The sequence below is a fragment of the Mytilus edulis genome, chromosome 10 (assembly GCF_963676685.1).
Source record: "Mytilus edulis chromosome 10, xbMytEdul2.2, whole genome shotgun sequence".
NCBI lineage: Eukaryota > Metazoa > Mollusca > Bivalvia > Mytilida > Mytilidae > Mytilus > Mytilus edulis.
Window position 1 is genome coordinate 26216741 of NC_092353.1, and position 136161 is coordinate 26352901.

Here is a 136161-nt window from a genome sequence, read left to right on the forward strand (position 1 = left end):
AAATTGATTAAAAATATTTGAATGTATTCTATTCTTTAAGAATGCTTCGATTTCTTATGTTCGAATCAATAATTCCAAATTGTCAGTCTTAAAAATTGTGTTTTTCAATATATTTCAGGTTAAAAAACTTTTTTTTTCTGTCATACACTTAACAACATTTGCTCTGGACAAATTTCTCCTTGATTCAAGATTAGACTTAAATTAATTTTCATTTTCATACATTACAAGATAAATAATCAGTATAAGAAATTTTTTTTTTTTTTCAATTAAAACTGAACAAAAAATTATTTAATGAAAAGGATATAAAGATTGATCCCATTAATAAACCTAAATAGATGACATTATTTGCACATTTTTCCTACACACATTCCTCTTCAGCCACAATTAAACACATCGATTTTATGTCATTCATTTAAAAAAATAACATGAGCAAATATTTGATAAATAATCATTAAATAAAAATTCCTTTTTTTTAATATTGAATAGAAACTATTTGAAAAGTGACTTACCTTTCACCCTTTCAGGAAATCAGATCAATTGAATGTTTATTGTATTAATCCTTCAGGTATTGTAATCAAAGCTTATCAACGTCAGTGACAGGAGATCATTAACTAAAAACCCACCGATTAATGATTGGTCTGATCCATGATTCCAACTATCAATAGTCCTTGATTCCTTTTGACAGCAGATGGGACCACTGACCTAAAAAATAATTCTGTTCTTACACTAAAAACATTCTCCTCGCCAAGAAATATCGTAATACACTACATGAGGAACGTCTTGTAGACATTTAGCTCTATCAGATCAATACTATTGATAGTCACTTTTATTGTAATCCTCTTACTACTCGTAAGTCAAACCAATTCTTAACTTAGAAAACGAGACAGAAGATTCTCCGATTGTATTATGTCACCACAATGTCCCAGCGTAGAAACAAATCAACACAGAATTCATTCTATTTCCTACTAAACACAGAAGTGTAATTGTATAAGTGTATCACAGAGGAACGTCTTCACTGCAATCTACAGTCGATTGCTAAAACAGATAGTAACCTATACAATTCTGATACAATCTTTTCTCAATATATCATAAGTATTTGCTTATTTCTCATTTTGACATTAGATACAAGATTGTCTAATTGAACCAATATATGTATGCTAATTTGAAAACATCTTATTAGCACATGTTACACTTTATCATTGGAGAAAATATAAATATGAAGTAAAACCCAGGAGAAAAATCTCGGGCAGCTGTTGCTTCATAGAAATGATATGTAATAAAACAGTTGACATTCATAATACCTTGTGAAAAACTTTGATATCTTTATTGAATGTTTGGTAATTTATAGTAGTTTTAATTAATTTTAATTCTTACTTGATTTTTATTACAAAAGATCATAGATATTACCTTTTTTATGGAATCATTTCCTGCATTTTCTCCTCATCATCAATGCTATTCCTCAATCAATTGATTAAATGTAATTATCTTTTTTGGGGTGTTTCTTCAAATATTAGTATCATATCATTCTAGATACTTTCTTATCAGCCTTAGAGCAATTTTAAACATTGAGTCATAATTTCCTGACTATTTTTTAAGGATTACTAATAGTGACAAACAATTATAGGAACATTTAATAAAAATATGATATGTACAACCCAGACGGAAATAAATTATTTTAACTAATAATAGAATCTACTATAGACTGAGAGATATTATATATTCATAATACAAATCTTTTGTCTGATGATATCTGCACACAAATACAGAAACATATTATACATACAAATCAAAAGTGATTTCCAATTACAAAAACCTACATAAGTATTTGTCACCTGTAATTGTTCACTGTATATTTTATGCAAGAGGTCACAGGATGAAATATCTTGCCTGCTTTTATAATAAGTCCAAGACTTTAGAATAAAGGTTCTACTACAAGTATTACATAAACTTATCAATATCAATAATATGAAAAGATGAGGTAAAGGGAAGATGATCCTTGCAGACGGACACTTTTCTTTAATTTCATACATCAAATATAGTTTACCTATTGCTTATAATTTCTGTAAATAGCAAGGAAAACTTTGTTTGAAAATTAGTTAAAAGAGAGGGCAAAGATATCAAAGGGACAATCGAACTCATAAGTTGAATATAAATTGACAACACAATGGCTAAAAACGTAAACAGACAAACAACAGTACACAAAACACAACAAAGAAAACTGAGGACCAAGCAACACATCCAACCAAAAACTGTCAGTGATTATAGGTGCTTTGGAAAAATTTGGCAGATTCTGCTCCACATGTAGCACCTGTCGTGTTGCTCATGTTAGTACAAATCTGGTTATTTGTCTCATTAAGATCATGTAGACTCTTACAGAAAGGACATGACCACCTTACATTATCATTCACAAATATAGATGGGCTATTGCTTATAGTATCAGTGGCGGATCCAGAACTTTCCCTAAGGGGGGGACCGCTGACTGACCTAAGGGGGGGGGGGGGGGGCTCCAGTCATGCTTCAGTGATTCCCTATATAATCAACCAAATTTTTCCCACGAAAAGGGGGGGGGGGGGGGGGGCCGGGCCCCCCAGGGCCCCCCCTGGATCCGCCTATGAGTATCTAACATACAAAGCTAACCTCACAGACCCTTAAAATTAACCAACGAACCGTGAAAATAAAATTGATTATTCCATACACCAGCTATTGTCAATCTATTGTTATTGATATTTGAAAAACCAGACCTGATAATTTAACACTGAACAATGAACTATCAAAATGAAGTTAAGGTCAGATGAACCCTGCCAGACTGACATGTTCACCTTAAAATCATTTCCTACACCATAATATTCACTGTCATCTTGGGATAACATTTGAGTCATCAGCTTCATGGCACACACATATTGATATTATTTATAAAAAAGCATGCTCTCGTCTTCTGTGCTTCGTCAAGTTAAACACTTATTAGATAGGAGTTCACTTATATGTATTTATTATGCTTTTATTAGACCTATATTAGAATATGGTGATGTTATTTGGGGCAATTGCTCCCAGCATGAGACCGAGCTTCTTGAAAGTATTCAGATAGAAGCTGCTAGAATTATTACAGGATTACGAGGTAATTCCTCCTAACAAAAACTTTATATTGAATTATGTTTAAAAACTCTGGAGAATAGACGTAATAAACATAAGCTTATACTATTCTTCAAAATATAAATGGGATGACACCTGCATACTTATATGAGTTAGTCCAGCCATATCTTCCCAGACAAACCCCTTATACTATGAGAAATGAAATTAACACTTTTCACCCGCCTCTTGCTAGAACTAGCTCCTATTTTAATAGTTTCATTCCTTCCACTATAAGACTTTGGAATAGTCTTCCTTTGAGCTTTCAAAAATCACCAAGTTTGGGTATATTTAGAAGTGGACTGGATAAGTTTTATAGAACTGATGATATATTTAAACCTTTCAACTATGGGAATGGAAACTTAATATAAGTCATTGTCAACTCAGAAATAATGCTAGCAACCTTAAATCTCATTTGTTTAATCAGTTCTTATCCGAGAACACTTTTTGCACAAACTGTAACCATCCTGTTGAGGATAACCATGCAACATTTCTTTTTTATTTGCCCTAAGTATTATGATGTAAGACAGATCCTTCTTGATTCCATCTACTCCATTGTTAATAATGTTGACATTTATATTGAATTACTACTTTTTGGAAACAGATTATTATCATATGATATGAATATTGCTATTTTTAAATCTGTTCAGAAATTTATCAGTGACACTCAATGTTTCGTTTGAAACTTACTTTTTTTTTTAAATTTTTGTTTCATCTAGTTTTATTTTTTATTTTTTTCTACACTCCAACATTAATTCATTTATTCCACTAAGCAAGCTTAGTGTCTATTTAAAACCATATATATATTTCTAATGACTTATAATATAAAGGATATTTTCATGTTTAAGGTACTTTAAATAACTGATGATTAATTGCCTATATATTTAAATATACTTTATATTTTAGTAAGTAACACTGTTAACATATATTTGCTCGTGTGTACTCACAAGTAGCATGCATGTTCCACTATATTGCGTTATTTTAAATACAGTTGTTGTAATTGAATTATACCTTGTACATGTATTATGGAGAGAGCTTTTATAGGCTGTGCCTGTTGCTCAATCCTTTCCATATCTTAATGAATAAAATATGTTAAAAATCAAATTAAATAGTATTGACCTAAGAGAAAATGCCTTAGTTACAAATACTTTACATTGCATTGATTACAAACACATGAGATGAGGTCAAGGTCAGCATCCCTATGTCTCACCTTCTGTGACATTCATTTTAGGTTTAAAAAATCTTTACCTGCAAAGCCTCAATGGGAGGAGTTTTATATATCTACTGTGGATTATCATATATGGGTATCAAGTTTTGTGGATTTCATTGGTAAAACCTTAGGTTAACAATGAACTAAATGTTAAACAAAGTCCAAATTTTCTATAAGTTGTATGCAGACTTAGCAAACCCTTTAAAATATCCAGGAAAATATCTTTTGAATTATATACTGGTACAAAAAGGATATTTTTTTTCTTTCTCAGAGGGAGTTAACCTGGCTTCTGATAGTCACTCTAGAGAGTTTATTCAACTTTGAAATTGGAAATCTAAGGTAAAAAAATGCTAACTTATTCTGAATAACTTTTTCCCATATGTATCATGAAAATATACAATTGTGTAGACATAGTCAGAAATAATTCAAAGACAAATCCCATATGCGATGAAAAACTATTTAGATCATGTTAATTCATTTAGGCATCACAAGATGGTTTGCATGTCAGGAAATTTCTAATATAATTTCAAAATTTCAAAATTTTAATCAATGTTACTGAAGATAGATCTATTATTCATGAGCTTCCTCACAGGAACTTATCATAAATTGTAATTTGAACAATAAATATATCACGGCAGTAATTCATTTTTGATTGAACTCACCCACCCCCTATTTAGCCAGGTGTAATCAGATGTTAAATTTATTTGATGAATCAAACAAAAAACTGTAAATTCTGATATTGCTGCATGTATTAATTATATTGCATTTGTTGATAAATGGACAAAAAATATCCAAGATTTATTAATGCAATTTCAGGAAATGCTTATTTCAAACATTCTGCAGAAATTTGAAATTTAAATTAAAACTATGTTTCATTCTATATAATACTAAAACAATTCAAATTTAGCCAGTCTGTTACTGTAGTAAGATATAGTTGATAAAATTTAACAAATGTTTAACTGTTATTAATATGTTACTATTATAAATAAGAAAATCCAACAAGAGTTTTAACAACATTGCTTGCCTTGTTCTTTGAAAAGGGTTATCTGGGTCTAAAGCTCATAAAGCTTTTGGGAGATGATAGCTGTGGACCTTAATACATCATAAGACTTTGAAGAGATCATAGTTGTGGACCTCAATACCTCATACACCTTTCGGGAGACGATAGCTGTGGACCTCAATACCTCATAAGGCTTTAGGGAGATGATAGCTGTGGACCTTAATACATCATAAGGCTTTGAAGAGATGATAGCTGTGGACCTTAATACATCATAAGGCTTTGAAGAGATGATAGCTGTGGACCTTAATACATCATAAGGCTTTGAAGAGATGATAGCTGTGGACCTCAATACCTCATAAGACTTTGAAGAGATCATAGTTGTGGACCTCGATACCTCATACAGCTTTAGGGAGATGATAGCTGTGGACCTCAATACATCATAAGGCTTTGAAGAGATGATAGCTGTGGACCTCAATACCTCATACAGCTTTAGGGAGATGATAGCTGTAGACCTCAATACCACAGCAAATGATAAATCTTTTAAAAGATCATAGCTATGGTCTTCAACAACAAATCATAAATAGACCAACACACACTGAGCCATATTTTAACAAGGTAGTTCATCATGTAACCTCCACAGCAAGACATGCCAGGACACATTATTATAACTCTTAGCTGACCTGTCTTTACTCTTACTACTAAATACTGTTTTTGGTGGAGAGGCAATATGCAAAACTTCTGTTTGAATTAGTAAGACCATGAAAATATTGTTAGATAATGCATCCGTGGTATGAATAACCATTTGTCCTATTTGTTTTAGTACCTGGCCAATACTGTAACACTTATAAACTACACTGCCAGGAAAAAAATGTTTAACAAGAGGCTGTCACAACGACAGCAAACCGGATTTATTAACATTTATTTGTGTCCTGGCAATATCACAAAAACCATTACTGATGAATGGTGAAAGTGAAAGTCGTCAATATCAAATTTGACCTCCATTTTGTCATCAGTATCAACATATTAAAATTTGAAAAGCTTAGATTGAATGGTTCATGAGTAAATGCAACAACGTGAATAGAAACGGCATTTTACGATCTTTCAAGAACCATAACTCCTGAACGGTAAAAGTCAAAATCGTCATTATTGAACTTGACCTCTATTTTGTCATCAGTAACAACATATTAAAATTTCAAAAGCTTTGGTAGAACAGTTCATGCATAAATGCACAGACACGACTGGAAACTCCATTTTTCAATCTTTCAAGAACCATAACTCCGGAACGGTAAAAGTCAAATTCATCATTATTGAACTTGACCTCCATTCTGTCATTAGTAACAACATATTAAAATTTGGGAAGCTTTGGTAGAACAGTTCATGCGTAAATGCACGGACACGACTGGAAACTCCATTTTTCAATCTTTCAAGAACCATAACTCCTGAACGGTAAAAGTAAAAATCGTTATTATTAAACTTGACCTTCGTATAGTTGTCAGTAATAACATATTAAAATTTTAAAAGCTTTGGTTGAACGGTTCATCAGTTAATGCACGGACAACATTTGATTGCCGCCCGCCCACCCGCCGGCCGTACATCCCCAAATCAATAACCGACATTTTTGTCACAAAAATCCAGTTAAAAATGATGATGTTTTTGGGGCAATTATTTGCTTCATTTGACAATAATATAGATATTACTGAAAGCTATAAAGGTGTTTACTCCTGCTGTGAATTCTTTATAAAAAATAAATAGAAATCTACCATTCTAAAAGAAAAAAAAATATAATAGCATTATGACCTAGTTCTTTTTTATGTAAGTAGCTTCATTTCTTTTGAAATGTCAATATACTATCAGTTTCTTATTATGTTATCCTGTGACATATTTAGCTCCTACTATAGTTCAAAGAATAATATCTTGATTGTTAATGGGAGTTAAATTGAAGGATACAAATAAGGCAGTTAGGTATAAATAAAAGATAATGTGGAGTAAATGTCAATGACACAGTAACCCAACACTGAAAGAAAAAAATCATAAGGTCAATGTACTATTTAAAAAAAATAATCATATTCATATCATTTTAACATGTTTTCCTCTTGACTATGCATTTAATTTACACTGGGCGAATAGCCACTCATTATAATCAGCAACAATATAACAGTTTCATTTCCTCCAAGCTCCATTTCAACCCAAAGTAAGACAAGTTGAGAGTACATTTAAGAGAAAAGACATTCAAAGATCTGCTTTCAAGTAAATTTTGTGTTAAAATGCGTACAGCACACATATTACAAAATTTGTAGAAATCTTGTGAATTCATGATTAAGAGATTATAATACATCAATCACGATATGATTTTAACCGACATTAGACACCAATAAAAAAGACACTCAAACAGCTGTTTCCTAAAAGATTGGACCTTTGAATTGATATTTCTCCTATGGTACACATCTGAGTTAATTCTCGGTCAACCATCCTTCCTCCTTTAACTGACCGATTTCAAATTGTCAATTGAAGCTTCCAATAGTATTATCATAAATAAGTAAAACCTTGTTACAGAATATACAATTACGTAGATGTATCATATAAGATTTTATGATGACCAGAATCCAATATGATAGGTCAAAGAAATGTATCTAGCGAAGAAGTGATTAATCTTTTGTATATTACAATACAGGAGATAGGATATTAGATAAGTCACTCATCCATATATATACATACAACTGTATTAGTTGGAAACTAAATCATCTACAAACTTGAGAAAATATCAATTTCTGTCAGGATATTACTAGCTTTTATATTTATATCATAATAATATGAAGTGTTTACGAGAGTAAAAAATCTATGTGATCTTGATCATTGATATTTCCCTTTGATAAATTTATACATTGAAAGTTATATTAATATTCAAATAATTAATGTACAATTTTTATGTACCTATACATTTTTTTTTTCATATTAAATAATGAATGTACAATTATTTATTATTTGTATCTATATATTTTTTTTAATATTTAGGTATTGAACTTTTTAAAGAATTCTAGATATTGAGGACAATTTTATTGATGTCAGCACTGTGACTAAGTTTGAAACATTAATTGGCTAAGGAGAGTCTTGAACAGTACATGCATATCTGATTATTTTCATTGGAGGTTTTGGGTGTACACAGTAGAAAAGGCAGTTATATTATCAATGTTTTCATTTTACATGTTTCACAGCCAAGTAAAGTGCATTTAAATTGATTGTGAAATGTTAATGTTCAGGTAGGGCTTATTTCCAAGTAAAATGTCATCCTCAAACATAGTTAAAATAAGACACACAATATTTACCTGATATGGTAGCATCTCAGCTTTCTGAACATATCTTGCATAAGACTTGTTCAATGGATATCTGGTACAAATGGCAATACCATAATACAACGCGGGACACTGTAAAAACAAGAGTGCACACGCTGAAATGTCTCGCCTTCTATACTAATCATTGATATTATGTTGATAGTCCTAAATATAAAGCTAAGCTTTATTACAACTGTCACATAAACTTAACATTAACCAAGATAACTAAACAAAGACCAATGAACCTTGAAAAAGAGGTCCAGGTCAGATGAACCATGCCAGGCAGACAGGTACAGCTAACAATGCTTCTATACAACATATATAGTTGACACATTACTTATAGTTTAAGAAAAATAGACCAAAACACAAAAACTTAACACTGTGCAATGAACCGTGAAAATGAGGTCACGGTTAAATAAAACCTGCTCGACTGACATAAAGATCATAAAATATTTCCATACACCAAATATAGTTGACCTATGGCATATAGCATTAGATAAAAAGACCAAAACTCAAAAACTTAACTTTGACCACTGAACCATGAAAATGAGGTCAAGGTCACATGACATCTGCCCGCTAGACATGTACACTTAACAATCATTCCATACAACAAATATAGTAGATCTATTGCATATGGTATGAGAAAAACAGACCAAAACACAAAAATTTAACAATAACCACTGAACCATGAAAATGAGGTCAAGGTCAGATGACACCTGCCAGTTGGACATGTACACCTTACAGTCCTTCCATACACCGAATATACTCACCCTATTGCTTATAGTATCTGAGATATGGACTTGACCACCAAAACTTAACCTTGTTCACTGATCCATGAAATTAGGTCGAGGTCAAGTGAAAACTGTCTGACAGACACGAGGACCTTGCAAGGTACGCACATATCAAATATAGTTATCCTATTACTTATAATAAGAGAGAATTCAACATTACAAAAAATTTGAACTTTTTTTTCAAGTGGTCACTGAACCATGAAAATGAGGTCAAGGACATTGGACATGTGACTGACGGAAACTTCGTAACATGAAGCATCTATATACAAAGTATGAAGCATCCAGGTCTTCCACCTTCTAAAATATAAAACTTTTAAGAAGTGAGCTAACGCCGCAGCTGTAGCCGCCGCCGCCGGATCACTATCCCTATGTCGAGCTTTCTGCAACAAAAGTTGCAGGCTCGACAAAAATTATGAAAAATATATATTATAATGATTGATTGATTGATTGATTGATTGATTGACTGATTGATTGATTGATTGACTGATCAGCACTATTGTGCTAGTTCTAGCAGTCAGTTTTTATTGGTACAGAAATTCTGAATGCCTGGTGAGATTCACAAACCTTGAAAGAAAATAAAAGCCATGAAAAGTATTTCATAAACTACCAAATACTGTAACTAAGTTATAAAATTAACAGCAGACAATTTACATATTTTACTGTTTAACCTTTTGCATTTTCTATGTATAAAAGTAAAAAAGTCTTTATTTTAATGTTGTATAAGTAGTGTAAACTGCGTTCGAGGACCAACTTATAATGGCCCTTCAGAAACATTAAATTTACCTCATTACGTGTGACAATAAATGTATGATGATTGTCACAACAGAACCAACCCCTACAATTCATTTCCTTTACAGACACAACATGAAAGCATTATTCTACAATAATATAAAGTAGAAAAGGTTACGTAGCAAACCAATCACTATTTATCTTTTTTATAGTGTATCGATGTATCTGTAAATTCATTTAACATGTCCGTATTAATCATTCTGATCTTTCTAAACGTCCTTGTTTAAATATCGAAGGAAGAGGACCATTACTTTTTGATATTTTACGAGTCTTGTTTTACATATTGTGATGGGAGAATAGAAAAATAGTGACATAAATTACTCTTTTTATTTAACGTAAGTCCACCTTTTGACAAAAGACAAGTGTCCCCTTAGACATTTCCTTGATTGGATGAATAAGAAAATGTCCAATCAGACAAATAAAGCCCCAAGAAAATCAATGACAACAAAACCAAGTACAAACCAATTAATTTGAACTTTTTTCTTACAGCCTGCAGAAAACCAAAATCGTTATGCTTAAACCTTGCATAAAAGTATATAAAACTTCCAACTTTAGCATCAATACTATTAATCATATAAGACATATATTTATTTGTTTTAATCCAATATAACTGACTTGGTGCCAGGGAGACAACTCTTAAGCATCTAAATAAACTCCACCATGATTGAAAGTGTTCATTTAAGTACTTAGAGCAACAATTAATCAATCAAACACTCGTTAACTTCTTATTACAAACCTAATTCCTGTGAATTTTGAGATATCTTTTCTGTAAAAACTTTTTGTTTATATTTTCAAACTACTATCCATTTTATGTGCCAATGAAACAACCATGCACTGTAGACCAAAATACCAGTAAATGAACAAACATGATTTTCACCACAAAGCAAAGACCTATGCTGAAAGATAACCTAAAAAAAATACCAGAAACAAATCCATTAAGTCAAAATGCAAAATAATTGAATGAAAATCATATATATATATAACAGACAGACTGACATTTGGTTTATGGGCCAGCTGAAGTCTGCCTTTGAGTGTGGGTTTACTCGCTGTGTAGAAGACTCATTAGTGCTGTTTTCAGCTCTTTGGTTGGGTTGTTGTCTCTGTGACACATTTCCAATTTCTATTCTAAATTTTTAGCTCATAGATTTGAATATATGCTTTAAATATCTTGTAGTTTTTACATACTTAGAAAGCTTAATCCTCTTCCTTGCCTTAAGAAGGTCCCTGATTTTAGTCATGATATACCAGGAGGCAAACATCCAATATCAATTTCTGAAATAAATGTATTAATTTTTATAAACAACATTTTGTTACTTCACATATTTTAATGAATTTCACATGTTTTAATTCAAACTAATATTTGATTCATATGAACATAGAGAACTTTTTAAACACAAAATTGTATTAAAGATAAGTTTGGACATTTTTAAATAATTCAAAATTTACTACTTATCACTTTTGATATGGCTCTTTACATATGATAACAGGATGTATAGACATTTTTAACATAATTTTTAAAACACTATTAAAGTGAATAATAAATCTTATAGGATCATAAGTATGATTTTTTTTTATCATCTTGCACATTGATGACTTGACTGGCTTTCTAATGCAGTATGTTAAAATTTCTGACCAGTTTACAGTAATAGTTTGGCATAAAAAAAAATTGCAATTGGGTTAGAATTTTAAATAACTACAATAGGGGGAGAACACTTAACAGTCAAGTTACAGTATCTGAGGATATTGGAGGGAGAATACAATATCAATATTTTCTCGGAACTTCCAGTGTCCAGCAATTTGAAGATTGATTTATAGATTTTTGGTGTTTTAACGTAACTTTTAAGCACCGCATTTAGGCTATTTCATGGCGGTCAGTTTTATTGGTGGAGGAAGCAGGAGTGCCCAGAGAAAACCGCAGACCTTTTGACAATCCTAGTCAATTAAGATTGGAGTCGAGTGCACCCGCACGATCGGTGTTCGACCTCACAACCTTAGTGTTGACTGGCTAGTGATTACAGTAGTAACTACTTAGACCACTCGGCCATCGAGGTCCCTTAGAAATTGAAGAAGCTATGTCATCATTCAATGGGAAGTGTGAAGATATAGTTCTGACAAAAACTGATAGAACATAGAAACCTGTATTGTAGTTGTATATAGAGATGAACCTTGCACCTAGATCTACAAAAATGTACATCAAACAATATAAAACTGACACAGTAATTTTGTCAAAAAGTAAATTTTATTTGAAACAAAAACACTTAAATTTGTCAAAATGGTCATTTAAGGATATGATAACTCCTATTATGAATCTATAATGGTTTCAAGCATATGACATTGAACATCTTGTAATGCTGATATTATTTTGCTGTTTCATTTTAGCTATTAAAGTTTACAAGAAAATAGGAAAGTTATAAAATTCAACAAAAATGTCATTTAAGGGCAATAACTCATATAGAAATGTTTTAAATGTTTGCACTCCTTAGACATTTGATTAGATCTATTATTGCTGATAATTTTTTCTGTTGACAATTTTCTGTCTATCTATAACATTTTTCAATGGGAAAGATAAACACTTAACAAAAATGTCATTTTTAAAAGGGCAATAACTCCTATGAAAATATTTATAATGGCTGCACTCCTTTGACATTTGATAAGATCAAATATTGCTGATAATTTTTGCTGTTGACTATCTATTACAGTTTTTTTTTTAAATTGGAAAGTTATAAAATTGTCATTTATTTAAGGGCAATAACTCAAATAAAGAGTTGATTAATTGGTTTAGCCTTTTAGCTTTTTTAATAAATTTTCTACTGCATATCACTTCTGCTGTTATTGTTTCTATCTATCTATTAAAGTTTTCAAGTTAATAGTAAAAAAAATTTAAATTGGTAACTGATCCTTATTGTTATTCTAACGTGGGTAGATATGATAGTTACAAAATTTATTGGTTTAAGTTTATATCAAGCTTCTAGAAAAAATGTATTTTGCAAAATATTTTCCAAATTAACTCTTAAACAAAATTACATTTCAGAATAATATAACAGAATTACAACACAAGGAGAAAAGCATAGGTTGTCTTTAATATTAATTGGCAATAGGCAAATTGATATAACAAATTCTATCTAATTGGTTTAAAGATGTCAATGTAACTGAAAAGTTTTGAAAACAAAATTTAATTAGAATTTTAAGTACATATTTGAATACACCTATTACATCATTCAGTTTCCAAGATGGGATAATAAGGTCAATGACTTGCATTAAATCTTCATATTATCAATGCAATAAGGATGGAAATAATTTCTTCGTTGCTGATTTAAAATGTACTTTCTTCCTATTGCTGAACCCTGCAGCTATATGACTGTAATGTACTAGAAGATTACTTATATGACTGTGACATATAGAAGGAGAAACTCGCAGATACTTTGAATTCTCTAAGCTATTTATTTTCTGACTTGTATTAACATTTATAATTCCAGGATATAGGAATCTTTTCTTTAAAATAAGGAAATGTATTATACCATATCCTTAGAGTCGTAATAAAGGGCCTCTTTAGATTTAAATATCTTGTTTTTTGTCATGGAACGTTGAAATATAGGTTCATTAAATGTTAAGGGTGCATTCCAAGTAGTGTCTTTTGTTAACCTAAGAATTGAATGGACAAACAGTAATGAACTTGACATTTTTGTCCATTGGTCTATGGATAGTTGCTCATTGCTAACACCATATCTTGTTGTCATAAGAACAGTGATGAGCAATTACAGATATCAAATAAATTATGTAATTTTGCAAAGTACATCAAACACCTGTTCAGCCATATATATAATGGTGCTATATCATATTTTTTTTCTTTTCTTACCTGACTATGTGGTATGGGCTTTGCTTATTGTTGAAGGCCGTACAGAATCTATAGTTGTAAATTTCTGAGTCATTTGGTTTCTTGTGAAGAGTTGTTTCATCAGCATTCATAGCATATATTCTTTTTTACATATACAACAAGAACACTAAAATCTGTTTCTACTGTACTTTAAAGAATTCATTGAGACCTGAAAAGGATTTCTATTTCTCCATGTACCTTTCATCTTTTTACAACAGTCAATGAACACCTATATTTCTTTCATCATTGCGTGATGGTCATTCAATAATTAGGTAACAATTTTGCCATAAGAATTAAAAGTTTGTTAGGGTTCCATGGAACCCAGTGTCTCGCTTACTTTTGCTGTTAATCACAGGCTCAACAAAAACGAGGAAAAAATTCAATAAAAATATTCCTCTCAATACTATCTTTTGATCTTAAGGGCATACGATACAGTTACAGGGAAGGTAATGACGTTGCTAACGTAAAATGTTATTTTCGCGACGTCAAACTATGACATATCGGGAGAAGATGCATTTTTCGACTGATTTTTATCATTCAAACTGATTTAATTTGAAAACGAGTGCATGGACCCCTATTTTTTAAAACAGCAATTTGTTTCATTTTGCAAGGAGATTATGTGACCCAAATTTTATAAAACTGTAAATAGCGCAATTTTTTTAATTTTGATAAACATGCAGCAAAAAATGATGTTTTTTCCTCTATTCATGAACATTTGATAAATATAGAGTTATTTCAGAATAAAAATTGCATAATTTTTAATGATACTTATAAAATACAGAAATTACTGATGAAAACAGTTTGTGTTTATCTTTTAAAACTAAAAAGTTATGTCTTTCTTTCGAAAAAGAAAATACAGACACAAATCTGAATTTTGAACAAATATACAAAATTTTGACCTCATTTTACTCAAAAAGTAGCACATGAAGGTATATTTTTTATTACATATTACATATTTGATTTAATCAGGTAAAAAATAGCCTATATGCAAATTTTCAGCAACTTGTAAATACAGGTTCAAAACTGTATCGTATGCCCTTAAGAAACTTCTTTCCTAGTTCACTCACTGTCAGTGGTAAAAATCCAGGATCAGGCGCGTAGCTCCCTATAGGCCAACACACATATGCGTGCACGACGGAATTCTGAACACAAAAAAAATATTCATGATTTTCAGCATTCTTTATTAAGAGTATATAAAACAGAATACACTTCTTTTTATTTCAATCTCATTAACTAGCCTACAAGTAACTTATTTGTCATCACTAAACAACAGTCATTCGTCCAACCGTCTGTGAACTTAAAACGCAATTATTATACTTTAATGATTTACATTAATAGCATTTTTCTTGATATGCTCCTGCCGAAAGGCGACAGGACATTTATGCTTTACACATTTACGATCGTACACCAATTTGACATGGTTTCTGCTCTCTTACTTTAGTTTGCATCAACCAATGAAAACAGATGTAAGATCAACCATGAATCATGATAGGTCATCATCGCTAGCATTAATGTATTTTCGTCAGAATTTCAGTGTGAATATGGACAAAGTTTCCAAGATTCTGTGTTGTGCAGGTAGAACGTCTGAACGTTTTTTCCATTACCTTTCATGAATATAAATTGATAACATGTAATTTTTTTGTTTCACTGTGTTATAGAAGTTTACCTAGCACCCCCTTTTTGCCATATCCCTAAGTACTTTAAATTACTATGGGCCTAAATGCTGAGTGGTCTAAGGGATTCATCTATAGTGGTCTCTAGCCTGTTAGTCTACTAAGAGATAGTGAGTTGTAGCCTGCACATGAGGAGTGTGTTCAACTTCTTACTTAATTGACTTAGAATGGCAGTTTTCCTATTGATAATTGTTTTTTCCTTCAAGCTTCCTCCACAGATAAAAGTTGGCCCCAGGATAAAGCCACGCCTGTTGAAAGTAGAGCTAAACATCACTAATCAATCAAGTTATCAACTTATAATTACCTAAAGAGATATCTATTTACATGGTACAATCCTTTTTCTTAATGCCAAAATCTCAGATTCTTGACAGTAGCTGAAAAAAGAAAATTATATATTACGTAACAGCTGAACACTGAACTCTGGATTAACTTAATTACTGAGTTATCAGTTAAAATCACATAAAATAATATTTTTTCTGAAAAATAATTGAACATTGCGGCAAAAATACATTTCTTACAAGGCTATTGTGATTATTATTTCCTGTTTGATTTAATTTTCTATCAATTTTTATCAATACATTGCATTCAATCGGCTATTAAGTGGTTAGAGTAAAAGGAAACCATTTGAAATTGTCAACAATAATTATACAACATTTACATCATGTCAAAAACTAATTACTACAAATCTGTAATGAAAACATTCATTTTCTTAAATCGTGAATTGACAGATTCTACATGCCTTTCCATTAAGATAACACATAAACTGAGGTGTTACAGATAGCAGAGTATTTATTATGTATGGTCAAGGATTTTCCTAAAACTTACCACTGAATCTGCATTTGGAGCACCCAAGTTTCTCACAGATTTTGGAAGGGTTTCCTCTTTCTCAATCTTAATAGTTTCTTGTTTACAGTTTTATGAGTTGTTGATCCTATGTTACATCATTGGAATTATGTATGCAACCTGATCAGCAAAATATCTGAAAATGAATCAAAGCAGGAGATAAAGATCTATAAGGTTTGTAAAAATGTAGTTGCATACACTTTACAAATCAGAATATCTCTTGCTACTCAATTTTAGCCTACATCAAAAGGATATGAGATATAATTTGAAGAATTTTTCAAACAATAATCCTGCCAAGATAGATTAAAATTTAGGTTCTTATTTCATAGATGATGCAAATGTGAAAAAAATAAAAGACGAAGACAGCCAACAAAAGATTGCAGACGCCATGTAAGGGCAACATTAGCTCAATCTTGACCTTTTTAAGTCAGAAGAGCTTTAATTAAGATCTGTTTTAATAAAGAGAAACATAATTTAACACATATCAATCCTATTAACATATTTCATAGAAATTGATAAAAGAAGAAGCCTTTAGCCACTGATGGTATCAGAGATCACAAGGGAAATTCAAACAACATTCTCGTCTCTAACAGTTTCTCATTTTTCAATTGTAATCTGATTAGTGTGTAATTAACTTCCATTGTTTGCTTTCAAATAGCATGGCTATATCTAGAATGAAAAACTATACTTTAAGAGAATTTCGTTGTGAGTTCGCACTTTACTATGCCAACAAATCCAAGAGGACGTCTAATTAATTACTTTTACTTTTCATAAAACCATTGTTATACAAGAAAATGTGTAAAGATAATTTAGGTGACAATTATATGGCTTATGGCTTATGCTTTTTTTTCCAGATTATTCAAAGACAAATGGTTATTGACTTCCCTGATATAGTTATTGTACAACTTAAGAGTACAAGCATGCAATTGTAACTCAAAGATAAGCTTATTTCAAACATATTACTAATTCCTTTAACCTTTATTGATTGCTATTTTCAGTTTTGAAGATTACATACGAAAACTTTGTTATTAGTGAAAAATTGTCTTTTAAGGGTAATAACTCCTATAAGATAATTGAACCAGCAAAGAACTTCCAGTATAGAAACAATATGAGATAAACAAGAAATTCATCCATAAGTTGTAGCAATCAACTTCTCAATACATATCAACACACTAAAACACAAAATAATTGGTAACATTTTCAAGAATGAATTTGGATCAGATTACTACTATGATTTTCGACTCATTGGCATAGAAATAAACACCTAAATCAACCAAATACTTATTGCAAGCAAAACAGAAAATTACAGAAGCACCATTGTTTACAGCTTGTTTAAAAAAATTGTAGAAGAAACAGTTTTTTTCTGATTTGGTAATAATTTGTTATGGGTTTTTGATATTGAAGACTGCAAAGTCTGCTGACAATATATATGCTAATAGGTGGAAAATCCACTATTGCCCTCATTTCAGTCATCAAATGATATTTTAACCTTGACCTTTGACTTTGTGACATAAAATTTATAGGTCTTTTGCAACCCAAGGGGCACTATCCATTTTAGATGGGTAAAGCTCTGATATATGGCTTAAAAGAAATAGTTTCAAAATGCCATTTCCAAAAAAATCAGATTAAATATATGCACTCTTAACTGCAGACCTTTAACCTACTGATCACTCAACACAAACATGAACAGGGGTCTTTTTTTAAAAGCATTATCAAGTAAAGGTTGGTTATGGATGGAAATATTGTTTTAAAGATGTGATAAATTGTTGCTCTCCTTCAGTCTATATATTACAGCTGTGACCTTGACCTCTATTTTAGCAATCATAAATAACTTCTAACCTATCATTTGGGGCATTACAAAACACATTTCAGTAAAAGTTGGATATAAATTTCAAAAGATACCATCTAGAAATCGAAATTTTTCATTTCTCTAGTTGCTGTTCTTGACCTGACCAAAGGACACAAATATTGAGTGACTTCCAGCTATGCGGAGCAATATCATACTAAGTTTTGAAATGCTTTTTGTTTATGGTTCAAATTTTTGTCTTCTAACTGACATTCAGGAATTCTAGTTGCCCTTACAGCCACACTGCATTCATAATATTTTAAGCAAAGTTCAACTTTGTCACAACACAGCTGAAGGGTTCAGAAATGAAAAGGCCAAAAGTCAATCTAAATATCATTGTTTGAAACTTAATAGTCTAAAACTTAACAACACTTCAAGCTAAATCATTAAAATCAAACTTGACCATCACTTATTCGCAAGAACAACGTTAACATATCTATATTTGAAAAGTGTTTATCAAAGCGTTTTCAAGTTATTGAACTTTTGGGAGATGCATACCCACCAGCCTGCCATACATCATCAAATTAACAACCAATATTTTCTTTTGGAAATACAGTTAAAAATCAGAGAAAAAGACCTGTAAACCATATGATATTTTCATAAAACCGTTGTTAAACAAGATTTCCTTTGATAAATAGATTCATGGATGTTATAAACCAGGGTTCAATTGAGTCAGTTTTGCTGTCTATAAAACAAACAAAGAATACAATATAATTCTCTTCTTTCTAGATGGAATCAGTTAAGCTGTCTATGGAACAATAGAGGATCAGTATATTATTCTTTTTTTCTAGATATGTATGACTAATATATTGCATTATTTATTTGATAAGAATACTTACCTATAATATTTGGTGTTAAAGTCCTGAATGTTGCTGCACAAAGTGTTAGTTCACCATAAAGCAGATGAATTAATGTACATTGTAACAGCCTTAATAAATGTAGTATGTGTATCAATCAGATAACTATAAACCAATGTCCAACTGGTGTGGATGTCAGCAATAATAGATCACAGTACCACCTTCAGCAATGAGTAAAACCCATACCATATAGACAACAATAAAATGCCCTAACATGACAAAATGTGAACAATTCAAATAACAAAACAACTGGCCTGATTTATTACAAAACAATAAAGGAAAAACAAATATGGCAGACATTGACCAAAGACAACCACTGAATTACAGGCTTCTTAACACTTCCTTGATCCTCAAGTCTTTTGCCTCCAGTTAAAACTTACTTAAAACATTTTAGTTCATGCCCATGTTGAAATCAATCCTTGTGTGAGAAGAAAGACTATTCAGATAAATTCTTGTTACAATCATAAATAAAAAACATTGATTAATGAACCATAAAAAAGTAGACCAAGTCATTTGAGCCTATTTGACAGGCAGGACTGTTATACATTGATTTATCTAAACTTCATCTTCAAGTTACTGAAGAACTGACCATAGCAGTAAACTGGTCATAAATCACAGAGTTCAAGGTAAGGTGACTCCTGATACACAGAAATTTACACCAGACAGACAATCTGTTTTCTGTGAATATAGTTCCCAATTACAAAAAATAGTCAATGATACTATTCACAAAATATACTTATGGTTTCAAAACAAAAAAAACTTAAAATAAAATCAAGGTAAGATGACCAAAGTTAAATAGATTTGTTCCTTTTATAAATATTTGCATACAAACTGTTCCTAGCAGAAACTGAGATTCTGATTTAAGTGTGAAAACATTAAATTGCATTCTGCCACTTTCGTCACATGTATGCCAAAAACTACAATGTACAGTGTATTGGAAATGAAAACAAAAATGTTTAATGTGTCTGCTTTGGTTTGAAATGCTAGTTTTGTATTGATGTTTCTAACTTCAGAGTGTTAATAATATAACATTAATGAATCATAATTGTGCTTAGTGGTTTTGCGCAAATGATATGTAACTTTAACTTCTCAAACTTGATCATAAACATGATTTCCTATGCAATCGAAAAATACAAACTAAATATTATTTTAGCATATAATTTTTATTTGAACAAAATATTTCAATAGAATAAAATCACAAAAGATTAACTCTTGCTAGTCATTAAATATGCTATCCAGGCATACTATACATCAAAACAATAAAAAAACACATCATATTCTACATAAAAAATTGGTAATTAATTATTATGACATTTTCACCTAGCTCAATAACAATCATTCAAGTAATATAAGTAAAAAAGTGTAATTAAGAACTTTGTAATGAAATAGTAAAACACATTATTCTAGTTATCTCCCCTTTTAACAAACAGGTGGACATTTATCTTTGCTTTAACATATATTATTCAAAACAATCAACATTAACCATTTGTTTTTTTGTACATTGTACTGAAATGCACAAAAAATAAGGTTGGTCTAAAAAACAGTATATAACACCACAAGTGTATTATGCATAGCTACTGAAAAATGTCTCCACCTAATCATGTTTTCTTGCAAAGTGTTCAATTCAAATTCTGTCAACAGATCTAATGATTAATTGATTGTTGGTTGCTTAAAGCCAAGTGGCAAATATTTCATGCATGTTCAGGACGAACAGATCTCATGTAATGTTAAGGTCAATTAAATAAACTTTTAATTCGGCAATGTCGATTCTATCAAGAAACAAATAGCTTTTGGTAAATTTTGAACTTCATCTGTTCTAGGAAATGTGGATTTGGTACAGGTGTTTTCACTATATCATGAGATCAAAATCTGAATGTCAGATCTATTCCAACTCATAATACAGAAAAAATAAGAAAATATAATGGCTTTTTAATAAGCTTAGAAATTAAACATGTTCAGGAATATATTACACAGTCTCATGTGTTCATAAAAAAATATTAAATTGAAAGTTGGTATTTTTTAAATTGTAAAAAAAAATGTACAAAAAATTGCAACAGTTTAAATAACTTTTGTACTATAAATGTTGTTACAATACACCCTGCATTATGGTAGGTCACAACATTTGCAGTTGTCATAATAGGAATATTATATACCAGTTGAAATATTATATATCATATTACAATCAATTTTTCCTTTGTGTCTCATACGTCTTATAAAAATGTTTCAGAACAAAGAATAATTATTTCTTTAAAATTAACAATACAGAACAGATGGCCCCATCAAAATGCTTTGTTAGGCAGAGCTCACACTGAAAATGCCTCAACCTATATTAATCATATCTTCTTGATACTTCTTAAACCAGTTTAAATTTTATGAAGAATTTTGATCTCCTGAATTAAGCTGTTTCATTCTAGAGCAATTTTGATTCACTAAAAAAAAAATTTGCAAAGTGCTTGATATAATCCAAACTGAACTGTGAAGAAACAAGAAAAAGGCACTAAAAAAATTAAGTGCTTAAATTGAAAACACTTGGCATAGCTATACAATCAAAATATGTTATCAATGAAAAATGATGACTGTGTACACATGAATGCTATCTATCTGAAGCATTTTACATTACATATGATTGTATTTATATTTTGATTATATGTATTTAAATAAATAATATATCGTCAACAACCTTCTTTTGTTTGTTCATTTCAAATTTATTCAATACTGAAACCTATTTTATACTATAAAAACAGACATACTTATGAATAACTGGAGTATCTTAATATCAAAGTATAATAAAAATTTTAAAGTCAGATCAGTATCAAGCTATGGCATCAGAAACCAAGAATATAGTTGTATCTTATAACAAATTTTGGTCTAATTTTTGACATGTTCATAAAATTATGCAGATTTTTAAAATGCTAATTTGGCAGTGTGAAAATGAACAATAACAAAAAAATTTGTACAATTTCATGGTGAAAGATTTATGAAACATTTTGAATATATCATTAAGACATATCATGGTGATTAGGACTGGCCTTTTGATCATAAAACTTAACTCAGTACTTTGAAGTACAGAGTTTGTGCTAGAAACACCCGATCCAGTCTTTTGATTGGTTGAATTCTGAGTCAAGGCGATGATAATCCTACTTGAAACTTATATGACTGCAAGGCCTGATCTGTTGGTCCAATTCTTATGTGCAAATATACAATTTTAAGTCAACACTTTAATCAAAAATCTTATCATGTATAATTAAAAACTTTTAGTCTTCTTTTCAAATGCAAGAATCACTAATAAAAGAAATTGAAAAGATGAATGCTTTGTAAAAGATGTTCTGATTGACTTCAGAGTTATTTCCCTTTATGAAATTTATTGTTTTGTAAACATCAAATTGATTTGTTTAAGTGAGGAAGAAAATTTGTTCAAGCAATACTCTGTGGTCATTTATTACAAATGCTATGGTAGAAACTTAAAACAATTAAATTTCTGAAAAATGTATATAATCAAAACAAGAAAATAAATCTTGAATGACATCCAAGTATGTACACATTCAAAACATTTTGATACGACTTGTATCAACCCTTCTACATACTTTTTATATCAACTAACTCTAAAAAAACTAACTTCCATAATAAAATTCCTTTCAGGAACATGCTTTCTCATAGAAAAATTTCTCAAATGCAAGCGTTACCAAAGAACAAGGAAAACAAAAAATGCAGTTAATTTTAAGTATATAACAAAATTTACAAAATGTTTTTCATTTTATTTTTTCAGAATATATAAATTCTAGAAAAATGTTGACTTTAAATGCTCATGGAAGAACTAAAATTACTTGAAACTGGAATTGAAGTTTTAAAGGTGTTATTTTGAACCGATTAGATAAAAATACTGAAGTGTCAAAAGAAAATTCAACTTAAGGTGGTAATTAACACTACAGGGAGATAACTCTGTAAAGTCAGCTTAACATTTTAATTACGTTGTGTTGTAAAGGGAATATTAAGCTTCTCAATGATCAAAATCGGTGTTTGTCAAATTGCTATATAACCAGTGCAATTTTTCTGACAAAACGGTTGGTTCAAAATTTTTGAAATTTTTATAGTTTTGTTAAAGGGTCAAAGTAAATACTTTGTCAAAATTTTATGAAAATTAAACGAGACTAATAAATTTTAGTCAAAGTGTTGGGTACCTACCACCTTAATATTTAAGATACAATAATTTTTCTCTTCACATTGCTGAGTACTTCTTCTATGACTTGTAACTGAGATAAATCAGAACAGCTCGTCACAAGGCATCTGAATGGCTAAAAGTAGTGTGTGCTGTCTCAGAATTTAACACTGTCACAAGTCATCTGAATGGCTAAAAGACATCTGTGCTGTCTCAGAATTTAACCTTGTCACAAGTCTTTTGAATGGCTTAAAGTAGTCTGTACTGTCTCAGAATTTAACGCTGATTCAGCTATTCAACATCTGATTACTACATCTGAAAATGTTTTTAAATCTTTTGATGAATGAATATATACTGATTACAGTTCGATTCGGAGGCACAATACAGCGTCAATCTACATCCCCTTCTGGGGGTAACTGCATCCCTGGATAAGGCTCTGACGGTGAAGGCTGAGGGGGTATCACATTGAGGGTACCATCCTGTTGTTGTTGAACCATTCCCTGATCCTGGGGGGTATCAGCAGCAGCAGAGGCCAGATTGGTTATTGATTTACTCTTTACACATTGGAAATCAACATGTCGACTCCTGGCTTCTTCCTTCTCCCAAGACATGCGTAAAAAAGGCCTTTGTACATAGTTATATATAACTGAAAAAAATAAAGGGGAAAATTAGTGGTGTGTATAAGTTACACAATTAATTGGGTTTTTTGGGGCTTTTTTTTACCCCCTGCACGATGAGAGTGAACATGAAGATATGGAATTAACATTTGATTTTTTTGTCTTCCTTATTGTACTATATGTTTAAAGAATTGCATTTATTCAAAGAAGTACTTTTATTTATTCAAATAGTTTTGTACAATAGATAGCTGTCTTTACCATAATATCAAACTTTAATTAAAGAGTCTAAAAAAAGATGTGAATAATTTTACAGTATCAAAGATCAGTCATCATTGTTAAGGTCTCAAATCTCAAACCCTCCTGCAAGACCAAATATCATCCCAGATTTTTGGTAGGATTCATGTTACTCATTATAGTTTTTTGTGTAGTGCTTTGTAGACTGTAGTCTTTTCGTGTTTTTTATTCTATGCCATGATGTCGTTGGTTTCTCTTGATGAGTTTTGATTGTCCCTTCAGTATCAAGTACTATCCACCATCTCTTTTTTAGACTTATGATAAGAACATATAAACATGCAGCTTGGCTAAACAAATATTCTCAGTCAGATCCTAACCCTTCCTTAAACCACAACAGTGGAACAAGAAATTTGTAGAAAGTACCATTTAATATTTTAATTAAAAAGAAAAACAAGTTGATATCCTTCTGCCTTTGAGATTTATTGTTATGTTTGATTTATAAGTGTCTTTGCCATGCACTGACATATAGTCATCAATGTGCTGATGGACTGTCGTACAATGGAGATGTATTAATTGTAACAATAATTAAGTTTTGTCTTCATTCTTACCTTCTGGTCTTCCTCCTGGCCTCTTTCTTACTTTCTCTTTGTATGTTGGGTAACCTAAAATAGATTTATCATTTGTTTCATATTGAATAAACAAAAACAAATATTGTTTTCATTTTCATAAAAATGTGATTTCTTTAAAGAAATTATACTGTAACAATTCAGAATTACAGTTTATTTGTATTAATTATGAAGGTAAATGTAGTGCATAGATCTCTATCCCAGCACAATTTCAAGTGAATTTTGAAAAAGGAAGATGTTTAGCATACATCAGTCAAACAGCTACCAAATAAAACAAAATACTTCAATATACAGTCAATCATTTTTTTAGAATTTAAAACTCTAAATCACCTTGTTTATTAAGTCTGTAACTTATTGTTTGTCTTGCTTGTTTAAATGATTTCATATTTTGTCATGTAAGGGCCTTTTATATGACAAGGTATTGGTTTTCCTCATTGTTGACGTAGTCTCAATTTTTTCATTTGCCTATTGGTATCAATAATGTGAAAGGCCTATTGCATATAGGTTAAGCCCAGTTACTTTTACAGCAGATTTCAGTCAGTATGTAGCTAATAGTAATATCTTTGGTTAGCTTGCTTGTTAGCTGAACCGTGAAGTCATTGTTAGGTAAGGTAAACTTCCCTCCTTTAATAGTAGAATAGCCCAAAAGATAAAAAATCTATCTCTCTGTAGGACTAAGCTACTTTAAAAGGAGGGTAGTATACCTTACCTAACAATGACTTCACGGTTCAGCTAACAAGCAAGCTAACCAAAGATATTACCATTAGCTACATACTGACTGAAATCTGCTGTAATGCCATTCCCTCCTCATTTTTCAAGTACATGCTTGTACTTCTTTCTGAGTTCTGATATTACCTTCAATGCCAAGGCGAATTTTCTTCAGTCCTCTTTCTTTTAAAACTTGCTTGGCTACATCCCGGTTTTCAATATACTTGAAAAATCTGGACATGTGGTTACTATGTATAACTAAAAGTAGAATAAATAGTATATATTAAAACAATACAATATGCTTTGTGAAATACTTTTGGGTAGAAAATATTGCAACAATGAAGCGAGTCTGAGCAGCATGTCTATGTGTGAAAGTTTTTGTAGGTTCATCCTGTTGAACATAACACAATCAATTCTATTTGGTCAATCAAAACTTGTATATTTATTAATGTTGAGAGGAAGTGACCATCAATGATTAAATGGTCAAGTGAAAGGCATGAGTCTGATTAAAATGCCTAAGGGTGTAGTTAAAGGATATATGTTTGGTTACCTTGCTTGCTAGCTAAACTGTGAAATCATTATTAGTTAGGTACACTACCCTCCTTTCGGAGTAGTTTTGTCCTACAGACAAATAGATTTGTTATCTGTCGGATTAGTCTACTTTTAATGGCGGTAGTAGACCTTACCTGATAATGAACATGGTTCAGCTAGCAAGCTAACCAAAGATATTTACTTTCCCTACACACTCAAGTCATTGTGCTGTAACTGTGTAGTAAGTATTTTTGAAGTGTCTTGTTCTACCATACTCATGGTTGTTTATATCCCTTAAACTATTACTATTATACATACTATGGGCTTCCTCCTCCCCTGTTTGTGGTGGATACTCATCGTCCCAATCTACAACATCTTCATCTGTTAACATAACAATATGGCACTCTCTATCTCCTTGCTGGAAAAAAGGAATATTATTGAGTAAATATACACAATTAAATAAAGTCAAATCAAATCATACCCACTAATTGTCTTTTGTGCAGTTAAAGGACAGAAGCTTATGTTTTATTTAACAAATTTCTTGAAAACATAAAACATATTTAAAATCTTAATCATTTTAAGTTTCAGCATAGGAAATCAAATATAGGATTATAACAGACAACCAGATGCTCCGCAGGGCATAGCTTTATACGACCGCAGAGGTTGAACCCTGAACGGTTGGGGCAAGTATGGACACAACATTCAAGCTGGATTCAGCTCTAAATTTGGATTGTGATTAAATAGTTGACACAGCATAGGTTTCGGACACAGAATGAATGTGTTCTAATGAACTTAAAATTTTTGTTTTCTCTTAGAGCAATTCACTATGCTGTTGAATATTAATCCTCTCAAAAAAATGTTTGAAGAAATTTTCTTTTTTATTTATGAAATTTCAAATGAGAAAAATTGAACCCAATTTTTTTAATCACATCCCCCTTTCCCTTATTCCAAAACTAATCTCAATTAAAATTTCTAATGGAGTTTGCAACAATAACTACTCATTTAAATACATCATAAAATATTAAGATGTAAAAAACTGCTTGTTATCACTGAATGGTAAAGATTATTTTAATTTATCAGTTGGTAGTAAAAAGTGAATATACATTGTATATTGTATATAACAAAGATTTAAGTTGATTCTGGACAAAGAAAGATAACTCCAATTAAAAAAAAATCTTGCTATTGCACAATATTTTGCAATTAGATATTTCTTGCTTACTATTCTGGACAAAGAAAGATAACTCTAATTAAAAAAAAATTTGCTATTTCACAATATTGTGCAATTAGATATTTCTTGCCATTGCGCAATACTGTGCATTTGAAAAGACTTGCTATTGCACAATACTTAATATAATAATTTTAGATCCTGATTTGGACCAACTTGAAAACTGGGCCCATAATAAACCAGATGCTCCGCAGGGCGTAGCTTTATACGACCGCAGAGGTTGAACCCTGAACGGTTAGGGCAAGTATGGACACAACATTCAAGCTGGATTCAGCTCTAAATTTGGATTGTGATTAAATAGTTGACACAGCATAGGTTTCTGACACAGAATGAATGTGTTCTAATGAACTTAAAATTTTTTGTTTCTCTTAGAGCAATTCACTATGCTGTTGAATATTAATCCTCTCAAAAAAATGTTTGAAGAAATTTTCTTTTTTATTTATGAAATTTCAAATGAGAAAAATTGAACCCAATTTTTTTAATCACATCCCCCTTTCCCTTATTCCAAAACTAATCTCAATTAAAATTTCTAATGGAGTTTGCAACAATAACTACTCATTTAAATACATCATAAAATATTAAGATGTAAAAAAACTGCTTGTTATCACTGAATGGTAAAGATTATTTTAATTTATCAGTTGGTAGTAAAAAGTGAATATACATTGTATATTGTATATAACAAAGATTTAAGTTGATTCTGGACAAAGAAAGATAACTCCAATTAAAAAAAAATCTTGCTATTGCACAATATTTTGCAATTAGATATTTCTTGCTTACTATTCTGGACAAAGAAAGATAACTCTAATTAAAAAAAAATTTGATATTTCACAATATTGTGCAATTAGATATTTCTTGCCATTGCGCAATACTGTGCAATTGAAAAGACTTGCTATTACACAATACTTAATATAATAATTTTAGATCCTGATTTGGACCAACTTGAAAACTGGGCCCATAATAAAAAATCTAAGTACATTTTTGGATTCAGCATATCAAAGAACTTCAAGTTTACTTATACTAACGTTATGGTGCGAAAACCAAGAAAAATGCTTATTTGGGTCCCTTTTTGGCCCCTAATTCCTAAACTGTTGGGACCTAAACTCCCAAAATCAATACCAACCTTCCTTTTGTAGTCATTAACATTGTGTTTAAATTTCATTGATTTCTATTTACTTAAACTAATGTTATTGTGCGAAAACCAAGAATAATGCTTATTTGGGCCCTTTTTTGGCCCCTAATTCCTAAACTGTTGAGACCAAAACTCCCAAAATCAATCCCAACCGTTCTTTTGTGGTCATAAACCTTGTGTCAAAATTTCATAGATTTCTATTAACTTAAACTAAAGTTATAGTGCGAAAACCAAGAAAATGCTTATTTGGGCCCTTTTTGGCCCCTAATTCCTAAAATGTTGGGACCAAAACTCCCAAAATCAATACCAACCTTCCTTTTGTGGTCATAAACCTTGTGTTAAAATTTCATAGATTTCCATTCACTTTTACTAAAGTTAGAGTGCGAAAACTAAAAGTATTCGGACGCCGGACGACGACGACGACGCAGACGCCAACGTGATAGCAATATACGACGAAAATTTTTTCAAAATTTGCGGTCGTATAAAAATCTAAGTACATTTTTGGATTCAGCATATCAAAGAACCCCAAGATTTCAATTTTTGTTAAGATCAGACTAAGTTTAATTTTGGACCCTTTGGACTTTAGTGTAGACCAATTTGAAAACAGGACCAAAAATGAAGAATCTACATACACAGTTAGATTTGGTATATCAAAGAACCCCATTTATTCAATTTTTGATGAAATCAAACAAAGTTTAATTTTGGACCCCGATTTGGACCAACTTGAAAACTGGGCCAATAATCAAGAATCTAAGTACATTTTTAGATTCAGCATATCAAAGAACCTAACTGATTCATTTTTTGTCAAAATCAAACTAAGTTTAATTTTGGACCCTTTGGACCTTAATGTAGACCAATTTGAAAACGGGACCAAAAGTTAAGAATCTACATACACAGTCATGACAGTTAGATTCGGCATATCAAAGAACCCCAATTATTCAATTTGGATGAAATCAAACAAAGTTTAATTTTGGACCCTTTGGGCCCCTTATTCTTTTGGGACCAAAACTCCCAAAATCAATACCAACCTTCCTTTTATGGTCATAAACCTTGTGTTTAAATTTCATAGATTTCTATTTACTTATACTATCGTTATGGTGCGAAAACCAAGAAAAATGCTTATTTGGGTCCCTTTTTTGCCCCTAATTCCTAAACTGTTGGGACCTAAACTCCCAAAATCAATACCAACCTTCCTTTTGTAGTCATTAACATTGTGTTTAAATTTCATTGATTTCTATTTACTTAAACTAAAGTTATAGTGCGAAAACCAAGAATAATGCTTATTTGGGCCCTATTTTGGCCCCTAATTCCTAAACTGTTAAAACCAAAACTCCCAAAATCAATCCCAACCGTTCTTTTGTGGTCATAAACCTTGTGTCAAAATTTCATAGATTTCTATTAACTTAAACTAAAGTTATAGTGCGAAAACCAAGAAAATGCTTATTTGGGCCCTTTTTGGTCCCTAATTCCTAAAATGTTGGGACCAAAACTCCCAAAATCAATACTAACCTTCCTTTTGTGGTCATAAACCTTGTGTTAAAATTTCATAGATTTCCATTCACTTTTACTAAAGTTAGAGTGCGAAAACTAAAAGTATTCGGACGACGACGACGACGCCAACGTGATAGCAATATACGACGAAAAATTTTGCGGTCGTATTAAAATGTGGCACGTAAGTAAATGATTTAATTACTACGTCTATTTATCTATCAAACTTAAAACAAATCCATGTAGAAATATAATTTTTTTACACAATACAGTCAACAATTTGATAAAGTATTGCAAATTCATTTATCAAAGAGAGATTTGTCTAAAACTGAATTTGAAAATTGTTATATCCAGTTATGAGGATTAACTTTATATTTTCAGACTCATACTTGGATGGAGAGTACATGTAGTCTCATTGGCACTCATGCCACATCTTCTTATTCATTTATAAATATCTACCTGTGCTGCCTGGACCATCTGAGGCATAATAAGATCCTCTAGGAACAATTCAAACTGTTGTCTGGCCCCTTCATTGGATAATTCATGTAACAACCCTCCTGCAAAGTAAACATTAAATAAATAAATTGTTACGTCATAATCAAACACTTTTCTAAATCTGGTTAAAATAACTATTAATTCTTTAATAATTTCATTATCATACATACACATGCATATGAAAATTTAATATCAAGTGTTAAACTGAATATTATATTGATATTTGAACATAACCAAGGGTATATGACATCCTATTTCATGAAACCAATTCTGCATAATAATGTTATTTCATGCAATAATTTTGCAACTTTCAACACCTGAATGGTAGAGTGCATTGTGAAACTTATTTTGAGATTTTAAAACTTACTTAGATTTTGACATTTGATTGTCTCAGCATCAAATGGTATGAGAAGGTAGTCACATGCTTCTCTAAGTTCATGTACACTAACACTAGGTGGACATCGCACACTTCCTGTCTTGTAAAAATCCTGTACAAAATATAATAGTTCAGTATATTTCTTGGTACTTTTAGTAATATAGGGTTATTGCATGAATATTGGGGAATATTGTCCCGAGTAGAATTTTATATTGCACGAGCTTGCGAGTGCAATATATGTTCTACGAGGGACAATATTCCCCAATATTCATGCAATAACCCTTTTATTGTGTATAGCAATATAATATTTGAAAGTAAAAATTGGTTTAAACTAAGATTTTGTCATTGATGACGTCATGAATTTTGAAGATTTATTGCACTAGTGCAATATTTAATGAATGGCTGTTATTTATTTTGAATTTATTGAACCATAAAATTAATTTTTGACTCTTCACATTGAATAATCGGTGAAGCGTCAAAAATTAATTTTATGGTTCAATAAATTCAAAATAAATTATTGCCATTCATTATAAATAAATTTCTATCAAAAATAAGGCTTGAAGATGTATATTAATACGAATAACAACTAACACAGATGTTTGCGTATGAATACACAACGTTAGAATGGGCGTGTCACCATAAAAATTGATAACTTTGAAAATAAAATTAATTCTTTTAACCAATCAGAAGACAGTAAATACACCAAATTTATTTATTAGAATATATTGCACACTAACTTTTGGTTACTTTCTGTGGGAAATATTATATTGCTATGCAATAAATTCATTTATTTTAATCTACCACTGTTTTTTAATATCTAATTCTGAGTCGAATCTTATGTCTGTCCCAAGGTATACAACTCCATCCCTTTACAATTTCTGATAAAATCACTAGATATATGAATTTATAGAAGCAAAGATAATTCAATATACAAGGTCTTATTCCTTAGAAAAAATAAGGTGCATTTGAAAGGTCTTGCAAAGGACAGCAATAAAATAAATGGTTTGGCAGTGGACATTTAAATGACCGTAAAAATAATTTTTACCTTAAAGTCTATGGTCAAGGACAGTGGTCACCTACAATGGTACATGTATGTGACACAATGTCTTAGAGTGATGCATGCAAGTGTTAATCACTTTAAAAAAGTATTGGAGATAACAAAATATATTTCTGTTTGATCTTGTAGTTGACAAACATAGTTCTAACAAGTGAAACCTTGAGCTACTGCTCACTAATGATACCCCAGCCAAAATACTCGACAGTAAACAGGAAGTTGTTGTGTGATGAATCTGAAAACATGTCACATGGTATAGCTGACTTAAATAAACCATGAAAACAAATTTCAGAAATCCTTAAAATGTAATTCCTGAGAAAAATGTCACAAAATTTTTTCATGGGACAGATGGACAGACTGACAGATGGACAGACAGAGGTAAAACAATATAACCCCACTTTCTTAAACACTTATTGACAAATTAACTTTTGTAAGCATTACCCCAATACTTACTAATATAGATCTGAAGACAGTAGAAGATAATCCTTCAGCTACTTCATACTCTCCTCTTTCATTAGGACGAGTAAAATTATTCTCTAATGACGACGTAAACATCCTGAAATCATGCAAAAATAAACAATAAATAGACTGTTAAATATCAAATATAATTACAAATGTATCAGTGTTAAAAAACCAAATGTATTCTTTTCTGTTTTTACCATAAAAACAAATAATTTGTAATCTTGCATACAATATCTTTATGCCTACCTTCCTAACATAGTATTTGGGTGGCCTCGGAATAAATCAACATCCACAACAAATCGTGTTTCATCCACCACTAGAGTGATCCTCTCAGAGGGCCGTGGACTATTGGTTCCTTTACTGATGCCACAGGCTCCCTGTTGGTCCCCATTGAAAGGAAAATAAGTTGAGTCTGGCCCAAGATTTCTGGTATGGCCATCTGATTGCATCCTGCGCATGTTGATAGCTGGCAGAACTGATGATGATTCTATTGGTTTTGACATGGTGTCAGCGTCATCACAGCTACTGGTATCCAAACTATGTGTTCTACTTCTGTTTACAAGGCAGGGTTTGGATCTAGGGGCTCCAAGAGAGCTGTAATTAAAACATTGTAAAACAAAGGTATAAATTGTAAAAATGTCAGTTAAATAAAATTGTGACTTTCCATATACTGAACAACTTTTGCTTGATAGAAATCACTAATTAGTAATGTCAACGCAACACTTTAACTGCACTTTTATCTATGCTTCAACAGAATAGTTCAGCTGAAAGGAGAACAATGAGGCAAAAAGTGAAAATAATGCACTCAACATTAGGCTTTTCACCTAGTTAAAAGTATGTATTATAATGCAAATGCATTTTCATTAACTGGTTTAATTTAGAAACTCTAATTTATTCATTTTCAATGATAAACAATGATTTACAGAATATTTTTCCTCATTACACTATAAGTGATGTATGATCATTTTTTTTTCATTTTTTTTTTACAACAATCAGCTTGCATTGGTTCTCACTAACTTGACCAAGGATTAACGGCAAGTTCAACAGTGAGAAGAAGAAATTTCATTGCTTTAAAATTGATCATGACAAAAAAAAGCTTCTGGTGCTTATGATCAATGTTAGGTCTTAAAAAAAAATCCAAATATATCAGGATAGAATTATTAGTCTGATTAAAACCATCCCCAAAATCCATTTGCCTCTGAATTTAATCAGACTGGTTACATATTTGATCACAATACTTTTTTAATAAAAAAAGAAAATGTTTGAGGACATGAACATGATGAATGCCCCCATGGAAGCTTTGCAATTTTCCAAATTGAAAAGGGGCATAACTCTATGATGGTAAATTACTCACAATCCAAATTCAAACTCTGTCTACATGTTGTGGTTCTTAAAGCATTGTACACGAGTTTCATAAAATTTGGATGGAAAGAAGGATGTACGACTGGGGCATAAAAAAAGACAAAAGTATAAATAAAATTGCCTGCGGCCACCAGTGTTTTAACAAAACAGTGTCACTTGAAATTTCAGACAAAAGAACTTGACTGATTTTCTTTGTAAATATAGTATGAGGAAGGGAAAACAGATTCCTGAATCAAGTAATAAAAGAAGATCACCTTCTTTTCTAAACCCATAAAGTTGGTTAAAGTCTCATCACTTTTCCATTTTAATTTCCAAAAGAGATGGCACTTTTCCATATGAATCCTAAGTAATATGAGCCCTGATGACACATGCCAGATTTTTTTGCTTTAAGATTTTAAATGTTTTAACAATGTTTACCTGGTACGTTTGATACAAGTTTTCTTTGTCTCTTCTGTTTCTGAGTAATAATCTGTGTCACTATCAGTATCGTATGAAGTTTGGTTTCTGTTATGATTTCTATGTCGGCGATATGCCATCCCATTTCATCAAGTCTGTATAGAAGTAATGATGATTTCTGGTAAAATATGTATATGTACAAAACTTTAGACTGGTGTACTTATTTTACTTTCACTTTTAAAGACAATCTTAGAATTGCTGTCACAATTTAAACAAGATCAGTGCCACAGTATCTTTCATCTAAGGTTTATGGAAAAATATTTATGGAGTCTGTCTGAGATTTAATAATTTTGAATTAAAACACCTTATGTTGTTTATATCACAAATGTACAAGAGTGCACACGATGAAATATCTTGCCTTCTTACATCATACATCAAATATAGTTGGCCTTTCACATGATAGTGTTAGAAAAACAAACCACAACACAAAAATAACCACTAAACCATGAAAATGAGGTCAAGGTCAACTGACACCTGCCAGTCGGACATGTCCATCTGACAAGGACAGTTTTGCCCTGATCAGAATGGGCTTTCTAAAAAATAGTCTGAACACTAGACAGTAACACAAATTTATACTGTATTTCAAGCAACCTTTTAGATTTAAGCTTGAGTGATGTCAAACACGTGGAAATAGACACGCTTTTCAAATACTCATATAATTTTAAAATATCAGTGACTATTACATACATGTATTAATAATAAGTTTAAAACAGAATTATTAAGTTTTAGAAAGAAATACATTTAATTTAAAAAATAAATAGTTATCTGTCAACAAAAATATTGATCATCGCATCAGATAGTTTTTCAACATCAACTTCCAATTTAGTTTGTTACTTGAACATGTTGAACTACTTATCAAAACAATGTCTACAATCATGAATCTTTAAGGCAAAACGATGTGTTTGTGACTCAGTGGATACCATGAGGATGCTTCCCAGGGACTCACAGGTTTCAAAACTGACGTGACCAGCTCCATTTTCATGCGTCCATGACGTGTATACACATCTTAATGAGAACCCCAGTGTTCTCCCCAGGATTTTTCTAAGGCGCAAAATTCAAGGGCGTGTAACTCTTTTTTATAGTGAACTCATGACATGCAATATGAGTTATGATGCTTTGTGTTGTGTGTTTAATAATGCAAAGTATTAATGAATTACAAGAATATATATGAAATAAATTGATTTAAACACAAAAGTTATTTATATTCAGTCCATTAAAGATGTCAAAATAAAAATATTCATCTCTGTACTCTCTACTCCTTCTAGGGATATTGTTTCAAGATAATGTTATTTTGTTGGACAGTCTGTTCCTCAACTTTGTCTTTATCCTCTTTATGGGTTATACAACTTTTTAAAACAAAAATATTTTAATGAACAGCTGACCATTTTCCGTAGTTTGACATTTATTTTCGCTTCCGTGTGCATTATTGTTAAATCCTATCTTTGGCAGGTAGATATAAATGAAACTTCGTTAAAGTTAAGACCATTCAAAGTATTTACTGGTGACATTATACAGAAGCTGCGGTGATTCTGTACCCGTGTTGATTGTCACATATTTCCCGCACGGATTCACGATCAATGTTCAAAGATCATTTTATATATAAAAATATGACAGTTTGAGACGAATTTACCTTGCAAGCAACATTTTTCACTTTAAATTAAAATAAATCACTCTTTGTTATCGTTAATCAAAGTTTATTTAAATTTTTTCAACTACAAATACTCTCATTCATAATTTTCATCGTAAATATCTTTAGCAATGTGTATTCAAATTTATCACGTGTATTGAACACGTTCATTGGTCGTGTTTAAATAGATTCTTCTTCTCGACCAATGAAAAAGTTCGTTATTTAAACGGTCAAGTAATCACACACACAATGTGTAAATACAACATATTTGCGATTTATTTCTTCAATTTCTGCACTAAAGTTTTTAAATTTTTAAATTTTCTTCTAAATATATCTATATTCTTGATGATCATTTACGCTATTACATGATAACAGAGTCCGATAAGGCTGAGGTTAGCGTGGCTCAGGTATAACTAATTATCAGATATTGCGTAACACTGACCGATCTCTCAGCGGTGATCAGCAACTTGACAATTTTAACCATGAAAATGTGAAAATATACACGCTGCGGGATCAAGCATCAAGGGACAGCGACAAATTAAGACGCTGCAGGATTTAGGAAAATATTATGAAGGCGCTGCGGCATCGCAGCGTCATATCGGCCTGGGGAGAACACTGATTATCCTGGGTATCCACAAGATAATTAACATTCCATATAATTTTAATAAGGTGTAGAAAATCAGATTAGGAAATTTCACTGTTAAGAAATAATTAAGATATAAATCAAACGCTATATCACATTGAAAAGAAAATAATGAATACACATGTACTGAGCTTCTGAGCCTGAGTCTGAGAGTGAGGAGAGTCATGTTGACAGATGCTGTTTTGGTACAGAAACCATATTTCGTTGAACTTTTAAAGGTCAGTGTTTTCTTTTTTTAAAGAATTTTATAGCCAATATATAAATATGCCATACTAGGCCTGTTAATTCATTTGACAGGATTGAAAATTTCATAAAATGAGTTCAAAACATCACTTTTACCTTTCTTCGACGGTTCTCGACTCATCAAGCCAAAAACGTTGAATTGTGGGAAATTTACAGTACAACATATTACCGAAAAATCAAAATAAGTATAAACCAAAACGGCCCATATTTCGTATGTAGAACAGCAACTGATCATAAAATGGAGCATTTGTAAATTACTGTATATTAGGGGAAAAGTATATAAAATTAACAGCAGTTGAAGTCTATAATCTATACAAAAATCCTAACATTAAATATATCAGGCAGGAAAAACTGACTACTTGGGATTTGTACAAGAAAAAACCCAACCAATCAGAAAGTGGTTAACAAATGGCTTCGTCAAGCGGGAATTTAAAGATGGAGGAAGGTAATTTCTTTGAAAATGCATTAGATTATAATTGTACAATAACACCATCTTTCTTATCTCTCAGAAACTCCTGATTCGAAAGGAATGTTTTCTAGAGCAACGTACAGATTTGTGTATATTTAAAAGCTATAAAAAGACTTGAAAAACGATAAAACATGTGTGTCTCCAATGTAAACAACAACAAAAATCTCAAGAAAAAAATGCTTTCGGGTCGATCCGGCCCCACGTCGATACGGCCCAAGTCGATCAGTCCCACGTCGATCCGGCCCATATTTAAAGTTGATCTGGCCCCCCCAAAAAAAATATTTATAAGGATAAGGAATAAAAATAAAGATATATATTAATTGTAATTCATACATGTTTATGATTTTTATTATAATGTAAAAGGTGTACAAGATTTTTTTCAAGATTATAGGGTATAATTATATTAAAACGTATATAAAAGAATTCAGTACTCTTTGTACTTTGAATATCACTGAAGATGAATTCCATTTTGTGTTACAATGTGAAAGCTATAGAGACTTGAGGAGACAGTTTATTAAACCTTATTATTATAGACGTCCATCGTCGTTCAAATTAGTGCAACTTCTCAGCACTGAAAATGTAAAAGATTTGCGTAATTTGTGTAAATTCTTGTTTAATGCACTTAATCATAGGACCAAACTGTTATTGGTCAATACTTGATATTTATTTGCTTCTCTGATGTATTATGTCATGTTGTGTTATAGAAATGTATTTGTATTTATTGCACTGATAAGCATAATGTGCTTAAAGTAATAAAGAATTGAATTGAATTGAAATTGACATCAACATTAATCAGCAGTAATTAGCATTTTCTTTCATTTGACTGTGATTCTTACAAGTCTTTTGTCTGGTGTAATAACAAATAGTTACATTCACAACAGTACATGTACAAGCCGATCCCCAAGTTGATACATACAAACTTAAAATATATTGACTATATTCAATATTACAAAAAAAGGTGTTGTATAGAAGCCTCTGATATCGATGTTACCTGAAATAAAAATACAATTAATTATTATTATATACACCAAACAAAAGATCGAATTATAAAGACCTTGTTGATTACGTAACTTTAATTTATCAGGATTTGATTGAATTAATATATAAGTGATTATGAGTGGCATTACCTTAGTTCACAATCATCAGACAATTGTTGAATAAACAAACCAATTATAGACTAATGATTTCGTTCAAATTTGTCACAAATTCCTCCATATAGTGAATATAGTTTATTCATATTTTATTTGGGGCCGGATCGACTTGGGGCCGGATCAACATGGGCTGGATCGACTTTGGGCCGGATCGATGTGGGCCAGATCGACTTTGGGCTAGATTGACTTTGGGCCGGATCGGTTTGGGGCCGGAACGACCGGATACCGAAAAAATGAGATGTGGTATTATTATAAACAAGACAGTTATTTCGAGATAACAAAAACTTATAAACCTACATGTATATCATCTGAAAACAAGTTATAAAAGCTATATGCACACTTCTTAACGTTCTCCTTTATATAAGTATTTATACTCTTGGGCAATTCTGGCATTTCGTAAAATCATAAAGTTCCCCTAAACTTTGTCTTAGATGTCACAATAAGACAGTGATTATTGAAAGCATCAGAAGGTTATTCTAAGCAGATTTATGGTCATTAGGAGACAAAATTCAGCCAAATGTCTAAAGTGGAAATTCGTTTATTATCTGACTGGGTTTCATAGAGATCTAAGCATGATACAGGAATGGGTGTGTTTTTTTTGTAAGCTTGACTGGTCAAAATATTGTGTATGAAAACAGGAATCCAATTTTGGTTTGGGAAATTTAATTTTCTAGTGCTATTATTTCATTTGTACATTGATAATTAAGGGGGATACAGAAATCTGACAAAACAATAAGCACAAAAAACGGGATGCAGCATGAGGCTTAATTCAACTGTTTTGCTTCTTACAGAAGAAAATGGAAGGGCTGTCTTTTTTGTAGATTTTTTTTGCTCCCTAATATTCCTGCCCTATTTCAAAACACTCATATCATACTTAAGTTGAAGATGGGTACTAGGACTTGGTTTTATCTTTTAGTACATGTATTAAAGACAATTACTGTGATTTCTGTTAGATTCAAAATTGATATAGCCAATATTGTTTTTATGCCCCACCTACGATAGTAGAGGGGCATTATGTTTTCTGGTCTGTGCGTCCGTTCGTCCGTTCGTCCGTTCGTTCGTCCGTTCGTTCGTCCGTTCGTCCGTCTGTCCCGCTTCAGGTTAAAGTTTTTGGTCGAGGTAGTTTTTGATGAAGTTGAAGTCCAATCAACTTGAAACTTAGTACACATGTTCCTTATGATATGATCTTTCTAATTTAAATGCCAAATTAGAGTTTTGACCCCAATTTTACGGTTCACTGATAGAAAATGATAGTGCAAATTTCAGGTTAAAGTTTTTGGCTTCAGGTTAAAGTTTTTGGTCAAGGTAGTTTTTGATGAAGTTGAAGTCCAATCAACTTGAAACTTAGTATACATGTGCCCTATGATATGATCTTTCTAATTTAAATGCCAAATTAGAGTTTTGACCCCAATTTTACGGTTCACTGAACATAGAAAATGATAGTGCAAATTTCAGGTTAAAGTTTTTGGTCAAGGTAGTTTTTGATGAAGTTGAAGTCCAATCAACTTGAAACTTAGTATACATGTGCCCTATGATATGATCTTTCTAATTTAAATGCCAAATTAGAGTTTTGACCCCAATTTTACGGTTCACTGAACATAGAAAATGATAGTGCAAATTTCAGGTTAAAGTTTTTGGCTTCAGGTTAAAGTTTTTGGTCAAGGTAGTTTTTGATGAAGTTGAAGTCCAATCAACTTGAAACTTAGTATACATGTGCCCTATGATATGATCTTTCTAATTTAAATGCCAAATTAGAGTTTTGACCCCAATTTTACGGTTCACTGAACATAGAAAATGATAGTGCAAATTTCAGGTTAAAGTTTTTGGTCAAGGTAGTTTTTGATAAAGTAGAAGTCCAATCAACTTGAAACTTAGTATACATGTTCCCTTTGATAAGATCATTCTAATTTTAATGCCAAATTAGAGAATTTATTCCAATTTCACAGTCCTTTAAACATAGAAAATGATAGTGTGAGTGGGGCATCCGTGTACTGTGGACACATTCTTGTTTGATTTATAAATCTGCCACATTTTTTAAGCAATCATTCAAGTACAAAGACTACTAATTATTATTGATGGAAATTGACAACAGAGCATAATTATGTACCTTTGCAAATTTCAAAGTGATTTAAATGTTTATAATTTAAAGTGGAAACTGGTGAATGTTTGATTAATTATATAATAGTACAATACATTGGATGGTGCCTAAACATTCAGCTGATTGTTTATTTTTCCAGTAAGATCATTTTAAATATTATGTCAGTTGATGTACAGTACTCTTTCTTTTTGTTTCTTTTTGATTTTTTATTAAAGATAAAGCTGACAGAAAGTTTTTATTGAACTGTCATGACTGTATGAGAGATAATTATAAGCCATTTCCAGATTAGCTGATTAGGTGTCTAATTTGTTTAATAACCCACTAAGGTCAGGCATGGCAGGGCAGGGATGGATTTGATTACCGGTAGTTTAAAAAGTGATTGATTAAATTACAATTTGTTCTCTTTAAATTCAATCCATTACTTTACAAAAACCATGATTACACCTAAATTCAAATATATACTGCAGCTGTGCTATTTGAGCAGTCAAATTGCATTGACCGTATATTCATATGTGATATACAGTCACTGACCGTATATCACCTTGTTTATGACGTTGACAATGTGTTTCCATAGAGTTTTATTTATGACGTCAATAAAACATACAGGTTCGTGGCAATTTTACGTTGTCCGCTCACAATTAAAGAATGACTGTTTTTACCCTAAATACTTCATTTTGAACAGTTATTAGAGTTGCAGTATATAAAGAATAACCATACATTGTCTCAAAATATCAATATGTTATTTGTACTCGGCTCGAAACAGGTAGAAATGCTCGGCACAGCCGAGCTTTCTACCTGTTTCTAAGCCTTGTACAAATAACATTGATATTTCAAGACAATGTATGGTTATTCTATATGTAATTGGTTTAAAACATTGTGTACAGTGAAAGTAAAGATATTTTTAAAACTTTGTATTATCATTTATATATTATCAGATTATTACATGGCATTTTTCATATCGCATGTATTATCAGCCCTAGGTTCAATATCAGCCCAAGAGCCGCATGGCTCGAGGGCTGATTATACCAGTGATATTGTTATCTTTTTTCAAAACTACCTCTACCGTTTTTTATTGGGAAAAATGCATATTTTTTATTGAAATTGGGAAATTTGTATATTTTATTCTAAACACATCTTCGATTTTTGATGACCTTTGCTGTCTTTTTTGCACTGTTTTTTTCATGTATATTTTGGTTGTCAGACATTTTCAACCTGAAAGGTACTTTTCGGAGAGGGGAAAGAAACAGAAGCAATGATGGTACTTAATGCATTGTGAAAACTTCATATGTTACAAACACCATGATGATTCTGATCAGAAAACCGGATCTCAAAAGTGCTTTCTAATATCAAAATAATAACATGAATACGATATTTACAAACATTACTACCAATGCCATCACTGTTTGGGGAAAATGTAAAACATTTTGGGAGGAATTTTAAGCCATTTTTTTTAGTAATTGGGAATTTTCTCTAGGGGAAAAGGCAGAATTTCGACTGTAATTTGAGGCAAACAATATCACTGTATACATGCAATATGAAAAATGACATGTTATGATTTTTATCATATGCTTCAACAATGGAGAAAAATAACAGATTCTGATATATGGAACCTTTTACATGGTTCCCAAATTGAAGTTAAAAGAGAAAAAAGTTTACTGACGTCAGACCCCAAATTTAGTACATTCGATATGAAATCTTTCTACCATATCAAGAGAAGAAAAATATTTTAATACATGTATGAACGAATCGACCAAAAAAAAAAATCAACAATATACATAATGAAATGAATTATCGGAAAATTCATCTTTTTCAAAGTAACTTTCTAAATTATTTTTGAAACTTTTAAAAAATGCATTTATTTAATAATTTGTTTGTTATTTATTATTATTATTATTATTTTACAGAATATACTTTTTCAGTATCGAAATAATTGTTTTGTACACTACTTTGTAATGTTTTTCACTGAACATAGCATTGAGGTGTATTTTCCGGAATATGCCGAGTATCACCGGAAAGCCATGCGATAACGTTACGGAAAGGCATGTGATAACAATCGAAGCATGTGATAATCTTTTCATATCAACTACTTCAAGTGAACAATTGTGTATTGATATAATATTTTAAATATAGACATGTTATTAAAACTTAGGATAGGAGCAGTGTAACATTTGTAAGATTTGATAACATGAAACAATTGTCATTTCTGTATCAAAATTAACTATTTTCTAATATATTTTCTATCAACTAAAAGATCTGAACAAATAGTACCCAATTAAATTTAATGATCAAGTTGCCTTATTGTCTGTAGGGACATAATTAATATTTACACATGTTTAAACTAGTGTCTCATAAGCCAATCTAGGCTGGGTATTTGGCTTATTTTATTATTGTGCAATGTATATTATATAATTTGTAAAAAAATCTGTAGACAAGTGTGTGACACTTTAATAAAATAAATTATTATTATTTATTTATTATTAATCTAATTACTTTTATGACACACAATACAGATGAACTTGGATTATAAAAAATAATTATGTTAATTGCAAAATTAGTGAAGTTATAAGTGTTTATCTTAGTTATGGTTATCATTGTGGATATCTACATGTATAAAACACATTGTTTTTTCCAGGAAATAATAAAAAGCAATTGAGAAGTAACTTTTTTTTTTTTAAATTCCATTTTATTACAGTAGGCTCATTTATGTTGATCATCAAGGTCAAAATGAGAATGAACAAAAAGTAGTTTGTGATATACATTCAAAATGTAGTGCACGCCACCAAATGGTTAAAAACGTCGTTGATATTAGTTAAGCTGGACTCATATATGCATGTATAAATTGTAGGTGATTCTGAAAACACTAAAAGACTATCAGGACTGATGGCTTCAGTATGATATGAGGACTATTCTGTCCAGATGAGCTGCCAAAGATTATTGATGTTTATTTTACTTACCATCATACTTTTCAGTTATCAGATATATACAAATTTGATGGCAATCATAAATGAATTTTTCTGTCTGTGTCTTACATCCCATCTTTTGGAACCTGATTCTTCTACTTAACATGAAGAAGAGCTATAGTTTCTCCAGAGAATCTGTACAATGATTAGGATCCAGAGCAAGACCTAAGCTGCTTGTTAAACAAATATTCTTGTCATTTTTGTAATTATTCTGAGTCATAGATACTCAATGTAATTTAGTAGAATTGTAGTTAAGATTAAATGAGTCCATACTGCATCAAGAAGAATGTTAAACATGCCTACATGGTCAAATTTGATTCTTGATAAATACCCAATTATAAAAAAACATTTTCTTCCTTGGAAATTTTTAAAACTTTACAAGATTGATAATAAGAAGACCTTTGACAAATGGGTTTCTTTTATTGTTGATTAAGTAGCAAACATGGTGGCAATTAAAATCTTAATGGAAAGTTAAATTTTTATGCCCCATTTATGGGCATTATGTTTTTCTGGTCCATCCGTCCATTTGGCCCGCTTCAGGTTAAAGTTTTCGGTCAAGGTAGTTTTTGATGAAATTGAAGTCCAATCAACTTGAAATTTAGTACACATGTTCCCAATGATATGATCGTTCTAATTCTAATGCCAAATTCGAGATTTTCTCCCATTTTCACAGTCCACTGAACATAGAAAATGACATTGCGGATGGGGCATCGGTGTACTGGGGACACATTCTCTTTTTGTATCAACTAGTCTCATCACTCTCATGTCAGGTGCCTGAAATCTAGAAGTTTTCATTTGTTGCTGTCTGCCAAAATGATCCTCATCTTTTGATGTCTGGTAAATAGTTATAAAAATTAATTTAAAAAAAAAAAAAAGGTAGATAGCTGTCACATTGGCAATCATAGCAGGTCTCTTTATGATGTGAAATAATCTTTGGTCGGAGTGATGTATCAAATGACGTCACTTAATGATCTGTCTTGATTTGGTTCGTGTTGGATTAAAAACAAAACTAAAATTGCCAATCATTGATTCTGATTGGATGAAAAACAAGGCTTCATGAGGCAATTGTTCAATCTGATTAGCATATTATTGAAAAGTAAACTTAATGTTTGAGGTAAAATGTTCGTGAGACCCTCTACAAACAAATAACCATTAATCAGTTGACACAAAATGCATGTTTATCTTCACACTGATTAAAACTCTATGGAATGTCAAATTAAATCTATCTTATTCGGAATGGTACAAATGTATTCAGTATGAAAGGCTGTCTGCAAAGGAAATTCCTGTAGATCCAATAAGATGGAGATGTGGCTACCAAATAAATGTCCCATAAATGCTGAATTCTACTTTTGACATTTGTTTATTGGAAATAAAGCACATATTGCAGTTGTTACATTTCTTTTACACTGAAGTTACTCATGTGAGCAATTAAGGGTAGCCCTACTTGAGACCTCTAGCTGTATTTGTAATTGTAGATAACCAATGTTTTGAATGGCTGTTTCATTATAATACCCCTACAATTCCTTATATTCTTTCATATATTAATTTTATAGTAATGTTACAACTGATAAAATACTTCAATAAAAACAAAGTCAAGGACAAGTGGACTTCTTCAGGACAAAGGTTATGAAGAGCCCAATGTACTACATTTACATGTAGTTGATAGATTTCATTTGTTTGGCTATTTCTTTGTTCTCTTTGTGAACAGAAGAATTGCTTTATACTAACGATTCATTACCAAATTTTAAACAAATATTATTTTTAATTTACAGTTTACTGTAACAAAACTATTGACTGGTACTTTAGAGAAAATTACAATTTAAAATTCTTTTTTAGTTTATAATTACTTTTAACAATACCCAGGGTAGTTTAAAAATGATTGATTATAAATTTAGTATAGGAATTTTTTAACTTTACTGTAATATTTGCTTTTCTGACTAATTTCGGTATCTTATATTACAAAATGACTATGTAAAACCAAACTGTGTTAAACAATATTTGTAGTTTATTGAATGAATTTAAGTTGACATATAAATTTGTGATCTTTGAGAATAAAGATTGACATGAATCAGCTATTGATTTAGGAGCTTATCTCATGTTGGATTACATTTTATATATTTTATTAGTGGATATTTATTGATATTATTTTTTTGTCATCATGAAGCGCAAAAGTAAGTAAAAAAGTGTGGAATTGTAGAAAGAAGTAAATGTTACCAAGGTTGTGGTTAATTGAGAAAAGGATTAATTATCACACTATATTTGAAAATGTCTCTCGCCTTTTTAAGTGTGATAAAGAAGTTTATGGAATATCTTTCAAAACTTTTAGGTTGTCTTTTGAGCATATTGCTTTGTTTGGTGAATCAGTTTTCATTCAAGTTATTTTGTTCAAATTGATTTATTGCATACATGTTGACCCGTATCTACAATAAATGATTTGATAGATGACTGAAAGACGGTAAATGTTTAGTTTTTTATGTGCTTGGATTAGTAAATATTTGGTCAGTAAAAGTACATTATGTAAAAAAAAAAAAACACACTATGGGAAAAGAGTTTAAAAAACCAAACAATAACCATTAGACTCAGACAATTTTGGCGTTTTGCAATATGAGTAATAGTGACAACCAGTAGATTTTTCTCAAGGATCAACATGTACAGGGGGGAAAGATTTTGAGAACTAGTCAGCAAATTGTTACTGTAAATTTTTAAAATCATCTTTTTATATACTTTCAGAAGTTGAAACCGACGTTTTGAATCTTTCTGGTCAGAATTTGAATAGAATCCAACTACCTCTGAACCTGGATCCTACTACTATTATACTGGATAAGAATAATATCTCTAAAATAGAGAATTTACAAAAATGTCTCAATTTGAAACAGGTAACATTGAATAACTTATGAATACAGAATTGTGGTGTTAAACTTAAATGAATCCACTGTATGATATATGTATCTTTTAATTCGGTATATAATCTATATACTGTTTATCAATAACTGCAAGAAACGTAATAAAAAGGTACATTTGAACATGGCTTCTAAAAACCTAATAGCAAGATGGACAATCTTATTTTTGATCTCTTTAGACTTTCTTTTTTCTGCAAACAACATATTCCTTGCATTGGGATACTATTCACATATTGGAATTAAACTGTTCAGTCATATTGTGTAATGTAAAAAAAATAGGACAAGAGAAACTAAATTGTGTGAAACTGTTTCATAAATTGTTTAACTAAAATTATATTATTGCTAATTTCAGCTTTCTGTAGCAGGAAACAGACTTGTGCGGATGAATGGAGTTTCTAATTTAACAAATCTTACAGTTCTTAATTTACCTAACAACAGCATTGTATCTATAGAAGGTGGGTATAAATACAATAGTCATCATTTCAATAAAAACAAACAAGTGTTTCCAGAAGATGAACATTCCTAAATAATAACCTTGGCTTAAGCTTGGATCCCAAAAATAGCACATCCGATTTTGTTGCCATGAATACAAAATCAAAGACTTGCTGCATTGACAGGGCTGATAATTTGTAAAGTATGAATATAAATTCCTCTCATGAATATTCCATTCATTTCAGATTTGTGTGAGCACTGCACATAATAAAGAACTCCTGTAGTCATGCATCAAGTAGAAACAAGATCTTGAATCAACTTTACCTTTTAATATGTTGTTCTGTTTTAAAAGGAAGCCTTAGGATTTGAATATAAGCCCAAAAATAAAACCCCAACTCCCAAACAGGCATCAAATTTCAAGCCAGATCGACAGAGGTGTTCCTGTCATTGTTCCATTTGAACTATGATAAGATGTATACAGTCAAATCAGTGGCGGATCTAGAAATTTTCATAAGAGGGGGCCCACTGACTGCCTAAGGGGGCCCGATGCCGTCACGCTTCAGTGATTCCCAATATAATCAACCAAAATTTATCTGAATAAGGGGTCCCCCCCCCCCCCCCCCCCCCTAAATCTGCCTCTGCAAATATTTTTAATAGTCAGATAGAAGCTGTGCATTGATCAAATAAATATCTTTTGAAATCATGTGTCCTTATTATTGACAAATATAAAGGTTTTACTCTTTGCTATTCATTTAACATATATGCATATATTAAGTAATTTATTTAGGCATGATGTTTAATATATGTTTTGTATATTTTAGGACTGAAAGACTTGACATCCTTAGCCTGGTTGAATCTGTCTGGGAACAGTATAAAGGTATCATAACAGACTGAAAATTGTGTCTTTTGCTTTAGGGTATTGAACAACTGCTGTACTTTATAAGAATGAATAGAGGTGTTGGGTATATATCAAAAAGACAGCAACCCAATGACAAAAATAACCAACAGTAATCTAAAAGCAACATAGTTTTCAACATTATCTATACAATATGCCAAACTCTATACCAATCACAGTTTTTAAAATTCACGAAGAGCATGGAAATATGGCGGGATATACTTATTTGTATAACTTTTGTGTAAAACCATAAATTTCATACATAACTAAATTTTCAATGTCTATATGAAACAAGCATCATTAGACAAGAGAGCACATCATTTATGTTTTCTTGAAATGTCATAAAGTCACCCTCACATAAAATTGGTACAAGGTTTTTGATTGAAAAATTTTAAACTAACAACTGCATTCATTCGAGATGACGTTTTTAAATTAACGGAATGAAATGTCATTCCAAAAATCAACTACTGTCCTACCTTTTATTGTGTTTGCACTGTATAATCCTGACCTTCACATAATCCAAGATTATTATGAATGGCGGAATCCAACATTGTTATTACCAGAAGTGCTGCCGTGGAGTTCCACTTGCTGTCTATTTTCTCGTGTCTCTCAGAGCTTTTCATCATCTTTATGCAAAAAGTGTGGGAAATTGTATCATCAATGACAAGGATATTAGTGGAGAGTAACAAATGTTATGTAAATAAGGGATCCTCATAGAAACCAAGATGGTGGTTTTACAATGTAAATAATTTTGAAAAATGTGAAGGTCAGGATTATACAGTGCAAACACAATAAAAGGACAGTAGTGGATATTTGGACAGGATTTTTCTTCCTCTAATTGAAAAACATCATCTCAAGTGAATGTGACTGATATTTTAAAAAAAAATTGACAAAAATTTTTATGCCAATTTTTCGTGACAGCGACTATAAGTATAAGATTCCAATTTTTTTTAAGGTTTAATTTATTGCCTATCTTTTAGATACAAGTCTTTCTAGGTTATCTCAGACAACATCTGATAAACATTGAGTAATTTGTGTTTGACATATTGTAGGCTATAGAAAACCTAAGTAGCAGTATAAATTTGCGACACCTAGATCTATCGGACAACAGTGTTTCTACATTAACAGATATATCCAACCTACAGAACCTCAGGGTATGTAAGAAAGCAAAATAAAATGTTTGATCTTTTGATATAGCAAACCAAAGCTGATATAACAAATTCATATTATTTTTATTAATCCCTAGAATTTCTTTCAATACTTTATTCTTTTATAGATACTTTTCAATTGTCAGACACAATTTGAGCCAGAATTATTTCCCTTTTGTCACCATATTTGAGTTCAACATGCATAAGCTTTGACTGTATGTCTATAGATAAAGTTGTTTCCTGAACAGTTTTAATTGCTTGCACTTCCAACATGGGAGTCAAGGGAATTACTTTAAACTTGAATTATGTCATATAGAATCCTATCCATTGATTGAAGCCTTTTTTTGAAAAATGATTTTCTTGAACTCTAACCAAGGTGTAATTGACTTGAATAATGTTTGATTTGCTTTAATTCAGGTAAGTTACATGTGCAACATAAGTGAAAATCAAACACTATAGCAGTTCCTGAAATTCTGTAAAAAGATAAACATGATTTGTTTTAATGTATTGATTTTTAATATTAATTTCTCTATTTTGATAGTAAGCGTTGTCAGATATTACATCACAGACTTAACCAATAGATCAAAAAGTTTCTTGGTTTAATATCTAATCAATGCTGCATAGATTAATCCTCACGTCTTCACTTATTGTATCTAAGTGTCAGTCTATTCAATGCAATAAAACTTCAAAAAGTTTGTGGGTAAAACTGTAAAACCTCTGTCCATCCGTCCATCCCATGAATATTTTTTGTCACATCTCTCTCAGGAACTATATATATTACAAGGATTTTAGAAAAACATAGAGTTTATATAGGTCAGCTATAACTTGTGATGCATTTTCATATTCATCACTCTCAACAACTTCCTTTTTACCTTATACTTTTAGTGAGCATTGGTATCATTATTGAACAGTAGCTCACAGATTCACTTGTTATATTAGTCTCCTACCGACAAAGTCGAAAGGAGACTTTAGGTTTACACTTTGTCCGTCTGTCTGCACAGATTTACTTGTTGTCTCCATCCGGAACTTGATATGTCTATGTTGAAACATTCAAAGTTTAATTGTTCAGTGGCTAGTAACATTTGCCAAAACAACCAAAATAGAATCCAGGAAACTTCATATTTGATAAAGAAATAATCAAGGTTGATATTCTAATAAGAATTTTAGTGGTTTTGTCTAATGAGAAATCTGATAGTTAACTCTTACTGAAAAATGTTTTTAGAAATGTCTAGTTAACATTTTACCTACTGTTACTTTATTGTAATGATCTTTGTTTAGACATTCCTGTTACATGGTAACATTATAACATCGCTGAGAACCATACCACCATGCTTACCACACAGTCTCTGTATATTCTCACTGGCAGAGAATGAGATATTAGACATGAATGAGGTTAGTGAGATTATTTTAATTAAAGCTCTTGGCTAAAAAGGTAGTGTGTATATTGAGTTTGGTAATCTCAGTGTTTTACATTGAAAAGGTCAGGTTAGAGTTATTGAAAGACCATTGCTGTTAGACTGGGTTTGTTATTTCCTTTATTCATTCAATACAAGTTAAATTAGATGTGTAATTAAGAAACAGATAAATGATATTTACATGAGCTTAATGGATATCAAATGTTGTTTTATGCCCCATTTATGGGCATTATGTTTTCTGGTCTGTGCGTTTGTCTGTTTGTTCGTCCGTCCGTCCGTCGTTCCGTTAGTCCTGTTTCAGGTTAAAGTTTTTGGTCGACGTAGTTTTTGTAAAGTTGAAGTCCAATCAACTTGAAACTTAGTAAACATGTTCCCTATGATATGATCTTTCTAATTTTAATACCAAATAAGAGATGTTATCCTATTTTCACAGTCCACTGAACATAGAAAATGATAATGCAGATGGGGCCTCCGTGTACTTGGGACACATTCTTGTTTTTCTATGCATAGATAAGTCTTGTCCTATCCTTTTACCTTGCCTTAAATTTATAATGATTATTGAATTACTCATAAGTTTAAGGATTTTTTCAAAATGTAAAACTTTGGCATTTATAGACTGAACTGTTTGATTTTTTTTTGTGCAGTAAAAATTTTCACCCTTCTGTATGCTATATTATTTAAGGAATGACTAATATTTTTTACGTCTATGAAGAAATAACATAAAAAATGTGGTGCACACTGAATAACCTGTGTAGCAGGTTATTTGATGTGTACACCACATTTTTTATGTTATTTCGAATAGACAGAAAAATAATTACAGCCATTTCTTATAATTTATTTATAAATTCCATTTTAAACCAATGTAAACCATGAAAAAACGTCAATGACGTCACAGTCACATGACTAAATTATGTCTATGAGCTGATAAACATAACAACGTCAGCCAATCAGAAGACGTGGAACATCCAAAATTAAATATTTGATAATTAATGCAATGTGCATTCAACATCCATTCATTTTCTTTGGGACAGTTTAATGATCTTGACTAACTATATATGATCCTGGATAACATTGTGTTTAAATATCATCTTAAAAAAAATAATTTTTGTATATTTTGTGTTCATTATCTCAGGTAGGTTACCTATCTTGATGGTATATTTGGAACAGTTTGTAGTTGATAAGTGTATAGTTTCAAGTTGCTTTCCCATTTTGTTAACGCAACTTGAAATAGTATGTAATCAAATGTATGATTTTTTTTTATTCCAAGTTACTTACCTATCGTGTTTACCTAACATATTATTGTGTGTAATTAACTAGATTTTTTTTATTCTATGTAGCCTACCTGTTTTTTCAACCTAACTTGGAATACTTTTTTAATTATAACTTTACGTTTTTAATTCCAGGTAGCCTACCTGTCTTGTTTACCTAACTTAGAACAATTATCTCTAATGAACAACCCATGTGTTCTGATGACAGCATCCACACCATATCCTTTTTAATAACAATTGAAAGTTCACTTTTACTCAAATTTATAATCCTTAGTTTTATAAAATATTATTACATGCATATGGTAATAGAGAGATGTTGGATTGAACAGATATGTTCAATTACTTCAAGATTGGTTTAAAAATTGATTTTCATATGTTTTAAAGAATGCTGGGGTATATAACAATAAGATAAATCACATTGTTATATAAAGCTAATGCTTTACTTAAAAAATGTTACGGAACATCTGCAATTTTTGTCGAGCCTGCAACTTTTGTTGCAGAAAGCTCGACATAGGGATAGTGTTCCGGCGGCGGCAGCTACGGCGGCGGCAGCTACGGCGGCGGCGGTGTTAGCTCACTTCTTAAAAGCGATATATTTTAGAAGGTGGAAGACCTGGATGCTTCATATTTTGTATATAGATGCCTCATGTTACAAAGTTTCCGTCAGTCACATGTCCATTGTCCTTGACCTCATTTTCATGGTTCAGTGACCACTTGAAAAAAAAGTTCAAATTTTTTGTAATGTTAAATTCTCTCTTACTGTAAGTAATAGGATAACTATATTTAGTATGTGCGTACCTTGCAAGGTCCTCATGCCCGTCAGACAGTTTTCACTTGACCTCGACCTCATTTCATGGATCAGTGAACAAGGTTAAGTTTTGGTGGTCAAGTCCATATCTCAGATACTATAAGCAATAGGTCTAGTATATTCGTTGTATGGAAGGACTGTAAGGTGTACATGTCCAACTGGCAGGTGTCATCTGACCTTGACCTCATTTTCATGGTTCAGTGGTTATAGTTAAGTTTTTGTGTTTTGGTCTGTTTTTCTCATACTTTATGCAATAGGTTTACTATATTTATTGTATGGAATGATTGTAAGGTGTACATGTCTAGCGGGCAGATGTCATCTGACCTTGACCTCATTTTCATGGTTCAGTGGTCAAAGTTAAGTTTTTGAGTTTTGGTCTTTTTATCTAATACTATATGTCATAGGTCAACTATATTTGGTGTAGGGAAATATTTTATGATCTATATGTCAGTTGTGCAGGTTTTATTTGACATTGACCTGGTTTTCACGGTTCATTGCTCAGTGTAAAGTTTTTGTGTTTTGGTCTATTTTCTTAAACTATAAGCAATAGGTCAACTATATTTGTTGTATGGAAGCATTGTTAGCTGTACATGTCTGCCTGGCATATGGTTCAACTGACCTTGACCTCATTTTCATGGTTCATGTTAAGTTTATGTGACAGTCGTAATAAAGCTTTGTATTTAGGATTATCAACATAATATCAATGATTAGTAAAGAAGGCGAGACATTTCAATGTGGGCACTCTTGTTTTCAAACATTTACTTTTTATTTATTTTTATATCTTGCTTCATTATTATATGATCCATGATTGATCCATTATTCAATATAAAACATGCAATTTTATTTCTTTGTTGATCTAAAAACTATCAATGTTAAAAAAAAACTCACTTCATATGTAAAGTTCAATTACTAAATAGGCAGTTATTTCCCCTTAATTCTTGTTACTGGATTTGACAGCAGACCTTATATTGTTAACTGGTGCATGAAGCTTCAAGTTTTGGATGGGTACAAAGTCACAGAAAAAGAAAGGTAGATTAATTACACAACTAAGCTTAGGCCGTGTTCACACCAAACGCCATGTATAGTAAACTTGTGTACAATTAGTTTAATGTAATGTACACTGGTTTCACACTAAATTTGTTCACATCTATACACCTTGTTTAATTACCTGTACATAAGATTTGTTCACACTTGTAAACATTACGTAGAACCGAATGCAAACTTTTCGGACAACTTTTCAAGCAGTAAGGAAACGACCATTTGACTTCAAATCGGGAGGGGGGTTTCGGGGGGTTATCGACGGAAATATTCCCAACCCCAATTGGAAAAAATAGGTCCTACAGATGATACAAAAATATTCTAAATCAAGAGTTTACCCATACTTTATCAAATACTGTTTTTTTTTATAAATCTGCAGATGCGGATACGTCAACGATACGGTTGATACGTCTTTAAATGACCAACATCTATTGTTAAATGTTGAAAAAAAAATTGATTACCAACATAAAAAAAAACAACGAATAAAACGTTTGCGCGGAAAAATTTCTGGCTCAGATAAATTAACAAAATACCCACTCCCCCCCCTTTTTAAGTTAAGTGGTTGCTTCTTTATGAAAGCTATTTTGATGATTTGCAGTAGCTTGAGAATATATAATAAAGATGTCTCGATTAAGCATTAGAAAACGTAGGCTGCAGCAGCGTACTTACAGGCGAAGAATATATATTTTTATTCTCATAAAGCCAATGCATTACATCAGTACAGAGAAGAAGGAATGATATATTAGGGATCATTATATTCCTATCTTTTCTGGATTTTTGTCGAGCCTGCAACTTTTGTTGCAGAAAGCTCGACATAGGGATAGTGATTCGGCGGCGGCGGCATTAGCTAACTTTTTGAAAGCTTTATATTTTAGAAGGTGGAAGACCTGGATGCTTCATACTTTGTATATAGATGCCTCATGTTACGAAGTTTCCGTCAGTCACATGTCAAATGTCCTTGACCTCATTTTCATGGTTCAGTGACCACTTGAAAAAAAAGTTCAGATTTTTTGTAATGTTGAATTCTCTCTTATTATAAGTAATAGGGAAATTATATTTGGTATGTGCGTATCTTGCAAGGTCCTCATGCCTGTCAGACAATTTTCACTTGACCTCGACCTCATTTCATGGATCAGTGAACAAGGTTAAGTTTTGGTGGTCAAGTCCATATCTCAGATACTATAAGCAATAGGACTAGTATATTCGGTGTATGGAAGGACTGTAAGGTGTACATGTCCAACTGGCAGGTATCATCCAACCTTGACCTCATTTTCATGGTTCAGTGGTTATAGTTAAGTTTTTGTGTTTTGGCCTGTTTTTCTCATACTTTATGCAATAGATCAACTATATTTGTTGTATGGAATGATTGTAAGGTGTACATGTCTAGCGGGCAGATGTCATCTGACCTTGACCTCATTTTCTTGGTTGAGTGGTCAAAGTTAAGTTTATGAGTTTTGGTCTTTCTATCTACAGGGAAACCTGTCCAAACCGAACACCCACAGGACTTTGCGTTTTGTTCGGTTTTCACAGGTGTTCGGATTGTAGAGGTAAACAGAAGTCGACACCAAAATAATTTTAGCACTTACTGACAAGGGATAATAGGTGACACAACAGACGACTATTTATTTTCGTGATGATATAGATGTAAGCGTAAAAATATAAGTAGATACAGATAGACCTATTGGTACATTTGTGTTAATAAATCAAACGCCACTCCGTCAATCACGCTCGTCGTTGTGAAACTACAATGTATAAATCGTTCAATGATGTCCGACGTGGAGCAATTTTGCTTTTTATAATTATTTTCTAATCCATTAATTCACTGACCACTTCATATTCCAAGTCACTGTTAAATGACGATTCCGTAGTTGAGTCGAGATCGTCATAGTACACACGAGTTCTCGGACTAAACTTGCCACCCGCTGACTGATACTTCGCAACACGATAAGAGTGAAACAACAGCAGGGGTCCAGTTGTGTCCAGTTTATTCTCGGACTTTATCGTTGTTTTAAAATAGCTTACGGAAGTCTTCAGGAGCATCCGAATCAAATATATAGGGCCTCTAAAGGGAATCCGGCAATCAAAAGCCATTGACCTTGTCGTGTTGCATGACTTCCTAATCCAGTGAAAGGCTTTAAAACTTTAAAACTATTACTTAATTAAACAGTTTAGCTACAGAATGGCAGTCACGATAATTATTTGAGAAATGTGCATTTAATTGATCTAAGGGAAAGTTCCTTTCTTGTCATTTTCGGCGATGGGGGCAGCTGACCAGTTTAACGTTTCTTTACAACATAAATCATTTGATCACTGAATGCATGGACACAAACATGCTAATGAGTTTGTCATAACAACTCACCATTTAATTTAACCTCAAATACCCTCGGGGATACTCTGTCATCCTGTGTTTGTTTAATGAAATCATGAAAATAATTAAAAATATTTTTTTGTTTTGATTGCTATCGATCGATTTTGACAGGTAATTTTTAGATACATATTTACTATCGAGTCTTCAAAAATCGTTCGGAATTTGGTGTTGACAGGGTTCGGTTTTTTCAGGTTAGATTAACGTTAATTGATAGGGAAATTTTGAGGGACTTTGAAAATTGTTCGGTTTAAACTGAAATTCGGTTTTATCAGGGTTCGGTTTACCCAGGTTTCACTGTAATACTATATGTCATAGGTCAACTATATTTAGTGCATGGAAATATTTTATGATCTTTATGTCAGTCACGCAGGTTTTATTTGACCTCGACCTCATTTTCTCGGTTCATTGCTCAGTGTTAAGTTTTTGTGTTTTGGTCTATTTTTCTTAAACTATAAGTAATAGGTCAACTATATTTGTTGTATGGAAGCATTGTTAGCTGTACATGTCTGTCTGGCATGGTTCATCTGACCTTGACCTCATTTTCATGCAAAGCTCTGATTCCTTTTACGAATCTGGCTATACTTTTTGGACCTTTTGGATTATAGCTCTTCATCTTTTATATAAGCTTTGGATTTCAAATATTTTGGCCACGAGCATCACTGAAGAGACATGTATTGTCGAAATGCACATCTGGTGCAACAAACTTGGTACCGTTGATTTTATTTCATGGTTCATTGGTCTTTGTTTAGTTATCTTGGTTGATAAGTTTATGTGACCGTTTTTAATAAAGCTTTATACTTACGACTATCAGCATAATATCAATGATTAGTAAAGAAGGCGAGACATTTCAGCGTGTGCACTCTTGTTTTCAAATGGTATTTCTTCTCCAAGGAGTATTTGGCAAAGAGAGGGGGTATTGTTTTTTTTTTTAGTTTTAAGGGTAATTTAACGGATCCGAGATACATTTACTAGACAAACAATACATTTACCTCACACTTTTTATGCCCCACCTACGATAGTAGAGGGGCATTATGTTTTCTGGTCTGTGCGTCCGTTCGTTCGTTCGTCCGTCCGTCCGTCCGTCTGTCCCGCTTCAGGTTAAAGTTTTTGGTCGAGGTAGTTTTTGATGAAGTTGAAGTCCAATCAACTTCAAACTTGGTACACATTTTCCCTATGATATGATCTTTCTAATTTTAATGCCAAATTAGAGATTTTACCCCAATTTCACGGTCCACTGAACATAGAAAATGATAGTGCGAGTGGGGCATTCGTGTACTGAGGACACATTCTTGTTAAGTAATGCATTTATGAGTGAATCGTTGTTTGAGTAAAGACCAGTGGCAAACATTTCTGTGCAAGTAAAGTCGATTCGGAAGACCTTAATTTTCAAATGAATTATGTGTTCGGTAATGATGCTGCTTTGAGTCTTGATAAGGGCTTAATAAAGCTACATTAAGTTAAAAAAAAATATATATCAAGTCTAGACAAATATTTCTGTAAAGAACTTTATTAATAATTGTTATAAATATCAATTTTATTCAAAAATTGTTTCTTTCTTAAATATACACGGCGAAACTAATGTTTTAAATGCCTAGTTTTGTGTACACTTAATCTACACAAGGCCTACATCGAGTATCGACTGCATGTAGACAAAACATGATTTACACTACATGTAAACATTGAATTTTATCAATGGGAACGTAATTTTGTTTAGTTTACGTGTGAGTTACACTTACACAACACCGAGTTTAGGTCAATGTGAACACGGCCTAAGTTAAATACTTTAGGTTGCATTTGTTTTCTTAGTTGAATATGCATTTTATAGTAATGTTCGATTTTCAATGTTATCTTTTGTAGGATTCTTTGAACTAGGATTTTATATCTTTGACTTGTCATATTTACTGTAACATATACAAAAAAGATATAGTATGATTGCCAATGAGCAACTCTTCACAAGAGACCAAATCAGACAGAAATTAACAACTATAGGTCACCGTATGGCCTTCTACAATGAGCTAAGCCCAAACCCCATAGTCAGCTATATTTACATGCAGAATGTGACAGAGTTAAACATATCAGCAGGATCCCAAACCTCCCCCTAAACTGGGACAGTGGTGTAAAGGTACAACATAAAAACAAACTATAAAAATCAGTTAAAAAAGGCTCTGAACTGGTCAGATGAATATAAATAGAAAAACATCTAACAAAATCACATAGTGGACGTGGTAAGGTACTTGTATCTCTCAACAACAAAAAGACACTAAGTACAGATCTGAAAGTAGTCACAGTTACTGATTGCTAGTTCAAAGCCAATAATTATAAATAACAACTAATAAAGAAGAAAGTCTTGCATCTAAAGACTAAATTATCAATTGTTACACATGAAATAAAATATGAGTGCATCTAAGACTAAATTATCAATCATTACACATTATGAGATACAATCAGTATGAGTTTTTTTGCATTTCAATAAATATCAAATTAATTTTTTATAGATTAAAAGCTGAGTGGTTATATAGCCAAGGTAGAGGAAGACACTTCAAGCCAGGTCAGCATGCAGAGCTGTGTCAGTATCTGTCTAATACTTGTCCTCTGACGGCCAGTGCTGAGGTTTGTACTGTTGTAAATTAGTAACAAAATTGGTGTATACTGTACAAAATAAAAGGTACTAGATTATAATGTTACAGTTCAGGTTAACTTTGGTATTTTTTGTAACTACTCGAATATCTGAGATAACTGATGACTTGAAATTTCTGAATTTACATAAGTTTGTGTATAATTAATTTTACTCAATAGCACTTGTGATATGTAAAGCATAAGTCACATGTCATGCCTCTACCATGTCTGCTAAGTCATTTGTGATATGTAAAGCATAAGTCACATGTCATGCCTCTACCATGTCTACCAAGTCACTTGTGATATGTAAAGCATAAGTCACATGTCATGCCTCTACCATGTCTACCAAGTCACTTGTGATATGTAAAGCATAAGTCACATGTCATGACTCTACCATGTCTACCAAGTCATTCTATATGTAAAGTATAAGTCACATGTCATGCCTCTACCATGTCTACCAAGTCACTTGTGATATGTAAAGCATAAGTCACATGTCATGCCTCTACCATGTCTACCAAGTCATTCTATATGGACCTTATGTTTTAGTTGTTGTTTGTGTTTGTATGTCTGGTTATTTATTTTTTAGGGGGGGGGTTCTGTTTTACTGTGGAATATTTTTGGCAATTGGTGATATCCCTTTGAATGAAGTGTTATCTTACTTTAGAATATAAGGGTGGGGAATAGAGAATATAAGGGTGGGGAATAGCACCAGATTCACTGTAATAGGAATAGAGTCCCCATTTACTTCAGTATTTCAACTTGGCATAGCTTAACATTAGAAACCTAAACTTTATTATTTGTCGGTGTACACAGTTTCAGGCATTTATAACTTTACAGAACAAAGTTATAAATGATCAATAGATCTGAAGATTATCTATAACTGAAAATTCAGAAATAATGGTGGAAAAATGAGACAGAGCTATAATCGCAATAATATCCTTGCATTTTGAAATCATTCACACAATAATTTCTGAATTTATAGTATTCTATTATGCATAATTCATTGACAGCATAATTTTCTGCGTCTGGCTTACTTCTTTTGCATGAAGATATTCACACGATAATGGAACTGTCAAGTTAACCTATCTATATATTTATAGTCAATACAGTTTCATGAGGGATATAATTTTTTTTTTAATGATGTGGTAATAACTGAATATAATCACAGGATAAAGATGTCAATTATCACATTAGCACAAAATCCTTTGAATGAGCAACAAATATTGAATGTACTATACATTGTATCAATTTTTTTGTAAAAGGCTTAGAAACAGGTAGAAAAAGTAAGTTTTTACAAAGCATATCTATCCTGTTTTGAGCTGATTACAAAAGTGCAATCATATAACTTCATGTACGGAATCATCAATGTGAATATTACAGCCTCAGGCTCCTCTAAACAAAGAACACCCGGACCTATATTTTGTGTTTCATTGACTGATAATCCGTCTCATATTCCAGTCAGCTTCCAATAAACTGTGATGGCGAATTGTTTTAAAAGGGTTTATTATTTAGGATTAAAGTAACAGCGCAGAAATATCCCCTGAGGTTAATTTGATCTGTAAGGGAATCATAGTCATTTGCAAGAATTAAAAAAAAAGGAAATAAAACCTCATCATGGCTCATGAACAGATTTGATTAAAGAAATTTTCTATTTATAACTCCATTATTAAAACAAAATTAATATTCTATTTGACTTGCTAACATCAATCTTGGTGCAAGGATGCATCAGTGGGACTTAAGAGAGTATAAAATCTTGACTTGGAAAGTAGATCATTTTGATTTTCTCATGGGTTGTTAGCCAGCTAAGATTTACCTGGTCACCTGACTTATAAATTAGAAGTGGATATCACACATCTTTTTGTGTCCCCCCCCCCCCCCTCCCACCTAGTGACATTATGTTTTCGGTCTGTGTGTCCTTCCATCTGTCCCGCTTCAGGTTAAAGTTTTTGGTCAATGTAGTTTTTGATGAAGTTGGAAGTCCAATCAAATTGAAACCTAGTACACATTTTCACTATGATATGATCCCTATGAGTATAAAATCTTTGCTTGAAAGTAGATCATTTTAATTTTCTCGTGGGATGTTAGACAGCTTGTTACGTGACTCATAAATAAGAAGTGGACATTACACATCTTTTTGTGCCCTACTTAGGGGCATTGTGGTTTTTTGTCTGTGTGTCTGTTCATCTGTCCATCCGTCTTTCCATCTGTTCCACTTCAGGTTAAAGTCTTTGGTCAAGGTAGTTAGTGATGAAGTTAAGTCCAAACATAGTGCACATGTTCCCTATGTTATGATCTTTCTAGATTTTTAATGCCAAATTTGAGTTAAGACTACAATTTCATGGTCCACTGAACATAGAAAATGATAGTGCAAGTAGGGCATCAGTGTACTTTTGACACATTCATATTGATATTGTTTCTCATGTTTAACTTGTTTGCAACTGACTGATGTTAGTAAAAATCAATAGTATGGCTTATCAGTTATCTCTTGTTCGTCTCATGTATTACTTGGGGAAAAAATGGGAAAAAGTAGTGGTTACACTGACTAGACAATGCTCATCATATTCACACTCTTGTTATACCTGTCAAAATCCAGTTTTAGAAAATGTATGTTTTTTTATAACAAAATAGATTGGCTGATTGCTATTAGATTTATAAAGAATATAACACATGCTGATATTCCACACTTCAAAGGATTCTATGTCAGTTAAAGGAACCCATATCAAAGTACAAAGTAATTATTAGATTCCCAGTTGGCTACCTTTTTTTACTTCAAAACAAGAGATTAAAAAGAGGATTGAAAGAAATGCTCATCCTCATCAATATTTTTGTTTGAATATCTGGAAGAACTACCGGTATGTCTTTTATCTTCATTTGTCTGCTGTTGCAGAGACACTGCACTGTTGAGACATAGTAATGCAATATAGTTAATTGCCTCTATCAAATGGGTCATTGCTTTCTTAATTATTTTTCTTTATTGTGCAAATGATTATTATCCAAATTGTTTGAGCAGTTTTAGATCAGTTTGTTCTGATTGGTATATCCTGTTAGATAGATGATATTGCTGCTATCATTTTTTTTTGATTGGTATGTCCTGTTAGATAGATGATATTGCTGCTATCATTTTGTTCTGATTGGTATGTCCTGTTAGATAGATGATATTGCTGCTATCAGTTTGTTCTGATTGGTATGTCCTGTTAGATAGATGATATTGCTGCTATCAGTTTGTTCTGATTGGTATGTCCTGTTAGATAGATGATATTGCTGCTATCAGTTTGTTATGATTGGTATGTCCTGTTAGATAGATGATATTGCTGCTATCAGTTTGTTCTGATTGGTATGTCCTGTTAGATATATGATATTGCTGCTATCAGTTTGTTCTGATTGGTACGTCCTGTTAGATAGATGATATTGCTGCTATCAGTTTGTTCTGATTGGTATGTCCTGTTAGATAGATGATATTGCTGCTATCAGTTTGTTCTGATTGGTATGTCCTGTTAGATAGATGATATTGCTGCTATCAGTTTGTTCTGATTGGTATGTCCTGTTAGATTGATGATATTGGTATGTCCTGTTAGATAGATGATATTGGTATGTCCTGTTAGATAGATGATATTGGTATGTCCTGTTAGATAGATGATATTGCTGCTATCAGTTTGTTCTGATTGGTATGTCCTGTTAGATTGATGATATTGGTATGTCCTGTTAGATAGATGATATTGGTATGTCCTGTTAGATAGATGATATTGGTATGTCCTGTTAGATAGATGATATTGGTATGTCCTGTTAGATAGATGATATTGTTATGTCCTGTTAGATATATGATATTGCTGCTATCAGTTTGTTCTGATTGGTATGTCCTGTTAGATTGATGATATTAATGCTATCTGTTCTGATTGGTATGTCCTGTTAGATAGATGATATTGCTGCTATCAGTTTGTTCTGATTGGTATGTCCTGTAAGATAGATGATATTGCTGCTATCAATTTGTTCTGATTGGTATGTCCTGTTAGATAGATGATATTGGTATGTCCTGTTAGATAGATGATATTGCTGCTATCAGTTTTTTCTGATTGGTATGTCCTGTAAGATAGATGATATTGGTATGTCCTGTTAGATAGATGATATTGGTATGTCCTGTTAGATAGATGATATTGGTATGTCCTGTTAGATTGATGATATTGGTATGTCCTGTTAGATAGATGATATTGGTATGTCCTGTTAGATAGATGATATTGGTATGTCCTGTTAGATAGATGATATTGGTATGTCCTGTTAGATAGATGATATTGGTATGTCCTGTTAGATTGATGATATTGGTATGTCCTGTTAGATAGATGATATTGGTATGTCCTGTTAGATAGATGATATTGCTGCTATCAGTTTGTTCTGATTGGTATGTCCTGTTAGATTGATGATATTAATGCTATCTGTTCTGATTGGTATGTCCTGTTAGATAGATGATATTGCTGCTATCAGTTTGTTCTGATTGGTATGTCCTGTAAGATAGATGATATTGCTGCTATCAATTTGTTCTGATTGGTATGTCCTGTTAGATAGATGATATTGGTATGTCCTGTTAGATAGATGATATTGGTATGTCCTGTTAGATAGATGATATTGCTGCTATCAGTTTGTTCTGATTGGTATGTCCTGTTAGATAGATGATATTGCTGCTATCAGTTTGTTCTGATTGGTATGTCCTGTTAGATAGATGATATTGCTGCTATCAATTTGTTCTGATTGGTATGTCCTGTTAGATAGATGATATTGGTATGTCCTGTTAGATAGATGATATTGGTATATCCTGTTAGATAGATGATATTGGTATGTCCTGTTAGATAGATGATATTGCTGCTATCATTTTGTTTTGATTGGTATGTCCTGTTAGATAGAGATGATATTGCTGCTATCATTTTGTTCTGATTAGTATGTCCTGTTAGATAGATGATATTACTGCTATCAGTTTGTTCTGATTGGTATGTCCTGTTAGATAGATGATATTGCTGCTATCAGTTTGTTCTGATTGGTATGTCCTGTTAGATAGATGATATTGCTGCTTTCAGTTTGTTCTGATTGGTATGTCCTGTTAGATATATGATATTGCTGCTATCAGTTTGTTCTGATTGGTATGTCCTGTTAGATAGATGATATTGGTATGTCCTGTTAGATAGATGATATTGGTATGTCCTGTTAGATAGATGATATTGGTATGTCCTGTTAGATAGATGATATTGCTGCTATCAGTTTGTTCTGATTGGTATTTCCTGTTAGATAGATGATATTGCTGCTATCAGTTTGTTCTGATTGGTATGTCCTGTTAGATATATGATATTGGTATGTCCTGTTAGATAGATGATATTGGTATGTCCTGTTAGATAGATGATATTGGTATGTCCTGTTAGATAGATGATATTGGTATGTCCTGTTAGATAGATGATATTGGTATGTCCTGTTAGATAGATGATATTGGTATGTCCTGTTAGATAGATGATATTGGTATGTCCTGTTAGATAGTTGATATTGGTATGTCCTGTTAGATAGATGATATTGGTATGTCCTGTTAGATAGATGATATTGGTATGTCCTGTTAGATAGTTGATATTGGTATGTCCTGTTAGATAGATGATATTGGTATGTCCTGTTAGATAGTTGATATTGGTATGTCCTGTTAGATAGATGATATTGGTATGTCCTGTTAGATAGATGATATTGGTATGTCCTGTTAGATAGATGATATTGGTATGTCCTGTTAGATAGATGATATTGCTGCTATCATTTTGTTTTGATTGGTATGTCCTGTTAGATAGAGATGATATTGCTGCTATCATTTTGTTCTGATTAGTATGTCCTGTTAGATAGATGATATTACTGCTATCAGTTTGTTCTGATTGGTATGTCCTGTTAGATAGATGATATTGCTGCTATCAGTTTGTTCTGATTGGTATGTCCTGTTAGATAGATGATATTGCTGCTTTCAGTTTGTTCTGATTGGTATGTCCTGTTAGATATATGATATTGCTGCTATCAGTTTGTTCTGATTGGTATGTCCTGTTAGATAGATGATATTGGTATGTCCTGTTAGATAGATGATATTGCTGCTATCAGTTTGTTCTGATTGGTATTTCCTGTTAGATAGATGATATTGCTGCTATCAGTTTGTTCTGATTGGTATGTCCTGTTAGATATATGATATTGGTATGTCCTGTTAGATAGATGATATTGGTATGTCCTGTTAGATAGATGATATTGGTATGTCCTGTTAGATAGATGATATTGGTATGTCCTGTTAGATAGATGATATTGGTATGTCCTGTTAGATAGATGATATTGGTATGTCCTGTTAGATAGATGATATTGGTATGTCCTGTTAGATAGATGATATTGCTGCTATCATTTTGTTTTGATTGGTATGTCCTGTTAGATAGAGATGATATTGCTGCTATCATTTTGTTCTGATTAGTATGTCCTGTTAGATAGATGATATTACTGCTATCAGTTTGTTCTGATTGGTATGTCCTGTTAGATAGATGATATTGCTGCTATCAGTTTGTTCTGATTGGTATGTCCTGTTAGATAGATGATATTGCTGCTTTCAGTTTGTTCTGATTGGTATGTCCTGTTAGATATATGATATTGCTGCTATCAGTTTGTTCTGATTGGTATGTCCTGTTAGATAGATGATATTGGTATGTCCTGTTAGATAGATGATATTGGTATGTCCTGTTAGATAGATGATATTGCTGCTATCAGTTTGTTCTGATTGGTATTTCCTGTTAGATAGATGATATTGCTGCTATCAGTTTGTTCTGATTGGTATGTCCTGTTAGATATATGATATTGGTATGTCCTGTTAGATAGATGATATTGGTATGTCCTGTTAGATAGATGATATTGGTATGTCCTGTTAGATAGATGATATTGGTATGTCCTGTTAGATAGATGATATTGGTATGTCCTGTTAGATAGATGATATTGGTATGTCCTGTTAGATAGTTGATATTGGTATGTCCTGTTAGATAGATGATATTGGTATGTCCTGTTAGATAGATGATATTGGTATGTCCTGTTAGATAGTTGATATTGGTATGTCCTGTTAGATAGATGATATTGGTATGTCCTGTTAGATAGTTGATATTGGTATGTCCTGTTAGATAGATGATATTGGTATGTCCTGTTAGATAGATGATATTGGTATGTCCTGTTAGATAGATGATATTGGTATGTCCTGTTAGATAGATGATATTGGTATGTCCTGTTAGATAGATGATATTGGTATGTCCTGTTAGATAGATGATATTGGTATGTCCTGTTAGATAGATGATATTGGTATGTCCTGTTAGATAGATGATATTGGTATGTCCTGTTAGATAGATGATATTGGTATGTCCTGTTAGATAGATGATATTGGTATGTCCTGTTAGATAGATGATATTGGTATGTCCTGTTAGATAGATGATATTGCTGCTTTTATCTAGAAGCCTCTAACAACACAAATGGACCAAAAAACTTTTTCATGCTGCAGTTTGAATTCATTTAACATTTCAACTGGTTCAAAGTTTCAGCCCATTGCTAGAGAATGGTTGCATTTTGTTAGTTGTTTATCTAAGGAAAATATTTTATCATTCAATTCAGTTCGATACTTTCTATTCAATATTCAAGGAAGAGTTAGATAAATAACACACATAAATATCAGTCAGACAAGTGTAAAAACTTTGAATATTTTAATGTCATTACTTGCTAAATTACTGAATGGATGATAGATAATATTACAGCAAGATGAATATTTTATGCTGTTAAGTATTAACCTGGCTTATCTCCCTTATCCTAGCATATTTTTATACTACAAAAAATATTGAGCTTGTGACAATTATGCTGTAGCAATCCTACATTTAAGTTTTGTCTGTGTATAAAGGTTTTTCAGACATCAATTACTCTGTCAATTTTGTTTTTTGAAGCTTTATTTTCAATATGTTTTTTTCTTCATTTTTCTGCATTTTTCTGATAAAAGGACTTTTTGTTTTGTTTATGTGGATACAGTCTCGTGTTAAATGCAAATTACTTTGTCAAAACCTTCACAGAATATATGAATATTTGTAACTGACAAAGCCTGATTCAGAAGTCATATGAATGTATTTTTTCAGTACTTTTTAGCTCACCTGGCCCTTCGTTTCTCATCACTTGGCGTCCGTCGTCCATTGTTGTCGTCGTCGTTAACTTTTTACATTTTGAACTTCTTCTAGAGAACCATTGAATGGAATGAAACCAAACATGGCATGAATGTTCCTTATTAGGTGCTGACCAATTGTTGTTACTTTTTAGCCGAACCATCATCCAAGATGGCCGCCAGCGGGGGACTTAGTTTAACATAGAACCCTATGGGAAATGCATACAAATGACTTCTTTTAGAGTACCACTGAATGGAATGAAAACAAACATAGCATGAATGTTCCTTATGAGGTGCTGACCAATTGTTGTTACTTTATAGCTGATCCATCATCCAAGATGGCCGCCAACGGGGGACTTAGTTTAACATAGAACCCTATGGGAAATAAAATTGAGAATGGAAATGGGGAATGTGCCAAAGAGACATTAACCCGACCATAGAGCAGACAACAGCAGAAGGTCACCAACAGGTCTTCAATGCAACGAGAAATTCTCGCACCCGGAGGCGTTCTTCAGCTGGCCCCTAAACAAATATATACTAGTTCAGTGATAATGAACACCATATTAAACTCCAAATTGTACACAAGAAACTAAAAGTTAAAATAATACAAGACTAACAAAGGTCAGAGGCTCCTGATTTGGGACAGGCGCAAAAATGTGGGGGGGTTAAACATGTTTGTGACATCTCAACCCTCCCCCTATACCTCTAGCCAATGCAGAAAAGTAAACGCATAACAATACGCCCATTAAAATTCAGTTCAAGAGAAGTCCCAGTCTGATTTCAGAAGATGTAACCAAAGAAAATAAACAAAATGACAATAATACATAAATAACATCAGACTACTAGCAGTTAACCGACATGCCAGCTCCAGACTTCAATCAAACTGATTGAAAATTTATGTCTTCATCATATAAATATCAGGCACAATCCTCCCTGTGAGGGGTTTAGTATCATACCATCATGACATATATGAGAAGAACATAACCTGTGTCGTGCCAACAACTGGTTTATTAATAATAAATGTGTTTAGTTCCGATGCAAAGACCCTATAAGTGAATCAATATTAACGCCAAAATATGCAATCTTTAATGACCTGACAACAGTATCTTAACTATATCCCTTCTTAATAAGTCTATTTAAAGGTTTTGTTAGCTTCTGAGGTGAATACTGACATTTTTGTGCTTTATGAAGAATATTTCCATAAAATATGCATACAAATGACTTCTTTTAGAGTACCACTGAATGGAATGAAAACAAACATAGCATGAATGTTCCTTATGAGGTGCTGACCAAGTTTTGTTACTTAGAGAACCACTGATGATCGATCGGCTACAAAGATCATTAAATAGCATCTGAAGAAAAAAGTTTGATTCACCAAAAAACTTGGTATTTTACTGATAAGTGGCCCGGACTTACTTTAATCAACTTAACCCTTTTACACTGGCAGCTGCAATCACAAGTGGGACACAGTTTTGAACCCTTTACAAATTTGTATTTAGTTATTCTTTAACCTATTTAACATAGTTTGTTCTATTTGTACTGATGTCACTCTGCAGTAATTACTTATTGACATTTTCATTTGAAATGTCAGATGTAATTTAAGAGGTTGATAATTTTTTATCTTATTTGAAAAAAATCAATTTGAATGATTAGATTTTTATGTTATATTGAAAATTATTCTAATTATTTCTTAATATGCTATTGATAACCATTATAGCTATTATGTTGACATTTGTTATGCGACCGAATGACTTACTTTTATATTTATCAATAAACAACATTGATACAGATTTGCAATAAAACTGTAAAAAACTATGAGAAATGTACTTTGGGATTTTCTAGATTAAACAGATGATGCCAAGACGATCATTTCTCTCAAAGAGTCGGTCATTTTCACAGATATCCCGTTCCCGCTCTTTATCAAGCGCAGCAGAAGTAAGACGTTCTTGGTGGTTTAGCATTCTAATGACCTAATTATTTTTCTTAACTAGACTTTAGATGATGACTTGGTACTAACCAAAAGAAATTTTTTAATGAGTAATATTTAGCTATTTAGTGCATGTAAGTTCAATAGTACTTTAATAAGGTAATTTGATATGCATATGACTTTAATAGTCTTTTGCACTATATTAATTAATAGATGTTATCTTTGCTCGCTAAGAATTAAACGAAAAGAATCATTTTCATTGCCTAATTCCATTTTTGTCAACCCTGTGATTGTCATGCTAGGTCTGGTGTTTTTAATCATATATCCATATGTAAAGTGTTATTTGACCTTGACCTCAGTTTAGAAGGGGTATACAGAAGGACTTTTCATTTACTTGTATTTCTATTCAAAGATTACTATTTGGTATCAGACAGGGGTCAGTTTAGGGTTTTAATTTGGAATCACTTAAGTTATGGTTATTTCATAGACAATTTATACCCCACCCCCCTCTCAATGTTCATGTCTGTCTGTTCGATCAAGTTTTTGTTGCACTTTTCTCAGGAATTAAAAATCAGAGCATCATGTTTGAAATCAAACTTTGTGTTAACATGCTATTCTGTGTGATGTGTTTTAACATCCACAGACCAATGTCTTCCTGTTTACTGAAAATTTATAGTGGGGTATCATTTGTAAACAGTATCTCATAGTTCTTATTGTTTTTCTGGGGAGTAGAGGTTTAACTGAACTTTCTGCTTGTTCAATGCTGTTATATTTCACAAAATATTCAGAAATGAAGTTTGGATATAATTTTGATAATTTCTTATACAGAAAATGATAAGATTTCTTTATATTTGTAAATGTGTATTCTGACAAAGTGTTTGAGGAGTAAAAAGAATGTAAATTATAGAGCTTTTAAACCACATATATAATTAAGATATGGATGTTAAATAGTGATTTCAATTTGTTTTTCTAAACTGATTAACCTTTTTTCTTGCTATTTAATGGTTGATTTTGCTGTCTTATTTGAAATTATAAAAAAAAATTAAAAGATTTACAATCTTTGCCGTGTGAAAGAATATCTTTTGTGAGTACATGATAGAAAACACGACTTTTCGCTAAACCATAAAATTTATTTGTCTCCCACATAGAAAACTTTCACAGGTTAACTATTATATAATAGAGAGTCTTAACAGCCCTTTGTTACTGTATTAGGATATTTAAACATCTTTTCTTCCTTAAAAAAGAACAATAAATCAAGAGTCAGTCATATCAAGGTAAATAAAAGTCATGATTTAAATTAGGTAACTCAATTTCTACTAACTCTTCTTTGTACATAATGTTCATAGACTTAGTTACTAAAGGTGCACTCAATTAAAACTCTGCAACCTATATTAAAATGTAAATAAGAACTAGAAACCCCAGACAGTCTCCTTGAGTTTGTCATCTCAGGCTGTTCACATGGGATTTATTCAGGTGTTAAATTAAAATTAAAATTAAATTGTATCAATCTTTTTAAGCCTATGTGAATCAAATACAGAATATATCAGATATAATAGAGTGCAGATGGAGCATTTTTGTATAGGCTAACTTGGGTCGTTGTTCATATGAGCTCAAAAAAGATTGTAAGCACCAATAGTCTATTGATTGTTTGGTGTTTAATGCCCCTTTCCACTATTGTACTATTTCATGGGTTGTCAGTTTTTTTTGGTGGATGAAAACTGAAAATCTTAATCAATTTAGATAAGGAGCTAGTGCACTTGCCTTTACAGGATTTGAACACACAACCTAAGTGAATACAGGCTAGTGATATAGTAGATCGATTTCTAAGACCACTCAGCCATAGGTTTTTGCTAATTCTGTATAATTCTTGTAAAGAAATTCTGTAATTCACCCTCTAATTAAAGATCCATTACTTAGATTATTTTTTTCTGAAGTTACATTTTCATTGACAATGAGAGCATGTGGAAAGATCAAATTTATCTGTGCCTAATATGTGTTAATCTTTAAGCTTTTCAAATCCCTTAATTACCTCCAATCTTTTGTTAGACTTTATACTTTTGATAATAATAATTATTTTCTTTTAAAATTTGTTAAAATTCCTATATATCACTATCAACTTATCTTGCTTTGCATGGTCAGCACATTTTATCTGGTTTTGGGACCAGCTTACAATTGACAAAGGGAAACAACTTGTGTTACTGACTACAAAATTAAATTGGTAAATGGATAAATACCATGGTGAAAAATGCTATAATATCATTCTTCATAAAAAAAAAGCTTACTATAATGGTTTCTTGTAATGTTGGGTTGAGTAACAAATGTTCCAATGTTGTTAGTAACTTCTTTCCTGTTCTTATTACAGTTTATCGTGTAATGTTAGGTTCAGTAACAAGTGTACCAATGTTGTCAGTAAGTTCTTTCCTGTCCTTATGACAGTTTATCTTGTTATGTTGAGTTCAGTAACAAGTGTTCCAATGTTGTCAGTAAGTTCCTTCCTGTTCTTATGACAATTTATCTTGTTATGTCAGGTTCAGTATCAAGTGTTCCAATGTTGTCGGTAACTTCTTTCCTGTTCTTATTACAGTTTTTCTTGTTATGTTAGGTTCAGTAACAAGTGTTCCAATGTTATCAGTTAGTTCTTTCCTGTTCTTCTGACAGTTTATCTTGTTATGTTGGGTTCAGTAGCAAGTGTTCCAATGTTATCAGTTAGTTCTTTCCTGTTCTTCTGACAGTTTATCTTGTTATGTAAGGTTCAGTTACAAGTGTTCCAATGTTGTCAGTAATTTCTTTCCTGTTCTTATGACAGTTTATCTTGTTATGTTAGGTTCAGTAACAATTGTTTCAATGTTGTCCGCAAGTTCTTTCCTGTTCTTATGACAGTTTATCTTGTTATGTAAGGTTCAGTTACAAGTGTTCCAATGCTATCAGTAAGTTCTTTCCTGTTCTTATGACAGCTTATCTTGTTATGTTAGGTTCAGTAACAAGTGTTTCAATGTTGTCCGCAAGTTCTTTCCTGTTCTTATGGCAGTTTATTTTGTTATGTAAGGTTCAGTTACAAGTGTTCCAATGCTATCAGTAAGTTCTTTTATGTTCTTATGACAGTTTGTCTTGTTATGTTAGGTTCAGTAACAAATGTTCCAATGCTGTCAATAAGTTCTTTTTATGTTCTTATGACAGTTTATCTTGTTATGTTAGGTTCAGTAACAAGTGTTCCAATGCTGTCAGTAACTTCATTCTTGTTCTTATGACAGTTTATTCTATGACCTCTTTACAAATTACTCAGTTAAGTCTTGGGTATTTGCTAGACTCATACTTGTAACAAAATTTTAACCTCAGCAGTGTTCTATTTCAATATGTTATTTCCTAGCAAATGTTAAAGACAATGGACGGTTATGAGATTCCTCAATTAAGAAATGTTGAATTTCAAAGGTCAGACCTCATAGATAGTTATAATGCTCCTTTCAGCAAAGTTCAATTTTTCTCGGGAAAGATTTATTTCTATGGACTGTTTGAAAGCTCATTTGAGCAGTGACCAACACTATATCAAAGATCAAGACAAAAAAAGCTACATAGTGAGGATCAGGTCTTATGCTTTAAGTTCTGACCATGTTTTCGGCAACAATTGTGGGGATACATATGGTCTACTGTGAGTGTCACTTAAGACCAAAGTACTAATGCAGAAGGATTGACTTTTGACGCAGTAGTACATTTATGAACAAATTAATGTCATATTTGAATTGTTGGCGTGAGATAATACATCAAAATATTTTTGTTTTTGTTTATATATTTTTGGTAAAGTGATTTAATAACCGACTTATTTTTCTGGAGACACAGATTTCATTGTACAATTACATATTTATAACAACAATTAAGTCTGTGTCTAATAGATCAATACTTCATCTAGGCATCTTGTGTTTCTGACGTCTTTATACCTGAAATATAAAAAGGTAAATATCTTCATGGAATTACCAGATTTTTACATTTGATCAGAAATCGATAGCTCAATGTCAAAGTTGCAGTGATTTCTTGTTGCACAAAATGCTAAATGCTTGTATAAGTTATAAAAAGAACAAAGTTAGAAAGTGATTGCATCTATTAATTCAGATCTAATGATAACCATCGATGAAATCAACATTTACGTTACGGGTATTGATCGTCAGACCATTGATTGGTCATTAGACCCTTGATTACAGGTTGACTGCTTACCTGAGATACCTGGCTCAAGCTCCCCCACGTAGGTATAATTATCCAGGTACAATATAATCACCTGCTGAGCAGAATATCTTCTACAATTAGAAGGTATTAAAGGGAAAACACACAGTGTTTATTGCAGGGGAGTTATATCAGTTTAGATGTATTGACAGATTTCTGTTCGACATTCAAAGTGCATGCTGCATTCTAGTTGCAATGCATATTAAGGTAAGATTGTTTTAATATACTGGTATGTTAAATTTTGAAGTAAATGCTGTTGACCTTTTTTTTTTCTCAATTTTGATATATTTTCCATTTGAAAAAGAAGGACTTGATAGTATGAATTTTATTATATGTGTAACTATTTGATTAAAATTGATTTGAAATTATGTCAAAAGACAGAACAATATTTTTTAAAAATTATTTGAAAATTTTATTTAATGAACATTTTAACAACTTCAAAAGTCATTGGTATGTTTGAATTTTTTTGTGCCTGTCATAGGTGGTAGGGAATTTAGTGATACCCTTCACCGTTCATTTTTCCAGTCTTCTGTCTTTCCATCTTTCCATCTGCCCCTCCCATTTCCAAAGCTTGAGCATGGGCATTTGAGTTCTCAGTTACATTCTTCTTTTATTTTACTATTAAATAAAAATGTTAAATCTGAACATTTTTTCCAAAATTTTATTGCACATTTATGGAGATTTTATAAAGTTGGAATTTAGACAAATCAAAGAAAGGATAGTTATTTCTGAATTTCTATTTATCAATTCTCACAGCAGAAAAAAATAAAAGAATAAAGGTAAGGGAAAAAGTGCCATGTGATTAAATAAAATGACAAATTATGAAGATCAATTCACCTTACATCAGGAAAAAACATAGATAGTAAATTGATACAAGTACAGAACTTGGAAGTCTTTGTTTGGTTATGGATTATTTTGATGAGTTTTGACACCTGATATTTATCCAGTGTTTAGACTAATTGATATTTATATGGTGATAAAGATGAGGACTTTGTATATCAGTTGAGATATCATCAAAGGTAATTTAAACTTGGTCATAAATTCTATAGAAAATCTATGAATAAATTACTATGAAATTACTGGCCTTATGATTGACTTTGTAATAAAATATTTTGAAAATGCTTTCAGAATTGCTGATAAATAAAAATATATTGAAAATACTTTCAGAATTGCTGAAACTTGCAATTGTTTGCTACACTACATGATTTTGTCTTGTCTTGTCTTGTTTGCTTTGAAATGAATAAACAAAAATTCAAGGTCATTAATTATTAGGTTTTCTACATTCTATTTGTACCATTTAAAAAGAAATGTTTATTATAAAATGTTGATAAGCATCCTTGCTCATAAATACAGGTCTTGCTTGGAGCTCAATCCTTGTTGAAATTTAGATAATAATTGTTTACTGTTTAAATCTCAAGGTATTCTTTTATTTTGCTCAAGGTTAATGATTCTGGTTATGATCTTTATTTAATCTCTCTGCTTCATTGTACAAAGGTAGTGACGATTATGACATCTCAGTTATAAACATTAAAGGGTACATTTTCAATTAAAATTCAAACTGTCATCTGAAATGGATTTGTTTATTTTATAATTCTGTTTTGGTCCTTGAGCTCTCAATCTGTTCTTATACATGGTTCTTATACATCCTTGGCTTTCAAATTTTCAGCTTGAAACATTCCTGATGAAGATATATCAAGAAAAGCACTTCCGTCATACCAAATTTATTTAAGGAATGACTGTAATATTTTTTCTGTCTATGAATTAATAACATTAAAATTGTGGTGCACACTGAAAAACTCTACGCTGGTTATTTTAAAGTGTGCACCACATTTTTTATGTTATTTCGGATAGACAGAAAAAATATTACAATCATTTCTTATAATTTAATTCTAAATTCCATTTTACATCGGAGTAAAACATTAAAAAATGTTGATGACGTCAGGGTCACATGACAAAATTATGTCTATGAGCTGATAAACATAACAATGTCAGCCAATTAGAAGAAGCGTAACATCCAAAATTGAATTATAAAAGTGTTATTTTTATTTTTCAACTGTTATTTGGGGATAGTTACTAGCAAATCAAGCATATTTACCCCAGTTTATTAATACTTTCCTGAAAATGGGAGAAAAACAACATTTTCTTTGAAAAAATCACATATGGAATCTTTTAACAAAAAAAATAATAGTTGTACTGTAGGATTATTAAATGATATGTTTTCTGACTAAGCTGTATTGTTACATACATAAAAAATATGTCCTGTTTGGAAAAGTCCTTTGATTTAGTGTTAAAATATGAACTTGAAAACACATCTTGACATTTTATGTTAGAAAGGCATCAATATTCAACGTCTCAATAGTATTAAAGTTCATGGAAGTAGTTTTTAGTCCTCGTCCTTGAGAATGGCCGAGATATTCACCCATGAAATATTTTGTCATATTAAATGACATATCATTAGCAGATATTTAAATATCTATATATGATATTTCAACATAACATGACACGTTTCAAAATATTTTGTAAAAAAATTAATAAAAATTAAATTATAGGATATATATTAAATAAAAGGTTTTTTAATCCATGTATAAGCCAATTTGATCTCCATGAAAGACAAGTTTTGGTTGTAATTTTTTACACAATGATGAATTCCTTTGTTGTCTTTGTTGCATTCATTGTATATGTCAAACTCCTGCATGGACCATATACTTGTGAAATAAATATTTGTTTACATCTGACTTGGATAATATTTCATGTATAAATTTTCTGATTCACCTGTACGTTTGTAGTTTGTTTACATCTGGTTGCTAGGGAAAGATGACATACTATAATGAACTACATAAAATTAGATTCCTGGGGGTAAAAATCATGTGACCAAAAAGGACGGGATTAAAGCTTATTCAATTATGCATAAAGTTGTATGCAATGTGACTTTTAAAAACTGGACCTTTCCTTAATAGTACTTAATAATTCAAAGGATAAGTAACTCTAACTAAACCTGGTAAGATCAGCTGTTTTAAGTCATTGATCTTTTTTAAACTAATTTTGCAAAATTATATTAAAAATAAGTAACATATATTCTTTTCTTTGTTTGCAGAATATAAACAAAAGTTTTGACAGTTGATCGGGAATGTGTATTGAGTCATGTCTTTGTTTATGTTGAAGATCAAATATATTTATAGTTTTCTTTGTACATATATTGATTTGCAAATAATTATATCTGATTTGGATTTTATAAAAACCAAGGTAATGTGTTTTCTTAAGGTAAAATTGACTGTTCTGTGCAAGGTCTTATTGAAAACGCAGAATAAACAATTTATTAAATTTTGACTGAAATGTCTTTGTTGTCAGTCTGTAAGTTGTTATATATCAACTTTAATCTTTACCAATTTCTTAAGACTTTTTAAAAGTCACAATACATACAAAATCAATATGGTTATAAAATAGATAAATTATATTGTGTATACAAGGACTTCACTTTGGCACTAACTATATTTGTTATAATGGTTGGAAAAAATCTGATATAAATGTTTTTGAGAAAAGAAGGTAAGAAATATAATAGAGAGAATGATGTTCTCTTAAAAAGCCTCAGACAGAGGAGCATCAGGCTGGTGATAAAATGATTTGACAAATTTTGAAATGACAACCACATAATTAAAATGTTGCACAATTCATTTGCAATCAGGATGTATCTCTGAAGGCAATGTCTGACTACTTACATGTATTTATATTCTTATATGCTTGAGTTACAGACTTATAATAATCATATCATCTAGGGTTGTCTAGAATTAACTTTAGACCATGGTCTTCACTACAGATTAGCTCTGATAAATAAAATGGCTCAACACTCTAGAGACTGCAAAAATCTAAGTCATAAAACTCTTGACACTTATATTTAATTGTTTGGAGTGCAAATTTCTATCAGATGTTTTCTTATATTCTGAAAAATATATGTATTTACAAGTGAAATCATATGATACCATGGTATACCAGGCTATTTGATGAGATGCAAGCCCTCCAACCCACTATGACAAGAGATGTGATATAATGCAGATGTTCTAAAATACTTGATTTAAAAATATAATAGTAAATAATACCAAAATTTTGAAACATAATATAAAAATTTTCAGATACTGTGGATTCGTTTATTTTTGTGGGTACCAGTTTTTGTTGATTGAGGAAAACTTGCATTGCTGTAGATACACATGTATTTGATTTTGTAGATTTTGCCAAAGTCTGCATAGATATAAGAAGATTTGGTATGAGTGCCAATGAGACCATTCTCCATCCAAATCACAATTTGTAAAAGTAAACCATTAAAGGTCAAAGAACTGTCTTCAAAACAGAGCCAAATAAATGCAGTGTGTTTAAACATTATAATAGGTACCAACTTTCACCCTTACTTGAAACAATACATTCTTATAGAAAATTTTGTCTCTGTACATGGGAATTCATGGTTCCTCTGAAATTCACAACAATTGGTTTCAAATGTATAATAATGAATCCATAGTAGATTTCTTTGTAAAGTAAAATTGCAATATTTGCTGATATTTTAAGTGGACTGGTCTTGGATTTAAAATAAACCTGAAGGGTAGAACATTTCTAATGAGTAAATATTATTTCAACATGACTGATATTGCATCTTTATCTTCCTTCCCTACACCTATATCAACCTGCTCAGTGGCTCTGTAATTCTTGTATCACAGCTTTGAGATGAGAGCAGGCATTATCAGTAATGTCACAATGTCTAAGGGGAAGTTATCAGAGATGTCACAATGTAGAAGGAGATGTTATCTAGCTTGCTCTCATCAAGCCAAAAATTGTCTTAGGTAGGGGGAAAAGGCCAGTAATAGATTGATATATATCTGATTTTCTTTGTAGAGACATTGTAAAATATCAGCTGCTCGACATAATGTGAAGCTTTTGAGCTGGTTCGCTGCACTCTCTCGCCAAAAGCGTTCACATTGTGGCTCACGGCTGATATTTTAGGATATCAATGTGTAGATAACCCAATAATATATACTTATTTCTCCATAAAGTTTGGTAGGCACTAAAAGATATTTCCAGTAAAATGATATATCAAGCAAAAATATATACTGCTCTGAACCTCAATATAAATGCAATAACCCTATAATATAATGTCTAGTTATGTAATATTTTGGTCTGCTGGATTTGCAAAACAATATCTTTCTATTGAACAACATACCTATTTCTCTTGAGAAAGTAATTAATGTATGTAATATCTTCACAAGTTATACATGATTTGCTAAGATTATAGTAACCTCTACCGACTGAAATTTAATATATTGTTTGAATAGTATACAATCTATATAGAAGTCCTTCACTTAAATACACTATCTAAAGACTGAATTATAAAGGTTATAATACTATGTAATTTAAAAGTCTCAAAGAACAATAAATGAGATTAATCCATTTTTTTCTTAATTTAAATTTTGTAAAAAGAAGTACACGGTGCTTTGGAAATGCAAATATTTACAAAAAAATAATACATGTTTCAACTTATTAGCAGTTGTCAGTCTATAAAAATCCTATAAGGTTCAAAAGGTCATGGTCTTGAAACAACTTTTCAAAAGAAATTGGAATTTGAATAAGTGTTCATATTGAATTAACTCAATATGAGTAACATTTATTGGGATAGACAAGTTTTGATAAAATCTTTTCACTTGTGACCGATTTAATGAGTTACATATAGTAGTTACTATTGAAGCTTTATACACAACTTTGTAAAAAAATCAATGATTTCTCACGTTCATGTCAGTTACAGTAAACCGAAGATGTATTCTTCTGATGTCATACAAGTTTGAAATACAGTACTAAAAAATAATCATGTGTTCCCAATAGGCATCATCCTCATGATGCCTGCACATCTCTAGGACTGTTCATCCTTAGAACTTCATTGTTTCTTCATAAGGTTTTCTCATAGCTGGTTCAGTAAAGGCCTTTTTTGACATCAGATATTAAGTCCATTGTTTCAAAGTATTTCAAGTTGATGAATAGACATGTCAGAAAGTAAAATAGAAATATTTTTTATATAATTTTGATTTTTACACCCCAAATTATGAGGGTTAAAATAGAGATTTTGGTGAAAGTTTACAAATTATCTGAATTTCAGACATAATTGGTCTAGGAAACAGAGAGAAGGGTTCAACACACCAAATGATTTGAGTCAGAAATTTTTTTTTTGATAAAACAAACATTGTCAAAATTGCTTTTTTGTTAACATATGAATAGTATGTTTCTGGTCCTAAAATCTATAGAAACTGACCTGTTGTGTTTGTACACTGTTGTTTGTTTTTTTGCAATGGCTGATCACAGCATTGTCAGACTGTCTTCAACTTCTGAGTTTGTATATCCCTTTGGTATCTTCTTCCTCTCTTTGAATGACCTTTTGTGAACTCTCTAATTTGCATACTGTTTTTAAGGAAGAAAATACGATTTGATTTTATTCTCTTTTAAACATGCAAACCATTTACATTTAAATTAAGCTACCTCTAGTACACAATCTACATTGACATCACTCATACAATGTAATTTGGAAAGACTAATTACAATGCTTTTGCTCTTTTATGAAAACCGTGAGTCGAGATTGGCTTTCAAGTTGTCTAGAATTTTGCTTATCTAAGTTCAAAAGTACAAATTAATTAACTGTTGACTGTTGAATGCTTCAATGTACTTTTATTTTACTGCTAATTAATTAGAATAAAAAGGTAACATGCTAACTGAGAAAATTGGCATGTGGTGAAAGTGCATCAGACAAAATTGTCATGCAATAAAAGGAAATCACTAATGTAGTAGATGTGTTCTAGTTCATACTAGCTGTAAAATAAAAAAAAAGTTTTGTATTCACTAGATTCAGAGATACATTGAATGTGCATTAGAAAGGATCTGGTTTATTTTGTTTTTATTGGTTAATTGGCCTTTACTGTACCATTTTATACTATATTTGAATCATTCATTAGTGTTTTATACAATGAAGTTTCGCGGAATTTCCATTCATTGAAAATATAACTGCAGAAATTCCAGACTTTTTATGCATTGACCTAGTAGTCTTGAACCTTCTATGGCATTTGTTATTTGGTAGAAGGTTGTCTCATTGATCATACCACATCATAATATTTTTATATTAGAATTTCTTTTGGTAGATTTATTAGCTGGTAAAGATATTGTATATGTCCATTGTGGGCCTGTGTGTTGGCTCTGTCTTACACTCATAGTGATGCTTTTACCAATCTATTCAAAGGTCTTACACAGTGATAGGACATAAAACCGAGCTTTTTTAATTTTTTATGATTTTAGTGTTCATTGTGCAGTTTTAGAATTAACAATGTTTCTGTGAAGACAAGCCTCCTTTTAATTAATACCATTTTACTTTGTTGTTTCTGTAAAGATATAGTGACTGATTTTGGAATATCAAAATACATGTATGTAGTTTTTTCCCCACATGTTTTCTGATAAATGAAGGTGGCTTTTTAAGCATACAAGAATTTTTTTATAATTTCTGTTCCAATAAGACAAACATCCTTTCAACTTTTACAAATTTTGTACCCATTATACAACTGTATAATGATCTCTTCAAAATGTTCATTGTCATACATTTCAAAGAATAACTATTTCTTGTGAAACATTAACAGGATGTAAGGATTGGTATAGATTTGACTTCCTCCTTAGACAAAGGGTTATTATGACATATTGTGGGCAATGAACATACAATTCACTTATAAAATAGCTGTTTACTTACTGTGTATTCAGAAATATGCACAAGACAATCATATTTAGCCAATTATAATATTTATTTTCAACTCAATTAAATATTTTCACTCCAATTGATATATATATATATGTTCAACATGACATGCCCTTTGTGTCTCATCCCTTTTTTTTGCAAACAGAAAATAATTGTTTTCATCTGAAATGCCATATGAATGGTATTGATATTGGCCACTGGAAATTAAGCAAAATACTAACAATTTTAAGGCCCCTTTTCATTATCAAAGTTGTATGTACAAGTTTTTAATGGATTTTTTTATAGTGGAAATTGTCAAACAAACTTTTGACAGATTAGATGGAATAGAACCTCATCCTATTTTTCTGAAACTTGAAGACTTGGAGGGGAATTGTCAAATCACAGTGCAGGTTTTTCTTGACCCAAGATTTTGATGAAAAAATTTGATGGTGACAACAAATGACATGAACCAAGTTAACTATAATTAGTGACAATTAACCGGGCTTTAATAAAGTTCATTAAACATTATGACGTCTTGTGCTACACAATATTATTTAGAGCTGAGTGCAGAGTGATACAAGCACAGAGAGGACCGATAAGAAATATTAGTTAGCTGTAGACAAGTTGTAATATAATATGTATGATTTACATTTAATCTGTCAAAACATAAGCAAGGCCATTTTGTTACTTTATTGAACCTATGTCTGTTTTATTGAATGTCCAGGGTCAGTATAAGTGTTCTTGATTATTTAAATACTTGTATCTTGAAATTATTAGAGAGTCCTCAGGGCATATATGAATAGTGGACAAAGATATTTAACATTGAAATTATTAATACTAGGTCATGTCTCAGAAATTCTTAAATATTATCATTACATACAGTCTTTGGTCATTTCCATTGTCAAAATACGAGATTAGATTTTTCTATACATTTTACCCGTAAGCTGTTGCAATCAGTAATGATGGTATGGAGACCTCTAAATTGTAGTTTTTGGTACTTGTGCTGCTGGATTGCTGTCTCTGATGTTTATAAATATTAATAATCTGATTTCAAATTGACCCAATGGTTTTGTTTTAACAGCAACAAAACAAAATCAAACAGCCAATGTGTGACTAGATGGCATTAATGTAACTGTCAATCAATTAAAGCAAAAAAAAAGTAAAAGAACATGATGACTTTATGTACAGAATTTTAAACTCATTTTGTTATTGTGGTTATTGTCAATTGTAAACAGGATAAAATATCTTCCATTTCTTCATATCATTTAGTTTAAAACAAAAATAAGCTTCCCTTTGTAATTGATTTCAACACATTGTGTGTGTTATATATATGTGTGTGTGGGCATACAATGAAACAAAAAAATCACGAAGTCATTCAAAATAGAAATACCAACTAAAAGAAGAACCTTTGTTGTTTATAATACATGTACTATAAACAATATTAGACTATGTATAAACAATGTGCTAAACATTGTTGATAAATACTTATTTACATTTCATTTACAAAAAATCTTTCTTATTACAGCTTGAAAGCCAGGAAGATGCAAAATTAAGTCAAATATTGTACAAACAGAAACTTCATCAACAACAACTACAGCCTACAAGGCAACCAAATAGTCAGTCACCAAGGCAACAGAACAGTCATTTACAGTCACCTGCTAGACAAGAGAACAACTTATCGGCCAATTCTTTTTCTAGCTCTGGTCAACTATCAGGTAAAATTTTTGAAACGTACAGATAAAATTTAACAGGTTCGGTTTTATTAAATCTTTTAAGTGTGTATCAGCTTAGAACTATCTAATAGTATTCAGGTTAGGCGGTCTTAAAAATATGTTTTTACCCCACACATTCTGTATGTTCCTATTTCAAGTCAGAAACCTGTATTTCAGTGGTTGTAGTTTGTTGCTGTTTGTCATATTGGTTTTGAACATAAATCAGGCTGTTAGTTTTCTTGTTTGAATTGTTTTACATTTGTCATTTTGGGACCTTTTATAGCTTGCTATGAGGTATGGGTTTTGTTCATTGTTGAAGACCCTTTAATGATCTATAGTTGCTAACTTCTACATCATTTGATGTGTGGTGGAGTGTTATCTCATTGCCAATCATACCACATCTGACTTTTATATGGGTTCATAAAATAGACAGTTGCATTTATATTATCTCATTATTATGAATACTTTCCAAGGCATTTAGTTTCTTGTGACTGAGCCTGAATGAATTTAGAATTGAAATTGTCTCATTTTGAGAAATGAACTTATGTGTCTTACTACGCCTGCAGTTGGTTAAGTTGTTACACATTCCATATTCATAAGCTTTTATGGTCCTGTACAATACGAAGCCATATATTAGTTTACCAGTGAAAAACTTTATAGTAAAGAGATAATTGTTTGATTTCAAATTTAAAAGCTAATGTTCCATCATGTATTGTGATAAAAATCAGTGTCAATGGACCCATTATCCTTAGATTTCTGTCCATTGACTTGTATAACCCATTTGCACCAAGTTGTGAATTGACTTCTATCAGTGGACATAACATTTTTAAATTGACTTTTTATAAAATTGTGTGTCAATGGTCATAAAAATCTAATGTCCAATATAATCCATTATAGCAATTGCTTGTCAGGGACCTTTGTAATAAATTTGTATCATAAAACTGAGATTGAATTTTTCTTTAGGTAAATAATAGATGATTAGTTCGATTCTTCTGGGACCATTTTATTGATACCTGAATAGTGCTAAATAGTCCAAAAGCAATTACCCTGAGAAAGTGAATGTAACAGTCTATTATTTAAACTTGGAATTATTTTTAACTATGGAATTTGCTTGATTTCTTGTTATTGAAATTTTTAATAAATTCCATGATTATTCTGTACTGAAATGTTCTGTGCTGCGCACAACACTTTCTATTACAAAGAAAATAGTATATTTTCAATAGAATGTACTGTGCCGCGCACAACACTATCTAACCAAAATACATTGTATGGAAAGTGTTATTAACCGCTCAAAAGATGATAATACAAAATAAACATGGAATTTATAAAAAAATTTAAACACAAGAAATTATGCGAATTCCATAATTAAAAATAATTCCAAGTTCAAATAATAGCCTGTTATGTCTAAATTACTGGAAAAAGTTAAATATATCAATCAACTTACTCTATTAATGTTAATATGAGTTCTGTTGTTAATTGATTTTATACATTTATACATTTTTCCTTTGATCTTACTGCCTAATATTTGTTAAGATTATGGACAGGACTATAGTTGTTAATTTCTATGTCATTTGGTCTCTTGTGGAGATTTGTCTCATTGGCAATCATATCACAACTGATTTTTGATATAGGACTTGTCAGTCACTTGATACTTGAGAATATTAGACAATGACATCACTTATCAGTGGAACAATGAAGTTTATTCATATAAAAAAGAAGATGTGGTATGATTGCCAATGAGACAACTATCCACTAAAAACCAAAATGACTCCGACATTAACAACTATAGGTCACCGTACGGCCTTCAACAATGATGTCCATCCACATCAATTTATCAATGAAATGCATGTGACTTTAATCATACACCTTACAACTATCACAATGCTTGAACGTGTAAAAGAACTTTTACTTTCTTTTTTCATATTCTCAACAACAAAAAACAATGCCCCCGATGTAACAGAGCAACATGCAAGCAGGGGCATCATCTGTGTCCCATAGACACATTCCCCATTCATGTTACTAGTAAGACCAAAAAAAATGTTATGCTGACTTCATTAGCTCAAATCCCACTAGCCCTTACAGGCTTGCTTGATAATCTCACTGATAAAGTCAGTACCAACCACAATGATGCCGTTATTCTATATATAAACAAAGAAATGATTGAATAAGGTTAAGCAAAATGTCCTTTGGACTTTGGTGGTTAGTTGTTTAATTGGCTATATCATAACGCTTATTTTCTGTTCTGAGTTATATACAAAACAAATGTTTTCTGTGAATGTCTTATGGCTATGAAATGGCAGGTGAAATATATGATCATTGCCATAGACCTTTAGCAAACAGCAATTAATTACTATAGGACAATAAAATATCATTGATATCAAGGACAATATAGGATCATTACACACTAGGTCATAACAAAGCATGGCAATGTACAGTGTAGGATAATGTAAGATCACATTATTGGGTTCTATTGAAATTACAAAAATCCCACACTTGATTACAATAAAATTTCACACTTGATCACAATACAATTTCACACTTGATCACAGTAAAATCATACACTAGGTAAAACTAACATGGACATTTTTGGACAATATGCTTTAAGCTCTCTTTTTCACAGATACTTTATTGCTCGTTTAGCCCTTTCTAGGCAATTATGCAGACAATTTTTGGGGGAATTTTGTTTTTTTCAGATTTTATAGAAGAGACAATCAATTTTTTAACATCAAGTTATATTTTGCTTATTTTTTCTCTCACGAAAATATATCTCTCACCAAAATTAGTTGGTTTACATAGCGATTGATGTATATTTTTGGGGATGATGAAATATGTCTTAAGATTTGATACCTTTCTCTCCTTCTACCATGTGCATTCAGAACAGTTTTATTAAATGTAAAGTTTTTTCACCCTCGACAATTTTAAACATTTACAGCTTACGATCTTCTTAATGCAAATTCATGAAAAAATCTTCATTTCAAAATTCTGCAGGTGTTCTACATTTTTACATCCAGACTTCTTTATTTGTTGTTAGGGTTAGTATCTGGAATATTGTACTTTCATTGTAGACTTTTTAATTTAAAAGTCAGTCAAATTATGATAGATATTGTAGTGTTGCCATTTAATAAAATGTCAAGACCAGTTATAATTTGTTTCAATCACAATCGGGAATCAATAGACATAAAAGACCTGAGTTTTATAATGTATTTTTATTAAAGATTGTCTCTATTGTCTTCATATAGATTATCAGGTACACAAAAGAAGATTTTTAATAGTGTAAACCTGTTTAATCAGGTAAATTAACGATAGGTGTGATGTTTTAGAAGTAAAAAACCAATATTATCTGTAATTAATAGTATCTAGGGGTTAGTCATTTAGTTCTGTCCATCTGTCATAAAAGTTTATATGCTTTTGAGCTTATGGTTGGTTGTAAAATGTTTTGTAATATTAAAGATTGTAGGAAGTTAAAGAAAACAGAAGTCTTTTATAGTATAACATTCACAAGAAAATTTATGCCACCACAGCTCCATGTGGGTAATTGAATATTTGTATATGGAATAGTCATTTTGTGGATTTATCTTAAATAGAAAATCTGATATTTATGAATTCTTTAAGTTTTTTTTATGTTCTATGTTCTCTTAAGATAATCTTCAAAGTATCATTTTCATCACAATACCAGCATGTGTGATCAATGTTTATTCATTTTAAGAGGAAGTGTGGGTGAATTACAACTTTTAAGCTGACTTTTCCGTATGGTTTTTACTCATTATTGAAGGTGACCTATAGTGGTTGATTTCTGTGTCATTTGGTCTCTTGTGAAGAGTTGTCTCATTGGTAAACATACCACATGTTCTTATTTTTATACATTTGTATTACTCACTTAAGGTTCTTTTATAAAGTAGGTCAAAGTAACCTATTTTTATAATTCATTTCAAAGAGAAAATAGTAATCATACCACATCTTCTTATTGTTATATTGCTCACGGAAGGTTCTCAAATAAAATAGGTCATTTTGACCGATTTTTATAATTCACTTCAAAGAGAAAACGGGTCTATTATCACAAATAGAAAAAAAAAAGACTAACAACAGACAGTTGAGTCATCTTTACGATATCGAGGGTAACCTTTATCATTCTTCTCTTTTTAAAGACCATAAAACAGGATTAACATAGTCTAAATGCTCTGATATTGGGTATTGATGAATGAAATAAGATTCCTAGTGAGATAAACACATAAGTACTACATTGTTAAAGATCTTCTATTGAATAATGTTGGATAAAAATATTATTTGAACAAAGAACTCGTAAGATCTGTTCATTTCAGTGTAGGAGTTGTAATTGGAAATAACTGTATCTTTCAAACTATCTTTGTTTTTAGATTTCTTACCATTTATATACTATTTCCTTGATGTATTTTGATATTGGACTGTATGGCCTAGTTCTTTTTCTATAAAATAACAAATGCAAATAAGAATACTTGAAAGTTTCAAAATGAATTTAAGGAAATAATTTTCTGCTCTTTGGTCTGGTTGTTGTCTCTTTGACACAGTCCCCATTTCTATTCTCTTTATTTTAATATGTAAAAAATTATGTAACAGTAAAAAGTACCTCACTAAATACAGGTAACAAAGCACTGTTTTGGCATATACAAAAGTACTATATTCTTATACCTCATTACTCTATCCTTATTTTTTTTAATCTAAGGTCAACAAATTTAGATTGGTATTATATTAAAAAGTACAATTTTTGAGAAACTGATTTGACACACCAAATAGCAAACTACATAAGTATTTTTTTTTAAATCTAACAGTTGCTGACATAACTATATTTGCACTAAATGCAAACATGTATAGCTTTCTATTTTTGTAGATAAGAACATAGGCTTTAAAAATAAAAATTATATTTTATATATGATGACATACATCTCCAATGAAAGAATATGAATTGACTGTGTAAACGCATGCAGGTGGTAAACTCAGGACTGCACTCTACCTTTTAACCTTTTCATTTAATTTGTACCATGTGTTCTTATAAGTAACAAACAATCCCATTTACTATCAAAGGTCTATTTTTTAATTTTCAAGTTTGAACAATTTTGACAGTATGCCATAAAATTTCTGTGTTTGTATGGGGCTGTAGTTAAAAATAGTGAGAGCAAACTGTTATAAACACATGTATATTTCACCTAATTGATTGATTTTCATGTCAGTTTCTATTTATTATATCAGTTTCTTTATATGGTTATGCCATTTTTCTCCATGTTGACTTGTTGATATAGTGATCATGATGTCAGTATTTTTGGCCAGCACCATTTGATCATTGTCCATTTAATTCAGTTAATACCTGATGATTTATGTAGTAATTCAGTTAATGGAGGTCAGACACTCATTGTTTTATAAAGTTCATAGTCGTTCATCAGTGAATATTTTATGAGATTTACTTCTGGTATTTGGACATTATTGAATTGTTAAGCTATTGAAATTATGATATTGATATATAGTTCAACTCATGCTTAAAGTATTTAAGGAAAATATAACAGGTGAGAACAATAACAACTGTTCACAATTATTGTTGGTCAAATTCAATGTACGATATCGTTCTCTGTAAATTTTGAACAAAGTTTTGTGTGACGTTATTAAGTCAGTTAAAAAATAGTTTATTCAATAGATTTGCTCCAGTTTTGGGGTATGATGTCTCAAAAATGTGAACAAGATGTAAATTTGTCAACCACATGTATGTTTGATGAAATGTATGCTTTCAGTTTTCCCGCTAAATTTCTGCATGATCTACAATTTTTTCATTGAAAACAGCAAAAAAATGAATATTTTGCATGTTTGATCATTGACCTTGTTCTGTTTATCTCAATATTTGAATTGATACTAAGCTTTATATTTTTTTTACAGAATCATCTCGAGGTCCTCCACTATCAGCCCAGGTAGCAGGATGGATACACAGTAAGTACTAGTATAATTAGATACAATGATTGATTATTAACAATTATTTCAGCAACAAAGCTTCAAAATTAGTGGCAAAAAGATATTTACTGGTAGCTTGAAAGGATATTTTTTTTTCTCTGATTTTGAAACACTATTTTGTTTAAAGAAAACATCTGGATTTCTAATTTTTTTAAAGTAAACACAGACGAAAAAAAATACATGACTTACAATTTTGTACTTGTAATGGCATGTTTTTTTGCATGTTATTTCATATTTCACACTTTTCAAAGAAATATTTTATAACATTAGTTAAAAGTATAAATATTACAACTCATTTAAATTTTGTTTCTTGGTCTTTCCCCTCAGTGCTATTTATCATTCTTAAAAATGGAGGTGGTTATACCTCATTTATTTTGCAAACACATAGTTAAAAAGCAATGCTTCGTCTTGAACTATTTTGAGATTTTACAAAATTTAAGTCTGATTATTTTAAAGTTAATTTATTAAAATGAGTAATTTTACACCCTAAGAGGAGTGAGAGGTGTCTTGAGTAGGAGTATTTTGGTTGTATCCAGGATATAAAAAAAAACTCACTTTTAATGCAAGACAAAATTAATCATTATACTCTTTAAAAAGAAAAACGTATGAGTCTTTCTAAATTCATTTAATTTTATTCCACCCTTATCATTTACCTAATAAACTTATTTTTTTTACTGTTTCCTTCAAAGAAAATATTTTAAGATATTAGTAAAAAAAAATACAAAGTTTACAATTTCATTTTGAATTTATTTCATGCCCTTTCCCCTCAGTACTATTTATCATCTTTTAAATGGAGGTGGTAATACATCATTTATTTCACAAAAAAATATTTAAAAAGCAAAGCTTCACCTTGAATTGATATTTTGTATTTTGAAATATTATAATAAAAAGATCATAATTACAAAATTTTATGTCTGATAATTTGTGAATATTTTAAAATTGCTTCATTATAATGTGTTATTTACGCCTAAGCGGAATCAGGTGCCTTTAGTAGGATGAGTTTTGTTGTATCCAGGGTATACAAAAATACTGTATCACATCACTTTTAATGGAACTTATAATGAATCATGTTTTTACTCACTGTTTGTCATCTTTAGAATGGGAAAGATGTGACTAAATGATACATCTAGTTATTAGAGGAACTTTAACCATTCAATCTTATTCCAACGAATAATATTCCTAATCCTTTCAAGAAGTATTCCTTTTCTGAACTTGAATACTCTTCCCAATTTTATTTTTTTTTGGAGGGGGGGGGGGGGAGGAACTAAACAGACAAGATGAATTTTCTGGAAGCAAAAAGGCTAAAAATGTATTTTATCTTATTGAAATGTAATTTATTGGAGAGCAAACAAAACCTTCAACTGTCATTTTTCTGAATAAAAATGAAACAAACTTTTCTAGAAGTGTGAGGTTATAATAGTAAAACAGGTTAAAAAAAATTATCCAATAGGTTTTACTCGTTCAACCTATGTTTTTTTTTATATAAAAATTCTAGGAAGCACTTAAATTTCAAAATTTATATTTCATTGAAACATTTCTGAAACAGAGTCTTGCAAACATTGATGCTATAAATTTTGACATTTCAACAAAAAAAAAAATCTGTATTGTCTTTCATGTTTCTACATTGTTTACACGAAAATTTGAGATTTCAGGACAAACAATGTCGGTCAATACAGTACAGACAGTCTTTGTTTTTCTATACAAAGGAGGTTCATATAGTCAACAAACTTTAGAACTTTTTTTTAACAAAATACAATATAAAGGATTAAAAATGTTCTTAAAACCAGTACAAATGCGAACTTAGGTTATGTTATGATATTGTATTTAATTCAACATCGTTGGTTTTCCATGATGAATCAGGTCGCTTGAGCAGGTTGATACAAGCTCCTTATGATGCCATTACCTGTTAAGACTTCAACAAAATCTTCTATTCAATCAATATTATGGTTGTTATTTGTAACAAAAAACTCATAACGAACATATAGAAGAGACTGCAAATGATGTTCTATGAGCCAAGGTTAACATTTTGTTAGTATGTGAGATAATACCCTCATATTTATTTACATACAGTATCGATTTAAATGGCTTTATCTATAAACTTGGATTTGAGCCAATGTATATTTTTTTTAAAGAATGATGTTATTAGGGTCCAATAATTTACATTTATGAAACTCATCATGGAATTGAGCCATATGTTTGTCAGGGTTTTTTTTTGGAATCTGATGTAATCTATTATTTGACCATTGGAATTATATCGGTCTGCTTCCTGTTCAATGGTGATTGAGGCAGGGTTTACTTAGGAATAAGAAATAGATATCATTTAAGTGAAAGAACAAGGTTATTAATGTTGTATCTATTTTGTTAGAACATGGTTCACTTTTAATTTGTATTGAATTGGTCATTTAAAATGTGATATATCTCACGTATTACTTGTTTTGGTTGATAGGTATAATTTGACGTGAATTCTTTTATCATATTGGGTTAGGATAAATAGATCTGATACTAATTTTTTATTTATGTTGTATGGAACATCTTTAGATTGGCTGTTCCATCCTGTCATCACTTTGTTTTTTCGCAGTGATTTCTGTAAAGATATTGACTGACAAACTAATACTCTTATTTCTAAGACTTATATATGCAAATTGATTTGTATTGACTGACAAAATAATACTCTTATGTCAGAGATTAAAATATGCAAATTGATTGGATTTTTGTTCCATTCTGTTTTATTTACCATACAAGGTAAACAATGACTATACAGAAACAGATCATAGGATTTTTACTCACATGGTCTCTTGTTTGTTTGAGACTTTAATTCTTGACTTTTAATATTAGAATTGTAGGAAGTGGTTTATTGGAGTTCTTTATTGCTGGGAGATTTTTACTCTAATGATGTCATGTTTATTTGAGACTTTAATTCTTGACTTTTAATACTTGAATTTCAGGAAGCTGTTCACGGCAGTTCTGCAGTGCTGGGAGATTTTTACTCTAATGATGTCATGTTTGTTTGAAACTTTATTTCTTGACTTTTAATACTTGAATTTCAGGAAGTGGTTCATCCGAGTTCTCTGGCGCTGGGAATGAAATCAGGGCGACTCAGTGTAATGACTTAACAGTACAGGACGTAATTCATGAAGGTATCAAAATATCTGTAAAGTCTTTTACCAATTTAGTAATTGTAAATCAACTAATGAGAATAAACTTATCATAGATACCAGGCTTAAAAATTTGTACTCTTGTCACAAGTTTCATCTACAAAAGACTCATCAGTGATGCTTAAATCAAAAAAGTTAAAAATGCAAAATAAAGTCCATAGATGAAGAGCATTGAGGACTCAAAATTTCTAAAGGTTTACCAAATACAGCTAAGTTAATTTATTGAGAAGTAAAGGTAATGGGACATGAGTTTATGAGGAAAAAAACAGCAAATGCACAATAATTAAAAAAAAATCTTAAATTTCTAAATGCAGTGCTGTGAATTTTTCATTAGTTTGAGAGCATTTTTTTATATCATTATACTAGAGCACCATTAAGGTCCTGATATGTTACAAAAATATTTCCTAAGGATGAAGTATTTCTAAAATTTCACTTCATTACACATGTAAACTGTCCTATATTGGTAATGTGACTTATTCTACTTGAAAAGTCATAAAAGATAGATTTATTCCTTACAATATACATGCATGCATTACTACATGTATTTGTAACAAGGGTTTACTGAAATTTGCATATTTTCATGAGATCATGAATAGGTTATGTAATGGTACCTTGGTCGTAGGTTTTTGTCAGCTTTATTAAAAATCTATTAAGGAAAAATGATTATATGAATATTGTGAAGCTTGTATTCCACGTTCTTTTAGTTGTTACATTGAGGTTGAAGTCCATGCTTTTGTTGTACATTTTTCTAAAAAAAAAAAAAATGGCTTTTGAATAGGAAAAAAAACTAACATTTATTTCATTATTTTTAGATTTAAAATCAATGAAATGATTTTGAAATTTTAAAATAACCTGACAAAGGAAGTGTTTTTGTATTGCACAATCATTTTCTGGTTTTATTGACTAATTATTGGCTTGAGTTTATGGTCTACTTATTAATAATTTCACTATGTTCATACAGTGGCTCTCTTTACTGTAACCATACTAGCTGAAGGTTAGGGTATGGCTGTGATTACTTCTTATGAAAGCAATTAATAACATCATATGGAAATCTTAAGAGGAACACATAATAAATGTAGATATAAGAATGAAATGTTAAGACCAATAAGAGCACAGGACTGAGATGAGATAAATTCCACTTTCTGATAGTCCATATGATGAGTTGAATCTACATGTATATGTTTCAGGGAAAATCTTAGCAAAATCATTTTATGAAGATTGAAATATAAATTCTGACCATAGATATTGATTTTGGGGTGATTTTTGGTCAATTCTAAACATAACATTATCTTGGATTTTACTTGGCTGAAGATCCTACTCCAAACCTGTTGATGTTCGTGACATTTATAATGTAAAACCATCAGTTGTTGTAGGTCCTATTATGTTTCATTTATTACCACTACAATGATCATGAATGATTATAGAATCTACACTTGAAAGATATTTTAAGACTTCCTTATTACTTGTGAAGATCCTCTTTGGAATCTTTTGTGGTTTTCCTAAGTTTTATGAACATAATTGTAGCAATAAACAAATTATAAATAGTACCAATGGTCACAACATTGATCTTATTGGATAACTCTTTAATAATACGTGGAATAGTCATATGATAATACAACAGTTTTTATGCAATGAATATAGTTTTATGGAAATGGTATTGAGTTGACATATTGTACTGATGACAATGAATTCAATGATAAAAAAAAATGAAAGATAAAAATATAATCTGTGGAGCTTTCAAAAATAAGTCACATAATTTTATTTTGGTAATGATAGATTTAAAAGTTTAGTTATTTTATTCATATTTTTGTTTATTTTGCAGAGTATGAAACCAGAAGCCAGACAAGCCTACTTGATTCAGATTCAATATATTTACCAATCAATACAAGACCAATGACCGCACCTGCAGTATCTAATTCCTCTCCTGTTGCTAATTTTCAGCATGTTTTGAGACGTGAAAATCGTCCTGCAACTAGTGCAGAAAATCGCTATGAGGCTTATGACAGGAGAGTTGCAAAGCCTTTAAATCAGGATGTAAAAAGTAAACCAAATTTTCAGGTATCACCGCCTCAACAGTCTGGGAATGAACCTGCCGTCATGACGAAACGTTCCACGCCCCCTGTAGCTCAGGCACATGACTATGACACAAGTCAAGAAGTTTCTCAAATTGAGGAATTAATTGCTTCTCCCCCTACAGAACATGTTCCTGAGCGAGAATTAACAAGCATAAAAGATAAAGTAGAAAAACGAACTAGAAAAGTTACTGGGTCGTTAAAACGTTCTTCATCTAATGAAAAATCTAGACCCCAAACTAGTTCTAAACGAACTACTGTGAAAACCACAGACTCATCTGGTGCCAAAAATAGTGCAATACCTGTGTCTCGTAGCACAAACTTATATCGTACACAGTCAGACTATATACCTGGCAGATATGCCCATAATGCAAGAAAATCTGGAGATTCAACAGAAACAACTGATAACTCAAAAACTAGGACAAGAGAAACAAGAAATAGTGTTCGCGATTCAGGATTTATGTCTCGTCCAGTCAGTGATGCTGTTCTCGAGGAATATACACCTGAAGGTAAGGAATCTATGGTGGTAAACCAAGTGTTTTATAACTTTTAAAAAAGAAAGAATATTCTGGGATGGATCCAGGGTTCTTAAAAGGGGGAGTTTATTTACATAATGTTGAAAATAGCACCCAGTGTAGCAAGGTGAAACAAATTTGGATGATTTTATGCACACACAAAAAAATCTCATCAAAAAGAAATTTAGGCCTCTATACCATCACAAGAATCTGCCACTGATATTATATAAGAAACTAATGTGATGTTGACTGTTAATATGGTTAAGTAAATAGATAAACGAATTAACAAAGACACAAAAGAAATATCTGTGTTGCAGTAATTGAATGATTTACTCATGAATATTTATAAACTAAATTTTCACAAGTGACTCAAGTTCCAAAAAGTAACCTAAATGCTGCTGCCTATGAAGATTTTATTAAAACCAAAGAAAAAGAAAAGTTCAAGAAAAAAAGGAAGGGTGAGCGTCATTTCTAGGACTATGGCTTAGGATCTTTGTGTTTTATAGATTACCATCTCTTTTCTTTATTTCAAAATACATGTAGATATTAGATTGGTTTCAGTACTACTCGTTATGTCATAATACTCTTAATACTTTTCACACAGGCTCATTTCATTTCATTATAGTACATTCACAAGTTAATCTTTTTATTTTGTGCCCATAAAAGTATATTTAAACTTTTAAATCATACAATAAATAAGGCATTTTGATATATATTGTTAAAAAGTGATTATAATTTACTTTCAATTTATTCCATATCAATTTGTAATTCGGTGCAGGTCCTTAGAAATCTTTTAAACTTTCATTTTTTTATTTTCTGACATTCATATTTACTCTTGAATTTTTTATCAATTTTAACGTAAATACTGACAAGCATATCTTTGAAGGTTATAAGTAAATTACAGATATGTAAGTGTTTTGTGTTCCATGTCAGAAATTGTCACCTAAACATAATTATTTTATTGAATATTAAATTTCCAGGTTTGAGTTTTTATTGATATATTTATTTAAACTTGGTTACACTTGTAAATTTTGCATATCTAAACAGAATTAGATTGTAAACAAACTTAAAGTGTTGTTGATGGTTCAGTTTCTACATTGTTATCTCTTTGAAAGTTTGATATATTCACATTTATTCCATACAAGTAATTTACTCTTTTACCTTCAAGATACTTTGACACATTGCCAGGTGTGTGCTGGTATAAAATTGAGAATGGAAATGGGGAATGTGCCAAAGAGACAACAACCCGACCATAGAAAAAAACAACAGCAGAAGGTCACCAACAGGTCTTCAATGTAACGAGAAATTCCCGCACCCGGAGGCGTCCTTCAACTGGCCCCTAAACAAATATATACTAGTTCAGTGATAATGAACGCCATACTAATTTCCAAATTGTACACAAGAAACTAAAATTAAAATAATACAAGACTAACAAAGGCCAGAGGCTCCTGACTTGGGACAGGCGCAAAAATGCGGCGGGGTTAAACATGTTTGTGAGATCTCAACCCTCTCCCTATACCTCTAGCCAATGTAGAAAAGTAAACGCATAACAATACGCACATTAAAATTCAGTTCAAGAGAAGTCCGAGTCTGATGTCAGAAGATGTAACCAAAGAAAATAAACAAAATGACAATAATACATAAATAACAACAGACTACTAGCAGTTAACTGACATGCCAGCTCCAGACTTCAATTAATCTGAATGAAAGATTATAAAATACTATAATAATGGTATACATTCAATGATGCCTCAAGTCATTGTTATTCCTAATTTGTAGAAAGTTATTAGCAGGACATATTACCACAAGAATGTTGTCCAATGTTGCAATCAAGATGAAATCCTTAAAATAACCCCATTAAAATTTGGGACCAGAAAAATGCAAAAAATAAAAAACAGACTTGGCCCCAAAAAAATAAAAAATTAAACCATGCAAACAGGCTTGCCCCAGAAATTGCAAAAAAAAAAACTTAAAACCATTTTACAGTAATCTGTTTGTAGACCCATTGTCCCTATAATAAGGTGTGAATAATAAGTAACCTGATTTAGATTTTAAAACCTGCTGTTTGTGTTATGACTTTCTTTATTGACTTATTAAATGTATATTTCTGGCCATCATGTAATGGGGTGATAATCAGGTGATATGGCACATGTAGTAAATACACTGTTATAAATGGCTTTGTTTACCAAAACAAACTTTTGTCAATCCTTATTTGGTCAATATCACTATTGCAGAGAAATCAGGTGATAATTAGTGGACGTCAATTAAGTTTGTAAAACGATAATCTGAAAGAAATAATTATAGAAAGTTATACTATTGTATGAAGCAAGGTGTCAAATATTAGAAGGTTTTTCATTAGCAAAAGGTTATCTGATGAAGGTTATTCCAGAAACATGTTATGCAGATAGGAATAGGTATCATTATTTTTACTAGTCATATTTAAGGTGGTACCTAACACTACAAGGAGATAACTCTGTTAAAATCAGCTTAACATTTCAATTATGTTATGAAAATATTAAGCTTCTCCATGATCAGAATTAGTGTTTGTCAAACTGCCCTATGAATTTTTTTTCGAGTAAGTGTGTGGTTCAAGTTTTTTTTTTTTGTTTTTTTTTTAAGAAAACTTCATTGGAATGTTTCTGAAAATAATGTTGGTAAAAATTACACAGTATAAATGTTTTGCATTTGAAGCACTTTTCTGGATTTGCCTTCATCAGGAACGCTCACACCAAACATAAGAAAGCCTGGTTTGTAAAAGTACGTAGAAACATTTGTAGCTCTACGACCAAAAGGGATAAAAAAGGAGTAGCAAGAAACATCATTTCAAGATGTCCTATATTTATCTAAGACATCTACCGATAATATAAGTGCATTCGCAATACTGTAAATGCAGAAATTATTGCGATGTTTTTATTATTGCCAAAAATGCGACAGGGATATAATCATTATAATTTAAACTCACATTTTTATTTGTTTTTATAATAATTAGCCGTATTTTTCTGAATATCGCAAAAATCAAAATCGCATTTTAGTTTAAAATGACAAAATCGCAATAAACCTCAAACAGGTATTTACTTATACAAGTATATATAACTGGTATGGAGTTAATCTTATTGAGAATGTATGTGTGTTCCAAAATTGTAGCTATATAACATATATAATGCAGGTTAAATCACCCTACATAATCCCATAAGTTTTACTAGTCTGTTTACTAACAACTAGTGTTGATAGGAATATAGACTATAATAAAATATTGAATCATGTTAGAGGATATAGATTTGGCTATTTAGATGTTAATTTTAACTTCACATCAATAATTGGATTTTATTGAAACATGGGACATAAAGGTAACTAATTATTTATATTGAAATCAAAGTAGATGTTTTGTTCCCATTTAATAAATTATTCATTATTATGGTATAAACATATTAGGTCTAGGTACTGTCACCGATATTTTGTTTTGTATTATTTATAATTAGTTAACATGTTTGAATTATATAAAAAAAAATCATTATGAACTCTATACAACTTTAATTTTGCAAGTAACAATGTCATAATTGACCAAGAAAAGTGATATGTTTTGATGATTTTGAATGTTAAAATTTATGAAGTATTGTATCCTTTCTGATTTTAACCCCATGCCATGCTAAAAAAAATGCTGTTTGATATATTAGGTTTCAGTTTATAATAGACTTTTTAACTCTTCTGACCTCTAGTCTGCCCTTTATTTATGATAGTCTCATTAAGTTCATTGAATGATAATATTGTAATGATGAGTGTCTTTTTAAAGGTTGGGGACTGCACAAACAAACTTTAATTCACAGTTTTGCCCTTGAGTATTGTAGTGTTTTTCTTCTCAACCTATTTCTTTTTAAAACGTACTGTGGAGTCAATATTATTGGTAAGATGTCAATTTTTAAGGATTTCCTGGATGGAAGTGAACCGCAAAATTAAGTGTTCAACAAATTACTATTTTTTTATGCAGACAAAAGAACAAATGGCGAAACCATGAAATTAAACATTCGTGCAAAAGTCAACACTAGTTCAGCAATCCGGGTCAAAACTTAAAATTGGTACAGACCAAACCAAACAGATTGTTCAGAGTTCATCAGTTAACTAGATGCTTAAGATTTTCAAGGTTGTAGGTCAAGGTTATCATTCAATTTGAATATATTTCGACTTAAAAAACCTACTTAGTACTAGTAGTGCATTTTTTTTATTCTAAAAATTACTTATGGCCTTTAAAAAAACATTGGAAATACTTCTCCAACTAATTTACCATAGATTTATGTTAATATAAAACTAAATCTGAATGATATATTAAGAGAAAGTCATTTAAACTGAATAATTATACATTGTTAATGTGCATACAACAATCTGACTTAATATTCTCTTTCATCTTCTCTGCAAATTCATATGATAAAATATAACTCAGATCTATAACTTATTCACAGTGCTATAAATCTGCTTTGTCATCATACAAACTCTGATAGAATCATGTTAAAAGTAATTAGTTATACATTATATATTCATTTATGTTTTGCATCAAGAACTAAAAAGTGCACACAGCAGGTATAGGCGGTATAACAGAAACATCTTGTTAAATTTGATACACCAACTAATGTTGTTTGGATCCTGGGTTCTCTAAGCCTTCTTCTGATGCTGGCATGATTGTGCTGAAGTTATCAAGAATAAGTTGATTCAGGAGTAATGCCCACTGTTAACCTTGCTCTAGATTGTCTGGACAAGTCTCAAATCATACCAGCATATATTATTGTCTCCTAATTATCTCTGGTTGTTTTGCAGGTTATATTCATGACAATGATAGGTGCTTCTTTCTAATCATTTCTTATTGATTTTCTTGAATGCCCTTTAGAACTTGTCATTTGCTAAGGCGGGTTTAAAGCACCATACATGTTCAGTGAGCTTTTACCAGTGCAGTGGCGGATCCAGCCATTTTAAAAAGAGGGAGTTCCCAACCCAGGACAAGGAGGGGGTTCCAACCCCCAGAACCCTCCCCCTGGATCCGCCACTACAGTGGCTATTTATAGAGCTTTTGGAGTAAATAAAATACTTATTTGGTTAAGCTTTGAATGACTATGCTCGAGTTCAGCCTAGATGGATTGTTAGGGGGGAATGTAATGCTGACTGTACTCCCCTACAGTTATAATGATATAATAGTTCCAGTTTGTCAGAAGACAAAAGCTGAGAATTTTTTAAAAAATGACTGATGACTGATTTATTATAAGCTTTGCAATGTGTTTGTCACATGAATAATAGATCAGTTAGTATATAGATAATATCACTTTCCTAATGAAGTTGTGACAGATTATATATAAGAATAGCTGTGTCAGTGATTTTTGTCATGAAAGGTTAAGCTCCCTGGAAACAACATCATAATAGATCTGGAACTTTGGTGATATTTTTATTCAGTGTTCTTGGTGACATTTTGTAATGAGAATTGATGATAGCTATGGGATACAATGCACCTAGATTTATAGTCCTGAAGTTGTTTGATCTTAAATTAAGGTTGTATAATGATTGTTTGTTCAGCAAAATTTACTACTCTGTGTAATATTTTTAAACAGTTAGCAATGCAGAAGATCATGGATCAGATTTATCCCAAATTAATCAAATTGGGATTTTAATAATTTACCAAGTGCTACACCATATACATGATATAATAATCAATAGTGTACTTAGATTAATCTGTATGTGAAATAATGCTGGTTAGACACATAAATTAAACCTTAACTGTTCATGTAAAGTTTATATGCATTTAAAGATTATACATGTATAATCTCCACAAAGTGCATTGCATATCTATATTTAAGGTGAAGATGCTTATTTCCATGCATTATTTCTTTATCTGTATGTCAGCATCAGGCATTGTCCAAGTAACAATAAGGAATAAACATCAGCGAGAAGCCAACTAGATATATTGTAGTTGGCCAGGGCCAGAATCTTTAGCCTTCTGGGTAATATATTAAAAGAACAAGTACCAAAACCCTTTGTACTTATAGAATTGTCTCAAACAGTAGGTATTCAATCAAAGGCATGATGATGTTTTCATATTGTATTGTACAAAACATGACATACCTCTAGATTCCAAAAGAGTCACTGTCCCTTTGTTTATTTGCAGAACATAAAGCAGCCATAATGATACAGACAAGATGGCGAGGGTACTGGACAAGACAACACCACCCTGAGGCTGTGTCAGTGAGGAAGGAGATGAGAGCCAAGAGAGCTGAGGATCATATCGTTATCCTGAGATCAGAATTAGACAAGTATGTTAGATTACTTATAAGGGAATTAATAACAGAAGTTTTCCGCAAGTTGTCAACATAAGTTTTACATTTGAAGGTTTCAAATATCTTTTTTTCTGGCTCCACTTTCAGTCGTCATTAAAACTGCATTTGCGACCATCAAATCCTCAATCAACTGGGCAACTCTGATAATGGAAATGGGGAATATGTCAAAGAGACAACAACCCAAGCAAAGAGCAGATAACTGTTGACTAAAGTTTACTAGTATTTAGATTTCAGCTAGATAATTGAAACAATAGACGCCACCAATGTTATTAACAATTAAAAATTACAACACTTTTAGCCTTCATTATTAATACAATTACATGAATGCTGGAATAGAAATGATGTCATTTTGACACAAACACTTAAGAGACTTCCAGATTGTCTAAAATTACTTCTGATGAATATTTGCCTATTATGAAATTAAATACTCATAATTGTTCTAAGTTACTAATACTTTGTATTGAAATATCTCCTAATTCATCAATGAGTTTCATGTCTAGATTAATAGTTTAAAGATAGCCTTACTAAATATGATTTTATAGAAGGTTTACAATAAGTTAAGTGTTTGATGTTGTGTATGAAGCATAAAAACAAACATCTCTCAAAGTTTCATTTAAATACAATCAATACAAACCAACTATAACCTGCTAATATATTGATGTTAGCTTCCAAAATACAATTTAATCACATAAAGCAAATTATTTCAGCAGGTTTTAAATGTTTGTATTTTGCTCGTTTGATATTAATTTTGAGATATAGATTTCTACATCTGAAGACTTTACATGGGTTTCATGTTTCACTAACACGTAAACTTAAATGGTTAATTACATGAGTTTGAAAGAAGTTGATTTCAGGTTTGATTTGCTGTGAGTATGTCCATGTCTCCATCACATACGGTAAAGAGTTTACATTTCCATTTATGAAATCAATTCTTTTATTTTATAGACAAAGAAAACTTTATGAAGATGAAAAACATCAGAGAGTTTTACAACTAGAAGCCTTAAGATATTTGTGGAAAGAGGTTTGTACTTTCTACATATTTTTGCAACTTTGTAGAGCAAATGCTTAAGGTTGTCTAATAGGCTATTTAACTAGTATGTCATTGGCAGTGTTTTAAAACAGATTTAGACCCTCTATTTATAGATTTTGGTGATATAGATGAGTGCCAATGAGACAACTCTCCATGCAAGTCACAACTTGTTAAAGAAAACCATTATAAGTCAAAGTCCAGCCTACAACACGGAGCCTTGGCTCACACCAAACAGCAAGCCCCAAAAATAACTAGTCTAAATCCATTCAAACTGGTCAAACAAAGGTTCAATTTATAAATATACCAGAAAAGAGAAACAATTATGAACCACATCAACATTCTACATCCGCTGAATATTAGGTTCCTAACTGTTTTAAAAGATTTCATCATGGAACCAAACACACTGTTAAGCTTTTTTCCTTCACTGTTGTGGTTGTGGAAAAACATCATACATGATGATTCTTAGTATGCTGATCATACACATCCTGTTTTACACTGTCCCCATGATGATTCGGCACTTTAGTGGATATCATCATGGGACGAAGAATGCATGATCAATCTAAAACTATTCAACATTAATACTGTATTTAATTAAATTCTTAATTAATGCTATCAAAGTTTATATGAACAATTATACTTGAATAAATATGTGAATATTACATAATGGAGGCGTCATGTGAACACAGTATTAAGTTATTGGTCTCCAATGATGAATAATAACTTGGTTATTTAAAAAAGACATGCTTTCATGTTATTTATCAAACCATTATACTGATAATAAAGAAATGGAAGATACTAACAGGATATTAAAACTCATAAGTGGAAACAAAACTGACAATGTTATGGCAAAAAAACAAAACAACTAAAAGACCCCAAAAAAACTACAAAGCACAACATAGAAAACTAAAGACTGATCAACATGAACCCATGAAAATCTGGAGGTGATCCTGAGTGCTCTTGAAGGGTACCGGTAAGCAGATCCTGCTCTGCGTGCAACACCATTTATTTCCTACAATAACTATGTTGGCCTTATTTTTTTTAAATGTTTTTTATTGGTACCTTGCATTGGATTGATGCTATTATGTGACCTGTAGTGTTAAAACACTATTTAGATATTTAAAGCACTGTTTCCTAAGAAGGCTCTTATTTACTAACAAACAGTCCTAGATATTCATATGGAAGTGCATGTGCATATTAAAAGAACTATAAACATAGAGTTTAGATGATAAGGAAATAATAACATGTACATTCAGTCAAATTCCAATGAAGCATTTATGTTGTACAACATTATACCTTATTGAAGCATCTAACTCCAAATAATATTTTAAAAAATGACATCTTTTTTTGATTCCAGGTGCAGTCTTTACAGAGTTGGAAGAATGAGGTGCTAGATTCTCAGTCATTTAAATCAACAAATAGACATGACGATAGCTATAGTGAAGAAATACAAAATACGCTACAAGCCATGGATACAGGAAGATCTAGTCGGCATGGTAACACTGTAGATATGGAACGTCACACAGAACTAGAAAAAGCATGTGCAAGTTTGCAAAACCAGGTTAGACCCAAATTATATGGAACCTCTTTGAACTTGAAACTTTAATTATTTTATTCAGCCCACAAAATGAAAGAAAAAAACACTTTCTAATAAGTTAATGAACAATAAAAATTACTGACTCATTGAAAGCCATAGATAAGCAAACTTTGCTATCTGTATTTTTACCTTCATCACTAACAACAAAAGCAGGTCTCGTAACTGCTCAAGGCCTTCTGTTGTTCTGTCCTTGGGTAGAAACTTTTGTCAAAGTTTTCTTGGCGTTTATGAAATGGAATGATTTTGTATTTGGTATGAAGCTTGAACATGTTGTTTTCTATAATGTTTTAAACATCCGTTTTTTTATGTTTTTCTTATAGGTAGCACAGTTATCCCAAGCTTTACAGTCTGTTTCTAGTGTTGTGTTCCAGAGTGGATATTTCAACTCCATGGATACTGGAAACAACACTTGTAAGTGGTATACTTAATTTTATCACAAAAGGTGACCAAAAACAAAAGAAATATTGAATTCCTCACAAATGTGGCCACATACACCACAAACTATTTTGTTCCTTTCAAAATGTGTCAAAACATAAAGATATTTTGTTCTTGACAAAAGGCAACAAAAACACAACGAAATATTTTGTTTCTTACAAAAAGTGACAAAAACACTACAAAATATTTTGTTCCTCATAAAAGTTGATAAGAATATAACAAAAATATTGTGTTCCTTATAAAAGTTGACAAGAACATAACAAAAATATTGTGTTCCTTATAAAAGTTGACAAGAACATAACAAAAATATTGTGTTCCTTATAAAAGTTGACAAGAACATAACAAAAATATTGTGTTCCTTATAAAAGTTGACAAACACAACAAATTATCTTATTCCTTGCAAAAGGTGATATTAATATAAAAAAATACTTTATTCTTGAAAAAAGGTTACCAAAAACACTACACAATTATTTGGTCCTTACAAAAGTTGACAAAAATGCTACAAAATATGATTTTCTTACAAAAGGTGACCTGAAAAGCAAATCAAAGTATTTGGTTCCTCACAAAAGATGACAAATTATAACAAATCATTTTGTTCCTCACAAAAGATGACAAATTATAACAAATCATTTTGTTCCTCACAAAAGATGACAAATTATAACAAATCATTTTGTTCCTCACAAAAGATGACAAATTATAACAAATCATTTTGTTCCTCACAAAAGATGACAAATTATAACAAATCATTTTGTTCCTCTCAAAAGATGACAAATTATAACAAATCATTTTGTTCCTCACAAAAGGTGTCCCAAAAAAAACCAAATATTTTGTTCCTCACAAAAGGTGACCAAAAACAGGGACCAAAACATGACAAATTATTTTGTTCTTCACAAAGGCAAATAAAAGAAACAGAATACTGTGTTTCTCACAGAGGTGACAAATAACCCAATACATGTATAATGTTTTATATACCAAAGGTATCATAAACACAACAAATAGTTTGTTTCTAATAAAAAAATGTAAATAAAACCAGTTGCTTTAGTTGCTTTATTTCTATTTTTAGCTCTTGAAGGAACCATTATGGTAACTGGTTATGACGATGATGATGATACATCAAGTTGTGATGAAAACACAGAAACAGAAGCACGATGGGGTAAATACATTAAATCTGTAATAATCAAAAACCAAACTCACAGAGATGATTCTGAAATTATGGAGGTTGTGTGCTACAAGGTTCATTATCATAAAATCATAAACATTCTAGGGTAAAATAATGAAGCCAAAATTGCAAATATACATTCAATCACCACTTGCTAATAAAATCATCTTGATCTTAAACAAGAAGCAATCAATATTTCAGGAAATTTCTACCTGGTATAAGACACCACATTCAGAAAAATGTTCCATTTCTTTAGTTTGATATTTTAATACTTTGTTTATTTGAAAGGTTTTATTCTAGAAAGTGTTAGCCATACAATACATGTATTATATTGGGTTCAAAGTTACAGGGATGTTAATTGGGTGTGGTTGATTAAAAATTTCATTATGAGCAATATTTAATTAAAGTTCAAACAAATCGTGCCTGCAATCCTCCAAGGTTTCTGCTTCAGCTGATAAATCATAAATCTTTCAACATCAAGATATATATTTTAAAACCCACCAGAGACCCATAAACACACGAAAGTACTTTCATTTCCTCATGGCAAAGGTATCTCCATCTTATTAAATATTTATCATGTGATGTTCTGTTTCATCAGTTCATGTACTAGATTCAAGATAAGACACTAGTACTTACTTATGTATGTATGCAGGATTATAAAACTAGTCTATAATTAAGCACCATATGCTAGCATCTAAAGGTCCTTGACATATAGCACTGTATGCTAGCATCTAAAGGTCCTTGACATATAGCACTGTATGCTAGCATCTAAAGTTCCTTGACATATATGACATATGATTGCTGTATCCTTGTCATATAGCCCACATCTCCTTCAATATCAGATGAATATTGTCATGAAAGTTTGTTCAGATCAAATTTTAAAATAAAATTATAGTCTAAAATTGTATTTGTATTGAATTTACTGTGGATTCATATATTTTCACAGGCATAAACTTTTTTCAAATTAGAAAAACATTTTCATCAATATTTGATTTCATGATTTTGTCAAAATCTACATATAAAGATTTTAGAAAATTTGTAGTTGGTTGAACATTTAGATTTGTGGTTCACCTGTACTTACAGATCCCCATATAAGAATGAATCCACAGTATCTATTTGAAAAAAAAATGTACCTTATTAATTGAATGATATTATATTACAGGAACAGTACCACACTCTTTATCTCCCTTCCCATCAGAAGAAGAAGAGGTATATTTTATGAGTGTTCCACAGCCTGGATTCCCCACACCACCAAGAAATGTCAAGCTGGAACACAAGGGGAATAACTCTGTAGTGTTGTCATGGAACCATTCTAAAATTCTAGATAACATGAATAGAGAAACTAGTAAATCTATATTGGGTAAGTTGCTATGTATAATGTTGCTCTTCCAAGATTAAAGCACAACTAATAAGTCTTAAGTAGTGTCCTTGTATCAAGAATTGTAAGGTATTGAAATTGATATTGCTATTTATTAAAAAGTTTGAATCAGGAGACATAACCAAAGATGATATTAGCATTTTTCATCAAAGGAGTAGGGTCACTAAGACCCCTTTTTGGCCCCAACATACAGCAGTTTTAGAAAATTGTGAAAATGTAATCTTTAAGCTATATTTTGGAAAGTAAAATGCTTCTGATACATAAATATGAGCTGTTTTTGACGATACAATGCACAAATATCGTGTTCTAGCATCATGAAGTCATGCTAAATTACTGAAATTTTCAAAATTTCAGCAATTTGGTCAATTTTTATACGGTTTCCGTCTAAAATGAAAGTGGCCGCATTAGTGTTCATTCATAATATTGAAATGTAAGTTGTATTTGATGATAATACAAAACATATATAAAGGTTGAGGATGAACATGGATGCGGCCACGTTCATTTTTGACAAAAACCATCTGAAAAGTGACGTTTTTTGGCATATTTGATAGATTTTTCATATTTAAGCTTGAATCAGAGCGTTTTTAATGACTAAATCAGTTAAAATCTTTCACATAAACTAATCGAATCAATTGAAATAGACACTTAAGTGTTTAAAAAGTGTCCAAAAACTTTCGTTGGATGAACCTGAAATTTGAGGCCAAAATCAGCCCTTACCGGACCTACTCCTTTCATGAACATTATACCATTTACTTTTTTCCACTTGAATATTGTGTCTGTAACCTTAACAATTTTATATGTTAGGTTGCAGAAGTGAAATTTAAAAAACAGAATTTAATACTTTAATTGACTTTATTTTTACAATTTTTCAGGGTACAGAGTGTTTGTAGATGAAAATGCCATATCTATGATTCCTGCCAACATGCAGAAGGCATTATTACATGGACTAGATACAAATCACACTTACAAGTAAGCTATTTAGTAATGAGCAATATATATGCATGCTAAAATTACTCAAATACACACAAATATGTGTACAAGTCAGAGAAACAAATTTATTTAGAAAAGTCATAGCAAGACATATATGTAAAAGTAACTGTATTGTATTCGGAAGAATTCTTGATAAGCATTAAAGTTTGACAGAGAGAGAAAAAAATACAACAATAATAGCTTATGTTTTTGTCATTTGAACTCTAGTGGATTGTTGTTACTTTGTCTCTTTGTTCATGTTGCCTTATTTTTATAATATCTAAAAAATAGAGAAACTTTCAATTTACATCAAGAAAAAACATATATTTATCTCTCTTTCTTTTCAACAGATTATATGTGAAAGCTGTGTCTGCTCTTGGTGAATCTAATATGTCAAATGTTATCATGGCTGCCTTGTCAAAAATTTCTGGTAAAAATATCAGGACATGTTCTTATAGCAGTGACAGTGATAATAACAGATCAGATGATAGTGAAAAGGAGGCTGACCTAGATTCAACTGAAAGTTCTGATGTCACACGTTATAGAATGGAGAAACAGAGGCGACAAAAACGAATTAAATCTCCTCGTCAAGATAGGAGAATTACACAGAGAAAGGAATCTAGTGCAAGTGATCAGGATCCAGTCAGGGAACCAGAGCAGTCAAAGTCATCCAGACCAAGTTCAAGGTCAGGTTCAGCTGCAGATGGAATTTTTATACAGCCTAAGCTACATACACATAAACGTAGCCGTAGTAGAGATTCCAGGGGTCAGTCTCCTGATTCTGAACTGAAGGACTCTTCATCACAAAGGAGTCAACCTAAAATATTCCAGCCATCAAGTAGTAAACAATCCCCTCCAGCTGGCAGTCAACATCAACACAGGGATTCATCTATAATGGGATCTAAAATGTCAGAAACTTTTACTATTGAGACACAGAATTCATTGATGCAGGTGATTTCTGCAGCTCATAGCCAAATTCAAGAAAGCCATGAAAAATCAACTAAAGGTCATAAAAGGACTCGAAGTAAGGACTTGGCATATTATGGAAGTTCTGAAAGTGTTCATGCCACAGAAAATGCACAAACGTCCTCCCCAAAGCCATCCAGACGAGATAGTTCTGGTGGAAGGGGCTCAGATAATGATAGTACAAAGAGTGAAAAAACTCATAGGAGAACAAGCAGTAAAGATTATGAATGGAGAAAAGATATTGACAGTAATACCCATGCTAAGAAGGGTGAAGGTCATGGTGTTCCTGTTATTGATGCCAGAAGACGTCACAATTCTGGCAGCCGACCGAGTAGTCCTGCTCCTTCAGATGCATCGGAAAAATCTCTTCCAGATAAGAAAAGGACAGTAGCAGAGTTTCTTGAACACAGGAGCTCTACAAAATCAGCTGGTCAGAATTCTGAGAGAAGTCCATCAGCTGGAGGAGTGGAATACAGTGAAACACATACAGCAGCCCTGCCCCCTCGTCACAGGAAGTCAAACAGCAGTAACGAAGACATAGCTTCTGATGTTAGGAGGTCACCATCTAAGAATTCCTCTCCAACCTACAGTGACAGTAGACGTAGAGCTCATTCCAATAGCTCAGATCCAGATTTAAGTGAACTCCAATCTTCATCTGCAGCAAGACAGTTAGACATGGAGAAAAAGACAAACAGTGGTATTGTCAGCAAACTTTTACAAAAATTACAAACATTTTCCAAAAGTCAGGAAGAAACATTAAGAGAAAGAGGACATAAAATAAAGAAAAAGTCAGAGTCCCAGAATTTGAACCCAGAGGAAGGAAGACGACCGAGACGAACGAGTGGGAGTGACCAAGACATGAGTCAGGATTCTAAAGGTGTACCACAAAGTGATAGTTCTTCTGGTACCCAGTCTGATGATCCACAGACGGCCAAGAAACCATACCAAACACACAGGAGGTAAGTTCTGAGTACCAGGTGGGAAAATCAATACAAAGATTACTCACTTGTCAAACACTTTCTAAAATATTATATATATTTATAAATTTTCTCTTCTTTTAAGGGTTTTTGGCAACATATCCCTCAAGTCCAGAAATGATTGCTATATTAAAGATAAATACATAATGAGGCTGCACTGTAGAATAAAAAATATGAAAAACATGACATAATTTTTTTTTAAAAAGGAGGAAAAACCAATAATCTACTTTTGAAAATGACAAAGCAGATTTTGTAATCAGGAAGTTAGACCTAGTTATTTGTTTGATTAATTACCTGAATCATCATAAATCAATAAAGTAAATAAAAAGTGTTCTCTGGGGATTTAATGATGTTGATTACTATTAATATCTGTCATCCATAGCAAACAATCAAGTTATTTGTAATATCTGTATTACTTTGTACTGACTATTATAGGTCACGATCAGATCAACGAGTCCCGTTTACTCCAGCCACGCCTACTAAGCAGAACTACACAGAGCCACAATGGGTAGTAGATCCTTCTAGTCAACAGACAACAGACCCTTGTGTTCAGCCCAATTATTCACAGCCAGTTCAATACCAGCCAGATTCCTGTGTGTCTGTACCACAGCCTGGGTCCAATGTAAAGAGAACAGCTTCATTCCATGGGGTGGTACAACCTAAACAGCAGGATGTTACACCAAGGAGAAGTGGGTCAGAGGTATAAGAACTTACTTTGTTCAATTACTATAACCATACCTGCCAACTTTTCAAAATGCCCATGGGGGTTTTACGTGCAAGATGGATGCTATAGGTCTACAAAACCATCAAGGAGGCCTTCAAATATATTTTAGTCTTGTTTTTTGGCTTCTCCATACTAGTACAATCCTATAGCCATTGTAAAATTTATTGTTTTGTTTAAATTGTGGACAAAATTGCTCTTTCAAAATTTCCATTTGGGAGCCTCCATGGGGGAAATCCCCCACAAATAGTGACAGTTGGCAGGTATGTATAACTAGTATCTTAACTTGAAGATGGATATACTCTGTGTATAAGGCATGGTAACTAATATACAACTAATGGTACACAACACCAAACTCTCTTGGGATTCTTCTAAAAATAATTGATAAATTTCTGCCAGTTTGTAAGGGATAAATTTATCATTATTATATTTCAGTGGGATGAGTGGTACCAATATGTGTGTTTGACCTTAAGCTTTTATTGTTAATCACAATTTTAATTTGGTTAATCGGCATTTCAGAAAAAAATACATATCCTCAATGCAGTTCTTTTCTTCATCAAAGCAGAATTATTAAAAAAAAGACCACTTAAAGAAAAAATTAATTCAGGTAGTCAATTGACTGATATTATGCTTGTAGATCAAAACCTCAGGCAGGTAAATTTTTGTATATATTGCTTGAATTTCATCTTAACACATTTTTGTTTCCATATTTTGAATAATTGTCAGTTTTTGTTAAAGGCGAAATTTTCACATCATCTCAGTCATATATTTAACAAGGTTGTGCTTTTTACTTGCTGTTAGATGTTACCATATATGTTCCCTGTTTGAAAAATCTTCATTTCTTAGATCCACCTATAGTGGAACACAAAAGGAGTCGTCAACCAATCAGGCAAATAACTTGCCAAATTTTCTCCAAAAATGGTCAATGTTGAGATATTTGTTCAGTCTCCAAAATAAGCAAAAGTATTGCTGTCTACACCAACAACTGAATTTTTAAGTTTAAGGAAGTATCACATACTGCTAACAACATCATTCTATCATCCTTTTGTTCATATTTTTTTCAATGACCGGTTATATTATTCGGTGATTACATTCATTCACTTTTGACACACCACTTGTCTGTTGCCTCTTGAGACTAACACGCATGTCAATACAATATATGTAAATGAGAAATCACATGCCACATTAAAAATAGATTTTGCCACTAAATTTTAAGTTTATTCTTTATCAGATAAGAATACCTGTGAGTTAAACATCACGTCTAGCTATAATTCTAATATGTCTCCAAGTAAAACTTCTGACCATTTCTAATGTCTATTGAATATAAGTTATGATCCTAAATAAGGGGAGGGTTAGATTTGCATTTTTGTGGTTTGTTCTTTAATGCTTACTTTGAAGTGCAGCAACTTCATATAATGCTGATCATCTTTTAAGAGTTTGTCTTTGCTTATAACAAATCAGTCTTGGCATATTAACATAATTGTTGATAGCTTTTCACAAATTGATAAAAATTATAATCTTGTAGAAATTAGTGCTAATGTTGAAATTTTTAGTAGAAGAAGACATCTCATTTTCAAATTTTTCACGGTATTGAATCTGATTAAAGCTGTTTTTGTATTGTCCCAGACCTATAAGCTGTTAAAAATCCAAGTATAGATGAATATAAGTTGAAGACAACCACACCACTACATGTACCATATATTGTTTTCTTTACTATTTTTTTTCTCACATACGTTTCATTTGTCTTTCTTTAATGAGGGATCCCCACCCACTCTTGATGCCAAGATTTAGTTATCAGTATTCATGTATAGTTTCAAAATACTGAGACAAACATTTATGTAAGGGATTTGACGAAAGGAGTAGGTCCGGTAAGGACCGATTTTGGCCTCAAATTTCAGTTTCATCTGAAGAAAGATTTTCACCACTTTTTAAACACTTAAGTGTCTATTTTATTTGATTCAATTTATTTATGTGAAAGATTTTAAAGGGAAACTTCGCAAAAAAATCAAAAATTGATATTATGTCCATTCTGTATAAAAATGCTCAAATTTATAGATATTAAAGTTTTATTCCGCTAAATAAGAGATCACCATCGATTTTAAATTTTGAGTATCAGTTCTCTGTGCTCCGCCATTTTGTCACCTTCTCCGATGAAAAATCCCGATATGTCTATAAACCACAAAGGAACAAAACTACAGTAAACGATGTAGTCGTAATTGCGTGTCGATATCTTGTCAATCGTACGGTTGTTTTATCTGACTGACTAACTTGATACGGAAAATGGTCTTATTTTTTTAAATAACCATATAGTCTGTTATTTTTAAACTGATAATATTGTAATTAGTTAAAAAGTCAAAGTTCAAATCATAAATAAGTGTTCCGTGGAAATTGTTGTCGAAAATCTAATTCGTTCATAATTCTTTAAAGTAATAAACTTTATTTAAATAAATTCGGATCTTCCCTCATCTGATCACCAGCATGGCTAAAGGTATTACTCCCAAAGGTATTGGAAGGGGTGTAAGGTGACACGTCCAGGTATTCAATCGATTTCCTGTCCGGCGGGCTTGCAAGTTCATGCATCGTTTCACTTCTGTAGGTATTGATCAGTGTACACGACCGTAACTTATAACTTTCCATTTTGAACTATCAGGTGCATGTATAATATACATTTTTGTTTTGCGTGTCCGAAAGTGATATAATATACTAGTCATTACTGAACTCATACGCTTGTTTATAAATAACATTTCTGGTGTAAAGAATATTATTTATAAAAAAAAAATAATACAAAACAAAAAATTTGAAGAAATACAAATCTATTTACATATTTTTCCAAGGGTTAATTTGGGAAAATACTTGTTGTCAATAGTTTAGGACAGATTGGAACATACCAGAATTATTGATTTAAAAAAATGTGCGCACTTGTCGACGATTCGTGTATACATACGCCTGGGTAGAAAGTTACGGAACTATAGTCAGTAGCGCAATTTAAAATATGTATACATGTATACATTGAACATAAGAAAGAAACATACATTTTGTGTAAATTGTGGTAAAAGTTTTGTAAATAGACTAGTCCACGTATGCCAACAGTATGTAATCAACGAATTCGGTAGACTATTGTATACCAAAAGAAGAAGAAGAAAAAAAGAAACAATTTGATTTAAATACAGGTCAATTTATAGCTTGCTTTGGTTCATCGAAGTTAAGAACATAGTAAACTCACAGATTTATATATCCAATTAGATTGTTCTCGAATAAAGGACGAAATTCGTCATCATCACAATTGTTCCGACATTCATGTAAAATATATGCAACTGGACGTACACTAATAATTCCCAAGGGATGTGAATATTTTCTAGGAAAACTATTGAGTATCAATTTCGGAATTTATTTTCTTTCTTGATATTCAGTGACAGCAATTTAAAGAATAAACTGCTTGTCGGATATTTGTCCACTTTAGGGGTATTCTTGCAAGTTGAACAGACTTATAATAACATTCAAAAATATGGAAAGATAACATTAAATTCGTTGTCTTTTAATTTTAAACATCGTTGGTCAAATAGTTATTTAAGTATATATATACGTTGGGAGACGACGACTATTATAGATGTCTCAGATTTTAATAAGGACGTTCCCGATTATGAATAAATTTGGTTGACGTTTTTCACACTTGAAAAGAATATCTATTCGTAATTTTTCGATTCCATTCCATGAAGATCCTTATATTTCCTGTCAACTTTTTAAACCTCTTAAGTACAAAAGTATTTTTTTCTTTATTCGTACATATTATTTTCCGCTTCGGTAGAGTTATCTTCAGATAGTTTCAGATATTAATTAATACATGGCTTTCAAAAGTCTAAATGTAAGTGTTCTCGTATATTTTTTCGTCTAATAAAGACCAAAAAAAATGAATTAGTAAAGCTATTTCTAATTTCTAAATCCCCCTTTTTTATGAGACATAAATCAAGGACAAGACTTGTATATCATTTCATTTTGACATATGAATTAAGTTTCCCGTCTTTAACCGAAAATCGTGTATTTCTTAGTAAATTAACTTATTTGAATTCAAATAAATAATAGCACCAAATATAATTAAATAATTCTACGGCGATCAATTTTTATTTGTCACCAACTTGAATATGTATTTTTAATGTGTGTATTAAATGCTACCACTGATCCGAATAGACAGTCACACCTGGCAAGGTGTGCCCTAGAGGCGTGGTTAAATACCGAAGTGCAAATAACAATTTACCTTTCAACAAGCCATCTACGAGAATTGCCACAGAACCGTGAATACACACATCGTATAAACCTAGTCATAGCAGAGATAGTAAAAGGTCAATAAGAGTACACCAACATATTGTCTTTACAGATTATTGTACTTTAATTTGTTCACCTTATCAGTCCGAAAATGCATTTATTAAAAATAAATTTATAACTTTTTGTGTTGTCTACAAAAATAATTCGAATATATACGTTTAACATAGATAATTTATCTCACGAATGAGTACAATTGAACGTCTGTGCGTTTTATCTTCTTATTATCGGATGGTTATTAGATAAAGCATAAGTCATCGGCGCGCTTACGATTACGCTAAAATATGATTAAAAACCAAGACTTTTAATGATTGTATTTTAAATCCCGGCATGCAAAAATCAGGAGAAAACATCACGACCTACAGGAAGTAGTTGATATTTTTTCATTAATTATTGAATTTCTCCTTTATTACTGCACTATTAGCGATAAAACTTTGTGAATATATATATTATGTCATAATGAACATATTTAAACCATAAGTAAAAAATCATGAATTTTCCCTTTAACTAATTTAGTCATTAAAAATGATCCGACTAAAGCTCAAATATGAAAAATCTTCCAAATATGCCGAAAATGGTCACTTTTAAGATGGTTTTTGTCAAAAATGAAAGTGGCCGCATCCGTGTTCATCTTACATTTCTATATTTAGGATGAACACGAATGCGGCCAGTTTTGTTTTGCACGGAAACCGTCTAAAATTTAACTAAAATACTAGAATTGTGAAGATTTCAGTAATTTAGCATGACTTAATGGTGCTAGTACCCGATATATATGTGCATTGTAAAGTCAAAAACAGCCCATATTTCTGTAGCAGAAGCATTCTACTGTCCAATAAATAACTAAAAGTTTACATTTTAACAATTTTGTAAAACTGCTATATTTTGGGGCCAAAAGGGGTCTTACTGGACCTACTCCTTTCTGTTTAGAACTGTTGATATATTATAAACTGCAATCACATTTCAATTTCATATCACATTTCTTGATGAATTATGTATGTTTTCCATTGTGATTGAAAGTTATTGAAGTAGATATATACTTGAAACTGTATAATCCAATCAGATTAAGGACAAACAGACTACTTTTTCATTCATCATTTTTACACATGCTGGGCATATTGCTTGCTTGAGCTATATGTGATATTACACTACCAAGTAAGTTGTCCCTAAGAAACTTATTTATGTATCTCATAGAGTTGGACACAAATATTATAAAATTTACATGGTTTTGTCATGCCCATTAATATTGAATTTGTCTATTTATAGGAGAACATAAACGACAAGTCAAATGTGGCTCAGGGAGACCCCCACTACCAACAAGTACCTGTAAGTATATTTAATGTACTATTTATAGATATCAGCTTTTTGTGTTGTACTCAAGTTTTGTCTCACTTTAAGAAATTGATTTGCTTCGCTGAAAGAGAAAATTGTAATTTTATTTCATATTTGAAAATGTTGTTTCATTCTGTTATTGCAACCTTTTAATTAAAGGGATTGGGATCACTTTAGTTTATTTAAGTCTTTTTGACAGAGAGTTTTTGGTACATATATTTTGGAAGAAATGAAAAACACGATTTTATAGGGTTGGTAAAGATGCATGTAGTAATTTTTTTATATTCTAAAGGTTATATCCACAAAAATTTCTGAATCAGAAAAAATTGTATAGTTAAGTTCACAAGGGATTATTGGGTGAAATGATAAGATTTAGTTTTGTTATTACTTTGTTTTACTTTTAATACGAAAATGAAATTCTGGGGTGACTTTAAAGTCTTTATAAGACCAATAGACTTATAAAGCAGTAGGTTTATAATTGTTATACATCCTTTGTTGATAGGAATAACTATACAGTTACAATAGAAGGTATTTTCACATTGATGCAGTTAATTTTCCTTTTTTTAAGCTACTACACTTTTACAATAGACTGCTGAGATGATATCAAATCATGGTGTGGCTCGTTTCAGAAACATTTTTGTCTTTATTGATATAGATGAGGTAGACCCTTAAAATGAAGAAAATATGGGGAAAAACTAGTTGCCATAATTCATTGGGAGAAGGAACATAATGATGGGTGGTAACCTTATAAGTTGAATATTTTGTACTACAGCAAAACAGATTGAGTGTATAGGTAAAGGTAATATCTTTTGTTAGCTTGCTTGCTAGCTGAACTGTGAAGTCATTATTGGGTTGTGTATACTACCCTCCTTTAAAAGTAGACAAGTCCAACAGATAACTGATCTATCTGTCCATAGGACTAGACTACTCCAAAAGGAGGGTAAAATTCCTTACCTAGTTATACCTTCACGGTTTAGCTAGCATGCAAGCTAGTCAAACCTAATACCTTTACCTACACAATCAAGGCATATTGCTGTAAAAAGAATACAATATCCCCCAGTTTTGAAAGTCACCAGTTTTTCAATATCAAGATATTTTATTGGTCAATTTAATTGCCTGGCTCTTTCTTTCACTTTAATGCAATGAACTTACAATATTATAACTCAGTAAAGGATTCAGTATACTCAAGATCTAGAAAAGATAGTTTCTCTTTTCTGTATATATTTGATGATTATCTTACTTTATTCACATCTTCAGCTGTCAAGGGGATTTGAAAAGAATTTGTCTCTATTAACATGACCCCACCCTTCCATCTTGTAAATTTAGATGCTATGATTTGACTTCATCTTCAGCAGTATTAGTTTATTTGCTTTATTACAACTTAAGCTTAAACAGAGTGCATGAGTTGTTTATTGTGTGTTCTTGAAACTATTTTTTTTATCACTGTCAGAATAATGTCACAAACATTTTTAACATTCACTTCAACCTTTTCCTTTTAATAAAGAAATTGTGTGTCAGTTAATCTAAATTTAATTTTTTTTTTTGTTAATCCTTAATAATGCAGGTGTAAGGGTTTTTTTTTCTGTTTCTAGTTGAAACACAAATTATTTTAAGATATAAGGCTACAGTAAGATATAATTCACAACAAATCGGTAAGGTAAGAGAATTGTTTTTAATCTCCCTTTTATGGGTCTAAAATAAATTATTGGGTCAAGTTTTCTTTTCTTTTTAAGCAAATAGTTTCTGTAAAAATAATACTATCATCTTTACCAGAATTAGTTATGCACTTGTAGATGACAAACAATAAGGGAAAGACAGGGCTTCTTCATTGGTAATACATGTGCAGTCTGTACTGGACATTGATAAGGGATGTTCACTATAGGGAAAAAAAACAGACAAATTGATTAACTTCTTAAGTATTTAATTTTTCTCAATAGTAGGCTGATACTTCATATTAAATATGATTATGGGTATACATTTATTTTAAATCTTAGGATTATTGATATATTTGTTTTTAAGTTTTGTCTGAAATATTTTTCTTCAATTTTTCATTTTTTTTACACAAAGAATATGAAAGTAATATGAATCAATGTAAACTAACCAATGTCCTTGTGGAGTAAATGTGATTAATTAAACTAAAACTCTGTCACCCTTAGTTTGTCAAACTATAGATCAGAATGTATTCATAGGCTTTTTAAAAGCAATAGTAATTGCTTTGTATAATATAATGTTAGTCTTGTATAGCCAGTCATATTAATTAAAACACAAAAAAGATATTCCAGAACTGTTAACATGCTAATTATAAAGCAATTTTGTTCAATCAGATTTTTTTTTTAGGTTAAATGGCTGTTATTTATAGTCTTGTATTATCAGAATGTATACATATATAGCATTGAATGGTTGTTTTGATTTAATATAATATTGATTATGTGTGAAATAGAATTGTAAAGCTAGATAAAATCAAATGGACCTGACAGACATTACAAAGCAGTTTCAGTTTAAATTATGAATTTTTGTTCCATTGTTTTTTGCTGATTAGTTCCTAGACTATAGCATAAACTTGATGAATTGTGTTTTTAATAGACTATTTTCATATTACCGACTTTTGACTTCGTTTTATAATTTCTCGACTGGTTACCTTGAACATCATGGTACCAAGTCAGGTGAGAGCAAGACAAAGAAGTAAAACCAAGCTTTCAATCAGTACAATTTTTTTGGGAAAATACCTGCTTAACATTTTCCCCCTCAAATTACACCAATTATATGTTTGATTTTACTTATTTTGGTTGCTCTTACTTGACCCAGTACCATGATGTCCAAGGTAACCAGTCGACAAATTATGTATTCCGGAGTCAAAAGTCGGTACATGAAATATGAAGGTAGTCTTGCAAAAATATTTCAAAAGGACAATAAGCTTAACTAAATGACTTCAAGGGGTGACTGTAAGACATGTAGAAACTTTTTTTTCAATGCATTTTTAAAAAACAAACATTACAATAAGAGTAAATGCTAAGATGAAATGTGACAAAAATGGGAGAATACCGTATATCAATTGACAATCAAAAACCATCAAATAAGATTTCATATCTACAAGGATAAAACTATTTACACTTAAATAGACCGCCATTGGACCAAAGTATATACCAAAGTTTTACTTATTCTAAGGCCTTTACTTGAATAGAGGTACCAACTTGAAATACATATTAAATACGATAATTTGATAAACATTACAAACACAGTATATCTATTAGCAGTGTTTGAAATTTGCTACAGATGATGTGTTGAATTATTTAACTGTCAACAAAGAAGTTTAGTTGTACAAACAAACCAAAAATAAATTGTGAGTAAAATTTAGTTATGTTTGCTTTCCTATTTAAATGTTCTATATAAAGTATTTGTATGTTTTAGTTACAGGAAATGATCGGCATGTTCAGTAGAAAACAGAGGCAGGGGATGTCAAGTATTCATCATATACCGATTCTATCTGGTGCACAGTTACAGAAATCACAGAAACAACCACCGTCATAACATCAACTATATTAGTTAATGTAGCTAGCCATCATAGCATGTCATTGCCCAGACTCAGACAATATGAACCGTTGTAGTTACCTGCCATCTAAACATGTTCACCGTAGAATTGTCATATCCTACCATCTTATCATATTCACCATCACTTTTATGTTGCCTGCCAACTTATCACCTTCACCATAAAATTGACCATTTAAATTTGCTCTTCATACATGATGTCAGTCATATTAGAAATTTGCAAAATAGTGAAATTTTAAATGCATCGCTATTCCATTTGCAATGTTAGGTAGGCAGTACTAAACTTGATGTTTAGATTGTACAGAAACATTTTAAAGACAAAATTCACCAATGTATGTAATATAAAATAGAAACAACTGCCAGTGCTTCATTGTACATAATTATTATTTCCCCTAGATAATTTTATTAATATAATGACAAAATTCCAAACATTTAATTAATATTTGATTGCATTTATAAGTTGATTTGAAATTTAAAACTCAATCTAAATTAGATACGAAAACTTTTGTATCATACTTAAGAATTACAGAAAATAGTAATATTATACTTTTTTTTTAAATTTTATTTTAGATATGATTACACCTATCTTATGTCTTTTGGTGATGAAATAATGTTGTCATTTTCACTAAGATATGATTTTCATGTTTATAACAGGAATTTAATTACAGGTTTTACTGTAAATAATAAAAGCAACTGCCTTTATATTGAAGTGTATATATTTACTGTACATATCATATTTCAGTGTAAGACCACATTAGAATGAATTATTCCATTCTGATGCTATAAATGACATTGTTAAAGTTAAGTTGCATTTATTTGTTTATTTGATTGTATAAGTTAACACATTATTTGAGCAAACAAAGTCTTAGAAGAGGAAAAAACATTTCATCTTTCTTTTGTTTATGTAACATACATGTATATGTATTTCTGAATATGTGTACTAACTTGTAAGCTGTTAGACAGACAGTTTTTTATGGTGCTTATTTTCATGTTTTATTCTTTGTTTTACTTAGTTATAGTTTTGAAAGAAAACTTGTTTCTTGATGCACAGTATTGTATTTCTTAGAATGATGAACATCCTGATATTATAGGACATTATTCTGTTATTCACTCAATCTTCTTTTATCCCTCTGTTTTCTCCTGGTACTCTGGGTTCTCATCAATAGAAACAGGCCGCCACGAAATAGACTAAAAGTGGAGTTTCAAAGAGGAGTTAAAAAAAATCAAATCAAATCTTTTATCCCTCCAAGCTGAATTCCAACAAAATTTATCCTTTCTAATTTTCTATAAGAAGTATATAGATCCCTCAAAATTGTCAGTTCTTTAAATATCAAATTTAGGATTTGTAGATGTATCTTTTATGTCTTCCAGGCATATGTTGGTGTATTAAAAATGTCTTTCATTACAGCATTTTAAATGTGATTGATTTTATTTGTAAAACTACATTTTACTGTACTAATTGTTAGACAGATTTTAATCAGGAAGAAATTTTTTCCTTCCAACTAATGTTATTCAATTTCTTTAGTTTCAAAGTAAGGTGAACAATAAATGTTGATGAAAGAAGTAAAACAGTTGCAAGTTAATTTGTTTGGACAATTTGTTTTTCCTTTTCAAGCAAATGTTGAATCAATAAGGATATTTATATTGAATTTGTCAGAATTTGGAAATTTTTTATATTTATACCTGTTTTGCAAAATTAAAAAGTAATCTTATTGCCAAATCTGTGGAGAGTTGTTTTTGAGTGAACATTTTGGACGTTAAATGAGTGAAAAAAAGTCCTTGGAACTATCTAGTGATCACACAACACTTTTCTTTGCTCTAAAGCATTTAAATTTTGTTAAGAATGCATATACTGTTATATTAACTGCACTCTTAGAGAAATGTAAAGAAAACCTCATTAATGCATTTATTTCTCTGTGATTTTATATATTATGTACTATTAATTATTAAGATTAGTTGTTATTAGTTACTGAGTGATTTTGTTTTTGTTTTGTGTTAAAGATAATATATAAATACTGTCAAAGCCTTGTGATCTATTTCTGTCTGTGATAACCTTATTTTCTTGTTCAGCCGTCCACTGTTAACAAAGAAAACCAATTTGCATTTATATTTCATATAGAAATTGTTATTCCCTTGTGTACGTTTTTGTTAAAATGTACCCAGCAGCTTTAATATGGTGTTGTATAAACATTATATACCTCATTCAAACATTTCCTGGCATTGAACTTGCATACATGTAACATTACTATAATTTTCCAGTCAAGGTTTCCTTATTTCACACCCTTTTTGCAAGGGAAAAAGTAATGTTTGAAGTGTATCTGTAAGTTCTGAAATCTGATCACTTTCCTCAAGAATTAAATCTCTAGGCAATAACATTAAAACAGCAAATACTATCAGATCCTTATCGCTGCTTTGATAAATCATAATGTCCTTTCAAAAATAATTTCATTTAGTCAACCAACTGGTAATACCTTGAATGTTATAACTTAATGGTGATAACATGTATGCAACTATTAAGTTTCAGTTAAACCTGCAGAAAGTTTTATTTAATATATCAAGTCAATTATGTTAGTTTTTTAATAAAAAGATAACATCAAAATTTAAACCTGAGCTAACTGCCTAGAATTAAGTTAGTCAGTAGACATGTTTATTTTGTTCAAATAAATTACTGTCATCAGAATTTTACCCTTCTATTCATGCATTTGAGATCATAGTTAAAATAGTAAATTGATTGCTGTCATATGCATCTATTAACTAAGTACAAGAGTCTTTCAGAAACAATTACAAAAGATGATCCCAAGTTTGATTTTTCAGAAAAGGCAATGCAATTGACATAGTACCCAGAATATTTCATTGTTTTCATACTAAATCTATAAATCATAAATAATTTAACAATAATCCTTTTCCAATATCAAATTATTTATTTTATTTACTTGGTACAGAAGTTAAAAAGTCTGATTGTGACAGGAGACTATTATTTGTGTATTGTTGTCAACATGTTGTATATGTTTGTATGATTCAGATGAAATATATCAGTATTTCTAAATATATTTTGGTGAATGGCTTACAGTAAGTAATAAACCATGCTAATAATACGTAACTCTTGTTTTCATTATATTTTACCAAGTCCTCTCTTTTAGTTGTTTTCATTTGGTCTGTTCCTGGAATCACCTTGGTGTTCTTGTGGTAGTATGTGTTCCTGGAATCACAATGGTGTTCTTGTGGTAGTATGTGTTCCTGGAATCACAAAGGGGTTCTTGTGGTAGTATGTGTTCCTGGAATCACAATGGTGTTCTTGTGGTAGTATGTGTTCCTGGAATCACAAAGGGGTTCTTGTGGTAGTATGTGTTCCTGGAATCACAAAGGGGTTCTTGTGGTAGTATGCATGTATTGTATGCGACTGTCATATACAAGTGAGCAGTTTAGGTAGCTTTGAAACCAGGTTAAATCCACCATTAGGCGAGTGTAATATTCGAAAAAGACGTCTAGTTAAGGACTTTAATGCACCCACCTAACACACGGCTAATTTCTTTTTTAAATGAAAGAATAATGATTTAACTTTGATTTTTGCCCGGTCGTCACAAAATCGTACGGTGCAGTTTTTGTAAAATTAACGTTTATTTCAGAAATTAGTTGAAAATTATAAAATTACGACATGTTTTTCAAGCAAAGGAAATTAGTCGTATCTCTTCTTTTAGACAGAATAATTAAATGAAATAGATTCTTAAGATAATGAAAAACAATATTTACAACTGTAAGTCCGCATGCTTTTGCATTCCTTCTAAATATTTGACATTTTGTACGAAAATTTTTCATAATCCTGACCTTTTCGGATCTACAATTAAATTTTTATTAAATGCTTTTGCACTCTATCCGTTTTAGAACACACCAAATTACTCACCAGTTATCGTTTTTTCATTCAAAGTCAAGACTTTATCTCAACATTTCTTAAAATCACGAATTTCTGTAATTTTATGATGTTGGGTAAAATCACTATAGTTTCCGGAATCCCTTATCTATTTCGTTATCGTTTTTTTACTGAATATATTAGTCAATTTCCGTGTACTTAATAGTGCTATTAGAGTACGATAAATCATATTTAAACGGTTCTTTTTCTATCTTTAACTTCAGTGTAGCTTAAATAGATATAAAATCGTCCGAAATTAAGATCAAATCAAAGTAAAACATAGTTTTTGAGTTCTGTAGAATTCACCCCATTCTAAATAAGGAATCGTATCGGAAAATTGTAGAAAATCTTCCGAGTCGTGTCAAATTTTCACAGTCCAGTTCACAATGAAACCCTTTCTATGCTAAAAAGCAAAAACTATCCATTGATTGACACAGATGTATAGTCTATCATGTATTTACTACATAGAAACTATGTAGTTAAACACTTAAATGAAGATACAGTTGTATTGCCGCAGTGGGAAAACGAAAAGATGAAGTTTACAGAAGACTGGTCGATGAATATGAAAAAAATGAAAACATCCCATTTGAAAATACAAAATATCATAAGAGTAGCTATAAATATTTCAAAAGTAAGCAAAACCTATCATCTTCTGTTTTGTCTGTACAATGACTTTGTACTACATGACTGTACCAATTCTACCGACCAGTCTCTTCTAATATATCAACGAGGGCAGAAGATCTACAACTCATTCTGATTTGTCTCGGTTTGTATATTTTGCAAATATAAAGTATAAAGCCTTCATAAGGTATCCTCTGAGGAGCAAAATTAACTCAAGCTGTATTGAGTGTTACTACATATATCCCCTACAATGATCTGATTTACAAAATAACTCATGATAATTATCAATCTAATTAAAAACCGATCTCTCATCGCTCCTGTTTCTGATATGTCGCGTGGGACATATCAGAAACAGGAGCGATGAGAGATCGGTTTTTAATTAGATTGGATAATTATACTATTAAATATTTATACCATCGAGCTTGCATCGCTAAATATTTGCTACAAAATTTGAAATCAGAAAGTAAAGAGCTATTTAATTCTGAACACAAAACAGCTTTTACTAACATTTCGACGATTAAAGATGACGTGCCTGTACACAAAGAAGTATTCTGGTTGACAACTTTAATTACTTGATCAGTTAACCGGGCTTAATTTCTGCCCGAGGATATCCGCCGAGAAAACTACACAACATATTATCAGCTTCAACAAAAACTAAAAATATATGGTCAATTTATAGATACATGTATACAGCCTCAACAAGGCCAAGGTACATCCAATATTGTATACAGTAGCTCTATAATTTTGTTGTATGCCGTAATGGCGGAAAATTACCCGTTTAAAATGACTGTGATATACAGTCTGTCAAATTTAAAGATCTGAGCAGTGACTGCGAAACTGGTTGCAAGCACTTTATGCAGCTACTAGTATTTTACGGAAGAAGATATAGGGTAAAGTTGTAATCCAATCAGATGAATATCCATTATCTAAAAACATTTCACTGGATTATACAATTGAAATTATGCCACCTGCTTTAAAAACATTTCTGTATTGTCTTTTGGATGATGGCGCATTTGCAGCAGTTAATAAAGCAAACGATATTCCTATTGACAAAGTTCTTAGATGTATGGCTTTAGTAGACTGTATATTATCTATAAATATTTTACTCTTTTTCATTTAGGCTTATCATTACAAATGCACCGAATTTATGGACACCTTTGAGAATTATTAACAAGTTTGACTGATCAGGAGATAAGAAAAATTGAAAATGGGGCATACATTCTACATGGCATTATTTTTCTTCTGGGGGTCAAAATTTTATCCAAGATAATGTCGACCTAACTACAGAAACAATAAAAGTTCTCCGTATGACTTTGGTTGGCTAAAAGGCAACATCGGACCGGTATGATGTCATCCAACTTTCTACAAGATTTGATCTGTTTACGCATTGGTTTAGGTATAGGGGGAGGGTTGAGATTTCCAAAAACATGTTAAACCCCGTCGAAATTTTGCGCCTGTCCTAAGTCAGGAGCCTCTGGCCTTTCTTAGTTTTGTATGATTTTTTATTTAAAATCTTGAGTATATTTCGAAGCTTAGTATGACATTCATTATCATTTCAAACTAGTACATTTTTGTTTAGGGGGCCAGCTGAAGAACGCCTCCGGGTTTGGGAGCTTCTTGCTGCATTGATGACCCATTGGTGGTCTTCGGCCGTTGCCTGCTTTTCAAACGGGTTGGTGTCTCTTTGACAAATCCTTCATGTCCATTCCCAATTTTTGATTCAATCTGTATATAGTATATCTTGTGTCCGCTTTGAGCAAAACCTCTGCTGTACTGATATATGCCCATGCCAAGGAAGTTGTCTTTGTATGGATATGTTGACCGATAAGAATGATGAGATTACAAGTTAAAATGAAACTATAATATTCCGATATCGCAATATTCCGACACCTAAATGGTCCAACATCCCATTGGTCCGACGTTTCGATCATTTAGGTTATACGCTAACGGTATTTAAACATAAGAAAGCCAAATAAAAGATTCAATATTAAGATAACTTTCTCCTCCGTTTGAAGCGGTGAAACAAGATATAAAAAAAGTAATACTTAGTGCCATAGTAGCCGAACGTCATCACTAGAAAAAAAAGTACAAACTACTTTGTCAAGTGTTGTTTGATTAATTAGATATCTCAAGATACACGGCGGCCGACTAAAGTAAAATCAAACACAGTTTGACGTACAACGAGTGATCATATTTTCCTTGTGATGTTTTATATTAAAATTGTCAATTTGTTGATATAAATATACTAGTAGCACTTTACTCATTTTAGTAATGTTAGTTAGTACTCTTATCACATCTGATTTAGTGACGTAAATGAAATTGCGGTATGATCCAGACTCAACATATTGCACTACAATAATATAAAAATCTCCCCTATGGTTGTCTGATCTTGAAGCGGTTGGCAGGCTTTCAAACTAACAGGAGACCATACGCTTCCTCAATTTTAATGTACAGCTCATCATGGGACTTTTCTGAACAATTAAAAATACGTCATATGTTATATTTTCCCCATGCTTCAAATATTTTGTTTCGAATTATTTATATCAAATTTGCAGATATATGTTTGTAAATACGTGCATCAAATGATATGGAGGTATTATAAGATTTAGATAATGCAAGGCGACTACAGATACATTTGTGTGACTTAATGGTTGATTTTCAAAGACTCCGAGAGAAAACATTACGTAACATGCGTTGCCGTTAAAATCAACCAAAATTAATTAATACTGTGATTGAAATATATTTTCCCAACAATAATACAGTATTCCTATAAAAATGTTTCGTTTTTGCATTTGTTTTGACTCGATTTTTCTACTGGAAGTATCCGTGAATTGAAATTGCACCCATGACCTTTGACCTCGATTTAAAAAAAAAATGCACCATAATTTCTTTTGACGACCGGGATATTTAGAAAGTACACATTCTTAGCTTTCCAGTGATATATAATTTAGCCGTGTGTTAGGTAGGTGCATTAAAAATGTAAATTTGGCTCTCATATCACTCGCCTACATTTTCTACATAAGAAAATGCCTGTAACAAATCGGGAATGTGATAGTTGTTATCCATTCATTTGATGTGTTTGAACTTTTGATTTGGCCATTTGATTTGGAAGTTTTCGTTTTGAATTTTCCTTGGAGTTCAGTATTTTTCTGATTTTACTTTTAAGTATGGGAGGTTGTGACTTTGATCACCCACTAGACCAAAGAAAATAATTGGTATTTCTTGCTTCATCACTAATTATTTAGCATTAAGGAGTAAGAACAAAGACTTTTCAGATAATGTGTCCAGATTAGGGTGAAACATTTAATGAACTGTTACTTTGTGAACTAGCAAATTTGTCTATACTTGTAGGTAAAGGACAAATTTGAAATTATATTTACATTGTATATCAAATTAATATGTTCTCGTACAGGGTTTTTTGGTCTATGAAGCTATCCAATTGTATGAGAAAATGTATTTAATTTGCCACTGGATATAATCCAACCATGCAACATAATCATCACCATCATCTTATGCTTCTGAACTAATAAATAGATCATGGACAAAAAAATATAGATATAAGTTTACAAGGTAATTTAAAGGATAAAAGCTCATTGATCAATATCAATTGAAATTAAAGCTTTATAAATTTTATGCATCTGAGCGGCTTTTATTGGATTTACCTTCTTTAGGCACAAGACATATTTTGTATCAATTGTTTATCATAGGGTGGGTGGTATTGGGGGGGTGAAAACCAGGTTTAACACACATTTTTTCTTAAATGTCCTGTACCAAGTCAGGAATATGGTCGATGTTATGAAGTAGTCTGTTACTATGTATGTTGATGGTTGTTTTTGTAGCAGTTCAATGTTTCTGTTGTTTCCCTAGTTTTCCTTAAATAGTTTATGTGTTTCCCTCGGTTTTAGTTTGTAACCGGATATGTTTTCCCTTTATCGATTTCTGTTTATTGAACAGCGATATACTACTGTTACCTTTATTTATTTATGTGGGGGAATTGCTAAATGAAGCAACATTTCCTCTTATTAATGGACAGGTGTTTATACAACGTGTCTGTAGAGTGCAGATTCTAGAACTTTTGAGAACTCCCCTTTTTATGAAATTTCAACAGTGAATAAACGAAATTAAAGCGTTGAAAAATTGTAACAAGAAAAACACAAGTATAACTGCATTTCCACTAGTCAAGGGTAACAACCAAGTCCCCTCCTCTAAACCCTTGTAGATTAAGATAGAAATTTGAATCAACAAGGTTATTTATTGGTTGCAGTTGCAACTGGTTGCATCTAATCAAAATGCACTTTTAAAACGTGTAAATGTAGAAAATGTAAATACACAATTACTACGTGCTGATTGTGGCTTTATCCCCAAAACATAGGTCGATATTTATTGACAATTTTAAAAGTTCTTGATCCACCTAATTGGAGTTCCTTGGTATGTTTCTAATCTAAATGTTTTCGGTTTCTGCTTCACCAAATTTGTAAACACCAGCCACAATCATGTGTGGCCCTCCACACTGAAATGATTCAAGTACTGATAATTGTCAAGGATGATGTCGTTGGGCATCATTTTAATCACAAATGTTGGCACAATCTGCTCAGAGTGGAATGGGGGAACTGGATCGTAACACTAGGCCAGATGAGATGGTATAACTGAACTGTAACAAACACTATCGTAAGGATGATCACAGTTACTTAAAGCAACCTAACTGTTGTATTTTTAAACGTGCAAATTGTCCCACTATGATAATAGAGACAGGTTCGTGTAGGGCTGACACATATTTTTGCATAGGGCCTAAAAACTTGAAATTTGTAATGATTACACAATAATTTTATTTTTATTTTTTATTGATCTTTTTGGTGTTCAAACTACAGTGCATACATACATTTTTACAATACATAAGTGAATAACATGATATTTTTATGGCATTGTTATACTATTGATATTTTACGAATAAGACATAGTAAACAAATTACAAGTAAATGATGTGAATACTCAGTATATGATACCTCTTAAGGATACTTTGGAATACATTAAATATATATGATCATATCAAAAATAAATTTAATTAAATGACTCGTATTTGTCTTTAGAAAGATATAAATATTCTAATATCTCCAGCCTTCTTTTCAAAAATTTAAGAAACGCTTGCACAGATATTAACAGTCTGTGTAATTGTGTGTTCTTAGCACAGTTGATGTAATACTTTGCCTGTAAAATACAATAATTTAAAACTATGTTATCAGAATTTAATACACCGAAAATTACACTGTCTTTATTTAAAAATATTTTTACTCCAAATACTAAATACCACAAATTAGAAAATTCTTTCCAAAATTGTTTTATTTCTGCACATTCAAAAAAATTATGCTCTATAGTTTCTATTTCTTTACAACTGGCACATTCATTGGTTAATGAAAGTTTATATTTTTCAAGAAGACAATTATGTGAGACTGTTCTGTGTAACAATTTATATTGGAAAGCTTGTAGTTTGCTTTCTATAGTACATTTAAAAGCTAGTGAATAAATATTTTTCCACTTTTCGTCACTAATTTCTATATTAAAACTTTCTCCCCACCTTTTTTGTGAAATAGGAGAAACACTTCACCGATCGATAAAAAGTGAATATACATCTTTAGCGAATAATTTACTGATAGGCATTTTTTTATTCTCATGCTCAAAAACGAAACCAAATGAGTTGCTGTTAGGCGACATGTGTTGTAATAAAAAATCTTTCCAGTCACGTGGTATAGCAAGTTTAATAGATAGAATGTCTACAAAAGTAACATTCAGGTTATATTTTTTACTAATAGCATCATGAGACAAAAATTCGCCTTTATCATCTACAATATCATTGATGAACCGTATGCCTTTCATGTACCAAGATCTGTAAAAAATACTAGTTCTGTCAACTTTGATAAACGGATTGAACCAAATAAATTACACAATAATTATCAGATTATACTAAAGAGATGAATGATGCAAGAATTTTTTTTATATATTTGTCATTGTGCAAAATTTGTAATTCATTTTACGATAACCGTATTAGAAAGCTGGTGTTGAGGTGAAATAAAAGTAATGTCATCTTTAAGGCAAAACTTTATAACAAAGTTTATTATAATTTTTGCATGCATTTGAAGCAGTACACGAACAAAAAATATTAATGATATCGTGTTCTTTAAACAGCGCTGCATAATTTATATCGTTTCAAACGAATCTAATTAAGTCAGTTTTTTAGTCCTAAAAGGGATCCCTTACTCATAAATAAATCCAACAGTAGTATACCGATGTGCAAAAGTCATAAATCGATAGAGAAAAAAGAAACTCGGAGTAAAAACTAAAACCGACCGAGGAAAACAAATCATTTATAAGAGGAAAACAACAGAACAACAGAAGCAATGAAGTGCAACAAACACAAACACCAAAATACACACAAACGAACTATTTGATAACATCTGCCATATTCCTGACTAAGTACATGACATTTTAAGAAAAGAATTGTGGAATGACCTGGTTTAATTGCTAGGCAAACCACCCGCCTATATGTCAATGTTAAATGATATCGCTTAAGTGACAACACTTTGTGACAGAAATACAGTACAAACAAAATCAAGAGCACACATCACAGATAAACGCACAAATAAATAATATAATAAATAAAGACAACAGTAGTATACCGATGTTCAAAACTCGTAAATCGATAGACAAAAATAATTATCAGATTATATTACAGTGAGTTGCTTATAGGTGTTACTGTAAAACTTAACCTATAGCTCAACCTGTTTTTAAAATTGACAACACAATTGGGACATTTAAATTGACCAGTTGGTATTGTTAGATTTAAATCTACCTTGATGCTACATGTAAAGATTTTTATTCAACTAACCCAAAGTTTCAGCATGCTTTTTTCCTGAACTTTTTCTTACCTGGGATTATTCTATTAAAAAATTGATAGTGAAGAAAATAGTTTTGGTTTTCATTGTTTTAAATCCCTGATATATATAATTTATCTATTTTTTACCTAAAATTCTAAATCAGTAAAAGATTAAATTAAATATGTATTACTATGTTTGAAAATTAAACTGTTTTTACACACTAAATGCTTCTTTAAAATTCTAACCCTTATATATAGTATTGTCCAGCTGCCAGTGAAACAAGAAATAGCTGTTCAGGTGTTTACAGTTTAAATTTTCAGATGGATATGTTGTTCATTTCTTCACATGTCCCTTCAAGATTCTCATTTTGGATTATTATTTGCAATGTTTGAAATCTTTTGGTGTCATTGTGCATACAATATTGGATTTATTTTATTTGAATTCACTTCTTAGATTTTTTATAGGAATTTTGCTTCTTAAAATGTGATGTGTTTTTTTCAAGATTTTATTGTCATGAAGGACATCAAGGAGGAAATATTTCATTCAAACTGTTTTGTGGGGCTTACATATGATGTTGTACATGTAAAATTCGAAAATAAGTTTGGAGTATACCTTGCTGTGTTTTTTCTTTGAAATCTATTATAATATTAGTGGGACTTTTGTGCATAAAATGCTGTGTTTGCTCAAGGAAATTCAAATTTTCATACGATGGGATTTAGTTATGTTAAAGATTAAAAAATTTCAAAACTGGAATTCAAGTAGGAGATATAGTGCGAGTTCATCCAACATGTTTCTGTGGCTTTAAATGTGATTTTAAAAACAATCATTATTAATTTGGTATCTATTACAAACTTAAGATGATTTACCATTTAAATGGGATCTTGGAAATGAAATAAAATGTTGAATTAATGCAGTGGATATAGTCTAATCTAGTGATAAAGTGAAAAATGAAAGTAAAATATTCTAAAATATATTCATAGCTTGTTGTTCGGTGTGAGCCAAGGCTCCGTGTTGAAGGCCGTACTTTAACCTATAATGGTTTACTTTTTAAATTGTTATTTGTATGAAGAGTTGTCTCATTGGCACTCACACCACATCTTCCTATATCTACTAACGCGGGGAAATGTTTTAAGTGAATGTGAAATTGGAAATAGTCATTATAAAATTCTGGATCAAATATTGTTTGATTTGGAAATTTATAATAGGAAATGAAATAAAATGTTTACTGTGGATATAGAAAAATCAAGTGATATATAGTAAAAATATAAATAAAATATTACAAAATATTTGTAAAGTGAGGATAACTATTTGGAATATAGTAATGGAAATGATAATTTTTTTTTACAAGATTCTGAATTATGTATAGATTCTGCACCTGTTAAATTAGGATGTATATCATGGGAAGTTAATCAGAATTTATACTATGGATTTAGAAAAAAATCTAGTGAAGTAGTGAAAAATGAATAAAATTGGGAATTATTTAAAAACTTTGGAATTCTGGATGAGATGTCAAATATCAGTGTAAAAAAATAAATGAAATTGTTTATTAAAATATGATTTTGATGTTTCATAAAGTGAGTGAAATATTACGACTGGATTATTTAGGGTATTAAACACTGCTAGTAGTGGCTATGCATACATTAAGATGAAATGTAGTGCATTTTAGGCCATGCAATTTTAAATAAACTGCAAGAAAATAACATATATGATATAGTCATTCTTGTTTGGCTTGATAACTCCTAATATTTTGAATGACAGTAAAATAAAAATCTCTCAATAGAATAATCCTAGGTAAGAAAAAGTTCAGGAAAAAAGCATGCTGAAACTTTGGGTTAGGTGAATAAATTTTTTTACAGGTAGCATCAAGGTAGATTTAAATCTAACAATACCAACTGGTCAATTTAAATGTCCCTATTGTATTGTCAATTTTAAAAACAGGTTGAGCTATAGGTAAAGTTTTACAGTAACACCTATAAGCAACTCACTGTAAAGATCAATGATGCAAGAATGTTTTTATATATTTGTCACTTGTTACAACATGTAAACTGCAGAATAACAACGAACATTTCTATTAGCGCCAGCCCGGAAAAAAACCATCAGTGACGTATTTATGTGACGAATATGTTATCTAGAAAATGGAATATGACAGTTGTTGTTCATACGTATGGTGTGTTTGGGCTTTTGATTTTGTCATTTGATTAGGGACTTTCCGTTTTGAATTTTCCTCTGAGTTTAGTTTTTTTGTGATTTTACTTTTTCATAAAATTATTTTCATCATGGTTATGAAGGTATTGAGAGGCTAATTTAAATAAATACTGTGACGACGTAATATTGAGTTTGACTACCACAATACTTATCTATGGAAAATGAAAATTACTCGACTATATACAATGACAAAACATGGAGATTAAATGCAGACAAGTGAATTCCGGAACATCTGCTTTATACGTGACATAGGCCATGTTATTATGCACAATGGCTTAGAGTGTTGCTTTGGATGAGTTCAGGGATAATAATAAATTAACATACTTTAATCAAAACATCGTCAATGCTGTTGCTGCCAGCATAAGTAAGTGAACTGATAAGAATCAAGTGTATCACTAACTTGAACTGTTTGCTCGTCTGGTTCAGTTTTGACATCATAACGCATTTAAAACTGTCGCTCAGGTGTCGCGAAAATAAAATAGAAATAAGTAGAAGAAATGCAATGTAATAGAACGAAGAAAAAGAATTTAATAGAAAATAAAATCGCTCTATCTATTAACTTATTTTTTACTTGCTCTATGATTCTGTGTTGATTGTTTATCCGGTATACACCAAACTTAAAAATTAACTTGCGATCAACAATAACAGAATTCGTCGACAATAAGGTTGAATATTTGTATCAAATGTAACCGGATGCATACAAAACAAACTTAGTTTAGTGTTTATGAAAGCGTTGGTTCAATTTCCTTAACATTGTCATGATCAGAAAAGCGTTTAATATGACTTATATATCGTTCACTTCTTAAAGTGCTATATATCTAAGAATATTTCTAGCTTTTGTGTCGATTATAGATGTTAAAACGAGCTTAGGGTGATGTTCTTCAATTACCATTTACGGTTTAATGACTCTATTGAACAGATATCAACTATATTGATGAAAAGAATGACGATATCCACTATGTAATGTATGCAAATTGAGAGCAGGCTCATTATTGCCAGACTCAAACGAAAACAATCCAACATCATTGCAGTAGAATGCTAAAATCCAATAGCTAGCATAAAACTCAATTCCAAGTCTATTAAAAACACAAGATCTTGTAAAAAGTTTGAGAAACAAACCTTAATGTATGAAAACATAGTCAGAAACGTGTATACAACTTCGATTAGAAGTAAATTATTATACCATCTTTTAGACAACTGATTCGATGAAGAAGATGCAAAAGCAATTGATGATTAAAAGATAAAAAGATAAAAAAATATCACTGATTGTGCAGACGAATATATTAGATTTAAACGAATTCAGACAAGTAACATTGGATTATACTTGTAAACTTCGGTCATCAGATAAGAATTAAAAGAGATGCAGAATAAAACTAACAAAATTATTTGTGGCAAAAGCACAGCAACATTAAATGTTCCTGTATGAGAAAAGATTTGGAAATTGTTTAAAGGAAGTCAACAAACAGATAGACGGAACGGAGCATTTCAATTAATTAAATAATCCAGCACCTACAGAACTCCTTATGATAGCAGAGAATCACAATACTAGTACACTTGGAAACAAACACAGAACAATCAAAAAGGCTTAGATAATATCTGCAACTTTCAGTTTAAAAAATTATAAAAATCACTTGTAGATGACAATCTGAATGCAGAAATCATATAAAATATTAAAAAAAGGAACACTGAATAATTTAACAAGAACCGATTCGGCGTCCCGCTTATTTCCATCCAGTGTAAGATCAGGGCAAAAAACATTTTTGAAAGAATTGTAAATTAAGCCGTGATGACGTCCTGCGAAAATAACAAGAAGGTTTTTTTTTTCCCTTTGAGAGGTTACATTGACCAAATCATCACATATTGCATACAACAACATCTTATTGATCTATGGATGAGACAAGCAACTGCTGAAAAACACACAGAGGCATAATATGCGACATGCTTACTAATTTTGATGAACTTGATTTTGCTGACTACCTAGGATGAATGTTTCATACACACTAACATTTTTCAAATAAGACCACAAAAAATAAAAAAAAAATAAAAGGACAAACTGAGATCATGATGCTATATATAAACAAACGAGTTTGCAATCTAAGCAAAGGGCAGCTCTTCAAAGCATGCAGGCTGAATAGAGATCCATGCAATTGATCATCATTAGCAAACTTAACAGTAGCTGTGTCTTGTCTATACTTTCGTATTGATCAGAATTTGGGTCTATGGCAGATCACGACTTAAACAAACTGTTTTTGCTATGGTAATTTTTTGTGTTTGTCTGTATGACTTTTTGCTGATCTCTGTTGACATGTTTGCTTGTATTATAGTGGTTAACATAATGTTGACTGTTGTACCCCTATTTTTCAACCTTCTTACCTAGTATATTTGTGGGTTTTTTTTCACACATCTTGTCGATATTTCAATTCAAGTGTGAAATTAAGATGGCTTTAAACTCAGGTTTAATCTACCATTTTCTACATCAAAAAATCCCTGTATCAATAAAATTAAAGGTACCAATTTTCTTGCACCAGATGCGCATTTCGACAATACATGTCTCTTCAGTGATGCTCGTGGACAAAATATTTGAAATCAAAAGCTTATATAAAAGATAAAGCTATAATCCAAAAGGTCCAAAAAGTATAGCCAAATTCGTGAAAGGAATCTGGGCTTTGCATGAGCAAGATAGGAATATGACAGATGTCATCCATTCGTTTGTTGTGTTTGAGCTTTTGATTTTGCCATTTGCTTAAGAACTTTCCGATTAGAATTTTCCTCGGAGTTCTGTATTTTTGTTATTTTACTCATTTTACATAGAAATCCTATGGAGGATTTTGCGAAACTTAATCATAGAAGAATGCAAACAAGAACCTTGCCAAAGGATGTGAACAAGATTCTACCACTTTTATGATATATAGATACAAAAGTTGAGTTGTTTATGTTGACAACGAGTTAGTGTGAGGGATTATATAACACAGACGGCACACCAGAAGTCAAAAGCAAGAGAGGATACCCAGAATAACATTGAGGCGACCTGTAAAGGTAACAGCTGGTCAATGTCTACAGACCGTGATAATGTGGTACTCAAAAGAAAACTGCCAAAGACCAACAGCATTAAAGATCTTTCTTGCTGGAATTCATGTTAATAGAGTCTAGGTCAACTTAGATACCAATATCAAATTTAAGGATGAAAAAAAACCCGCTCGGATGTACATGTTTGTAATTTTGTTTTTAACTTTTTCTTTCTTTCTGATTTATCTATCATGAGGGTTTCACAAAAATTAGTTTTACACGTATTACTTACTAGTATGGTTAGTATTGTTGTTGTGGTCGTTATTGAAGTAATATGATTATAAATAACAAATACAGTAGACAAATTTAAAGACAACAAAGAAAAATGCTTAAATTAATTTTTATAAATTTACTGTTTGTAAAAGTATGAATCATTTGCAATACTAAGAATTTTTTTAATTATTTGTCTTTTAACTCAGGCCTAGATTACCTTAGCCGTATGTGGTACAACGTTTTGGTAATTTTGTGTCCTCCAAGCTTGTCAACTTTGTACTTGTTTGGCTTTCTAACTATTTTGATCTGAGCGTCACTGATGAGTTTAATGAAGACGAAACGCGTTTCTGTCGTATCAAATTATAAGCCTGGTACCTTTCATTTATAATTAAAATGCTACTCTGCAAAACTCAAAAATAGAAAGTTAGTTTGTTATTCTAGTAAATAACGGAATTGTGTTGCTAGCTCTAAGATGCTCGTTTGTTCAAAAAGTTAAAAGAATCGTCCATATCTTTACCTTCGCATTCTCTATAAACAGTTTATATCTCCAATGAAATAGCTTACATATGTGTGAGTAGGTTTGAAAATCGGTTATTCACTACTGCCTTAATTACACGCATTTATCCCATCCCAGTGAGATTGAAATAACGGATACCACATATAGAGTAAGGTTTGATTCTTATCTCAACTATCAACTTATTTTAGAAAGAACACCGATTTGTTTAATTGTATATTTCCCCTCTT

The 136161-nt window shown here is 31.3% G+C and overlaps 2 protein-coding genes and 2 long non-coding RNA genes across 8 annotated transcripts in view; 1 reads left to right on the plus strand and 3 right to left on the minus strand.

Moving 5' to 3' along the window:
* LOC139492090 (uncharacterized) overlaps nucleotides 1–648 on the minus strand; it is a 53020-nt gene extending 52372 nt beyond the window's left edge. Inside the window, exon 1 of the long non-coding RNA XR_011656706.1 lies at nucleotides 510–648. This is a non-coding gene — a long non-coding RNA (uncharacterized lncRNA). The remainder of the gene's footprint in view (nucleotides 1–509) is intronic.
* Nucleotides 649–20485: 19837 nt separating this feature from the next.
* LOC139492088 (BTB/POZ domain-containing protein 10-like) lies at nucleotides 20486–36982 on the minus strand. 2 transcript variants are annotated; one of them, XM_071280230.1, is made up of 11 exons: nucleotides 36867–36982; nucleotides 34219–34375; nucleotides 32686–33033; nucleotides 32431–32533; nucleotides 30915–31035; nucleotides 30512–30609; nucleotides 26529–26628; nucleotides 25827–25937; nucleotides 24954–25007; nucleotides 23524–24140; nucleotides 20486–23242 (listed from the first exon to the last, which is right to left on the minus strand). In XM_071280230.1, the coding sequence occupies exons 2-10, from the start codon at nucleotides 34335–34337 to the stop codon at nucleotides 23884–23886; spliced, it is 1311 nt and encodes a 436-aa protein (XP_071136331.1). In that variant the 5' UTR covers nucleotides 34338–34375; nucleotides 36867–36982; the 3' UTR covers nucleotides 20486–23242; nucleotides 23524–23883. The 2 variants fall into 2 exon arrangements, with proteins under 2 accessions (XP_071136331.1, XP_071136333.1); XM_071280232.1 differs by having other exon boundaries at nucleotides 34219–34352; nucleotides 36867–36930.
* An 84-nt stretch (nucleotides 36983–37066) lies between these two features.
* LOC139492087 (serine-rich adhesin for platelets-like) lies at nucleotides 37067–121631 on the plus strand. 4 transcript variants are annotated; one of them, XM_071280227.1, is made up of 26 exons: nucleotides 37067–37215; nucleotides 46179–46324; nucleotides 46701–46803; nucleotides 47602–47657; nucleotides 48728–48829; nucleotides 50102–50215; nucleotides 51642–51723; nucleotides 53259–53343; nucleotides 58216–58330; nucleotides 68343–68435; nucleotides 81906–82095; nucleotides 87991–88041; nucleotides 91110–91199; nucleotides 93040–93798; nucleotides 99947–100091; nucleotides 101061–101136; nucleotides 102500–102703; nucleotides 103060–103150; nucleotides 104238–104327; nucleotides 105496–105693; nucleotides 106584–106680; nucleotides 107031–108605; nucleotides 109059–109323; nucleotides 109982–109994; nucleotides 114925–114984; nucleotides 118399–121631. In XM_071280227.1, the coding sequence occupies exons 1-26, from the start codon at nucleotides 37179–37181 to the stop codon at nucleotides 118425–118427; spliced, it is 4866 nt and encodes a 1621-aa protein (XP_071136328.1). In that variant the 5' UTR covers nucleotides 37067–37178; the 3' UTR covers nucleotides 118428–121631. The 4 variants fall into 4 exon arrangements, 3 of the variants coding, with proteins under 3 accessions (XP_071136328.1, XP_071136329.1, XP_071136330.1); XR_011656705.1 differs by lacking the exon at nucleotides 68343–68435 and having other exon boundaries at nucleotides 51642–51724; nucleotides 53260–53343; nucleotides 109982–109998; XM_071280228.1 differs by lacking the exons at nucleotides 68343–68435; nucleotides 109982–109994 and having other exon boundaries at nucleotides 37068–37215; nucleotides 51642–51724; nucleotides 53260–53343.
* Nucleotides 72192–72744, minus strand: LOC139492091 (uncharacterized). The gene is made up of 2 exons (XR_011656707.1): nucleotides 72634–72744; nucleotides 72192–72359 (listed from the first exon to the last, which is right to left on the minus strand). It is a non-coding gene; the product is annotated as an uncharacterized lncRNA (long non-coding RNA).
* Nucleotides 121632–136161: the final 14530 nt, after the last annotated feature.

Bases quoted from the DNA above. Each gene is read 5' to 3' on its own strand.
- LOC139492088 (XM_071280230.1), bottom strand. From the start codon at position 34,337: ATGGCATATCGCCGACATAGAAATCATAACAGAAACCAAACTTCATAC. The intron at 26,629-30,511 runs GTAGATATTTAT...CCTTTTTTCCAG, and splicing joins AGATGGTCCAGGCAGCACAG to CAAGGAGATAGAGAGTGCCA. The intron at 24,141-24,953 runs GTAAGAATGAAG...TATTTTTTTCAG, and splicing joins GCCAGGAGGAAGACCAGAAG to TTATATATAACTATGTACAA.
- LOC139492087 (XM_071280227.1), top strand. From the start codon at position 37,179: ATGGCTTCGTCAAGCGGGAATTTAAAGATGGAGGAAG. The intron at 53,344-58,215 runs GTAGATTAATTA...AATTTTTTATAG, and splicing joins AAAGTCACAGAAAAAGAAAG to ATTAAAAGCTGAGTGGTTAT. The intron at 100,092-101,060 runs GTATGTTAGATT...TTTATTTTATAG, and splicing joins CTGAGATCAGAATTAGACAA to ACAAAGAAAACTTTATGAAG.